The sequence below is a fragment of the Mustela lutreola genome, chromosome 6, assembly GCF_030435805.1.
Source record: "Mustela lutreola isolate mMusLut2 chromosome 6, mMusLut2.pri, whole genome shotgun sequence".
Lineage (NCBI taxonomy): Eukaryota > Metazoa > Chordata > Mammalia > Carnivora > Mustelidae > Mustela > Mustela lutreola.
The window spans coordinates 121400287-121519666 of NC_081295.1; the positions used below are offsets into that span (position 1 = coordinate 121400287).

Sequence of the window (119380 nt, forward strand, 5' to 3'; positions counted from 1 at the left end):
GACAGCTGGCTGGTGCTGTGGCTGGCTTTCGTCTTGAGCTGGCCCTTGCTCAGTTCCGCCCCTTCGACCGCTTGTCCTTCAACGGCTAAACGTTCATTAAGAGTCTCGATTTCCCTAAGTCAAGCAGAGAAAGACAACTATCATATGATCTCCCTGATATGAGGAAGTGGTGATGCAACATGGAGGCTTAAGTGGGTAGAAGAATAAATGAAACAAGATGGGATTGGGAGGGAGACAAACCATAAGTGACTCTTAATCTCACAAAACAAACTGAGGGTTGCTGGGGGGAGGGGGTTTGGGAGAAGGGGGTGGGATTATGGACATTGGGGAGGGTATGTGATTTGGTGAGTGCTGTGAAGTGTGTAAACCTGGTGATTCACAGACCTGTACCCCTGGGGATAAAAATATATGTTTATTAAATAAGAAAAAAAAAATAAAAAAAAATAAAAAAAAAAAAAGAGTCTCGATTTCCCTACGCAGTTCTAAGTTCTCAATATAAAGGTTTTCAAACTCTCTCTCTATTTTACCAAATAGTTCCAGAAGTGTACTGCGAACCGAGGAAGGCAGCTTAGAATCCTGTCCTTCGAGCATCTCTCTCGGCAGACCCGTCCTCTCCTGCTCCGAGCTGTTGGTCCTTCCTATGGAAAGGCTGTGAGATTTGCGTTTCTGTTTTGCTTGGCGAGCAGTGGAGCAACTCCCGCTTTCTGTGGGCATTACTTCTAGAAGGTGATTTCCCGGTCGCTCCGGGACACGCAGGACACCGACTCCCGCCCTGACGCGGCCGCGCGACCCGGCAGCCCTACGCCCCGCACTTCCGGAGCCGCCGGAAGCTCCGGCCGGTTTTAGGTACTATTTTAAATGGAATCTGTCCTTAATTTCTTTCTTCAGTCACATTGGTAGTGTATAGAAGTGCAGCTGATTTCTGTGCATTGATTTTGCATCCTACCACATTGTTGAATTGCCATATGAGTGCTTGTAATTTGGAGGTGCAGGCTTTTGGGTTTTCCACATACAGTATCATGTTATTTGCAAAGAGAAGAGAGTTTTACCTCTTCCTTACCAATTTGAATGCCTTTTATTTCTTTTTGTTGTCTGATTGCTGAGGCTAGGGCTTTAAGTATGTTGAACAAAAGTTGTGAGTGTGGGCATCCCTGTTGTGTTCCTGAACTTTAGGGAAAAGTTCTCAGTTTTTTTATATTGAGAAAGATATTCACCATTAATCTTTTCACAGGTGGCTTTTATGATACTGAAGTATGTTCCTTCTATCCCTACCCTTTGAAGAGTTTTAATCAAGAAAGTATGCTGTACATTGTCAAATGTTTTCTCTACATCAATCAAGAAGATCATATGGTTCTTGTCTCTTCTGTCTGTAATATGATCTATCACTTTGATTTCTGAATGTTGAGCCGCACTTGCATCTCAGGAATAAATCCCATCTGGTCAGGGTGAACAATTCTTTTAATGTATAGTTGGAGCCTATTAGGTAGGATCTTCTTGAGTATTTTGGCATCCATGTTCATCAGGGACATTGGTCTGTAATTCTCCTATTTGATGAGGTCTTTGCCTGTTTTCAGATCAGGGTAATACTGGTCTCATATAATGAGTTTGGAAGTTTTCCTTCCATTTCTATTTTCTGGAACAGCTTCAGTAGACTAGGTATTAATTTTCTAAATGTTTGGTAGAATTCCCCTTGGAAGTCATTCATCCCTGAACTCTTCTTTTTTCGGAGCTTTTTGATTATTGTTTCAATTTCCTTGCTTGTTATTTGTCTGTTCTGGTTGTCTATTTCTTCCTGTTTCAGTCTTGGTAGTTTATAAGTATCTAGGAATATGTTCATTTTGTCCATATTGCCTAGCTTTTTGAGCAGATAGTTGCTGGCAATAAGTTCTAATAATTGTCTCTATTTCCCTGGGTTTGGTAGTGATTTCTCCCATTTCATTTATGATTTTATTAATGTGGATCCTTTCTCTTTTCTTTTGAAGAAGTCTAGCCAGAAGTTCATTGATCCTATTAATTCTTTCAAAGAACCAGCTTCTACTTTTGTTAATATATTCCACTATTCTTCAAGTTTCCATTTCATTTGTTTCTGCTCTAATCTTTATTATTTCTCTTCTGCTGCTGGGTTTAAGCTTTCTTTGCTTTTTTTTTTTTTTTTTTATTCAGGTCCTTTAGATGTGCATTTGGGATTTTTCTAAATTTTTGAGAGAGGCTTGGATGGCTATATATTTTCCTCTTGGGACTGCCTTTGCAATATCCCATAGGTTTTGAACCAATGTGTTTTCATTTTCATTGGTTTGAATGAATTGTTTAATTTCCTCTTGAATTTCCTGGTTGACTCACTCATTTCTTAGCAGGATTCTTCTTAACTTCCAAGGGTTTGTGTTCCTTCCAAGTTTTCCTGTTGAGTTCCATTTTCAAAGCATTGTGGTCTGAAAATAGACAGGGAATCATCTCAATCTTTTGGTTGAGACCTTGAATTGTGACCCAGTATGTGATCTGTTGTGGAGAAAATTTCACGTGCACTCAAGAAGAATGAGTATTCTATTTTAAGATGGAATGTTTTGTATATATGTACAAAGACCATCTGGTCCAATGTGTCCTTCAAAGCTCTTGTTTCTTTTCTGATGTTCTACTTAGATGATCTGCATTTTGCCATGAGTGGAATGTTGAAGTCTAGTAATAATGTATTATCATTTATATCATCTTGTTCACGATGAGAACAACTATTAAAAGGTATGAATTTTGTGTTATTGTGTTACCTGTAAAGTCCCTGTTTCTATAGACTGTCTCTGTTAATTTCTGGTCTATATCACTCCTGGGGTTTTTCTCCTTTTATAGAATGTCCCTTGATATTTCTTGCAGGACTTGTTGGTGGTCACATATTCCCTCAGTTTCTGAACAGTCCTGGAAGCTCTTTATCCCTGTATCTGTTCTGAATGAAAGCCTTGCTGGATAAAGTACTCTTGGCTACATGTTTTTCTCATTTACTATTCTGAATATGTCTTGCCAACCCTTTCTGGTTTGCCAGTTCTCTGTGGATATGTCCGATGGTATTCTGATGTACCTCCCTCCATGTCTAAGAAATCTCTTCCACCTAGCTGCTCTCAGGTTGATTCCCTTGGTTCTAAAATTTGCAAGCTTCACTATTATATGTCAAGATGTTGACCTGTTTTTATTGATTTTGGGAAGGGTCCTCCCTGCCTCAGATAGGAATGCTTGTTTCCTTCCCAGTATTAAGGAAGTTCTCAGCTATGATTTGCTCAAATATACCTTTAAGTCCTCCCTCTCCTTCCACTCTCTCAGGGTTTCCAATAATTCTGACATTAGAACATTTCATGGTGTCATTGATCTCTCTAAGTCTATTTTCATGTGCTACTGGCTGCCTCTCCCTATCCTCCTCAATTTCCTTCTTTTCTATCAGCTTATCTTCTAGATCACTAATTCGTTCTGCTTCATTTATCCTGGCTGTTAGAGTATCCAGTTTAGACTGCATCTCTTTCATAGCATTTTTAAGTTTGGCCTGATTAGATTTCATTTCTGCCCTTAGAGGTTCTATATTGTCACTAATGCTTATTTCAAGACTAGCTATTGACTTCATAATTGTTATACTGAAATCTATATCTGACATCTTGCTTATATCCATATCCATTAGTTGTATGGCAAAGGGCATTGCATTTCCTTTGTTGGTATTTCCTCCTCCTTGTCATTCTCTTGAGGGTTGGTTAAACAAATTGGACAGAGTCCAAAATATCAGCTATTATCCAAGCAAAATGCACCTTAGAAAAAATCCAAAGGGGTCAAAATCTACCACAAATATGCCACCAAAGCCTAGATAGTCCAAAACAATAAAAAAGAAAGAAAAAAGAGGGAGGGGAAAGTTGGGGAGAGTAATTTTAATGTCTCAGGGTGGATAAAACAGGGTGCTCTGCCTGATCCTGATTGATTTTTAGTCTGAGTGTTAGGAGACACTATAACCCCAAATTGCAAAAAAGTCAGAATATATATATACACACACACATATACATATATATGTGTGTATATATATACATATCAAGGTAAAGGTAAAAGTGGATAGAGTGAAAAAGTACTAGTATGGGACATAAATAAATCTATAAAACATATATATGAAGAAAATAGAACTTGAAAAAAATGACTTAAAAATGTAGGTTAAGGAAAGGGAAGGGAGGGAGACAAGATGGCAGAGAAGTAGGAGGAGGTGCCATTTCAACCTGTTCCCTAAAGTGAGCTGATTACCTACCAAAGAATTCTAATCACCCATGAAATCAGCGTGAGATTAGAATTATACACTTCTGGATTTCTATGGGGGCAGAAGACTGAAGAGGGGAGGTAAAGTGTTCAAAAAGAGCAAAGGATTGTAGGGGGAAATTGGAGGAATCAGGTGGTTAGGTACAGGGGCTTAAGCCTGCCAACCCAGGACAGCCAAAGCTGGTGCTGAGCCAGAGAGAATGCAGCAAAGAAGCCAAGTCTTGGTCCCTGAGCCACTGGTTCACCTGAGAGCATCTGAGTGGCAGTGCCCATGAGGGTGAGGGAGCCTGCTGGATGGCAGAACCACGGCCTCTTGCACTCTCCACGCATGTTGCCCTACACCCTCCTCTGAGAGGTGCGTGCAGGTGCCAGCAGGTGCTCTATCGGACCTAGAGAATCTGAGCACTCCCAGCCCGGGCCAGCTTGAAAATCTCAGTGCTTGGGACCTATCTGGTGGTCTGGACCTGCCCAGACAGCCATGGCTAGTATTTCTCATTGTTTTGCATACAAGTGGGAGTTCCTGTGACCCAGGAGACCGTGACTGGGAACGTGCTCTGTCAGTGGCAGAGAGGGAATTTATGTGCTCTGGAGCACCCTGAGGGGAAGAAACTGAGGCTTCTCTCTGAGTGGGAGGTTTGGGTACAGTTTGCTTTCTTCTAAACCTCCAAAAACCATCAAAAGCCACCAAGGGGAGGACTTAACTCTCGGGGCATTGCCTGAAAGCTCCCTTCTCCTCTCCACCTTCCCATGTCCTCCATGTTATTTGTTATGCTCCACCCAGGAGGGCCCTCCCCCAGAGAGCCAACCAAAAAACAAAACAAAAAAACAATAAAAGACAAGAGGACTACCACCACTACTTCATAGATACAACTTTTATTCTTAATCCATTCCCACTATTCTGCTTATCATTTTTTTAATATATAACTTTTTAACCTATTTACCATCATAATGAGACGTTCAGTACATCAAATTCCATAATAACCTTTTAACCTGAACTTTTGGAAACATATACACTGTGTTTTTCTTTTGCTTTTCTATTTTTAAATTTATTTTATTTTATTATTTTTAAAAATTTTCATATAGAGATAAGCTTCAAGCTAATCCCATTTCCCCAATCAGTGCTACCACTATAGGTAAGCCAGTTTTAATATGGAAGGTTCAGTCCTTTAACAAAGATATCAAGATACATCCAGGAAGAATCAAAATAAACTTCTTCGCCCACACTGAGAATTTATAACCACTCTCCCATCTTTTCTTCTGTCAGTGTTTCTGTGTATTTGTGTTTGTCCCAGTAGTATATAAATCTTATACTTGGGGTTCTTTTTGATGGGCTGGTTTTTTGTTTTTTGTTTTCCTCTCTTGTTATCTATTTTTGTCAGTCTCTTTTTTTGTCTGTTTTTGTTTGTATACTTCATAAATCTTACCTTGGAGCCCATTTGGGCTGGGTCTTCTCTTTTATTTTATCTTTCTATTTTTTTTCTTTATATAATTTCTTTTAAGTGTAACAGAATTCATTGTTTATGCACCACACCCACTGCTCCATGCAATACATGCCCTCCATAATACCCACCACCAGGATCCCCAAAACTCCCACCCCCGACCCCTCCAAAACCCTCAGATTGTTTTCAGAGTCCATCGTCTCTCATGTTTCACCTCCCCTTCCAATTTCCCTCAACTCACTTCTCCTCTCCATCTTCCCATGTCCTCCATGTTATTTGTTATGCTCCACAAGTAAGTGGAACCATATAATTGACTCTCTCTGCTTGACTTATTTCACTCAGCATAATCTCTTGCAATCTCATCCATGTTGATACAAAAGTTGGGCATTCATCTTTCTGATGGAGACATTCTTATGGAGGTACTCCAAAGTGTATATGGACCACATCTTTCTTATCCATTCATTGTTGAAGGGCATCTTGTTTCCTTCCACAGTTTGGCGACTGTGGACATTGCTGCTATAAATATTGGGATACAGATGGCCCTTCTTTTAACTACATCTGTATCTTTGGGTTAAATAACCAGTATTGCAATTGCAGGGTCCTAGGGAAACTCTATATTTAATTTCTTGAGGTATCTCCACACTGTTCTTCAAAGTGGCTGCACCAACTTGCATTCCCAACAACAGTTTAAGAGGGTTCCCCTTTCTCCACATCCTCTCCAACACATGTTGTTTCCTGTCTTGCTAATTTTGGCCATTCTAACTGGTGTAAGGTGGTATCTCAAGGTGGTTTTAATTTGAATCTTCCTGATGGCTAGTGATGATGAATATTTTTTTCATATGTCTGATAGCCTTTTGTATGTCTTCATTGGAGAAGTGTCTGCTCAAATCTTCTGCCCATTTTTAGACAGATTATCTGTTTGGTGTGTGTTGAGTTAGAGTTCTTTATAGATCCTGGATATCAACCTTTTGTCTGTACTGTCATTTGCAAATATCTTCTCCCTTTCTGTGGGATGCCTCTTTGTTTTGTTGACTGTTTCCTTTGCTGTGCAGAAGCTTTTGATCTTGATGAAGTCCCAAAAGTTCATTTTTGTTTTTCTTTCCTTTGCCTTTGGAGACATATTTTGAAAGAAGTTGCTGTGGCTGATATCAGAAAGGTTACTGCCTATGTTCTTTATGATTCTGATGGATTCCTGTATCACGTTGAGGTCTTTTATCCATTTCTAGTTTATCTTTGTGTACAGTGTAATAGAATGGTAGTATTTCATTCTTCTACATATAGCTGTCCAATTTTCCCAGCACCATTTATTGAAGAGACTGTCTTTTTTCGACTGGATATTTTTTCCTGTTTTGTAGAAGATTATTTGACCATAGAGTTAGGGTTTATATCTGGGCTCTCTACTGTGTTCCACTGGTCTATGTGTCTGTTTTTATGCCAGTACCATGCTGTCTTGGTGATCACAGCTTTGTAGTAAAGCTTGAAATCAGGTTACGTGATGCCACCAGTTTTGTTTTTTGTTTTTCAGCATTTCCTTAGCAATTCAGTGTCTCTTCTGATTCCACATAAATTTTAGGATTATTGCTCTAGCTCTTTGAAAAATAACAGTGGAATTTTTATCAGAATGCATTGAAAGTACAGATTACTCTAGACAATATAGACATTTTAACAGTGTTTATTCTTCTGATCCAAGAGCATGGAACGGTCTTCAATCTTTTTGTGTCTTCTTTGGTTTCTTTCATAGTGTTCTGTAGTTCCTCAAGTACAGATCCTTTACCTCTTTGGTTAGGTTTATTACCAAGTATCTTATGGTTCTTGGTGCTATAGTAAATGGAATCAATTCTCTAATTTCCCTTTCTGTATTTTCATTGTTAGTGTATAAGAAAGCCACTGATTTCTGTACATTGACTTTGTATCCTGCCACATTACTGAATTGCTGTATGAGTTCTAGTAGTTTGGAGGTGGATTATTTTGGGTTTTTCATATAAAGTATCATGTCATCTGTGAATAGAGAGAGTTTGACTTCTTCATTGCCAATTTGGATTCCTTTTATTTTTCTTTGTTGTCTAATTGCTGTTGCTAGGACTTCTAATACTATGTTGAACAAGAGTGGTGATAGTGGCCTTCCTTGTCGTGTTCCTAATCTATCTTTCTTTCTTTTTTCTTTTTTTTTTCTGTCTCTCTCTCTCTCTCTTTTTCTTTTTTCTTTCTTCTTGGTGGGGACTCAATTGTTCAGAAGCATCCCTGGATGCACCTTGCCTGCACCATGGTTGATACATTCAGCTACATATCCATTCAGCCATCTCTCACCAAAATGACTAGGAGGAGAAATGCCCAACAGAGGAAAAATTCAGAGACTGGGCCTTCTGCATTAGAGCTATTGGATATGGACATAGTATGTCAGAAAGGCAATTCAGGCTAACAATTATCCAGGCAGTAGCAAGGTTTGAGAAAGCCTTGGATGACAAAATGGAATTGATTAGGGCAGAAGTGAAAGCCACCAGGGATGATGTTCACAATGTTCTCAATGAGTCCCAATCTAATCTAAATTCTCTAAAAGCTAGGGTAACTGAGGCAGAAGATACAATTAGTGATCTGGAGGACAAAGAGATAGAGAGAAAGGATCAGGAGGAAGCCTGGAACAAACAGCTTAGAAGCCACAAAAACAGAATTAGGGAAATAAATTATGCCATGAAACGTACCAATGTCAGAATTATTGGAATCCCTGAGGGGGAGGAGAAAGAAAGAAGTCAAGAAGATATAGTTGAACAAATTATCCATGAAAATTTTCCCAATCTCCTGAATGGAACCAGTGTTCAAGTACTAGAGGCAGAAAGGCATCCCCCCGAGATCATAGTATCTAGAAAGACCTCGAGACACCTGACAGTGAAAATGATGAATCATAGTTGTAGACAGGAACTCTTGAAAGAAGCTAGGGCAAAGAAGTTCCTTATGTACAGAAGAAAGCCCATCAGAATAATATTAGATTTGTCCACAGAAACCTGGCAAGCCAGAAATGGCTGGCAAGATGGATTCAGGGCACTAAATGAGAAGAACATGCAGCCAAGAATACTTTATCTAGCAAGACTGGTGTTCAAAATGGATGGAGAGATAAAGAGCTTCCAAGACAGGCAAGGTTTAAAAAAGTATGTGACCACCAAGTCGACACTGCAGGAAATATTAAGGGAGGTTCTGTAGAAGAGGAAAAATTCTTATAGTATAATTGAACAGATATATATGAAGACAATCTATAGAAACAAAGACTTCACAGGTAACACAATGTCAATAAAAACGCATCTCCCAATAATCACTCTTAACGTGAATGGCCTAAATGCACTGATAAAATGACAGGACCCATCCATATGTTGTCTACAAGAGACCCATTTTGAACCTAAGGATACATCCAGACTGAAAGTGAAGGGTTGGAGAAGCATCTTTTGTGCCAATGGGCCTCAAAAGAAGGCTGGAGTAATGATTCTCATATCAGATAAATTAGATTTTAAGCTAAAGACTGTAGTCAGAGATACAGAAGGACACTACATCATTCTTAAAGGGACTATCTACCAAGAAGATCTAACAATTATAAATATTTATGCCCTCAATATGGGAGCAGCCAATTACATAAGAAAACTGTTAATCAAGTTAAAGTGTCATATTGATATTAATACATTAATAGTAGGAGATCTTAACACACCACTCTCAGTAATAGACAGATCATCCAAGCAGAAAATCAATGAAGAAACAAGAGCATTGAATGACACATTAGACCAGATGGACCTCATAGATATATACAGAACATTTCACCCTAAAACAACAGAATTCTCTTTCTTCTCGAGTGCACATGGAACTTTCTCCAGAATATACTACATACTGGGTCACAAATCAGGGCTCAATTGATACCAAAGATTGGGATTATTCCCCGCATATTCTCAGATCACAATGCTTTGAAACTGGCGCTCAACCACAAGGAAAAGTTTGGAAGGAATTCAAACAGCTGGAAGCTAAAGACCACCTTGCTTAAGAATCCTTGGATCAACCTGGAAATCAAAGAAGAACTTGAAGAATTCATGGAAAACAATAAAAATGAAGGCACTTCTGTCCAAAACCTATGGGATACAGCAAAGGCAGTCTTAAGGGGAAACGCCTTGCCACCCAAACCTCCCTCAAAAAAATTTAGAAACCCACAATACACCAGTTGTCTCTACACCTTAAAGAACTGGAGAATCAACAACAAAATAAGCCAACTTCACACACAAGAAGGGAAATAATTAAGATTAGAGCAGAGATCAATGAGATAGAAATTAGAGATACAGTAGAATATATCGATGAAACTAGAAGCTGGTTTTTTAAAAGAATCAATAAGATTGATAAACCATTGGCCAAACTAATCCAAAAGAAAAGACAGAAGTCCCAAATTAATAAAATTATGAATGAAAAGGGAGAGATCACAACTAGCACCAAGGAATTAGAAACAATCATCAGAAGTTATTATCAACAGTTATATGCCAATAAGTTAAGGGAAATAAGCTTATCATTCACCTGTTCTTCCAGTCTGTTGTCTGAGGAAGACCTGTTTCTCTGCTTGTCAGGTGCCTGTGCTGGAGTGGAGTTGCACCACACTTTGTCAGGGGGATGGGCTTAAAGTGAGCATGTTGGCTGTGTGGCTTTTTGTTCCCTGGCATCTTTCTGCTTTTCTTTGGAGGCTCAGTGCAAACATGGCCCTGCAGGAATCCACCGCCCAGAGCCACAACCTCGTGGTCTCCTCCCTCAACAAATCCTCCAGGTCAAACCATCTCCAACTCTGTGAGCATTAAACTCCACAAACTCAAACATATCATGCACACTATATCTCTTCCAGGGGGAATCAAGGAGACACATAAGCGTTTCTGCGCTTTGTGACTTTGCAACTGCTAGCAGCTGTGGGCTTATGCATGCACCCTCTTCCACAGCTCTTAGTTAATGCTAGGTACTGCCCCAATGTCCTTTCAGGGGTCACACCACCCTGAGAGCTATACCTGTCATGAGCACAAGCTATTTTAGAGCTCCCCTAGGATGCTAAACATCCTGCACCTTCTAGTCCTTTTCAGGGTCTTCAGGCAGAGGGCAGTCTCCCTATCTGCTCAGCTTACAGTTTATGGTGACCAGAGCTGAGAATCCCTTCTGGGCTCGCTGAACATAACCAGTCTCCCCACCCCTGCTTCCCACTTGGGCACTCGATCATTTCAGAATCCCCCATTCTTTCTGAGTTTCCTGGAATCCTGAGACCACAATGATCCACCTAGAATTCTTCCCCATTCATATCCTGTGCTATTTTCAGAAGGGGGTCCCTCTCATTAGATGAGATTTCCAAGAGTCCTGATTTTCTGCTCCATTGAATCACTTTCCAATGGCCAGCTTGTGGAGGTTCTGTTCCGGCTCCATTTATCTTTGGATATTTCCCCCAAAGATTCAAGGTTCCATACCTCCTACCTTGCAAAAGTAGTCTTTTTTTCTGCTTGTGGAAATCCAGATAAATCTTCTTACATCTCAGGTTGAATTTGTGTGTGATCAGAATGTTTTGATCGATATCCAGCTAAATTCAAGGGACTGGACGAAATGAGGTTCCCTACTCTGTTGCCATCTTGCCCCCACACTCTCTAATTCTTTTTATTCAAAATGTTATATGGAAAGGATAAACATGATAGGTGGAATTTGGTTTCTATCATATAAAATTTAATCAAGTTAAATAGGGAAAATTCACATTAAAGTTTGTTCCACTTAAAAATGTAATTAACTGTGGTACTTGGGTGGCTCCATTAGTTATGTAACCAGCTCTTGATTTTAGCTCAGCTCATGATCTCAGGGTGGTGAGATCAAGCCTCATGTCAAGCTCCCTGCTGGGTGTGCAACCTGCTTAAGATTTTCTCTCTCCTTCTCTTTCTCTCTCCTTCTCCTTCCCCCCGCACCCTTGTGGTCTTTCTCTCTCTCTCAAAAAAATAATTAATTGCTGGCTTGCATGTATGGGTAAAATGTGGGGATAACAGCAGGATAATACTCTCTACAAACAACTTGAAAAATTAGCGAATTGAATGAGAATCTTATATTGAAAAATTTAAAAAGCTGCAGAGTTAATATTGACTTGCTGTACTAGATTAGTGATTCAATGAATATTTTATTTCCAGGGACATGTGATGATTCTGGCAAGAGGCTTGGCCCAAGCAGAGGGATACAAACCATATGAGACTCTGGACTCTGGGAAAGAGGGTTACAGAAAGGGAAGTGGATAGGGGGATTGGAATAACTAGGTGATAGGTTTTAAAAAGGGCACGTGATATGATGAGCACTGGGTGTTATATTCAGCTAATGAATCATTGAATATTATATCAAAAACTAATAATGTACTGTACCTTGGCTAATTAAATTTTAATTAAAAATTATTTTAATACCACTGAATTGTTGAACACTACATCAAAAACAGATGATGTAATATATGCTGACTAACTACATAATAATAATTTTAAAATACACAATTAAAGAGTAGTTGTTTTTACCAAGTAAGGTGAAGATTTAAAGTGAAAGAGCTCCAATAATGTCCTTGTTGATTTTTTCCTGGCCTTCATAAAGATTAATGATAGAGAAACCAACTCCCCTGCTCTAGTCAACAGTGGCCAAAGTCTCTTACTTGAGCAGCTCAGAATTATAGTGGATTTACTTGGTGGAAATTCCTGATAATTTTAATGGATTTTTTGTGGTAGAACTTGGGTATTACTTTTTGGCTTAGATTTTTCCTGTTTAACATTTTGTTTTTTATACTGGCCATGGAGCTAACAACTCAACCAGTAGTGAGAGAGTTACTAGCAATTATTAAGCTCACAGGCTGAGACATGTGAGAAACAGTATGTGGATATCCTGATATCTGTGCAGTTGCAAGGCCATAAATTCCTTCAAATCCCTGAAATTCTCCAAAGCAAAGAAAAATTTTTTTTGTGCAATTTGCTCTTCTAATGGTTTCTTGTTCATGCAAGACCATTAATCTAAAAAAGCAGCCTCCAAATAGCACATTTTTGCATTTATCACCTACAAGTGTTTTGTGCCCACATTTTTTCAACTCTAAATGACAGGAGAAGATGGGTTAAGAATTTATCTCACAAAGTCATGCAATTTCCCACCTGAAAGGAAGGACTATGTAAGGTTTTTTCACACTTGGAACAAACTACTTCAAGGCCAAAAATATCCATGATGCTGATAGCAATGTGAGGAGATCAGAGTCCACAGGGCCAGTTGGGGATCTTCAATCCCTCAGTTTGATTCAATCCTGGCAACAAATCCAAGAAATCAAGAGATATCTGGTAAATTCAGTTTATGATCCCTAGGATTTAGTGTGTCCTAAGGGTCTAAACAGTGCAGGTAATCCAAAAACGTGGAAGGTGGATAGTTCCTGAGTTCTTACCTGGAACAACTATTATAATATAATTATAATTATAATATATAATTCTGTGGACTGACATTTATTTAATGCATGGAACATCTTGGAGAAAGCAAACATGCTGATTGTAAATATCAGCAGTAGCTTTTTACATAGACAGGTTATATATAGTTTGGGGGCATGGGATGCAAAAGTAAAAATCAGCTGCTCTCAACATCCTTGGGAAATTAATTATGCTAGACTATAAAAAATTGTAGAAGTAGCAGATATACCCAATCCTTACTCTAAACAAGGTATATATGTTGATTCAGGAAGTTGGTGTGAGAATGTTTCACTTAACTTTCTACTATATGCTGTGATTTTGAAAATAATAATATACACAATAAAAGCAGGAAAAAAAGCCATTCTTCAGAAGGTGCGTGTGTGTGTGTGTGTGTGTGTGTGTGTGCCTTCATTCACACTCAAAACAGCATATAAATATTTGGATTAAATATTGTCTTTATGGTCATGTGAGGTCTTTATTACCATCATATAAAAGGAGAAGGGCAAAGTACTGGTTAGAGTACACTCCCTGATATTCCACGTCCTTATGTCACTCTCACGTTCCTGTTTGTTGCACTACAGAAAGGAAGACAACTGAATGCTGAGTGAAGCTTCTGAGTAATGGGTTTCAGTATTTCAGAGGGGGTTCAAGAGGAGAAGTTAGCTGTCCAGTGTTTCCCAAGAAACTAATATTTTGGGGTTGGTGATTAAGCAAGGTGAGTGAAAAGAGATTTATACAGTGGGGAAAAATGTCAGAGTTGGTGTGTGTGTGTGTGTGTGTTCATGAAGAAGCTGAGAAATGTCAATAGGGACAGGAGAAAGTGTCTCCATATAATGTCTTTCCCCCTCATGATTAGTATATATTTGTTCTAACTAGATCCTTTCTCTAGTTAGAAAATATTAAGGATTTTTCTAAAATAAAAAGCTGTACTCCTCTCCACCCTTAGATACTAGGTGTTCATCCTATTCTCTCTGGTTCTTAGAAATTATGTAGCTTTATCCTGTTTATGATAGACCATTCCGTGGTCCTTATATTTTTCCTTAGATCCCTTATTTCACCTATCACTGCCTTTACAGAAGAAAATTTGTTTTCTGTCAGATTAGAACATTCTGAATCTCTTTATTCCCTGGGCCCTCTCTCCAATCTAAATCTCTCACTCAAAACCCACTCATGCATTCACTCAGGCAAATTAAGATCTTCTTTATATCTTCTAGCTTTTCACACCTCCTTCAGGAAAATGGGGGTGACAGAAGTCTTGTAATCAGGCAGGACTTCCTGAAGTCTCCTGAATTGGGGCTAATGAATGATATTCCCTTTCTCAAAGTGCACATCTGATCCAGAACAGAAGCTCCTTCCAACCCCAACTTTGTCCTCAATTTACCACCATAGGCTAAGCCTGGATAGCAATTTTGACCTATATCCCTAGGAAATCGTAGAGGTCAGCTTCCTGAGGAAAACTACCTGAGTAATGGTTTTTCTGTTTGTTTGCAGGAAAGAAGTAAAGAAAAACACTGTTAAGCATACAGGAGTCATCTTTGGTCTCTGGGATTCCATATTTCACATCTTGTAGCATAATGACTAAATTGTCCAAGATGATGTTAACTGCCCTTCTAATCATGGTGCTATTTTTTTTAAATCAAGTCACTCTTGAGAAAGTCACCAGAGAAAATGGTAAGTTTATAAATGATTGATGCTATAGATCTTGATATTTTGGGGATCATGACCTGAACTGAAAGCAGATGCTTAACCTACTGAGTAACCTAGGCATCACATGGACTGTCATGTTTTTATTTTCATGTGCTTCTATGTAGTTTTTAATTTCTTCTTTGAATTATGGTTAACCCATTCATTCTTTCACAAGATGTTCTTTAACCTCCATGTATCTGTCCTCTTTCCAAATTTTTTCTTGTGGTTGACTTTAAGTTTCATAACCCTGTGGTCTAAAAACATGCCATAGTATCATCTCGGTCTTTTTGTACTTGTTGATGACTGATTTGCGACCCAGAATGTGATCTATTCTAGAGAATGCTATATGTGTACTCAAAAAAATATGTATTCTGCTGCTTTAGGACAAAATGTCTGAATATCTATATCTATCTATATCTATTTCTATAGATATTATACATTTTTATAGATATTTCTATACATATTTATATAGGCATAGAAATAGATATAGATAGATATAGATCCATCTGGTCCAGTGTGTAGTTCAATACTATTGTTTCCTTGTTGATTTTCTGCTTAGATGATCTGACCATTGATGTAAGTGGGGTGTTAAAGTCCCCTACTATTATTGTTTTATTAGCAATGAGTTTATGTTTGCTATTCATTGATTTACATATTTGGGTTCTTCCGTATTGGGGGCATAAACACTTAAAATCGTTAGATCTTCTTATGGACAGACCCCTTAATTATGATATACTGCCATTCATCATCTCTTGTTACAGTATTTGGTTTAAAATCTAGTTTGATATAAGAATGGGTACTCCAGCTTTTTGTCACCCATTATCATGAGAGATGGTTCTCCGTCCCCTCACTTTCAATCTGAAGGTGAGTTTAGGTCTAAAATAAATGCCTTAGGGTGTCTGAGTGTCTCAGTCAGTTAAGATTCCAATTCTTGATTTCAGCTCAGATCATGATCTCAGGGTTCTGGAATCGAGTCATGCGTTGGACTTCATCCTCAGTGGCAAGTTTGCTGGAGGATTTCTCTCCCTCAACCTCTGCCCCTTCTTCCTCTCTCTCTTAAATAAATAAGTCTTTAAAAGATTAGAATAAAATAAAATAAATAAAATAAAATAGTCTCTTGTAGGCAGCATATAGATTTTTTTTAATCCATTTTGATACCCCTTGTTTTTTGATTGGAGCATTTATTCTATTTACATTCAGAGTGATTATTGATAGATATGTATTTAGTTACATTATATTATCTGTAAATTTTGTGTTCCTTGTGATGTTTTCTGTTCCTTTCTAGTCTTCATTGCTTTTGGTCTTTCTTTCCCACTCAAAGGATCCCTTTTAATATTTCTTGCAGGGCTGTTTAGGGGTCGTGAAGCCCTTTGTTTTTGTTTGTCTTGGAAACTCTATCTCTCCTTTTGAGTGAAAGCCTTACTGGATAAAGTATTCTTGGCTGTGAATTTTTTCCCATTCAGCACATTGGGCCACTGTCTTTTGGCCTACATGGACAGATCTTTTACGTACGTGAATTGTCCTCCCTTGCAGGTTGAGGACTTTTATCCTCTGTGCTCATTTGAGGTTTCCTTCCTTGTCTGTGTATTCTGAGAATATGACTATGATAAGTCTTGATGTGGGTTGGCTTTTGTTGAATTTTATGGGAGTTCTCTGTGTCTCTTGGATTTTGATATCCATTTCCTTCCCCACAATTAGGGAACTTCTCAGCAATCATTTGCTCAAATAAACACCCTGCCCCTTCTTCTGTCTCTTATTCTTCTGGAACTTATATGACATTCGTGTTATTACACTTTGAGGATTTGCTGAGTTCCTTAGGTCTATCTTCTTGATCCAATACTTTTCTTTCCCTCTTCTTTTCAGCTTCATTATTTTCAATACTTGTATCATCTATATCACTGATTCATTCCTGTGCTTCATCTATCCTTGTTGTCATTGTATTCAGTCAGTTTTGCATCTCAGTTATAGCATTTTTAATCTTGGCTTAACTAGTTTTTCATTCTTTCATCTCTGCAGTAAGAGATTCTCTAGTATCTTATATGCTAATCCAGCTAGCATCCTTATGATTGATGTTTTAAATATTGTTTCAGGCAGTTGCTTATATCAATTTTGATTAAATCCTTGGTCATTACTCCTTTATGTTTTTTCTTTTTGGGTGAATTCCCCCATCTTGTCATTTTTGTCTAGGTCACTGTGTGTGTGTGTGTACATGTGTGTGTGTGTGTGTGTGTGTGTGTGTGTGTATGTGTGTGTGTGTTAAGAAAGCCTGTTATATTTCTGCTCCTGAGAGTAATGGCTATATTGAGAAGAGGTCCTATATTTTCTTGGGCTTCAGAAGGTTTTTCAGAGTGTGCAATCTGGTGTTGTGTTTTGACTATTCTTTCCCTCAGGCCAGTCTTCTGCAGAGTTTCTCCTTTCCTGCTGTGGGGACTCTTTGGACTTTGCCCTGTGTGTAGCAAGTTTGAACTGGATGTGGTTGGGCCTCCCATTAAAGGAAGCTAGATCCTACAGTGCCTGAGTGACTCAGTCAGTTAAGCATCTGTCTTTGTCTCAGGTTATGATATTGATATCAGGTACTGGGATTGAGCCTCGCATAGGGATTCCTGGTCAATATGGAACCTGTTTCTCCCTTTCCTTCTGCTCCCTACTCCCTTGCTTGCTTGCTTTCCTGCCTTTTCTCTCTCAAGAAAATACGTAAAATATTAAAAAAAAAAAAGTAAGCTAGATCCTATTCCCTCTGGAGGTGAAGCTTTGCAGTCCTGTATGGTCAGTTTGCACCTGCCACTCTTCAGGAGGCCCTCTCAGAAGAGCAAACAATCTCCCCTCTTGTACTGCCAGCTTCTGTCAGATCCCCACCTTCACCCTGTTAGGGTCCAAACTGTCTGCCTGCCAGGTGGCACAGTACTCTTGTATTTTATCTCAGGCCATTAGGTTGGGTTTCAAAACTCCAAATTTTAGGTACCAGCACAGCAATGACCTGCACTGATCCTCTGGGGTTTGGTGTTACTGCACTCTGGCTGTTGCCGGTTTGTCCCAGAAAAGCAATTGCAGGACTACTCAGTGGTTAAAAGTTTATGGTATAGTGCTGCAAAAAGCAAGCACAAAGGTTTGCTGCCCTCATCATGTATCTTTGTTTCTATAGTAGTGATCAAAGTAGAATGTTGGTGCCCACCAGATCCCAAATCCCTGAAGCGGTTGTGCCATGACTTCTAAAGTCACTCCAGTAATTGGAACTGTTTCTTGTCGCATGAACCATGGGATTATCAGACCACACTGCCTCCTCCCAGGACTCTAGCTCTGCTTCCCCACAAAAGCACCACAAAGAATGCCAGGAATGACCCTGGTGATGGTGTGAACTTCTAAAACTTCATATTTTGAGCCCTCCCTCCTGCTTATAAAAATAGTTGTGGACAGTGCCTCTCCTTTTCACAGTCAATGGTTTTGGGAAATAATTTTTCATCTGCATTCCCTGAAAATTTCTTTAACTCTCCCTTTCTCTCTTTCTGTCTCCCTCCTTTTTCCATGATCAGGGCTACCTCTCATCCACAGCACCTACAGTTCTTTTACCCCCCTAATCAACTCTCTGTAGTTTCTACTTTCATTGATGTTGCCATTTTTTCCTTCTAGATGTGAAATTTGTTCTCTAAGTTCTCAGATTGATTTCTTGGGTGTTCAGAATGGCTTGATATTTATCTAATTGTATTCATAATGGGCATTTTAATTGACATTTATAGTTGTAAGATAATTTTCTAGATACATAATATAATATGAAAGGTGTGGGGAAGTGTTTCATGTGATTCATAGGCTTACATGTGACTCATAAGCCTTCTTCAATTCTGGAATTTATATTTCATGTTTTCTCTGGAGTTTTTCTTCATTTGCTAATGTCACATTTGATAAGTATGAAGATATATTGACAGTTTCTAAAAAATTATTATCAAGAGTTTGATCAAAGGATCAAATTAAATTATGAAGATTGAGAGGAAGAAACTATCAGAATATAAGAATCGAATTATGGCAGATTTAAATCATTGAAACCAAAATGAGAAAGAGTTGTAACAAATGAAATTCCTCAAACATGACATCAAATGCAGACATATCCAAAAAAGTGAAATATAGAAATAAAGTTTGATAAAGCAAATAGAAAAAAAATCTCATTTTATGAGTTTAAAGTGATAACTATGATTTAATTAGAGTGCAAATTATATGGGAAAAATGAATGCTAATTAATGATAATCTTAAAGATGTTTATTTGTAGGAAGAAATATAATAATATCAAAAAAGATTTAAAAGGTCATTTGTTGAATGAAAGATATGCAGTCATGAGAGGAAAAGAGAGAGAGGGAGAGGAGTATGTACAAGAAGAATTTTTAAAAAATAAATCATAAATCAGTATTTCACTGGATATTGGAGAGATAACAAGTGGAAAATGCATAGGTAGTTATTCACATCATAACTATAACAAAGAGTTTAAAATGATTAGTATAATACTCTAAGGAATTAAAACATATTGAATTTCTTTTTCTATGAAAAGAAAGGCTTATATTTTGAAAATGAAGTAGGGGATTGAATAAGGAAATGAGGAAATTGAGGATTTACTTATATAACTATACATATTTATAGAGTTTCTTATCTAAATTTATTTTTAAAATTAAGGTTATTGAGGTATAATCTACACATGATAAATGTGCCTGTTTCATATGTTCTGTTCAATGACTTTTGACAAAATATATATACTTATGTTACTGCTCACAAAAACATGAAATAATATTTCTGTTATATTAAATGTTTCTTAGGGGTTCTGTTTGAAGTAGGTGATATAAGGGAACCCTAATCTCACTTCCTCCAGGCACAAACTGAATCTAAGCTACACATGGAAAAATTTCCTCTGAAAAAAACAAATTCAGTGACTACTATGCATCCAAACAGAGAAGATCCTCACTAAACAAGTAGAAGAGAAACAATGGGAAACAATGTCACCCTAAACCCCACCACCAACATGGCAACCCACAGTTGAAAGGGAACTCAAAACCTAGAGCTTCTTCCTAAGAGGTAAAAGTTGGAACACCACATCAGGCACCATATACTTTTAAGATCTGCATCTGAAAGATGAGTCTTTGGACACTAGCAGGGCTCACAACCATGATACATATCAGGCTATAGTGATCCGAGAAGTAAGTCTTAATGTTTCACTCATTCACTCTAACTCACCCACCTCAGAGCACAGCATGGAATCAACCAATCAAGGGGTACCCATAATTTGCAAGGGAGAGGTTCATTTGCTTCTTTTGGAGCATTGGCCCAAAAGGCAGGCATCTGATTAGACAATTGGGTGACTGCTGTGGTGCGGTCTAAGGATAGAGATTGGCCCAGGCAACATCTTTGAGCTCTCCCTATGTCTTCCTCAACTAGTGGGAGCATTATTTTCTCAAATATTAGGTGTTATATTTTTTTAAGTTTTTCTCTCTATTTCTTTTTTCAAATTCCTTTCCCAGTGAACACATGTCTACTCTTTCTCTCTGCCTTACTCTAGCCAATGGGCACCATGTCTTACCCTTCTTCTCTTCCTCACTCTAGCTAGTGAGCATCATCTTCACAATCTTTCTTTCCCACACTCCAGATCACCAGTCTCTCCTGAAAAGGAGGTTTTTTTTTTTTCTCTTAAGATTTATTTATTTATTGTTATATAAAGAACATGCACAAGCAGGAGGGGTAGAGGGAGAGGAAGAATTCCAAGCAGGCTCTGCACTGAGTGTGGAAACTGATGTAGGGCCCAATTTCATGAACCTGAGGTCATGACCTGAGCTGAAACCAAACGTCAGACACTTAGCTGACTGCACCACCCAGGCACCCCAAGGAGATTTCACATATGTTTGTTGATACAGGTTTTATTTCTGGTGCCACAGTTTTTGCAGCTACCATCCAGATTCTTCCCTTGAGTGTCTAGTTCTGGTGGTCAGGAGTTCCTTGGTCTCACAGGACTGTAACATTGGAGAAACAGTTCTTAGAAGACTTGCATATCCAGGACATTACACAAAGAGCAGATTGATACAGACTTCCACTCTTTCTATGAAAGAGGCCAATTGCTTCTCCTGGAGATATAGCCTGAAGGACAGCTTCAGATAGTAGATGCATTTAAAACTCTGTTGTGCTTTAGGGAATGTAGACCAGTGTACATTATTTCTCACTGTCCCTTTGTCTTCCTATAGCTCACCAATATTTCCAAGACAGGACCTATACCCTCATCTGGAGTCTTGATTTTTGAGACTGCCACCTAACAGACACCTGTAGATCACTGGGCACAAATTTTCGGTGGGATATATGTTTGTGTCCACAGGACTGTATGTATGTTCATACTTTATAAAAGTTGAAGAAAAACAGCTGCTGCCTGAGATTCTACATGCCAATCAGACTAAATCTAGGTGTTAACTATAGCCCTTCCTTTTGAAACACTGATAGGTGTTGGCACCCCCTTAACTACTGAGAGCCACTACAATAAAATCAACTTTTTAGACAATCACAAAGGTTTGAGAAACAAGATCTAAGGTGGAGTCAAATAACAACTTTTGTCATCTATATGAGAACACTCCTTCAAGAATGGGAGAGGTAAATGTTCCATCTAATACACAGAAAGCAGCACAGAAAGTCAAACTTAATGAAGAAACAGAGGAGTAAGTTACAAATGAACGAGATAATACTCAGGAAAAAAATCCTTAATGAAACAAAGATAGGTAATTTAACTGGTAGAGTTCAAAGTATGATTATCAAAATGCTCACCAACTTGAAGAAAAAATGGATTAACATAGTGAAAACATCCACATCCATATATATATGAAAGTCACAAATAGAAGTATTGGAGCCAAAGAATACAATAACTAAATGGAAAAATACACTAGAAGGAATGAACAACAGGCTAAAAGAAGAGGAATAAAAGATCAGTGAATTCCAAGACAGGGCAGTGGGACTTGTTCAAAGAGAGTAGAAGAAAGTAAGAAGAATGAAATAAGTGATCTAGTTTAAGGGACTTATGGCACAATAAGCAGAAGAAAACATTTACATTATAGGGATTCTAGAGAAGAGAGGAAATAAAGGGCAGAAAACCTAATGGCTGAAAATTTCCCTAACCCATAAAAGAAATAGACACCCAGATTCAGGAAGCCCAGAACTTCAAATACAATGAAATCAAAGAGGGGCACCTAGGTTAAGTGGTCAACTCTTGATTTTTGGTTCAGGTCACGACCTCAGAATTTTGGGATCGAGCCCTGCATTGGGTGCCATGCTCAATGAGGAGTTTGTTAGAAGTTTCCTTCTCTTCCTCTCCCTCTGCCCCTCCCTCCACTCATGCTATTTCTCTTTAAAATAAATAAATCAATCTAAAAAAGAAAAAAAAACATGAATGCAAGGAGACTGACACAAAGACACATTATAATTAAAGTGCCAAAAACTAAAGACAGAGAAAAATATTAAAAGCAGCAAGAAGAAAATCCCACCTTGCTATGTATAAGAGAATTCCCATTGGAGTATCAGCATTTCTTAGCAGAAACTTGAAAGACAGACGTGAGTGGCATGATACATTCAAAATGCTGAAAACAAAACAAAACAAAACAAAAACAAAACAAAACAAAACTTTTTACCAGGAAACTCTATTCAGCAAAGTTATCATTCAGAATTGAAAGAGAGTTAAACAATTTTCCAGACAAGGAAAAGCTTAAGGAGATCATCGTCACTACACTTGACATAAAAGAAATATTAAAGGGACTTGTTCAAACCAAAAAAGGGGTCAATAATCACTACAATAATAACCACAACATCAAACATATGAAAGCATAAATCTCATTAGTAAATACCCAACTTGCATACTGCAACCCACCACTCCTTCCAGTCAGGCCTATCTGCTGGCTTGTAGGTCCCTTCCCCAAAAATCCTGGGGCAAACCTTGCTGACACTTGTTTCCTTACCTCCTGTGGACAGCACACACACCTTTTTAAGACTGCACCTTCCACCCACATATGCATTGCAAAGTGACCCTGGCCATGCTGGTCTCCAGGGTATCTGTGCATCTCCTGTGGAAAAGGACCAAGACCACCTTGGTAAAAGTGTGTGCCCCACCCACTACTTTAAAGAGTAAGAGACATACCTGACTTTCCCAATACACAGAAAGAGAGAATTAGGCAAAAAAGGAGACAGACGAACATATCCCATGTGAAAGTACATGGAAAAATCACTTCAAGCAACCTAAGTGAAATGGAGACAAGTAATATGCCTGAAAGAGAATTTTAAAAAAGAATGATTATAGATAGTCACTTGCATTGAGAAAAAAATGGAGAACATCAGCAAGACCTTTTACACAGGGATACAAAAGAGCCAATCAAAGGTGAAGAACACAATAACTGAAATTAAAAATACACTACATGGAATAAATAGCAGGCTATAGGAAGAAGAAAAGCAAATGAGCAACCTGGAGGACAGAGAAATGTAAAGTATCTTGAGCATATAAGGGAAAAATGTTATGCAAATGGGAATAATGTTAGGGAACTCACTGACTCCATCAATCATAATATTTCAATTATAAGGATCTTAAGAAGAGAAAAGGGGAAAGGGGGGGGAAGAAATTTTATTTGAAGAAATGATAGCTGAAAACTTCCAGATTTGAGGAAATTCAGATCCAAGAGGCACAGAGATCCTCCAAAAAAATCAATCCAAGGAGGTCCACATCAAAACGCATAGTAATTAATGGCAAAAAACAATAAAGACAGAATTTAAATAGCAGTAAGAGAAAAAGAAAACAATTACACACAAAGGAAACCTTATGAGTTATCAGTGAAATTTTGAATGGAAACTTTGCAGCCCAGAAGGGAGTGGCATGACCTATTCAATGAGCTGAAAGGAAAAAAAAAAATCTGAAAGCAAGAATTCTCTATCCAGCATGGCTATCATTTAATATAAAAGGAGAGATAATGAGTTTCCCACACAAATAAAAGTTAAAGAAATTTATGAGCAATTAAACCAGCCAATCACAAATGTTAAATGGGACTCTGGGTGGAAGAGAAAGACTATTCCTAAGAGTGAGGAAAGTAGAAACCACAGAAGCAGTAAAAATAGGTATACTGACAAAAATCAGTGAGGGGAATCACAAAATAAAAGGATATGAAGTATGACACCATATACTTAAAACATGGGGAGAAGAGGAGTAAAGAATGGGTTCTCACATAATTGACCATCAACTTAAGAAAGACTGCTATATACAGAAGATGTTATAGACAGACCACAGATCAAAAACTAGTAATAGATGGGAAAAAAGAAAGAAAGAAATAATTAAAGAGGAAAGAAAGAAAGAAAGAAAGAAAGAAAGAAAGAAAGAAAGAAAGAAAGAAATCCAAGTATATCACAATGAAAGCCAACTCAAGATAAGAGGAGTGCAAAGGAAGTAAGGAGCAGAGCAACCACAAAAACGAACACAAAACAAATAACAAATTGGTAATAAACACATGCCTATCAATAATTAATTTGAATGTAATTGGACTAAATTCTCTAATCAAAAGGCATAGGTGATGGAATGGATAAAAAAGACTAATATATATTCTGTCTACCAGAGACTCACTTCAGACCTAAAGACATGCTCAGATTGAAAGTGAGGAAATGGAAGAAGAATCAATGAAACAAGATGGGATTGGGAGGGAGACAAACCATAAGTGACTCTTAATCTCACAAAACAAACTGAGGGTTGCTGGGGGGAGAGGGGTTGGGAGAAGGGGGTGGGTTATGGACATTGGGGAGGGTATGTGCTTTGGTGAGTGCTGTGAAGTGTGTAAACCTGGCGATTCACAAACCTGTACCTCTGGGGATAAAAATATATGTTTATAAAAAATAAAAAACTTAAAAAAAAAAGAAAGTGAGGAAATGGAGAACACTTATCATTTAAATGAATATGAAAAAGGAAGAAGGGAAGTAACACTTTTATCATACAAAACTGATTTTAAAACAAACACCATAACAAGAGACAAAGGACACTATATAGGCATTAAAAGGACAATCAAACAAGAAGACATCACAAAGGAAAATATTTATGCACCCAACAAGGGAGTACCCAATTACACAGAACACTTAATAACAAATATGAAGTAACTAACCACTAGTAATACAATTGTATTGGGGAACTTTACTCCACTTACATAAATGGACAGATCATGTAAACAAAAAATAAACAAGGAAATTGTGACTTTGAATGACATTGGGCCAGATGGATTTACGAGATATATTCAGAACATTCCATCCTAAAATGGCAGAATACACATCCCTTTCAAGTGCATATGGAATATTCTCTAAAATAGATCACATTTTAGGCCACAAAAGAAACCTTTAAAATTCCAAAAATACCAGTTATACAATGCATCTTTTTTTACTACAACACTATGAAACTAGAAATCAACAAGAAAAAATCTGGAAAGAGCACAGATACATGAAATTAAATAAACATGTTACTGAACAATGAATGGGGGCGCCTGGGTGGCTCAGTAGGTTAAGCCTCTGCCTTCTGCCCAGGTCATGATCCCAGGGTCCTGGGATCGAGCCCCGCATCAGGCTCTCTGCTCAGAAGGGAGCCTGCTTCCTCCTCTGTCTCTCTGCCTGCCTCTCTGCCTACTTGTGATCTCTCTCTGTGTCAAATAATAAAAATCTAAAAAAAAAAAAAAGATGTTCTTTAAAAAAAGCAAACAAACAAACAAACAAAAACAATGAATGGTTAACCAAGAAATCAAAGAGGAAATGAAAAAAAATATAAGGAGACAAAATGAAAATAGAAGAATCCAAAATCTTTGAGATGCACTGGAAGTGGTTGTAAGAGGGAAGTTTATAGCAATATAGGTCTTCCTTAAGAAGCAAGAAAGTGTTTAAATAAACAATCTAACTTTACCCCTAAAGGAGTTAGTAAAGGACAAACTAAACCCAAAACTAACAAAAGGAATAAAATAATACAGATGAGAACAGAAATAAGTGATACAGAAATAAATGATATAGAAATTTAAAAAATAGAACTAATCAGTGAAATCTGGAGCTGGTTCTTTGATCAATAAAATTGATAAATGTTTAGTCAGAGTCATCACAAAGAGAGAGACATCTTAAATAAACAAAATCAGAAATTAAAGAGAAGGAATAATAACTTATATCACAGAAATACAAAGATTGTAATAGACTATTATTAAAAAAAATTATGTGTCACCAAACTGGACAACCTAGAAGAAATGGGTAAATTCCTAGAAATACACAACCTATCAAAATTGAAGCAGAAGGAAATAACAAAATTTGAATGAACCAATTACTAGCAATAAAATTGAATAAGTAATTAAAAAAAAAACTCATAACAAAGGTCCAGGAACAGCTGGCTTCACAGGTGAATTCTACCACACATTTTATGAAGAGTAAATACCTATTCTTTTCAAAAATTTCAAAAATAGAAAAGGAAGGAAAACTTCCAAGTTCATTCTATGAGGCCCACATTACATTGATACCAAAACCACTGAAGCACACAACAACAACAACAACAACAAAACACAACTACAGGCTAATAACTCTGATGAACATGGATGCAAAAATTCTCAACAAAATACCAGCAAATCAAATCCAACAATACATTAAAAAAAAAAAAATCATGGGATCAAGTGAGATTTATTTCTGGGATGCAAACGTGGTTTGATATTTGCATATCAATCAATGTGATACCTCACATCATTATGAAAAGATATAAAAACATTTGATCATCTCAGTAGATGCAGGAAAAGTATTTGACATAGTACAACATTTATTAATAATAAAACCCCTCAACAATATAGGGTTAAAGGGAACATACCTCAACATAATGAAGCCTATCTAAGCAAACATGGGAATGTTTGGGAAACATGGGAAAAAAACAGAATTTTCCCCCCAAGGTCAGGAACAAGACAAGGATATCCACTCTCACCATCTTTATTCAACATAGTACAGGAAGTCCTAGCTCCAGGAATCAGAAAACAAAAAGAAATAAAATGCATCCAAGTTAATAAGGAAGAAGAAAAACATTCACTATTTGCAGATGACAGATACTATATATACAAAACCCTAAAGACTCCACTGAAAAACTACTAGAACTGATAAATGAACTCAGTAAATTTGCTGAATACAAAATCAATGTACAAAAATCCATTGCACTTCTATACAGTAATAATGAAGAAGCAGAAAGAGAAAGTCACGGAACAATCTGATTTATAATTGCACCAGAAATTATAAGATACCTAGGAATAAACCTAACCAAAAAGGGGAAAGACTTGAAAAATATGAAACATTGATGAAAAAATGATGATGACACAAACAAATAGAAAGAAACTCCATGCTCATGGACTGGAAGAACAAATATTATTAAAATGTCCATACTACCCAAAGTAATCTATAAACTTAATGCAATTTCTATCAAAATACCAACACTATTTTTGACAGAACTAGAACAAACAATCTTAAAATTTGTATGGAACCACAAAAGATCTGGAATATCCCAAATATTTTTTACAAAGAAAAGCAAAACTGAAGCTATCATAATTCCAGACTTCAAGTCATATTAAAAGCTATGATTCAAACAGTACTGGATTAAAAATAGACACAAAGATCAATATACCAGGATAGAAAAACCCAGAAATTAAGTCAAATATAAAAATTTAAGTCATTAATTTAATTTAATTATTCAAGTTATTATTTAATATTAAGTAAATCAATAAATTAATTTAATTTAAATATTTAATTTAATTAATATTTATAAATTAAATTATTTATTTTATTTAAAAATTAAAAAATAAATTAAATCCACAATTATATGGTCAATTGATCTTCAATGAAAGACAAAAGAATATGTACTAAGAAAAAATAAATCCCTTCAAAATATGTTGGGAACACTGGTCAGCTACATGGAAAATAATGAAACTGAACTACTTTCTCACATATTTTTACAAAAATAAGTTCAGAATGGGTCAAGGTCCTAAATGTGAGACCAGAAACCAAAAAAATCCCAGAAAAGAGCATAATTTTTCTGACATCAGTTGTAACAACATTTAACATGTTTAACAACATTTAACATGTATCTTAGCCTCTGCTGAGGAAAGCAAACATAAATCTTTAGAATTACCTTATAATAAGAAGCCTATGCACAGTGGAGGAAACAATCAACAAAACTAAAAGTCAGTCTTCAGAATGGGAGAAGACATTTGCAAATGACATATCTGATAATGGTTTAGTATCCAAAAAATTATAAAGAACTTTTACAACTCAACACCAAAAACCAAATCAGTTTAAAAACTGGACAGGAAACATGATCAGACATTTCTCTGAAGACATCCAGATAGCCAACATACACATAAAAAGATGCTCAAAATCACTCATCACCAGGGAACTGTAACTAAAACCACAATGAGATATCACCTCACATCTGTCAGAATGGCTAAAATAAAAAACAGAAGAAACAGCAAGTGTTGGTGAGTATGTGGAGAAATATGAGCTCTTGTGAACTGTTGGTGGAATGCAAACTGGAGCAGCCACTGTGGAAGATGGCACGGAGATTCCTCAAAAACATAAAAATGTAATTACCATATGATCCAGTAATTGCACTACCAGGTATTTACTCAAAGTAAACAAAAACAATTCAAAGAGATACATGCACCCTTTTTAAAAAAATTTTTTATTTTTTATAAACATATATTTTTATCCCCAGGGGTACAGGTCTGTGAGTCGCCAGGTTTACACACTTCACAGCACTCACCAAAGCACATACCCTCCCCAATGTCCATAACCCCACTCCCCTTCTCCCAACCCCCTCCCCCCAGCAACCCTCAGTTTGTTTTGTGAGATTAAGAGTCACTTATGGTTTGTCTCCCTCCCAATCCCATCTTGTTTCATTGATTCTTCTCCCACCCACTTAAGCCCCCATGTTGCATCACCACTTCCTCATGCTTAGCGAAATAAGTCATGCACCCTTTTTTAATAGCAGTATTATTTACACTAAGATATGGAAAAGAGGGAATGAATGGAAGTGGAATTGAAAAAGATAATGAAATCCTGACATTTGCAACACCATGGATAGATCTAGAAAGCGTGATTTTAAGCAAAATAAACTATTTGGTGAAAGACAAATGCCATATACAAATACTTCTATGTGGAATTTAAGAAATAAAACAAATGAACAAATGAAAAAGAAAAGAGGAAACCAAAAAACAGATTTTTAACCATAGGGAACAAAGCGACGTTTAGCAGAGGGCAGGTGGGCGGGGGGGATGAGTGAAATAGGTGAAAGATATTGAATACACTCATCTAGATGAGCATTGAGTAATACATGGAGTTGTTGAATCACTACATTGTATAATAAAGTAAATATAACACTATATACTAACCACACTAAAATAACATTTTTAAAAATTACATAAGTGCTACAAACTAAGTGATAAGGAGTCTATTTAAAGTATACTATTTTAATAAAATCACTAATATATAAATAAAAAAACCTCACTAGTAAAAGTAAACATATAGTAATGGTAGTGTAATAATCACTTATAATGCTAGTATGAAGGTTAAGAGACAAAAGTAATGTCAACTAAACTAGAACAATTAATTTAAAAATACATATTATACAAAGATACAAATGTACCATCAAAAACAAAAAAAGAGTAAAACGTAGAAATTTGGAACATGTTCAAACTTAGTTGTTATCAACTTAAAGTAGACTGTTACAGACAAATTCTATGTGTTAACCTCATTGTAACCACAAAGTGAAATCTATAGCGAATATACAAAAAATAAAGGAATTTAAGCATACCACTAAAAAAGCCATCAAGCCACAAAGAAAGTGAGCAAGATAGAAGACAAAGAACTGTAAAACAGCTAGGAAGAAATTAATAAAGTGTCAGTCAGTACAAACCTATCAATAATTATGTTAAATTTAAATGGACTAAATTCTCTAATCAAAGCACTTCAAGTTACTGAATGGATAAATAACAAGGCCCATCTATATGCTGCCTTAAAGAGACTCACTGCAAATAAGGACAGACATGGGCTGAAAGTTGAGAGATGGAAAGATATAGTCCATGTGAATGGAAAGCAAAATAAAGCTAGGGTAGGTACTCTTGTATTAGACTAAATAGACTTTAAACAAAGACTACAAGAAGATCAAGGGTCATTAGTAATGATGACGGGGTCACCCTAACAAGACAATATAACATTTGTGAACCCTTAGGTGCCCAACATAAGAGTGCAGATATATACTAAAATAAATATTAACAAACTAAAGAGAAATAAACAGCACTACAGTAATAATAGGGAAATTTAATACCCCACATACAATCAATAGATAAATCACCCAGGCAGAAAATAGATAAGAAAACATTCATCTTAAACTATGTGTTAGACCAAATGACCTTAGCAAAAGAAAATTTTTGTGTTAATAATAGAGTTTATGGAATAAATGATATGAACCCTCTTCAAAAGATGCCTTCAGAGAGTCTGGAAAATTACTAAAATATAAAATTAAATTCCAGATATGAGTAAAATTATATGGCATTTGTCTTTCTCTTACTGACTTATTTCACTTCACATGATATACTCTAACTCCCTCCATGTTATTTCAAATGGAAAGATTTTTTTTTTTTAAGATTTTACTTATTGAACAGAGAGAGAAAGCATGTGTGCACACATGCACAAGCAGGGGGAGCAGCAGGCAGAGGCAGAGGGAGAAGCAGGCTCCTCACTGTGCAGAGAGCCCAACATGCGGCTCAATCCCAGGGCCCTGGAACCATGAACAAGCCAAAGCCAAACACTTAACAAACTGAACCACCTAGGCACCCTGATTTCATTCTTTCTGATGACTAAGTAGTATTCCATTGTGTATATACCGCATTTTCTTTATTTATTCATTAGTCAATGGACATTTAGATTCTTTGTGTAGTTTGGCTATTGTTGATAATCGTGCTATAAACATCAGGTGCAGGTACCCCTTTGAATCTATATTTTTGTATTCTTTGGGCAATTGCTGGATCTTAGGGTAGTTCTATTTTCAACTTTTTGGGGAACCACCATATTGTTCTCCAAGGTGACTATACCAGTTTGCTTTCTCACTAACAGTACATACTTGCCACTACCTCCTGCTTCTTGTGTTGTTAATTGTTAATTTTAGCCATTCTGAACAACAGGATGAGGCAAAGAGAGGGCAAGAAACCATGAGACTCCTAATGATAAAGAACAAACTGAGGGTTGATGGAGGGGGTGAGTGGGAGTTGGGTTAGATAGATGATGGATATTAAAGAGGATACTTGTTATGATGAGCACTGGGTATTGCATGTAAGTGATAAATTACTGAATTCTACTTCTGAAACCAATATCATACTGTATTTAAATCAAATCTGAAAAAAAGAATTTAAATCAAAATCTGAAAAAAACAAAAAGAAACAAACAAAACCCCATGATGAATTTTGTGTATATTTATCGAATAGAAAAAAATAAATAAAAGACAAAATTACACAATATGAAAAGTCACTATATTATCCCAGGTTTTTGAAAGACTAAGTTCAATATATGTGTATTTAATTGGAAACTTATGACTTGAAAACAATTACCAATTCATTGACTTCTTTGCCATGAAAAATAGAAGCAAGAAAAGCAAAACCAAAAAAAAAAAAAAAAAAAGAAAGGTGTGGTTCCTGGAGGGGGATTAAAGCCCACCATGAAAGATGATCTGGCAGATTATGATGGTTGTGATAGAAGATGTGTACAAGACCATGAAGACTTCATGTGACATTTTATCTTCTCCTGATGTCTTTCCAGTTGCCCACATTCCTTCAACATGTAGCACAACTTCCTTTCCTTTCAATTCTCTCAAGTGCTACAATCAGAAGTACAGTAATTTTTGTGCTGGTTATTTAACTTCTTGATATTTAGGTGCTAATGTGTAAATGAGGAAACTTGGCTCTTGTTGCCAAGGAGTTAAAACTGGGAATATCAGTTGCTACTAAATCATAGTTCAAAAGGTAAACCTAACAATGTTGTCATTGTTGCTATCTGATTCCATAGTTGCAGTCACTGAATTGGACATAAAGTTTGCAACATGACAAAAATTGTGTAGTATTTCCCAGCAACATTTAGTAATAGAGCCTCAACCATACCTCCTTGAACTACTTCATAACTTGCCAAGAAAAGTCGTTTGCAAGAAGGGCATATGGTGTGCACCTAATATTAAAATTCCTTTGTCATGAAGAAATGAAAAATACATTGTAAAGAAGACTGTTTATCTCAGAGTGAAGATACAACAGCTGAAAACCACTGGCTTGGTATTTAAAAATTAAATGACCAAAACACTCAATGTTGGAGCTGATGAAGATAAACCTCTCCATTATTGCATTGCATTATAAGTTTTAGAATATTTTGAATGCATATATTGACTAGTTTCTGTTTATCAGACTGTTCTATTGATGGAGTACTTCAAATGGGGGAATCTCTTTTTCTGTTTAATTTCCCTGACTTAAGTGTCTGAGAAACAATTCTCATTTATTCTCCTAGGCTTCAATGGAATGACTTTAACAGGGTTTTGGAATTTCCTTTCTTATGAAACATGCTCAGCCAACTGTACCACTTGACTACATTTTGATCAACTGTTATGTTTAACAATTATGGCATCTCCAATGTCTTATAAAGCAACTAGCATAATAAAATCAGTATTGTGAGAAAAAAAAAAAAAGGAAGTTCAGGATGTGAGGACAATCTGGCTGCAATATCTCTTACCCCATTGATCACCAAGGTTGATTTGGCTGATCTAGCTGGCTAAGCTTCCTCCTTCACCACTTCATGTGCCTCCCTCCCAAAGATGCATTCTCAGTTAAGGACAGCCTTCTCTGAAAGAAGAGGACCATTCTTTGGACAAGGGTATGAGTAGTTGTTGACTCCTGCAAGAACCTCCAAACAAGCTCTCAAGGTCCATTTGTTGGAAAATGTAAGCTTCTAAGACTCCAGACACATGCAAATGAGGTGTTGCTGTATGTAGCAGTCTGCCTTTCTTAAGGGGGTGAGGGGGAGAAAGTTTATGGTGCTAAACACCTAACACAAAAACCAACAGAAATCTCACATAAAGTACCTAACTTTAGACCTCAAAGAACAAGAAGAACAAACAAAGCCCAAAGTTAGTAGAAGGAAAGAAATGAAAATGATCAGAGTAAAAGTAAATAAAATCGAGACCAAAATAAAATAGAAAATAGCAGTGAAATTAAGAGCTTGTTTTTGAAAAGATAAACAAAATAGACAAACTTTAGTGAGACTCACTAATAAAAAAGTGGAGTCAAATAAATACCAGAAATGATGGCTGAAATGTTTGATCTGATACCACAGAAATACAAAGGATCATATGCAACTACTATGAACAATTGCATGTCAACAAATTGAACAAGTCAGAAGTAAATTCCTACATACATACAACTGGGTCATGAAGAAAGAAAGCCTGAACCTATTATTGGTAAGGAGAATGAGTAAGTAGAAAAAGAAGAAGAAGAAGATAGAGAAGAAAGGAAGAAGGAGGAGGAGGAGGGGGAAAAAAAAAAAAAACCTCCTAAGAAACAAAGGCCCAGGATCAGATGGCTTTATGGATGAATTCTAGCTAACATTTAAAGAAGAATTAATAGCAATCTTCCTCAAACTCTTCTAAAAAGTAGGAGAGTAAGGAATATTTCCAAAATCATTTTATAAGGCCAACATCAGCCTGGTCTTGAAAAACTAGATGAAGGATAGCCCAAATTACAGGCTGATATCCCCGATGAACATATATGTAAAAACCCTCAACAAAATATTAACAAACAGAATTCAGTAATACATTAAAAAGATGATTCACCATGACCAAGTGGGATTTATTCCAGGGATGCAAAGATGGCTCAGCACTCACTAATTAATCAGTATGATACACCACATTAATAAAAGGAAGGAGAAAATCATATAGTCATGTTAACAGATGCAGAAAGAACATTTGACAAAATTCAACATCTATTTATGATAAAAAAAGTTTCAAAAAAATGAGTAGAGGAAATGGATCTTAATATAATAAAGTCCATATATGACAAGTCCATAATAACATCATATTCAATGGTCAAAAACTGAAATCTTTTCCTCTAAGATAAGATACAAGACAAGGATGTTCATTATCACTACTTTTATTCAACATAGTATTAAAATTTCTACCCAGAGCAACTGGGCAGGAAAAATTAATAAAAATTGAGAAGGGAGTTGAGGGAAATTGGAAGGGGAGGTGAACTATGAGAGACTATGGACTCTGAAAAACAATCTGAGGGTTTTGAAGGAGTGGGGGGTGGGAAGTTGGGGGAACCAGGTGATGGGTATTGGAGAGGGCATGGATTGCATGGAGCACTGGGTGTGGTGCAAAAACAATGAATACTGTTACGCTGAAAATAAATTAAAAAAATTAAAAAAATATTGGAAAGAAAACTGTCATTATGTGCAGATGACATTATACTGCATCTAGAAAACCCTAAAGACTACAAAAATAAACAAACAAACAAACAACAAACCTATTAGAACCAGAGTCAATGAACTAATTCAGTAGTGTTGTAGGATACAAAATCAACATACAAAAATCCGTTGTACATTAATATCTTACTATCAGAAAGAAATTAAGAAGACAATCCCATTTCTGATTACATAAAAAACCATATACTTGGGAATCCATTTAAGCAAAGAACTGAAAGACCTTTAAACGAAGAACCATAAGACATTGGTGAAAGAAATTGAAAAAGACACAAATACATGGAAAGATATTTTGTGCTCATAGACTGGAAGAATTAATATTGTTAAAATATCCATGCTGCTCAAGTATCTACAGGTTTAATGCAATCCCTATTAAAATTCCAATAGCATTTTCCTCAGAAATAAAAGAAACAATCCTAAAATCAGTATGGAATCAGAAAAGGCCTTAAACAGCCAGAGCATTACTGAGAAAGAAGAAAGCTAGAAGCAATGCACTCCCTGATTTTAAATATCAAGCAATATAGTATGTGCATAAAAACAGTCACATAGATCAATGGAACAGAATAGAGAACCAAGAATTAAATCCATATATGTTGTAAATTACTTTAAGACAAAGGAGTCAAGAATATACTATGGGGAAAGAAGTTTGTTCAAAAAATTGTGCTGAGAAAACTGACAGCCATATGCAGAAGAATGGAACAAGAACACTACCTTATTCTGTACACAAAAAATAATTCAAAATGTATTAAAGACTTGAAACCATAAAACTCCTAGGAAAAAACATAGACAGCTCTCTGACATCCAACTTCTTCTTCTTTTTTTTTTTTTTTAAAGATTTTTATCCATTTGACAGAGAGAGAGAAATCACAAGTAGGCAGAGAGGCAGGCAGAAAGCAGGTTCCCCGTGGAGCAGAGATCCCGACGCGGGGCTCGATCCCAGGACCCTGGGATCACGACCCCAGCCGAAGGCAGAGGCTTCAACCCGCCGAGCCACCCAGGTGCCCCAACATCCAACTTCTTTTTTGTTTATTTGCTTGTTTAGTTTTTACCCAAAAGCAAAGACATAAAAAGTAAAGTAAACAAGTGGAACAAAGAGACCCAGCATGGCAAAGAAAAAAATTAAAATGAAAAGAAACCTACTGAATAAGATTAAATTTTTGTAAATGGTATATTTGATAAGAGGCTAATATCCAAATTATATAAAGAACTCATGCAAAACAAGAACAAAAGGATCTGAATCTGAGGATCTGAATAGATATTTTTCTAAAGAAGATATCCAAGTGGTTTACAGGTACAGAAAAGATATTAAATATCACTAATCATCAGGAAAATACAATCAAAACCACAATGAAATATCACCTCACATGCTTTAGAATGGCTATCGTCAAGAACACAATAGTTAATGAGTATTGATGAGATTATAGAATAAAGGAAACATTTGTACATTATTGATGGGAATGCTAATTGGCTCAGCCAGTATGAAAAACAATATGGAACCCCTTAAAAATTAAAATAGGACTACTGTACAACTGAATAATACCACTCTGGACATTTATCAAAATAATACAGTAATTCAAAAAATTTATTTTGATATAATCCCAATTGTTCATTTTTGCTTTTGTTTCCCTTGCCTCAGGAGACATACCTAGAAAGAGGTTGCTACAGCCAATGTCAAAGCAGTTACTGCCTGTGTTCTTATCTAGGATTTTTATGGTCTCATTTAACACATTCAGGTCTTTAATCCATTTTGAGTTTCTTTTTGTTTATGGTGTAATAAAGTGGTCCAGTTTCTTTCTTTTCCATGTTCCTGTCTAGTTTTCCCAGCACCGTTTGTTGAAGACACTGTCTTTTCTCCCATTGGATATTCTTTCCTCCTTTGTTGAAGATTAATTGACCAAATACTTGTGGGTTCATTTCTGGGTTTTACATTCTGTTATATTGATCTATGTTATGTATTTTTGTGCCAGTATCATACTGTTTTGATTACTACGGCTTTTTAATATAACTTGAAGTCAAGAGTTGTGATGTCTCCAGATTTGCTTTTCTTTTTCAAGATTGCTTTGGCTGCTTGGTGTCCTTTGTGGTTCCATGTAAATTTTAATATTGTTTGTTCTAACTCTGTGAAAAATGCTGGTGACATTTAACAGGGGTTGCATTAAATCTGTAAATTGTTATGGGTAGTGCAGACATTTTAACAATATTTGTTCTTTCAATCCATGTGTGTGGAGTGTTTTTCCATTTCTTTGTATCATCCTCAATTTCTTTAATTGATGTTATAGTTTTCAGAGTACAGATCTTTCACCTCTTTAGTTAGGTTTAGTCCTAAGTATCTTATTGTTTTTGGTGGAATTGTAAATGGGATTAATTTCTTAATTTATCTTTCTGGGGCTTCATTATTTGTGTATAGAAAAAAAGCTTCTGTGCAGCAAAGAGAAGAATAAACAAAACAAAAAAATAACATATAGAATGGGAGAAGATATTTGCAAATGACATCCTTTGTAGGTCATAACCTGATAAAGGGATAAATAACCTGATAAAGGGTTAGTATTCAAAATATATAAAGAATTTATAAAATTTAACAACCCAAAGATGAATAAGTAAATCATTAAATTAAAATTGGGAAATTAATTTCATTTCAATTAAAAATGGGCAGAGGCCATGAACAGACGTTTTTCCACAGAAGACATCCAGAAAACCAACAAACACTTGAAGAGATCCTTAACATGACTTATCATCAGGAAAATATAAATCAAAACTACAATGAGATATCACCTCACACCTTTCAGGATGGCTGACAAGGATGTGGAGAAAGGGGAACCCTCCTGCAATGGGAGTTTCAGAGAATGCAAACAGTGTCTTCACTGTATAAAATAATATAGAGGTTACTCAAAAAGTTAAAAACAGAACTACTCTATGATCCAGTAATCACATTACTGGGTACTTGCCCCCAAAATACAAAAACACTTACATAAGGGAGACATGTTTAGAGTAGCATTATCTACAATAGCCAAATTATGGAACCATTCCAAGTGTCCATCAACTGATGGATGAATAAAGAATATGTGGCATATATTATTAGTAATATTCTATTATATAATATGCATATATATTATATATATATATTACTTGCTCAGAGAAAATGAGATCTTGCTATTTGCAATGACATGGATAGCACTAGGATATTATTCTAAGTGAAATAAGTCAGTCAGAGGAAAACAAACACCATATAATTTCACTTATATGTGTAATTTAATAAACAAAAATAAGTAAGGAGGGAAAAAGAGAGAGAGACAAAAAACCAAAAACCAAAAACCAAAACAAACAAATAATAATAATAAAAAAAGCAGACTATTAACTATAGAGAACAAACTGATAGTTACCAGAGGGCAGGTGGGTGAGGGAATGGTTTAAACAGTTGATAGGGATTAAGGAGGGCTCTTGTCATGATGAGCCCTCAGTGTTGTATGAAGGTGTGGAATCACTATATTGTACCCCAGAAACTAATATTACACCGTATGTTAATTAATGAATTAAAAAAAAAACTTCAAAAATATTTTATCCCAATTTATATACTAGCTTTTTATTAACTTACCAATGTATTTTTGAGAATAGGATTTTCTTTATAGGGAGGGCAATGAAAGTGTAGATTGCTCTGGGAACCTTACACATTTTCACAATATTCATTTTTCCAGTCCATGAGCATGGAATGTTTTTCCATCTCTGTGGCTTCCTTAATCTTGTTCATAAGTGTTCTGTATTTTCTAGCATATAGATCCTTTATTCTGAGGTATCTTATGGGTTTTGGTGCTATTGTAAATGGAATAGATTCCTTAATTTCTCCTTCTACAGTTATACCGTTAGTGTATAGGAAAGCATGTGATTCCTGTGCATTGATTTTGTATCCTGTTACATTGTTAAATTGCTGTATGAGTTCTAGTACTTTGGTGGTGGAGTCTTTGGGTTTTCTAAAGTATCACATCATCTTTGAAGAGTTTGACTTCTTTGCCTTTTATTTCTTTTTGATGTCTGATTGCTAAGGCTAGGACTTCTAACCCTGTGTTGAACAGTAGTGGTGAGAGTGGGCATCCCAGTACTTTTCTTGGCCTTAAGGGAAAAGCTCTTAGCTTTTCCCCAATGAGAATGATATTCAATGTGGGCTTTTCTTATATGGTTTTTATATTGATGTATGTTCCCTCTATCCCTACACTTTGAAGAGTTTTAATCAAGAAAGGATGATGTATTTTGTCAATTGCTTTCTCTGCATCAATTGAGAGGATCACATTTTTTTTTCTTTTATTAATATGCTCTATCACTTTGAATTATTTGTGATTGTTGAACTACCCTTGTATCCCAGGAATAAATCCCACTTAGTAGTGGTGAATAATCCTTTTAATGTACTATTGGATGTTACTGTGTTGTGTAGGATCTTGTTCAGTATTTTTGCATCCATGTTCATCATGGTTATTGGTCTGTAATTCTCCTTGGTCTTTGGTCTTTACCTGATTTTTGGATCAAGGTAATGCTGGCTTTATGGAATGAGTTTGGAAGTTTTCCTTCCATTTCTATTTTTGAGACAGCTTCAATAGAGTAGGTTTTAATTCTTCTTTAAATGTTTGGTAGAATTCCCTTGGGAACCCATCTGGCCCTGGACTCCTATTTTTGGGGAGATTTTTTCATATATATATATATATATATATATATATATATATATATATATACATTTTTTCAATGTTCCAGAATTCATTGTTTATACACCACACCCAGTGCTCCATGCAATATGTGCCATCCATAATACCCACCATCAGGCTCACCCAACCTCCAATACCCCTCCCCTCCAAAACCCTCAGTTTATTTCAACTTCCTTAGGGTTATTGGTCTGTTCAGATTGTCTACTTCTTCCTGTTTCAGTCTTGGTAGTTTACAAGTTTTCAGGAAGGCATCCATTCTTCCAGGTTACTTAATGTGTTGGCATATAGTTGCTGGTAATGATTTCTAATTTGTTTCTATTTTCTTGGTGTTAGTCATGATCTCTACCCTTTCATTTATGATTTTATTAATTTGGATCCTTTCTCTTTTCTTTTGGATAAGTCTGGCCAGATGTTTATCAATCTTGTTAATTCTTTCAAAGAACCAGCTTCTAGTTCCATTGATCTGTTCTACTATATTTCTGGTTTCTTATTCATTGATCTCTGCTCTAATCTTTACTATTTCTCTTCTCCTGCTTACTTTAGGTTTTATCTGTTGTTCCTTCTCCATCTCTTTTAGGTGTAACTTTAGCTTGAACCTTTGGGATTTTTCTACCTTTCCGAGAGAGGTTTGGATGGCTATGTATTTCCCCCTAAGGACTGCCTTTGTAGTATCCCATAAGTTTAAGACTGCACTGGAGGGGATTATGCTAAATGAAACAAGTCAAGCAGAGAAGGACAATTATCATATGGTTTCACTCATATGTGGAACATAAGAAATAGCACGGAGGACCATAAGGGAGGGGAGAGAAAACTGAAAGGGGAGAAATCAGAGAGGGAGAGAAACCATGAAAGACTATGGACTCTGGGAAACAAACTGAGGGTTTCAGAGGGGTGAGGGATGGAGGTAGGATGATGGGTATTAATGAGGGCATGTGTTGTGATGAGCAATGGATGTTATATGCAACTAATGAGTCATTGAACACTTCATCAAATACTAATGAAGTATATAAAATGGCTAAATGAACATAATAATTTTTAAAAAGTAGAGAATATGATTTTCATTAAAAAATTGATCCTGGAAAATCTCCATTACCAGAATTCCTCCATGTATTGTTCCTTTAGTTTCATTGTTTAGCTTTTATGTTGTGTTTCCCTACGAATGAATTATTGTACATGGTATGAGGTAAGGACATGGTTAATCTTTAAAATACATATTCAATTATTTAGGTGACAAAATACTAATTATCTTGACAGCCTTGTAAACTATGAATTGACAACACCTAATGCTGTTGGTAATGTGGAGTAGCAGGAATGCACATGCATGTGTGGTAGGGGTGCAAAATGATACAACTATTTTGGAAGACAGTTTTGTTGTTTCTTGCAAAGCTACACATAGCTTTACATACATTCCGGCAATTGAATTCTTAGGTATTTACCCACATGAGTTGAAAATGGCTGTCTAAACAAAACCTGAACATAAATGCTGGTAACATCTTAAAACATAATTGCCAAACACTGGAAGCAACCAAATGCTTCAATGGGTGAATGAATAAATGGACTATGGTACATTCATACAATGAAACATTATAAAGCAATACAAATAAATTAGTCATTTGTATTAATGCTCATCCAAATTATAGACCTGAAATTTTCTTCTCATATTATGTCATTGTCTGGCTTTGGTATCATGATTATGCTGACTCTATAAAATTAATTTGGAAGAGTTCTCACTCCTTTTTTTTGGAAGAATTTAAGAATAATTGGTATTAGATAGGTAGAATTCACCTGTGAATCCACCTGGTGCTAAATCTTCTTGGGACTTTTATGTTCAATTTCTTATTTTTTTATTAACATATAATGTATTATTACATGTTATGTTATATGTTATATATATTATATGTGAATCCCCAGGTTTACACACTTCACAACGCTCATCATAGCACATAACCTCCCCAGTGCCCATAACCCAACCACCCTCTTCCTACGCTTCTCCCCCTGGCAACCCTCAGTTTGCTTTGTGAGATTAAGAGTCACTTATGGTTTGTCTCCCTCCAGATCCCATCTTGTTCCATTTTTCCTTTCCTATCCCATAAGACCCCCACTTTGCCTCTCAAATTCCTCATATCAGGGAGATCATATAATAATTGTCTTTCTCTGATTGACTTATTTTGCTAAGCATAATACCCTCTAGTTCCATCTACATCATCTCAAATAGTAAGACTTCATTTCTTTTGATGGCTGCATAGTATTCCATTGTATACATCTACCACTTCTTCTTTATCCATTCATCTGTTGATGGACATCTAGGTTCTTTCCATAGTTTCGCTATTGTGGACATTGCTGCTATAAACATTCGGGTGCAAGTGCCCCTTCAGATAACTACATTTGTATCTTTAGGGTAAATACCCAGTAATGCAATTGCTGGGTCAAAGGGTAGCTCTATATTAAACTTTTTGAGGAATCTCCATGCTGTTTTCCAGAGTGGCTGCACCAGCTTGCATTTACACCACCTTTGTAGGAAGGTTCCCCTTTCTCTGCATCCTTGCCAACATCTGTTATTTCCTGACTTATTGTTAATTTTAGCCATTCTGACTTGTGTGAGGTAGTTTCTCATTGTGGTTTTGATTTGTATTTCCCTGATGCTGAGTGATGTGCAACACTTTTTAATGTGTTTGTTGGCCATCTGGATGTCTTCTTTGCAGAACTGTCTGTTCATGTTCTCTGCCCATTTCTTGATTGGATTATTGGTTCTTTGGGTGTTGAGTTTGATAAGTTCTTTATAGATTTTGGATACTAGCCCTTTATCTGATACGTTGTTTGCAAATATCTTCTCCCATTCTGTCAGTTGTCTTTGGTTTTAACTCTTTCCTTTGTTGTGCAAAAGCTTTTGATCTTAGTGAGGTCCTAATAGTTCATTTTTGCCCTTGTTTCCCTTGCCTTTGGTGATGTTTCTAGGAAGAAGTTGCTATGGCTGAGGTCGAAGAGGTTGCTGCCTGTGTTCTCCTCAAGGATTTTGATGGATTCCTTTCTCATATTGAGGTCCTTCATGTTTTTGAGTCTATTTTCATGTGTGGTATAAGGAAGTGGTCCAGTTTCATTCTTCTTCATGTGGGGGTTCTTCTTCATTGAAGGGGGTTCTCTGTGCCTCCTGGATTTTCATGCTTGTTCCCTTTCCCATATAAGGAAAATTCTCTATAATAATTCCATCCAATATACCTTCTGCTCCCCTCTCTCTCTCTTCTTCTTCTGGAATCCCAATTATTCTTATGTTATTTCATCTTATGGTATTGTTTATCTCTTGAATTTTCCCCTCATGTTCCAGTTGTTGTTTGTCTCTCTTTTTCACAGTTTCTTTATTCTCTGTCATTTAGTTCTATATCACTAATTCTCTCTTCTGTCTCTTTTATCCTAGCAGTAAGAGACTGTTTTGTTTGCACCTCATTAATAGCATTACCATTAGCATGGTAAATTGTTTTCCACTTCCTCACTTTAAATCTGGAGGTGTCTTTGGGTCTAAAATGAGTTTCTTTTTTTTTTTTTTTCCCCATTCTGATATCCTGTGTCTCTTGATTGGGGCATTTAGCCCATTTACATTCAGGGTAACTATTGAAAGATATGAATTTAGTGTCTAATATTGCCTCTAAGGTGACTATTACTGTATATTGTCTCTGTTCCTTTCTGGTTTACTACTTTTAGGCTCTCTCTTTGCTTAAAGGACTCCTTTCAAAATTTCCTATAGAGCTGGTTTGTTTACAAATTCTTTTAGTTTTTGTTTGTGCCAGAAGCTTTTTATCTCTCCTTCTATTTTCAATGATAGCCTACCTGGACATGGTATTCTTAGCTGCATGTTTCTCTTCTTGTTTAGTGCCCTGAGTATATCGTGCCAGTTCTTTCTGGCCTGCTAGGTCTCCACCGATAAGCCTGCTGCCCATGTAATATTTTTACCATTGTATGTTACAGACTTCTTGTCCCAGGCTGCTTACAGAATTCTCTCTTTGTTACTAAGACCTGTATATTTTACTATTAAATGATGGAGTGTGGACCTATTCTTACTGATTTTGAAGGGGGTTCTCTGTGCCTCCTGGATTTTCATGCTTGTTCCCTTTTCCATATTAGGAAAATTCTCTATAATAATTCCATCCAATATACCTTCTGCTCCCCTCTCTCTCTCTTCTTCTTCTGGAATCCCAATTATTCTTATGTTATTTCATCTTATGGTATTGTTTATCTCTTGAATTTGTCTCACTTTTTCTCAGTTTCTTTACTCTCTGTCATTTAGTTCTATATCACTAATTCTCTCTTCTGTCTCTTTTATCCTAGTAGTAAGAGCCTCCGTTTTTGTTTACACCTCATTAATAGCTTTATTTCAGCTTGGTTAGACTTTAGTGCTTTTATTTCTCCAGAAAGTGCTTTTATTTCTCCCAACAGGGCTTCTCTAATATCTTCCGTGCCCTTTTTGAGCCCAGCTAGCACCTTGAGAACCATCATTCTGAACTCTGCATCTGACATATTTCTAATGTCTATACCGATTAGGTCCCTAGCCTTCAGTACTGCCTGTTTTTTTTTTGTTGTTGTTTGTTTGTTTTTTTGTTTTTGTGGTGAGTTTTTTCCACCTTGTTTTATCCAGATAAGAATATATGAAGGAGAGAATAAAAATACTAAAAGGGTAGCAAAGACCCCAGAAAAATGTGTGTTAATCAAAGCAGAAGGGATCCCAAATCATGGTGGGTGGGGAGAAAGGGGATAGAAAGAAGTTAAAAATTTTTTTTTAAAAAAAGAAAATATAGATTTTTGACTGGTGTTTAGTACAGGGTCACCCACTTAATTTTGGGGAGTACTTTGGTCTCTTAGAAGAAACTGTGAAGAGTTTTCATTAAGAAAGAATGCTGTACTTTATCAAATACTTTTCTGACATCTATTGAAAGGAACATATGATTCTTGTTCTTTCATTAATATACTGTATCACATTGATTGATTTGCGGATGTTAAACCAAACTTGCAGCCCAGGAATAAATCCCACTTGGTCATGGTGAGTAATCCTTTTAATGTACTTTTGGATCCTATTGGCTAAGATGCTGGTGAGAACTTTTGCAGCCATTTTCATCAAGGAAATTGGTTTCTAGTTCACCTTTTGATGCAGTCTTTGGTTTAGGGATCAAGGTAATGCTGGCCTCATAAAACGAATTTGGACGTTTTCCTTCCATTTCTATTTTTTTGGAACATTTTCAGAAGAATACATATTAAATCCTCCTTAAATGTTTCATAGAATTGCCCTGGGAAGTCATCTGGTCCTGGGCTCTTTTGTTTTTTGGGAGATTTTTTTATGATTGCCTTAATTTCTTTACTGGTTATATGTCTGTTCACATTTTCTAGTTCTTCCTGGTTCAGTTTTGGTAGTTTATACCTCTCTATGAATGCATCCATTTCTTTCAGATTGTCTAATTTGCTAGCCTATAACTGCTCATAATAGGTTCTTATAATTGTTTGTATTTCTTTGCTGTTGGTTGTGATCTCCCCTCTTTTCCTCATGATTTTATTAATTTGGGTCCATTTTCTTCTCTTTTTGATAAGTCTGGCCAGGGGTTTATCAATCTTATTAATTCTTTCAAAGAACCATCTTCTAGATTCATTAACCTGTTCTTTGGATCTTTATTTCATTGATTTTGATTTCTGCTCTGATCTTTATGACTTCTCTTCTCCTGCTGGGTTTAGGCTTTATTTGTTGTTATTTCTCCAGCTCCTTAGGTGTATTGTGAGGTTGTATATTTGAGACCTTTCTTGTTTTTTGAAAAAGGCTTGTAGTGTTATATACTTTCCTCTTAGGATCACCTTTGTGGCATCCCAAAGATTTTGAATAGTTCTGTCATTTTCACTTGTTTCCATGATTTTTTAAAATTCTTCTTTCATTTCCTGATTAACCCACTCATTCTTTAGTAGGATGCCCCTTAGCCTCCATGTTTTTGGGTTCATTCCACCTTTCCTCTTGTGGTTGAGTTCTAGTTTCAAAGCAGTGTGATCTGAAAATATGCAGGGGATGATTCCAATCTTTTGGTACTATTAGAGATCTGACTTATGACCCAGGATATGATCTATTCTGGAGACTGTTCCAGGTGCACTAAAGAAGAATGTGTATTCTGTTGTTTGGGGATAGAATGCTCTGAATGTATCTGTGAAAGCCATCTTGTCCAGTGTGTCATTTGAAGCCTTTATTTCCTTGTTGATCTTTTGCCTCCATGATCTTTCCATTTCAGTGAGTAAGGTATCAAAATTCCCTACTGTTATTGTATTATTGTTGATGTATATCATTGATTCTGTTATGAATTAGTTGACATAATTGGCTGCTCCCATGTTAGGGGCACAGATCTTTAAAATTGTTAGATCCTCTTGTTGGATGGACACTTTAAGCATAATATGGTGTCCTTCCTCATCTCTTATAGTTTTTGGTTTAAAATCTAATTGGTCTGTCATAGGGATTGCCACCCCAGCTTTCTTTTCATGTCCACTAGCATGGTAAATTGTTTTTTACCCCCTCACTTTAAATCTGGAGGTGTCTTTGGTCTAATGTGAGACTCTTGCAGACAGCACATCAAGCGGTCTTTTTTTTTTTTTTTTAATCTATTCTGATACACTATGTCTTTTGATTGGGTCATTAGCCCATTTACATTCTGGGTAACTACTGAAAGATATGAACTTAGTATCATTGTATTGCCTGTAATGAGACTGTTACTTTATATTGTCTTTTGCTCTATGCTACTTTTAGGCTGTCTCTTTTCTTAAAGTACCCCTTTCAATATTTCTTGAAGACTGGTTAGGTGTTGGCAAATTCTTTTAGTTTTTGTTGGGCTTGGAAGCTCTTTATTTCCTTCTATTTTTAATGGCAGCCTAGCTGGATAAAGTATTCTTGTCTGCATACTTTCTCATTTAATGCTCTGAATGCATCATGCCAGTTCTTTTTGTCCTGCCTGTTGTCTGTGGTATGTCTGCCTATCTAATATTTCTACCATTGTATGTTACAGACCACTTGTCCTGAGCTGCTTTCAGGATTTTCTCTGTTTCCGAGACTACTATGTTTTGCTATTAAGTGACAGGGTGTTGGCCTATTTTTCTTGATTTTGGGGGGGGATTCTGTGTCCTTCTGCATTCTGATGCCTGTTTCTTTCCCCAAATTAAGGAAGTTGTCTACTATAATTTGCTCTAATATAGCTTCTGCTCCCCCCTTTCTTCTGGGATTCCAATTATTCTAATATTGTTACACTTTATGTTATCACTTATGTCTCAAATTCTCCCCTCATGATCCAGTAGTTGTTTATCTGTCTTTTTCTCAGTTTTTTATTCTCCATCATTTGGTCTTTTATATCACTAATTCTCTCTTCAGCCTCATTTATCCTAGCAGTAAGAGCTTCTATTTTTTATTGTACCTCATTAATACCTTTTTTAAAAATTCAACTCAGTTGGGTTTTAGTTCTTTTATTTCTCCAGAAAGGGATTCTCTAGTATCCCCTATGCTTTTTTTCAAGCCCAGCTAGTATATTTATAATTGCCATTCTGAACTCTAATTCTGACATCTTACTAATGGCTGTATTGATATGGTCCCTAGCAGTTAGGACTGATTCTTTTTTTTTTTTTTTTTTTTTTTTGAGATGAGATTTTCATTTTGTCATTTTGTCCAGACAATAGATGAATGAGAGAACAAAATGCTAAAAGGGTAACAACAACCCCAGGAAAATATATTCTAAACAAATCAGAAGAGACCTTCAACCAGAAAAATAAAGGGGGGAAAAAAAAGGATCAGGCTGGTGAATAGAACAGAGCCACATATTTAATTTTGGGTGTTTTTGGACTATTAGAAGAAACTGCCTCCTAAAATTTTGAGTAAAGAAAAACGTATATATATACAAAAGAAGGGTAAGTATGATGAAGGGATGGAATATGATGAAGGGATGGAATAGTCCATATAGAATAAAGAAGACGAAAATTAAAAAAATATATTTTAAAAAACAAATTGATAAAGTAAGAAGTTGAAATAAAAAGGGAAAAAATTAAAAGGGAGAAGAATATGATAAGGTAGCAGACTAGAATAAAGCCATACACTATATTTAGGGTATATTTTGGTCTGTTAGAAGAAACTTTTCCCCCAAATTTATTTATTTATTTTAAAAATATTTTATTTATTTATTTGATAGAGATCAGAAGTAGGCAAAGAGGCAGGCAGAGAGAGGGGAAGCAGGCTCCCTGCGCAGCAGAGAGCCTGATGTGGGGCTTGATCCCAGGACCCTGAGATCATGACCTGAGCCAAAGGCAGAGGCTTAACCCACTGAGCCACCCAGGTGCCCTGTATCCCAAAATTTAAAAAAAAAAAAGGATATATATGTACATGTATGTGTGTGTGTATATATATATGTTAAATAAAATGAAGGGATAGAATATGTCTAAAAATGAAAATTAAAAAAGTTTTTAAAGAAGGTGTTGATAAGATGGTTAAAATAGAAAGAGGAAAAATTTTAAAAATAGATAAAGAAAAAATAAAGAAAATTAAAAATATGTAACTTTGAAAGATTGAAGAATCATTGGGGCCATGAATTCTATGTGCTGTATTCCTCTAGGGCTGGAACTTTGTACTTCTCATTGATCAATAAGCTTGGTCGTGTCCAGATATTCTTACTGATCTTCTGAGGCAGGGGCCTGTTGTAGCTATTCTCAAATGCTTTTGCCTGAGGCAGAATTGCATGGCCCTTGCCAGGGTCCAGCCTAAGTAATCTATTCAGGTTTGCTCTTGGTAGCTTATGTTTCTTGAAAACTTTCCATACAGCTTTGGAGATAGAGAATGAAAATGACCACTTTCCAATCTCCAGCTCTGAAGGAGCCAAGAGCTTAAGGTCCCCCTCTTCTGTGAATCCTCAGAGAAAAGCAGTCAATCACTCCCATTTCCCTGGTCTCTGAGTGTACTCTGTGCTTACCCAGCCTATTACTGAGCATTTCTATCTCTGACACATGGCTCCATTTGGAGTCTCCAAACCCATTAGATTCCTGCAGCACACTCCTCTCCACTCCTCCCATTGAAGGAAGGGTAAGGTATCTCTGGATACCCCTTGTGGGGTCTCTGCTCAAAAAGTAGTGACCCAACTCTTCTTTTGGATAACAGTTTATGGCAACCCTGAGCTGAGAGCCCACTCCTCAGCTCCATCTTTGCACCCAGCTTCCCCACTCCAATACCTGGGAGCTCTGCCACACTCAGGCACCCCCGGTCCTTCTATGACTCCGAGGGTCCTGAGACCACACTGTTCCAGTGAGGATTCCACTCCCTGCTTAGCCACTGGAGTGACATCCCTTTGCAGAGCAAACTTCTAAAATTTTGATTTTGTGCTCTGGTGTTCTATCACTTGCTGGTAGCCAGCTGATGGAGGCTCCCTCCCCCACTGTCTATCTTCCTATACCTGGTCTTGGATTCACTTCTCCATACATCCTTCCTTCCAGAAGTGGTCAGTTCTCTGTTCCTAGAATTGCTGCTATTCTTTTCTTTCATCTCCTGTTGAGTTTGTAGGTATTCAGAATGGTTTGATAACTATCTAGCTGAATTCCTGGGACCAGATGAATTTAGGTCTACTCCTCTGCCATCTTGCTTCTCCCTCTCCATTCACTGTTTAGTAGCATGTTGTTTATCCTCCATGTGTTTACGGCCCTTCCAGTTTTGTTTATTTGTTTGATTTTAGGTTTCTTGTTTAGTTTGATTATTATTAATTATTTTTATTTTTATCTTGTGGTTGATTTCAAGTTTCATATGCTTGTTGTTAGAAAATATTCAAAGTATAGCCTCAAACTTTTTATACCTTCTGAGGAATGATTTATGACCTAAACTGTGTTCTATTTTGGGGAATGTCCCAGGTGCACTTGAAAAGAATGTATATTTTGCTGCTTTAGGATGAAATATTCTGACTATAACTTTTAAGTCCCTCTGGTCCAGTGTGTCATTCAAAGCCATTGCTTCTTTGTTGATTTTCTGAGGTAAGTGGGGTGTTAACATCCCCTACTATTTTTGTATTATTGTCAATGAGTTCCTTTGTGTTTGTTTTATATATTTGGATGCTCCTTTTGTGGAGTCATAAATACTTGCAATTTTAAGTCTTCTTTTTGTATAGTTTTCCTTGTATGCTATAATGCCTTTCTTCATCTCTTATTACAGTCTGGTTTGAAATCTAGTTTGTCTGAGAGAAGTATTTTTACTCTGGCTTTCTTTTTATATCCATTTGGAAGACACATCTTTCTTCATCACCTCATTTTCAATCTGTAGCTGTTTTTAGTTTTAAAATAAGTCTCATATAAGCAACATATATGTGGGTTTTGAATCCATTTTGATAGCCTATGTCTTGATTGGAGCATCTGGTCCATTTACATTCATAGTAATTATTGATAGATATGTATTTAGTGCCATTTTATTACTTGCTTTATCATTATTTTTGGATATTTTTCTCTGATGTTCTCTTGTCACTTTCCACTCAAAGATTTTCCTATAATATTTCTTGGAGGACTGGTTTAGTGGTCACAAATTCCTTTAGTTTTTGTCTGGAAAACTCTTTATCTTTCATTCTATTCTGAATGATGGTATTGCTGGACAGTGTATTCTTTGTTGCATATTTTCTCCATGAAGCATGTTGAATATATTATGCCACTCTCTATGTCTTACCACTTTCCTCTAGAGAGATCTACAACTAGGCTTATGGGTCTTCCATTATAAGTTAGGGGCACTTCGTTTTTCTTGCTGTTTTTAAGATGTTTTCTTTATCACTATACTTTGCAAATTCATTTTAATATGTCTTGGTATTGGCCTGCTTTGTTGATTTTGATGGGAGTTCTCTGTGCTCCTCTGGATTTGGTGTCTTTTTCCTTTCCCAGATTAGGGAAGTTTTCTGCTATGATTTACTCAAATACATTTTCTGTCGCCTTTTCTCTTTCTTCTTTTTTTTATTTTATTTTATTTTATTTTATTTTTTATAAACATATATTTTTATCCCCAGGGGTACAGGTCTGTGAATCACCAGGTTTACACACTTCACAGCACTCACCAAATCACATACCCTCCCCAATGTCCATAATCCCACCCCCTTCTCCCAAACCCCCTCCCCCCGGCAACCCTCAGTTTGTTTTGTGAGATTAAGAGTCACTTATGGTTTGTCTCCCTCCCAATCCCATCTTGTTTCATTGATTCTTCTTCTACCCACTTAAGCCTCCATGTTGCATCACCACTTCCTCATATCAGGGATATCATATGATAGTTGTCTTTCTCTGCTTGACTTATTTCGCTAAGCATGATACGCTCTAGTTCCATCCATGTTGTTGCAAATGGCAAGATTTCATTTCTTTTGATGGCTGCATAGTATTCCATTGTGTATATATACCACATCTTCTTGATCCATTCATCTGTTGATGGACATCTAGGTTCTTTCCATAGTTTGGCTATTGTGGACATTGCTGCTATAAACATTCGGGTGCATGTGTCCCTTTGGATCACTACATTTGTATCTTTAGGGTAAATACCCAATAGTGCAATTGCTGGGTCATAGGGCAGTTCTATTTTCAACATTTTGAGGAACCTCCATGCTGTTTTCCAGAGTGGCTGCACCAGCTTGCATTCCCACCAACAGTGTAGGAGGGTTCCCCTTTCTCCGCATCCTCGCCAGCATCTGTCATTTCCTGACTTGTTGATTTTAGCCATTCTGACTGGTGTGAGGTGATATCTCATTGTGGTTTTGATTTGTATTTCCCTGATGCCGAGTGATATGGAGCACTTTTTCATGTGTCTGTTCGCCATCTGGATGTCTTCTTTGCAGAAATGTCTGTTCATGTCTTCTGCCCATTTCTTGATTGGATTATTTGTTCTTTGGGTGTTGAGTTTGCTAAGTTCTTTATAGATTCTGGACACTAGTCCTTTATCTGATATGTCGTTTGCAAATATCTTCTCCCATTCTGTCAGTTGTCTTTTGATTTTGTTAACTGTTTCCTTTGCTGTGCAAAAGCTTTTGATCTTGATGAAATCCCAGTAGTTCATTTTTTCCCTTGCTTCCCTTGCCTTTTGCGTTGTTCCTAGGAAGATGTTGCTGCGGCAGAGGTCGAAGAGGTTGCTGCCCGTGTTCTCCTCAAGGATTTTGATGGATTCCTTTCGTACATTGAGGTCCTTCATCCATTTTGAGTCTATTTTTGTGTGTGGTGTAAGGAAATGGTCCAATTTCATTTTTCTGCATGTGGCTGTCCAATTTTCCCAGCACCATTTATTGAAAAGGCTGTCTTTTTTCCATTGGACATTCTTTCCTGCTTTGTCGAAGATTAGTTGACCATAGATTTGAGGGTCTATTTCTGGGCTCTCTATTCTGTTCCATTGATCTATGTGTCTGTTTTTGTGCCAGTACCATGCTGTCTTGATGATGACAGCTTTGTAATAGAGCTTCTCTTTCTTCTTTTTGTGTGACTCCTATAATGACAATGTTATTATGCTTAATGGAGTGACTGAATTCCCCAAGTCTTTTACTGTGTTGCATAATTATTCTTTCTTTCTTTTTCCAGCTTCATTATTTAGCATTATTTTTATCTTTTGTATCACTTATTAGTCCTTAGAGTCTTCCAAACTTGTGGCCATTTCATTAAGTGTGCTTCAAATTTTAGCCATTGAATTTTTTCTTTCTGATTATTTCTTCTCTCTTTTCTCTCTCCAGTAAGGGCCTCTGTGAAGTCTTCCATTCTTTCTTAAGCCCAGAAATTATTCTTATGACTGTTGCTTTAAGTTGTCCAACAGGCAAATTATTTATATCTGTTTCACTTAGATCATTGGCCATGGCTTTATCTTGTTTCATTTTGGATGAATTCTTTACCTTTACATATTGTCCAAGTATCTGTATTGTTCTGTGTATTGGAAAAGCCTGTTATGTTTCCTGTTCCTGACATTAATGGCTTTATGAAGATGAGATCATATAGTGTCCAAGTTTGACAATTCAGTGAATGTATCTGGTGTGTACTATGTGCACTCTTTTCCTGTGTTTTGGCTGCTCTATCCTTTAGGATGGTAATCTGCAGAGACTCTTCTTGCCTGTAGCAGGCAGTTAATCCATGGCCAGGGTATGGTGGTTTTAACTTGGGATGCTCTGTTCTGCTTGTTAAATGAGACGTAAAGCTACCTCCACTAGAAATGAAGCATTGCAGAAATTTCTCGCTGGGAGACATGGTGTGGATGGTATTTCTGTTGGTTTTCTGGGAAAGGGAGTTGTTGCACTGGGACTGATGCCAAATGGTTCAAGAAGGGCAATGCTGGCAAAGTGCAGGGGTGTGGGAGCTGGTGTAAGCAAATTAGGCAGCCAGTGTCTGTACTGCGCTGTTTATGGAAGGTGTTTCAGTGTTTATGCTGAGGGGTGAGAGAGAGAAATGGTGATATCCAGCTCCTTTCTCCCTGGAATGGGGTCTCCATGTTTGTTGTTCTCAGGAAAGCTATCTGAAAAAAGTGAATAATCTCACCCCTGTGTTTCTCAGGCATTTTTCAGATTGCTGTTTAAATGATTTCTCCCTCCAGAATCTTTTGCCTGCCTCCTCTCCAGGAGCAGAGCAGGGTCCTCCAGACTCTTCCCCAGCTAAGTCCGATGACTTTTGCAACTCAAGGCTTTAGGGAAGAGGTATGGGCAAGGGCCTGTGCTAGTCTCCTGGGGGAGGTTGTTGCTGCACCAAGACTGAGGCAAGTTTGACCATGAGAGGCTTTGTGCCAGAGTGCAGTGGCATAACACTTGGAGCAAGCAGGCTAGGTAGCCAGTGTCAGGGACCAGCTGCCTTCAACAGATGGTTCTGTATTTATGCTGAAAGTGGGGGAGGGAATTGGCACCCACTGGCTCCTTTTTCCTTAAAGAAGCATCTGTGTGAATGCTACCTCTCCTAGACAAGTTCCCAAAATAGTAAATAATCTCCCCAATGTGTGACTTGGTTGGCCCTCTAATCATACTCTTTGCCCCTGGGGTTATTTGCCTGCCTTCTCTCCAGGAGTAGGGCAGGGGGAGGAAAATGGTACCAGCCAGCTCCTTTGTTACTGCTCTCAGGTGGACTCTCTGAAGAAGAGGGAATAATTTTCACCCTGTGCATTCCAGGCATTTATTAGACCTCTGTTTTCATGGTCTATTCTTACACTGTTTGCCTTTCTTCTCTCCTGGAGCAGTTCAGTACACTGTGGATTCTATCTCAGCCAAGCCAGCTGACTTTTGTACCTCCAAACCTTAGGATGCAGTGTGGGTGGGAGTCTATTCTTGTCTTCAGAGGAGGATATTTCTGAGCTTAGGACCAGTGGGAGGTTTGATCAAGAAGGGCATTTGTGCCAGAGTACAGGGACATGTGAGTTGGAGCAAGCATGTGGCAGGCAGCTCTGCACCTATGCTGTGTGTAGGGGAGTGGAAATTGTCCCTAGGCTCTGTTGTCCCTGAAGGGGGTCTCTGTGAATGCACTCCAAGAAGAAGGAGAAATCTCCTTATTGTGTGCCTTTGGTATTCCTCAAAAGCACACTCTGATCCTGGGTTGTTTGCCTGGCATCTCTCCAGGATTAAGGTAGTGTGCTCAGGTCTATATCCCAGCCAAGTTTTCTGACCTTCAAAACTTCAGGCTTCAAGTCCTGCTGGTGTCAAAAAATAAAACAAACAAACAAACAAAAAAAAACTAGCCGTTTTCATTTTTCCTGCTGATGGCTAGTAGTAGTATTCCCCTTGCCTATTCCTTTGTGTGTTCCCTTCTCTGTTGTCTTTCTTGCAACAAGGGCATGCTCCTCTCTATAGTGCCCATGATCCTTTCCTTCCCAAAACAACATCTCCAAATTTTCTACCTTCCTTGATGTGGCCTCTTCTCTCCCTCTAGTTGTGCAGTTTGTCCTGTCAGTCCTCATGCTGATTTCTTGGGCTTTCAGAAAGATTTCAGAGTTATCTATTTGTGTTTAAGATATGAGATAAGCCTAGATTCTTCCTACTACACTTCCATTTAAACTCCCATCATCACATTTTTATACACTAGTGATGAAGCCGTATAAAGAGATATTAAGAAAACATTCCTATTTAGAACTGTACCAAAAATAATAAGATGCTTAGGAAGAAACTTAATAAAAAAAGTGTAAGACTTGTACTCTGCAAAGTATAGAACTTTGATGAAAGAAATTGAAAACAATACAAACAAATGGAAAGATATTCCGTGTTCATAGTCTAGGACAACAACCATTATTAAAATGTCCATACAACAAAATGAGCCTACACATTTAATGCCGTCCCTATCAAAATTTTGATAGGGACTTTTCACAAAATTAGAAAAAACAATTCTATGGAACTATCCTGAATAGCCAAATCAATCTTGAAAAAGGCAAACAAAGCAGGAGGTATGGAGGTATCACTATTCCAGTATTCTTTTTAAACTACAAAGCTGTAGTAATCAAAACATTATGGTACTGGAATAAAAATAGATTCAATGATCTGTGCAACAGGATAGATAATGCAGAACTAACCCACATTATATGGTAAATTAATTTTTGACAAATGAGGAAGAAATATCCAATTGGAAAAAGACAGTCTCTTCAACAAATAATGTTGGGAAAATTGGTCAGCTACATGCAAAAGAATGGAACATGACCATTCTCAAGAATAAACTCAAAATGGATTAAAGAATAAACTCAAAATGGATTAAAGACCTAACCATAAGACCTGAAACCACAAAAAATCCAAGACTGCACAGGCAGTAATGTCTCTGACATTAGCCATAGCAACATTTTCTTAAATATGTCTTTTTCGGCCAGGGAAATAAAACAAAAATAAGTTATTGGAACTATATCTAAAGAAAAATCTTCTGCCCAGCAAAGGAAACAACCAACAAAACTAACAAAAAATCTACTGAATGGGAAAAGACATTTGAAATGACATGTCCAATACTGAGTTAGTATCCAAGATATATGAAGAACTTATGCAACTCGATGCCAAAAATCCAAACAATCTGATGTAATGGATATGTCCAAAAGAATGGACAGAAGACATGAACAGACATTTCTCCGAAGACATTTAACCAGATGACCAAAAGATACATCAGCATCATTCATCATCAGGGAAATTCTAATCAAATCCCTAGTAAGATAACACTTCACACTTGTCAGAATAGATAAAGTAAAAAACAGAAGAAACAACCGGCATTGAAAAGGATGTGGAGAAAGAGAAACACTTGTGCATTAGTGGTGGGAATGCAACCATGGAAAATAGTTTGGAGATTACTCAAAAATGAAAGATAGAACTACCTTATGATCAGCGATCACATTACCTGGATTTACTAAGATAATTCGGAACATTAATTCAAAAAGATGCATGAATCCCTATGTTTATAGCAACATTATTTACACTAGCCAAAATATGGAAGCAGTACAAGTGTATACCAATAGATGAATAAATAAAGAGGATAAATAAATAAAGAGGGAGTGGAGATACATACAATGGAATATTATTCAGCTATAAAAAGAATGAATTCTCCATTTGCACCAACATTGATGGCTTTAGAGAGTATAACGCTAAGTGAAATAAGTCAGAGAAAGACAATAACATAAGATACATTTACATGTGGAATTTAAGGAACAAAATAAAAGAGCAAAGAGAAAAGAAGAGAGAAAAAACAAACAAACAAAAAAACAAATAAAAAAAACAGACTCTTGACTATAGAGTACAAACAGTGGGTGACCAGGGCAGGTGGGTTGGGGGAATGGATGAAATAGGTAAATGGTGTTAATAGTGCACTCATTTTGATACATACTGAGGAATACGTTGTTGAATCACTATATTCTACACCTGAAACTAATATAACACTGTATGTTAACTATGCTGGAATTAAAAGAAAAATTAAAATGAAACAATAAAATAATAAAATAAAATAAAGTAAAATTCATAATGCTTTTGTTGAAGTTTATCTTACAGAAAAAAGGGGAAAATAAGCTTTTTAAAAGTGACATAATATAACAATGCATATGGAGTACCTAGATGGCTCAATTAAAAATAATATTTTCTTTTCTCTAGCTTGCTTTATTATAAGAAGACAGGCTATAATGCATGTGACACACAAAATGTGTTAATAGACTGTTTATGTTATTGGGAAGGGTTTCTAATCAATAGTAGGCTATCTACAGTGGTAATTTAGCTTTGGGAGAGTCCAAAGTTACACTTGAATTTTGACTGCACAGGGGTTCACTGTTCCAACCCCTGCATTGCTCAAGGGCTAAATATATATTTATTCAACACTGAGATTATACTCTGATGTAAATTATTTTCTCACTAAATATTTTGACTTCTTGTCCTCTTTTGCATTTCTTTTATTATGAGATATTGAGCTTCTTCTCACATGTTCCTTTGTGTTGTGAACTGTATCCATACCCTTTGCTTATTTTTTATTGGATTGTTGGTTCTTTCATTAATTAGCAAGATATATTTGTGTCATGAAAATAATGCTTTTGTCTAAATATAATGTGTAAATAATCAAAATACCTTGGAATTTTTCCATTTCTTTTCATCTGTAGCCACTACAGTAGTCCTAGTCAATATTTATTTTTCTCTCTTGAGTGATTGCAACAACCTGCTAACCAGACTTTTTATTTTCAATCAGAAGAGATGACTAAGCAGTTGGGCTGGTTTAAGTTTGGTGATGAATTTAAACAGAATTCAGTAAAGAAACATTTATTAATAAATTTAAAATATTGTTGAATATCTATATATTAAGTGCTTTTAAAAAGGGTACATCTTGATAAGAAAAGAAACAAAACCAAGAAAGAAATGGTGAATTGGGAAATTGGGGCAGTACCAATGGCCAGAAAGTCTAAGGGCTGTATTGCTTGTTTCTTATTAATAGTTGTATTATAAAGTAGTACTTATTAAAAATGTACCATTGGATATGTTGTGAAATATGTATTCATTCTTGAAACCATAACCATAACCCCCAAAATACACATGTTCATTATTCTAAAACTTCCCTCATGAGACTTTATAATATTCTCTCTCTCCCTTTCTTGCCCTCCTTCTTTCTTGCCCTCCTTGCCCTCCTTATTTCCACACAGTCATTATGTTCCACACATTCTGACATTACAGATCAATTTTCACTTTCTATAATTTTCTAAATGGAACCAAACACTATGTACAACTTTGTACTTTCTTCTATCATTCAGCGTAACTATTTTAAGATTCCCCCATAGTGTTGCATGTATCAATAGTTCATTACTTTTTATTGCTATATATTATTCCATTTTATGTACATATAATAACTTTTTCTATTCACTATCCTACCGATAAATATTTAGGATCTCTCTAGTCCTTACAACTTACAAGGAAAGTCATCATGGATACTCATATAAAAATGTCTTTATGGACATACATTTTTATTTTTTATTTTGCACAGGAGAATGGCTGAGTCATATGGTAGATTTATAGCTTATATTTTCAAAAAACTATCAAATGTTCTTCCAAAGTAGTGGTATCATTTCGTATTCCTAAGAGCAATGTGTATGAGTTTCAATTCCTCTACATCCTTGCCAACACTTGATATGGTCAAGCTTTTTAATTTTAGACATCCTAATAGATAGATGGTTAGTGGTATTTCATTTTGGTTTATATTTGTAAACCTTCATGACTAATGATACCAAATATCTTTTCATGTACCGATTTTCCATCATATATCCTATTTAATGAAGTATCTGTTCAAATCTCTTGCCTATTTTGTATTATATTTGTATTAGCATTTTGAGAGTCCTTATATATTCTGGATAGAAATCTTTTATAAGATTTTTGGGTTACAATTATTTTCTTCCAAACCGTGGAGTATCTTTTCATTATCTTAAAAGTGTCTTGCAAAAAAAAAAAACAAAAACAAAAACAAAAGTTGCTCACTTCAGTGAGATTTAATATATCACTGTTTCCTTTTTTATGTAGCATTTTTTGTATCATATCTAAGAAAATGTGTTTTACTCAAGGTCACAAAGATTGTCCCCTGTGTTTTCTTTGAGAGCTTTCATAGGTTTAGGTTTTATATTTACATCAGTGATTCATTTATATATTCACTTATATAGTCAAGGTTTGGATTAAAGCTTTTATTTTCATATGGATAGCCATCTGTATCTATTGTCTTTTCACCTTTGTTGGCAATCAGCTGTGTGTGGATCTGCTTCTGGACTTAAGTTGATCTGTTTGGTTTTTCCTTACACCAACACCAAATTGTCTTCATTAAAGTAAATTTATAATAAATTTTGGAGTTAGATAGTAGGACTCTGCCAATCTTGGTCTTCATATTTCTGTTTGTTTGTTTGTTTGTTTGTTTTTTGTTTGTTTGTTTGGGCTGTTCAAGTTCTTTCGAATTTCCATGAGAAGTTTACAATTATCAAGTCATTTTCAACAAAAAGAGTATGCTGATTTAAAAAAAATGTATTTATTTATTTCACAGAGAGAGAGAAAGCACATGAGAGAACACAAGCAGGGAGAGCAACAGAGAGAGAGGGAGAAACAGGTTCCCTGCTGAGTAGGGATCCTAATGCAGGACTCCATCCCAGGATCCCAGGATCACAGTCTGAGCTGAAGGCAAACACTCAACCTACTGAGTCATCCATGTGCTTCAAGGGTATGCTGAATTTTAATCTAACATATTAAGTCTTCTAATTCATAAACATGGTATGATCATCCATTTATTTAGGTCTTTTTTAGTTACTTTCAGTTGGTTTCCATCCTTACATAGTTTCTTCACATGCTGGTGCTATCCATTTGTGCTGGAGGGATTAGAGTGGACTCTCTGCAGATCTCTTGAGTTCTATCTTTGGGCAGCTTTCTTCTTTTCTATACTCTGCCTTAGTCCCTCCACTCAGGGATTCTTCCAGGCTCAGCCTGTTTCCTCTTTTTCTTTGATGCAACCTAGAAACCTTCTTAAGAGAATAAGCTGTGGAAAATTTAGGTCTTTCCTCATTTGTTTCCTATCCCTTTGAGATCACTCTCCTCTGTTGTCTAATTCCTGATATCTTGGGTTCTGTTGTTCCAGGCATTTTGTTCAATTTTTATGATATTTCATAAAAATTGGAGATTAAATGCATCTTGGCTAAAATCAGAAATCTTGAACAGATTATAAAGTAATCTTAACCAAACAATATTTTTTTTTAAATAAAAACATGTTTTATGGAACTGTAGCACATTTAACCAAGAAACATAATTTTTGTTTAAAAATAAAGTATTCCTAACTGATCTTTTAAAAGGAAAATTGAAATTGTGAAAAAACATGTCATGATTTTATGAAAAGTTTTCTTAAATACCTTGGAAATATCAATTAGGGATGTAAAAGACTACAAGTAAGAGTAACAGGCAGTTTTGAAGTGTACCATCAGTGAGTTATCTCAAGTTGTTCAGGTTTCAACCTAAATGTTAAAGAGAAGAAAAAATTTGAAATAAATTGGGGAAGATCAGAAGGTGATCAGAAGGTCAATATATATTCAAACTAAACATGAGAGTTGAGTGGCTTACCAAAAGGACTGAAAAAATAAATAAATAAAAAGTGGATTTGTTATTAAGCTTGTGAATATAATATCCTGAAAGCAGCCTTCAAGGTCTATAGGAAGATAATCTCACCTCTATGATCAGAGAAACAAAGATTTGGGTTAAATGATTAACCAATCCTTGACAGGAAATGAATAAGCAGTGTTTATCCTAGGAAATTCCAGTATCACTGTGAGTTAATGAAGTACCCACAAAAAACTAACTGACAGTATATGCTAATTTGTGGTAATTGAATGGACATGAAAAATGAAGAAAGTGAGAAAAGATATTGTCAGAAATGCAAGAAAAGAGATTGTCAGAAATACAGTAATTCAGAATATAACATCTGAATTAAGTAGAAATGAGAATATAACAGAGAAATGGAAAATTTTCATCTTGGGCTGCAATTATGCATTGCATAGATAAGAGATGTAGGAAATTAAGAGGTAGAAAATGAAGTAAGTTAAAAAGAGTGAGAAGTATGAGTGGAACAAGTCTTTCTCAGAATTCCAGTTCGAATATTGAGGTAGAATGACAGACTTTCCCATCTCAGAGATAGTTACATAGATTTGATTCTGTCTCATAAAAGCATCCCATAAAATGTTTTTGCAAAGTGCATTTTCTAGTTCAGTCCTCCAAAGTTAACTGAGATTAACCAAGCATCATTGTTATGGGATTTTTGAGGAGAAGAATTCCTAGAGAGCCAGTTGTATAACTCAAGTGAAACTTCCTTAGCACTGGAAGGGTAATTTCTCTTTTGATTTATTTCTCACAGCAACTAGTGTAATGTTATTAAAGTAGCTGATGTTCAAAAACACGTTTCTGTTGTTTAAACAAAGACAACTCTCAGACCTCCCACAGTGGGAGCAGAAAAAATACAAGTGGGCTTTTTTGGGTGAAAGATGACTAAAAATGAAAATTGAATCTAACTGCACATCTATTTTTTTGTTTGTTTTTCAGAAAACACCACAAAATATCATATAATTATAGCTATATTTGGAATCATCATTTTAATACTTCTAGGATTATTTATTTATAAATATTATTGCAAGAAAAATGACAATAAGAATGGTAAGATATAAAAATGGGATACAGTAAATTATGACAAATCTAATAGAATGAGTGGGACAGGTGAGAATAGGGAAAGAGTATTGTCATTTTTTTTTTCTTTGAGATATTAAGCTGTTTAGGAAAACAAAGATCAAAATAATAACAGTTTTTCTTCCATAGCATGTTAATAGTTGTTTATAATCAGTCTACTAGTGGTCATATTTTGAAGTAAAAAGAATGGGTATATTAGGTATGTTTTTGTTGTTGACGTTGTTAGTGTTGAGAAAACAGAAACCAATAAGATGTGGGCATTTGAGGAAAATTTTATTCTAAACTTAAATTTTCATTTCAGTCCCAAAGTTCTCTGTTTCTTAGTATCCATGGCCTATGTACTCCTTTCCTCTTGAATAACCCTATTCTTATCTGAAGTTTGAAGTGATATCAGTTCCCTCGTTAAGAGGGATTCTGATATAAATAAAAAAAGATTCTGATATCTGTCTTGTTAGCTGACTCTTTCCCTTACTTAACAAAGCAAGTTACTGTGTTGAGAAAACCGTTTGGTAAGGATCTGATGGCAGCCTTAGCTAGAAACTGTTGGAATTATGTCTGCAGCCATATAAATGAGAGAACGCTGAATCCTAACCATTGAATCTTAACCCACCAGGGAGGGTCAAGCAGCCATATAAATGAGCTTGTAAACAAATCCTTCCCTGGCCAAGATCCCAGTGGTGCCCAATATCATGATTGCAGTTTTATGAAAAACCCTAAGGTGGAGGATCAGGTGAAGCTGTATTGTGTGATGATAAATGAAACTGTGAGATAATAAATGTGTTGTTTTAATCCACTAAATTTGTAGTTATCTGCTATTTAATAACAGATAATAATACAATACAATACAGGCATAATCTTGGAATATCTCAAGCAAAATGAAAGTTTTAATCATCTTAATGTGCAGTGGAGCTAGTGATTTTTTTAAAGAAAACCTTTGTTTATTAAGTGGACAACCTCATTTAGTTCACTTACTATTTTTATAATATAATTTTATTGATCTTCTTGAGTTTTTGAAAACTATATTTATATCATTTCAAGATGACAATTTCCCTCTTTCTACAGTAAAGTTGTAGATAGATGATAGGAGACAAATCTTTTTTTTTTTTTTCATTTTAATATGTCATTTCCTAGAACATCTGAATTATATTGAATGTCCTTGATTTTTTCATATTTAAAATAGATTTTTAAAAAATTTTCATGTATTTGCTAAAAAGAGAGCGAGCACAGCTTATGTTTTAGTTTTTCGTTATTTAGAAAAAATGTTTGCTATCAGTTTCTGATGGATACTCTTTATTGGGTTAATCATGTTTTCTTCTATGCCAAACTTTCAGTTTTTTTCTTTCTCTCTTTTTAATTTTTTTTATGTTCCATTAGCCAGCATATAGTACATCATAAGGTTTTGATGTAGTGTTCAACAATTCATTAGTTGTTTATAAATCAAGAATGAATCTATGATGATCACTTAATTTTTGCATATATCAAAATGATTATTCTTATTTAATTTATTATTTTGGAAATATACATTAACAAAATTTCCACCTTTTAAATAATTCTTGTAATTTTTATAAAAACTTACATGTTCATATGTATAATTTCTTAGTATACTGCTTTAGGTTAACTAAATCTTGGTTGAATTTATAAATCTCATTGGTTCATTTAGACTCCTCCCTTCATTAGTCCTTTTCCTCTCCTAATGTCTGCCATGCTTTTCCTTATGTTCCACAAATAAGTGAAACTGTATGATAATTGTCTTTTTCTGCTTGACTTATTTCACTTAGTATAATCTCCTTCAGTTCCAGCTATGCTGATACAAAGCTGGGTATTCATCCTTTCTGATGGTTGAGTAATAGTCCATTGTATATATGGACTACATCTTCTTTATCCATTCATCTATTGAAGGGTATCTCAGTTATTTCCACATTTTGGCTATTGTGGACATTGCTGCTATGAACACTGGGGTGCATATGGCCCTTCTTTTCAATACATCTGTATCTTTGGGGTAAATACCCAGTAGTGTAATTTTTAATTTTTTTGAGGAAACTCCACACTGTTTTCCAAAGTGGCTGCACCAATTTTCATTCCCACCAACAGTGTAAGAGGGTTCCCTTTTATTTACAACTTCTCTAATGTTTATTGTTTCTTGCCTTGTCAATTTTTGCCATTCTAACTGGTGTATGGTGGTATCTCAATGTGGTTTTGATTTGTATTTCCCTAATGGTTAGTGATGATAAACATTTTTTCATGTGTCTGCTAGCCAGTTGTATGTCTTCATTGAAGAAATATCTGTTCACATCTTCTACCCATTTTTTGACTTGATTATCTGTATTTTGAGAGTTGAGTTTGAGAAGTTCTTTATAGATCTTGGATACAGCCCTTTATCTCTAGTGTCATTTGCAAGTATATTCTCCCATTCTGTGGGAGGACTCTTTGTTTTGTTAACTGTTTCCATTGCTGTGCACAAACTTTATTCTGATGAAGTCCTAAACGTTCATTTTTGCTCTTCTTTCCTTTTAATGTAGTTGCAAAAGTTGAACTGTTGGATCATATCATTTCCCTAATTTCTCTTTCTACAGTTACATTTTTAGTGTGAAGGAAAGTAACTAATTTCTGTGCTTTGATTTTGTATCTTGTCATATTACTGAATTGCTGTATGAGTTCCAGGAATTTGGTGTTGGAGACTTTTGGGTTTTACTTATGGAATTTACTCATCTGCAAAGAGAGAGAGTTTGACTTCTTCTTTGCCAATTTGAATACCTTTTATTTCTTCTTGTTTTCTGATTGCTGTTGCTAGGACTTCTAGTACTGTGTTGAACAACAGTGGTGAGAGTGGGCATCCCTATTGTGTTCCTGACCTTAAGGGAAAAGTCCTCAGTTTTTTCATATTGAGAATGATATTCATCATGGTCTTTTCATAGATGGCTCTGATATTGAAATATGTTTCCTCTATCCCTACACTTTGAAGAGTTTTAATCAAGAAAGGACACTGTATTTTGTCAAATGTTCTTTCTGCATCAATTTTGAGGACCATATGGTTCTTCTCTCTCTTCTTATTAGTGTGTTCTATCACACTGATTGTTGAACCACCCCTGCATCCCAGGGATAAATCCCACCTAGTCATGATGGATAATCTTTTTAATGTACTATTGGATCCTATTAGCTATGGTCTTTTTGAGAATTTTGGCATCCATATTCATCAGGGATATTGGTCCAAAATTCTTTTTTTTTTTTTTCAACTTATTTTCAGCATAACAGTATTCATTGTTTTTTTGCACCACACCCAGTGCTCCATGCAATCTGTACCCTCTCTAATACCCACCACCTGGTTCCCCCAATCTTCCACCCCCCACCCCTTCAAACCCCTCAGATTGTTTTTCAGAGTCATAGTCTCTCATGGTTCACCTCCCCTTCCAATTTCCCCCAACTCCCTTAAATTCTCCTTTTTGAATGGGCCTTGCCGGATTTTGGGATCAAGGTCATGCTGTCCTTATAAAAACAGTCTGGAAGTTTTCTTTCTGTTTATTTTTTTGAAACAACTTCAGGAGAATAGCTATTATTTCTTCTTTGGCTGCTTGGTAGAATTCCCCCAGGTAATCCCTCAGTCCTAAATGCTTGTTTTTTGGGAGGTTTTTGATCACTGCTTCAATCTAATAACTGGTTATTGATCTATTCAGTTTGTCAGTTTCTTCCTATTTCAGTGTTGGTAGTTTATAGGTTTTTTAAGAATGCATTTCTTCCAGGTTGCTTAATTTATTGGCATATAGTTGATAATAATTTCTGATTATTGTTTCTATTTCCTTGGTGTTGTGATCTCTCCTTGTTCATTCATAATTTTATTAATTTAGGCCCTTTCCTTTTTCTTTTGGATAAGTCTGGTCAGTGGTTTGTTGATCTTATTAATTCTTTCAAAGAAGCAGCTTCTAGTTTTGATGATTTGTTCTACAGTATTTCTGGTTTCTAATTCACTGATCTCTGCTGTAATCTTAATTATTTCTCTTCTTGTGTATGGTTTAGGGTTAATTTGTTGTTTTATTCAGTACTCTAAGGTGTAAATTTATTTGGTTTACACTTTGCTTGAAGTGGTGGAATGTTCATTTTAAGTAGAATAAGAAAGTTTTTGTATGCATTTTTTAAACTCCTAAAGCAAACATAAGCAAATAGAATATAAAGATATATTGCCAAAATACAATAATCAAGTTAAAATGGAATACTGAAAAGTGCTAGAATAATTCATAACAAGGCAATAATAAAAGAACAGAGGAAAAAAGCACAGGGACAAATGTTAACCAAATGTAATACAGAAGCCTTAAATTCAACTATATGAATAGCTTTATTAATTACAAATGGACTAAATATGTTAATTAAAATGAAAGAGATCATCATATTGGACTTTTTAAAAGGCCCAATTATACATTATTAGAAACCTACCTTGAAAATAAATATTGGTTAAAATAAATAAATATATATATATATATAATGGATGAATAGGATAGAAAAGCATGTACAATACTAACACTAAAATCTGGAGAAGATATATTGATAAGAAAAATTGACTTTAAATCAGGATATAAGGGACATTAAATAATGATAAGGGTATGTGGATGGCTCAATTTGTTAAGGGTCTGCCTTCAGCTCACATCATGATCCCATGGTCCTGGGATCAAGCCCCATGACAGCAAGGAGTGTGCTTCTCCCTCTTCCCTCTCCCCCTACCACTGCTCATGCTCGCTCTCTCTCTCCCTCAAATAAATAAAGTTTTTAAAAACAAAAACAGAAAAAACCTAGTAAATTCTCTGAGACCATTAATACTTCTGAATTAGCAAATTTTAACTTCATAACAAAACCTCAAATACATGAAGTGAAAACTGATAGAATAATATCTGAAAACATCAGCACTCCTCTTTTCGTAGACTGGAAACAATAGAAGTTAGAATACCTAGATAGAAATCTCAATCAATTAGACATTGATAAAAGACTCTAAAAACAACTGTAGAACTATTTTTCAATTGCACATAAAACATACCCTACAAACAAAGTACAGGTGACAGACATACTTTAACCTGTTTGAAGTAATAGAAATCATGCAAATTGTGTTCTATGATCATAAATTAATTATATATCAAAAACAGAGATATAAATAAATTACACCCCACCCAACTCCCCCTGGTATTCAAATATTAAGCAACACACTGATAAATAGAACATGAATCAAGGAGGAAATAACCAAGAAATAAAAAGTATTTTGGATGAAAATGAAAATCCATCATATCATTTTTTATGGGTAGAGTTAAAACAGTGCTTATATGTCGTTTGCAAATATCTTCTCCCATTCTGTCAGTTGTCTTTTGATTTTGTTAACTGTTTCATTTGCTGTGCAAAAGCTTTTGATCTTGATGAAATCCCAATAGTTCATTTTTGCCCTTGCTTCCCTTGCCTTTTGAGTTGTTCCTAGGAAGATGTTGCTGCAGCTGAGGTCGAAGAGGTTGCTGCCTATGTTCTCCTCAAGGATTTTGATGGATTCCTTTCGCACATTGAGGTCCTTCATCCATTTTGAGTCTATTTTTGTGTGTGGTATAAGGAAATGGTACAATTTCATTTTTCTGCATGTGGCTGTCCAATTTTCCCAGCACCATTTATTGAAGAGGCTGTCTTTTTTCCATTGGACATTCTTTCCTGCTTTGTCGAAGATTAGTTGACTGTAGAGTTGAGGGTCTATATCTGGGCTCTCTATTCTGTTCCATTGATCTATGTGTCTGTTTTTGTGCCAGTACCATGCTGTCTTGATGATGACAGCTTTGTAATAGAGCTTGAAGTCCGGAATTGTGATGCCACCAACGTTGGCTTTCTTTTTCAATATCCCTTTGGCTATTCGAGGTCTTTTCTGGTTCCATATAAATTTTAGAATTATTTGTTCCATTTCTTTGAAAAAGATGGATGGTACTTTTATAGGAATTGCATTAAATGTGTAGATTGCTTTAGGAAAGGACTAGTGTCCAGAATCTATAAAGAACTTAGCAAACTCAGCACCCAAAGAACAAATAATCCAATCAAGAAATGGGCAGAGGACATGAACAGACATTTCTGCAAAGAAGACATCCAGATGGCCAACAGACACATGAAAAAGTGCTCCATATCACTCGGCATCAGGGAAATACAAATCAAAACCACAATGAGATATCACCGCACACCAGTCAGAATGGCTAAAATCAACAAGTCAGGAAATAACAGATGCTGGCGAGGATGCGGAGAAAGGGGAACTCTCCTACACTGTTGGTGGGAATGCAAGCTGGTGCAGCCACTCTGAAAAATAGCATGGAGGTTCCTCAAAATGTTGAAAATAGAACTGCCCTATGACCCAGCAATTGCACTATTGGGTATTTACCCTAAAGATACAAACATAGTGATCCAAAGGGGCACGTGCACCCGAATGTTTATAGCAGCAATGTCCACAATAGCCAAACTATGGAAAGAATCTAGATGTCCATCAGCAGATGAATGGATCAAGAAGATGTGGTATATATACACAATGGAATACTATGCAGCCATCAAAAGAAATGAAATCTTGCCATTTGCAACAACATGGATGGAACTAGAGCGTATCATGTTTAGCGAAATAAGTCTAGTGGAGAAAGACAACTATCATATGATATCCCTGATATGAGGAAGTGGTGATGCAACATGGGGGCTTAAGTGGGTAGGAGAAGAATAAATGAAACAAGATGGGATTGGGAGGGAACAAACCATAAGTGACTCTTAATCTCACAAAACAAACTGAGGGTTGCTGGGGGGAGGGGTTTTGGGAGAAGGGGGTGGGATTATGGACATTGGGGAGGGTATGTGCTTTGGTGAGTGCTGTGAAGTGTGTAAACCTGGTTATTCACAGACCTGTACCCCTGGGGATAAAAATATATGTTTATAAAAAATAAAAAATTAAAAGTAAAAAAAAAAAAAAGTTCTTTAAATGAATGAAATAAGCCCAAAGCCATTAAAAGGAAATAAACATAAAAATAATATCAGAAATAAATGATATTGATAATGGAAAAACAGTAGAGAAAATTAATAGCTAAGAATATATTTTTTTAATTTTTTTTCAGCATAAAAGTATTCATTGTTTTTGCTCCACACCCAGTGCTCCATGCAATAGGTGCCCTCCCCAATACCCACCACCTGGTTCCCCAACCTACCACCCCCCGCCCCTTGTAAATCCTCAGGTTGTTTTTCAGAGTCCATAGTCTCTCATGGTTCACCTCCCCTTCCAGTTTCCCTCAACTCCCCTCTCCTCTCCATCTCCCCTTGTCCTCCATGCTATTTGTTATGCTCCACAAATAAGTGAAACCATATGATAATTGACTCTCTCTGCTTGACTTATTTCACTCAGCATAATCTCTTCTAGTCCTGTTATGTTGATGTAAATGTTGGGTATTCATCCTTTCTGATGGAGGCATAATACTCCATAGTGCATATGGACCACATCTTCCTTATCCATTCATCTGTTTAAGGGCATCTTGATTCTTTCCACAGTTTGGCGACCATGGCCATTGCTGCTATAAACATTGGGGTACAGATGGCCCTTCTTTTCACGACATCTGTATCTTTGTGGTAAATACCCAGTAGTGCAATTGCAGGGTCCTAGGGAAGCTCTATTTTTAATTTCTTGAGGAATCTCCACACTGTTCTCCAAAGTGGCTGCACCAACTTGCATTCCCACCAAAAGTGTAAGAGGATTCCCCTTTCTACACATCCTCTCTAACACACTTTGTTTCCTGTCTTGCTAATTTTGGCCATTCTAACTGGTGTAAGGTGATATCTCAATGTGGTTTTAATTTGAATCTCCTTAATGGCTAGTGATGATGAACATTTTTTCATGTGTCTGATAGCCATTTGTATGTCTTTATTGGGGAAGTGTCTGTTCATATCTTCTGCCCATTTTTTGATATGATTATCTGTTTTGTGTGTGTTGAGTGTACTTTGAAAAAAACAATGAAATTGACCAACCTCTAGTAAAACTGGCAAGTAAAAAATATACATATATGTATGAGAAGGCTTTGATTACCAAGATTAAGATGAAGGAAGGCAACAACTAAAAATTTAGAGACATTGAAAAATAGACAATATTATTATCAAATTCAAGCCTAAAAGTCCAAAAGATTACAAGAAATAGGCAATTTCTTTGAGAGATGTAAATGGCAAAACTTCTTACAGAAGAAATAGTTAAGTGAATAGTCCTTTATCTATCATCAAATAAATTGAATTTGTAGCTTAAATTTTTTTAAAGATTTTTATTTACCTATATGACAGAGAGAGGGAGATCATAAGCAGGCATAGAGGCAGGCAGAGAGAGAGGGGAAGCAGGCTCCCCGCTAAGCAGAAAACCCGATTTGGGGCTCGATCCCAGGACCCTGAGACCACAACCTGAGCCGAAGGCAGAGGCTTAACCCACTGAGCCACCCAGGCACCCCTGTAGTTTAAAATTTTTAAAGAGGGAAAAATCTAAGCCCAGTTGGTTTCAGTGGGAATTCCAGTGAACATCTGAAGAAGAAATAACATCAATCCACAAACCACTTCCAGAATATAGAAGAGGTGGAAAAATATTTTACCTCACTTTATTAAAAAAAAATAGCATGATATAAGAATCAGGTGAAAATTCTAAAAGTATAGGCCAATATTTATAAGAACATAGAGAAAATTTCTGAAAAAAAATATTAACAAGTAAACACAGCAATACATGGAAAAGATAATGTAGTCTGACTGAATCAGGTTTATTCCAGGAATGCAAAATTGTCCTAAACTTAAAAAAAAAAAAAGTGACAAATACAATGTACCATATCACAATCTAAAAAATAAAAATAATGTGATCACTATAATAAAGACATAAAACACATTAGATTAAAAAATCAATATCTATATCTCCATTCCTATTGAAAACTATCAGCAAACTAGAAATATATGTAAAAATCTTTAACTTGATAAAGGGCACCTACAAAGAAAACTACAGTTAACATTACCATTAATGAAGAAAGACTGAATAACTTCTCCCCCAAAAACCAGATGAGACAAGGATGTCTGCTCTCATCAGTTTCATTAAACATCATAATAGAAGGTCTAGCCAGATCAATATGGTAAGAAAAAGAAATTTAAATATGCATATTGGAAAATAATAAGACATTATCTGCTTCTAGGTGATGTGATTGTCTACACACAGGGGATGCAAGAAATTAGATTCTAGAAAGAATAAGTAAATTTAGCAAGAGAAACTAAGTCCCATAAGGATAAATTAAATTGAAAAAAAGAAAATAACTAAACAAGTTGGGAACTGGCAGATCAAAGTCTAAATGTGGAAAAGGGATTTCAAAATATGTGGGGAGTAAAGCAGCAGCCCAGGAGAGTCATTGCCTCTGGGGGGAAAAGAAAAAAAAGAGATCTATAGAGAAAAGAAAGGAGGAATGAATCTACTAAAAGAGATAAACTAAGGATCATTCAGAATGAAAGAGATAAAAGGATACATAATACTTGGTCTCCCCTGTTCCCAAAAACATTAATAAAGTAACTGCAAAGATGAGAACATACTGATAGATGAAAACATCCTGAAATAGATATTGCGTCCATTAAATACTCAAGCCACTTCCATATAAGACTATAACTAAAAGTCAGAAAATGCAAACTAAATCTTTCATGCAAACAAAAATATCCCCCAAATTAAATATAAACTTAAGAAGATAATTATATCATACTAAAAACTATATTAAATATGTTTAAGCATTTCATGACATGGAAAAAAAATAAAGAGCACCTTGAATCAAAAATGTGAATACAAAGCACAGAAATGGAAAAAGAATAAAGAAATTGCACAAGGGTTCACTGAAATAAGAAGAGAAAGTTTGAAAGAATGAAGAATAAAGGAATAAAGATGATGGATTCAGATGAAAACTTTGTAAAAAATATTGAAGCAAAAGAAAAAACTACAGAGAATTTTAAAGTTTTGTTTTGTTTTGTTTTGTTTTTTTGTTTTTGTTTTTGTTTTTAAGCAAAAAGGATCAGAAACGAGTGATAGAAATGCCGGAAAAAAAGACTGAACATTCTTCATTGGTGACTCAGAAGAATGAAGAAAATTGTAAGAAAAAGAAAATGAAAATAGTGAACCAATAATCATATTTAAAAGCAAAACTCAAGAAAACAGTTCAAGTAAAAGAAACATTGACCCAGGAAAATCAAATCTAAAACAAATTCTAGTATTGCTATTAAGATTTAAATTTAATTTAAAAAAATCTTTAGGACCTCCAGAAGAAAACAAAAACTCTGCATAACTGCAGAGCTTGGTCCCCTGTGGCAGAAACAAAGAAAAGGAATGAGTTTTCTCACAAAGCTGGCACTATTTGGCTTGACTGAGATGGAGCACAGACTGAGGTTTTTTGTTTTTTTTCAAAGATCAGAGGAAGCAAAGGTGTCATTGGCCATAGTCTTAGTGTGCACACCTCAAGAGATCAGCCTCAAACACCACAGACCACTGAAATTCTTTTTCAGTCAAAACCAGTCCATAAAGGCTGGGAATGGTAGCTTCATTTTCAGATATGTAGATAACAAAGCAAACATACAAGGAACATGAAGAATCAAGAAAATATGAGACAAAGGAAGAAGGCAAATCTCCAGTAACAATCCCTAAAATATAGAGATCTGTAAATTGTCTGGCAAAAAATTGAAAATAATAATCTTAAGAAGCTTAGTGTATTACAATGGAACACAAATAGACACCTCAACAAAAACAGGAAAATACATGAATAACATGAAATTTCAACAGTGAGATAGAAACTTCTTTTTAAAGATCCAAACAGAAATACTGTAGCTGAAGAATATAATAACTAAATTCAAACATTCACTAAAGGTTTTCAAAAACAGACATCATTGAGCTGAAGGTACAACCAACAAAAACAAAGATAATTTAAAATTATGCTCTCAGAGGAACAAAAAGAAAAAAAATAATAAAAAAAGAGAGAAGAATATCTAATGCACTACGGGATGCAATCAAGGAATCCATACATACATTATGAGACTCCCACAATGAGAAGAGAAAGAAAAAGAGTGCAGGAAGTCTGTACGAAGAAATATTTACAAATACAAGGAGAGAAGTAGACATTCAGGTTCATGAAGCCCCAAGAATGTTAATAGGTTTAATGTATGCATTATAATTAAATTGTCATAAGTTAAAGACAGAAAATTTTGAAAGCAGCAATAAAAAAATGATTCATCCAAAAAAACCCCATGGAGCACCCAAAAAGACTGTAAGTGGGTTTCTCAGCAGAAATCTTGCTGGAGAGTAGGATGATATGTTCAAAATACTGAAAAAGAAAAAGTGCCAAACAAGAATATTATAGTTAGAAAATCTGTACTTCAAAAATAAAGGAGAGATGAGCACATTCTCAGACAAAAGGAGTTCTTCATCACTAGGCATGCCTTACCAGAAATGCTAAATGGAGTTCTTCAAGCTGAAATGAAGGAAAATAATTAGCAGCATTAAAGCATGCAAAAGTATAAAACTCACTGGTTAAAGAAAATAATTAAATACAATATATTATATTACTGTATTGGTGGCACATAACCACTTTCAAGTCAAGTACAAAATTTAAAAGATAATAATAATAAAAATAATTAAAACTATAATAATTTATTAATGGTTACACAATATAAAAAGATGTAAACTGTGACATCAAAATATACAGACAGTGTTGGGAGGAGGAAAGTGTAATGTCATCTAAAGCAATCAAAAGTTGCTCTCAGTTTAAAATAGACTGTTATAAGACATTTTATACCAGCCTCAAATTTATGGAAACACAAATTAAAAAGTTGTAGTGGGGGGAGGGGGGAAGAAGAGGGTGGCGGGTTTATGGACAATGGGGAAGGTATGTGTTATGAAGTATGTAAACTTGGCGATTCACAGACCTGTACCCCTGGGGCTAATACATTATATGTTAAAAAAATTAGAAAAACATGTATACAAATTAAAATGAAAAAGTTGTAGATTCACAAACTATAAAAGAGAAAGGAATGAAAGCATACCACTACAAAGTAAGACAGCAAGAGAAGAAACAAAGAAATAGAAAACACTCATAAAATAATTAACAAAATGGCAAAAATGAGTTCTCACCTATATATAGTTACTTAAAGTATAAATAGATCAAATTCTACATCAAAAGACTCTAAATCAAATTAGCTAAATCAAGTTTTTAAACAGTAAAACTCAATTACTCATTTTAGATGTAAGGATACACACAGGCTGAATGTGAGGAAATGGGAAATTTTCCATAAAAATTGTAAGCAAAACAGAGCAGGGGTGGCTATAGATCATACAAAATAGATTTTAAGTCAAAACTGTCAAAAGAGAAAAAGAAGGTCATTTATTTTAATAAAAATGATCAATTTATCAATAAAATATAACACTTTAAAAACATATATCCCAACATTAGAGCCCCTGAATATAGAAAGCACATATTAACCAACCTAAAGAAAGAAAGAAATGACAATACAATAATGGTGGGGATCTTTGGCACCCCATTTTCTACAATGGATAGATCATCTACATAGAAATCAAAAGGAAACAGCTATTTTGACAGCACCATAGAATAAATGAACCTAACAAATACAGATTATTCCATCTAGCAGTAGTAGAACACACATTATTCTCAAGTCTCAATGAAAATTCTCCAGAATAGCTAATATGTTAGGTTGATACAGAAACCAGAGAAACAACTGAAAATATCAATGAAATAACAAGCTATTATTTTGTAAAGATAAAATTGACAAATCTTTAGCTAGACTAAGAAAATAGAGAGACAGCAGTCTTCTATAAATTCTTGATATCTCCCTAGTTTCTCTACCGTATCTTAATTTGGGGATTTTTACTATTCAGAAATTTAAAAATCTCACCCAACTAAGTTCATTCTATTTTGTGTTAAAAAAAAATGATTGTTATAAAAATGCAAAATACACAAAAAGAAAATAATGTGGTACAATAGTAACTATACATATTCACATATAAACAGGCACATTTCTGGTGTACTTTTATTTAAATGTTCTGTGTATTTATTATATGTAAATGAACATGCCTTGTATATGTATGTAATGTGTAAAATTACATTTATTGTTACCAAATTATTATTTAAAATAATGTAGTGAGGAAGAACTTTGTGCAAAAAATTTATCCATAAAAGTATATAATTTTAAGGATACGATCATGCATATGGAATTTCTAGGTTAAAGTCTGTAAATGTTTATATTAAGTTTGCTGGAATTTTTTCCTTGAAAATTTCCATCAGTTGTGGCTGTTTCCTTGAATCTTCTCTGAACTTACCAGTATTTTCCTTTTTGAAAACCTGGCAGGATATACTTTCTTTGTCCCTAGTCATTTTACCAAATTTAAAGGTTTTATGGACCTGTGCTATCCAAGTCTCTTTTAGTCCCATCTGTTAATACTTGAGATTCAGAAGAATTTGGTTTTTTTTTCAGTCCTTTAAGGCTCAGAATTTCTGTTGTTCCTCTATTTACTTTAATACCTGCTTGTTGCACACTGGATGAATAATTCCCAAGACCCTTTATTTCTTGACACACCTTGATAACTGGAGTCAATACAACTATATATGGTATAATTATAGATATGAGCATAAATACAGACATAGAGATGATATTCCATAGTGCAATCTGCTTTTGTGTTTTCCTAAAGATAAGCAGTTTATATGTACATGTTTGTGTGTGATTTTGACCCTTTTATATTTCTTAACTTGTTATTTATCTGAGTTAGTGTACCTAAATGATAGATAATAAACTTTATTTCTGAGTCTATCTAGGTAATTATGAATTAAATGAAAGTCACATAAGTCCTATGAATTATAGTTCTCTATAAAGCGGGGATAAACAACACCTATATCCCAGGGCTGCTGTGAAGATTAAGTATAATTATGAGAAAAAAACCACAATGACCAGAATTTAGAATATAGTATATATTCAGTAAATGGTAGATTTATTTTTGCTGAAGTTGTATTCAGATATCTGATTCAGTGACTGAATAATAATAATAATTTTTAGATAATCTGATTATCTATTTTTTAGGTGATCCAACTTTTAAGTATAAACAAATATTAACTATTCATTCTTATCATTTGCTTTCTCACTTTCTTTATGATGGCTTTTAAATTGGAAAATATTCCTGTTTGGTCAAGTATGTTAATTTTGGGTATAATTTTTATCAGATATTATTTTTAGAAAGCTTGAATGTTAGAAATACATTCATCTGTATTCGCTTCAGTTTTTAATGATTTCACTGTTTCATATTTATCCATATGATTTATTTGGTGTATGGAGAGAAGTGTGGCTCTTCATTCTTTTTTCCTTCTCCAACTGTTGACTGTTTTAAAATCTACCAAACTAAGTGATACCTCCTTTTTCAGTCATTAATTCTTTTCAGAGTTATTAGGTTGAGATCAACACTTCATGATAACCAAATTATGGTCAAATGATCTTACCCTCTCTTTCTTCCCTATCAAATTCAAAGCTGGATATAAATAAATGTTACCCACTCTTTAGCCTTTTGACATTGGTATGATTCTTTAATTATCTGATAGCTTTTGGCCCTAAGAATGATGTTGCTCATTTGAATATACAGCTGCTTACAAAGGAGTTTCCCTTTATTCCACAGGGAAGGAAAACCTTCAAGAAAAACTATTAATAAAGGATACCCCTTCAAGTAAAATCACTTTTCCTGGGACAGAAACTCTGGGCCCACGGTATTATTTATCTAATCACTACTCTTTTAGGTTATTTGGAATTACAAGTAATGTCTATCTTAATTTCTTCAGAAATTTTAAAAGAAACTCAAGATTTCCACGCAAAGGGGTTTTCTGTAGGAGATTTTTTTTTTTAAAGATTGTATTTATTTATTTGACAGACAGAGATCTCAAGTAGGCAGAGAGGCAGGCAGAGAGAGAGGAGAAAGCAGGCTCTCCATGGAGCAGAGAGCCCGATGCGGGGCTGGATCCCAGGACCCTGGGATCATGACCTGAGCCTAAGGCAGAGGCTTTAACCCACTGAGCCACCCAGGCACTCCTTCTGTAGGAGATTTAAATTTGTTACATATTAATTGTGGAGTGCACACCTAATTTTAGAACATTTTTAGCATCACAAAATAAACTATAATCATTAGTAGTCACTTCCCATTTTCCCCTCCTTCCAGTTTTTGGCAACCATTAATCTACCTTCTGTCTCTATGGATTTGCCTATTCTGGATATTTCATATAAATGGAATGATTTAACATGTAATTGTGATGGGCTTCTTTCACTTTCAAGGTTCATCCATGTTGTTGCATGTATCAGTACTTCATTTATTTTTATTGGCAAATCGTATTCCTTGTATGGATATAACACATCAGTTTATGAACATTTCAGTTGTTTCCACTTTTTGGATATTTGACAACATTAGTATGAATATTCATATACAAGTTTTTGTGTGGATTTATGTTTTCATTTATTTTGGGCATATAGTTAGGAACAGAATTCCAGGGTCATATGGTAGTTCTCTGTTTAATATATTATCAAACGTCCATAATGGCAGCACTTCTTTCATGAGATCTTGATTCGTTGTTTTTCTGGCTATCATTGACCGTATTTGTCATTTTAGTTAAAACAAACAAACAAACAAACATACAAATTGCATAAGTAATTTGGTGACTGTAACGACATTCTTACCACAGAGAGCATTCATCTAATTTTGATACTTCACTTTGATCTACAAAAAATTTTAATTTTGATAAAGTCAAATTTATCTGTTTTTTTCTTTTGTTGTGTTTTTGATGTAATGTCCAAGAATTCATTACCAAAACAATGTTGTGAATATTTTATTTATGTTTTCTTCCAAAAGTTATATGGTATTAGCCCTTATTATGTCTTATTCTATCTTGGGTTAATTTTTGTGTATGGTAGAGATAAAGGTCCAATTTTATTATTTTGTATGTGAATATCCAGTTTTCTTAGCATTATGGTTGAGAAATCTGTGCTTTCCCCAGTGAATGGTCATGGTACCTTATCAACAATCAATTGACCATATATATAAAAATTTATTTCTGGGCTTCTTTTCTTATTTCATTGGTCCATATATCTGTCCTTATGGCAGTATTATGGTGTTTTGATTACTGTAGTTTTGTGATAAATTTTGAAACAAGAAAGTGTAAGTCCTTCCATTTTGTTCTTTTCCAAGATTGTTCTGGTCATTCAGTGTCTTTTGGGGTGCCATATGAATTTTATGATGTTTTGTCTGTTTTGCACACACAAAAAACCCTAAGTGTTATTATGGATTACATTGAATTTGTAGACTATAGTGGGTATTACTATAATTTAACAAGTAGTAAGCCTTCCATTTGGTGAACTTAGGATGCCTTTCCATTTATTTATGTCTTCAATTTTTTTTCAAAAATATTTTGTAGTTTACAGTGTATAAGTCTTCTGTCCATTAAATTAAATTTTATTTATAGTGTTTTATTATTTTTTGATGCTACTGTAAATGAGATTGTTTTCTTACTTTCCTTTTAAATTCCTCATTGTTAATGCTCAGAAGTGAAACTAATTCTGCATGTTAACTTTGTATCCTGCAATTTTGCTGAATTTGTTTATTAGCTCTAAAAGTTTTTTTTTTTTTCTTGCAAGTGCACTCTTGGTGTTTATTAGCTATGAGATCCTATCATCTGTGAAAATAAATATTTACTTTTTCATTCCAATTTGGATGCCTTTGATTCCCTTTTCTTGTAATGCTCTAGCTAGAAATTTCAATATATTTAAGTGGCAAAACCAGCCATCCTTGTCTTGTTCATGAATTTAGAAAAAAAAAAAAAAAAAACTTTCAGTCTTTCACAACTAAGAATATATAATGTTAGTTGTAGGTATTTTACAAATGTCTTTGATTGTGTTAAGGAAGTTACTTTCTATTCCTAGATTATTGAGTGTTTTATTTTTTGTCATGAAAATGTGTTGGATTTTTTTCCCAAATTACTTTTTCTGCACCAACTGAGGTGATCATGGATTTATTCTCTTCCTTTCCATCCTATTAATGTTGTGTATAACACTGACTTTTGTACATTGAACCATCCTTATATACCAGGAATAAATCCCAGTGTATCTTCAAGACTAGTATGTTGCTATTTTGGTTTGCTTTAGTATTTTGTTGAGGCATTTGCTCCAGTATGCATGATGGATACTGTTTATGTGGTTTTCTTTTCTTGGAATGCCTTGTCTGTCTTTATTATCCTAATTAGGAGAGCAGAGGAATTTATAATAGGATGATTGGTTAACAATGATCACTTATATACTAAATCTCTTTTTTCTACACTCTAAAGCCAGGGAGTTTACCTCCTTTTAGTCCATAAGATTTGTCTTCTCTACAGAAATGACACAGGGATCATCAGGCATAAGGTGATTGACTTGTGACCATAGTAAATACTGGCATATTAGTTGAACATTTACCAACTAATTGATGAAAATTTCTTTTTTTAATTTAAATTTTAAATTTCTTAAATTATTTTTAATTTAAAATCAATCAATTAACATACAGTGTACTAATAGTACCAGAGATAGAGTTTAGTGATTCATAAGTTGCATTGAACACTCAGTGCTCATTATACCGCATGCCCTCCTTAATGCTCATCACCCAGTTACACCAGCCTCCTGTCTCCCATCCAGCCACCGTCAGTTTGTTTGCTGTAGTTATGAGTCTTTTTGGTTTGTCTTCTCTGATTTTGTCTTATTGTATTTTTCCCTCCTTTTCTTATGTTCTTCTGTTTTTCTTTCTTAACTTCTACATATGAGTGAAATCATGTGATAATTGTCTTTCTCTAACTTATTTCACTTAGCATAATATACCCTGTAGTTCCATCCACGCCATTGCAAATGTTAAGATTCATTCTTGTTGATGAATCAGTAATATTCCATTCTGTATATATATACCACTTTTTTACCCATTCATCTACTGATGAATGGCTCTTTCCATATTTTGGCTATTGTGGAAATTGCTGTTGGAAATATTGGAGTTCAGGTATCACTTCAAATTACCATATTTGTATCCTTTGTGTAAAACCTAGTAGTGTAATTGCTGGGTTGTAGGCTATCTCTATTTTTAACTTTTGATTTCCAGAGTGATGCGCCAGTTTGTATTCCCACCAACAGTGGACGAAGTTCCTTTTTTCTGCATCTTTACCAATACCTGTTGTTTTTTGGTGCTGTTGTTTTAGCCATTCAGATGGGTGTGAAGTGTTACCTCATCATAGTTTTACTCTGTATTTCCCTGACGATGAGCATATTTTCATGTGTCTGTTAGCCATCTGAGTTTCTTTGGAAAAATGTCTATTCTTGTCTTCTATCCACTTCTTAACTGGATGTGTGTGTGTGTGTGTGGTGTTGAGTTTGATAAATTCTTTATGTTTTGCACATGAACCCTTTATCAGATACATCATTTGCAAATATCTTCTCCCATTCTGTAGGATGCCTTTAGTTTTGTTGACTGCTTCCTTCACTGTGAAAAAACTTTTTCTCTTGAGGAAGTCTCAGTTCATTTTTGCTTTTGTTTCCCTTGTCTCCAGAGGCATGCTTCATAAGAATTTTCTCAGGTCAAAGTCAAAGTGATTGGTGCCTGTGTGCTTCTCTAGAATTTTGATGATTTCCTGTCTCATATTTAGGACTTTCATCCATTTTGAATTTATTTTTGTGTAAGGTATAAGAAGGTGGTTCAGTTTTTTTCTTCTGCATGCAGCTATGGAGTTTTCAAAATACCAATTGTGGAAGAGACTATCTTTTTTTCCATTTGAATATTCTTTATTCTTTTATTGAAGATTAGTTGAACATATAGTTGTGGCTCCATTTTTAGGTTTTCTATTCAGTTCCATTGATCTATGTGTCTGTTTTTGTGACAGTACCATACCGCCTTGATGATTACAGCTTTGTAATATGAAGTGAAGTCTGGAATTATGTTGCCATCAGCATTATAAATGTGGTATATGTTGTTGATTGATTTGTGAATACTGAACTCCCCCATCCAGCCCAGGAATATATTTCACTTGATTGTGGTGAATAATTCTTTTCGAAATTGCCAGCATCTTGTTGAAAATTCTTACATCCATGTTCATCAGAGATATTGGTCTTATAATTCTTCTTTCAGTGGGGTTGTTCTCTGTTTTTGGAATAAAGGTATTGTTGAGCTCATAGAATGAGTTTGGAAGATTCCTTCCACTTCTATATTTTGGAACAGTATGAGAAAAAAAAAAGTTATTAACTATTTTTAAATGTCTAACAGAATACCCCTGGAAAGTCGTCTGGCCCTGAACTTTTATTTGTTCATAGATTTTTGATTCATTTTCTTTGTAATGAAAGTTGTAAGTCTGTTCAAATTCTCTATTCCCTCCTGTTTTGGCTTTGGTACTTTGCATTTTTCTAGGCATCTGTTCTTTCCTTCTAAATTGTCCAGTTTATTGGCATAAAATTTTTCATAATATTCTCATAATTATTGTATTTCTAAGGTGTTGTCTGTGATGTCTCCCCTATCATTCACGATTTTATTCATTTTGGATCCATTCTCTTTTTGCTAAATCTGGCCAGGGGTTTGTCAATTTTACTAATTCTTTCACAAAACTAGCTCTTAGTTCCATTTAACTGTTCTTTTTTTTTCTTTCTTTCTTTTTTCTTTTTTTTTTTTTTAAAGATTTTATTTATTTATTTGACAGAGACAGTGAGAGAGGGAACACAGCAGGGGGAGTGGGAGAGGGAGAAGCAGACTTCCTGCTGTACAGGGAACCCGATGTGGGGCTCAATCCCAGGACCCCGGGATCATGACCAGAGCTAAAGGCAGATGCCTAACGACTGAACCATCCAGGCGCCCCCCATTTAACTGTTCTAACTTTTTTTCTTTGTTTGATTCTATACTACATATTTTTGCTCTAATCATTTTTATTTCCTTTCTTCTGCTGGTTTTGGGTTTTATTTGATTGCATTTCCAGCTTCTTTTGGTATAAGGTTACACTGTATATTTGAAACTTTAAATGCTTCTTGAGGTAGCCCTCCATTGCGTATACTTCCCTCTTAGGACAGCCTTTGCCATATCCCAAAGTTTTGGGACTATCATCTTATTATTATTATTTCACTTTTTTCCATATTTTTTTATAAAAATGCATATCTTTTATTTTTTATTATTTTTAAATGTGATTTTTACAAAAATTAAAAAAATTAATTTATTTATTATCTTCAGCATAATAGCATTCATTATTTTGGCACCACAACCAGTGCTCCATGCAATCCATGCCCTCTATAATACCCACCACCTGGTACACCGACCTCCCATGCCCCGCCCCTTCAAAATCCCTCAGATGGTTTCTCAGAGTCCATAGTTTCTCATGGTTCACCTCCCCTTCCAATTTCCCCCAACTCCCTTTTCCTCTCTATCTCCCCATGTCCTACATGCTATTTGTTATGCTCCACAAATAAGTGAAACCATATGATAATTGACTTTCTCTGCTTGACTTATTTCACTCAGCATAATCTCTTCCAGTCCCTTCCATGTTGCTACAAAAGTTGGGTATTCGTCCTTTCTGATGGAGGCATAATACTCCATAGTGTATATGGACCACATCTTCCTTATCCATTCGTCTGTTGAAGGGCATCTTGGTTCTTTCCACAGTTTGGCAACCATGGCCATTGCTGCTATTGGGGTACAGATGGCCCTTCTGTTCACTACATCCGTATCTTTGGGGTAAATACCCAGGAGTGCATGACAGGGTCATAAGAAAGTTGTATTTTTAATTTCCTGAGGAATCTCCACACTGTTCTCCAAAGAGGCTGCACCAACTTGCATTCCCACCAACAGTGGAAGAGGGTTCCCATTTCTCCACATCCCCTCTAACACATGTTGTTTCCTGTCTTATTAATTTTGGCCATTCTAACTGGTGTAAGGTGGTATCTCAATGTGGTTTTAATTTGAATCTCCCTGATGGCTAGTGATGATAAACATTTTTTCATGTGTCTGATAGCCATTTGTATGTCTTGATTGGAGAAGTGTCTGTCCAAATCTTCTGCCCATTTTTTGATATGATTGTCTGTTTTGTGTTTGTTGAGTTTGAGGAGTTCATTATAGATCCTGGATATCACCTTTTGTCTGTACTGTCATTTGCAAATATCTTCTCCAATTCCGTGGGTTGCCTCTTTGTTTTCTTGACTGTTTCCTTGACTGTGGAGAAGCTTTTGATTTTGATGAAGTCCCAAAAGTTCATCTTCGCTTTTGTTTCGTTTGCCTTTGCAGACCTATCTTGAAAGAAGTTGCTGTGGCTGATATCGAAGAGGTTATTGCCTATGTTCTCCTCTAGGATTCTGATGGATTCCTGTCTCACATTGAGGTCTTTTATCCATTTTGAGTTTATCTTTGTGTATGGTGTAACAGAATGGTCAAGTTTCATTCTTCTACATATAGCTGCCCAGTTTTCCCTGCACCATTTAATTGAAGAGACTGTCTTTTTTCCACTGTATATTTTTTCCTGTTTTGTCAAAGATTATTTGACCATAGAGTTGAGGGTCCATATCTGGGCTGTCTACTCTGTTCTATTGGTCTATGCGTCTGTTTTTATGCCAGTATCATGCTGTCTTGGTGATCACAGCTTTGTAGTAAAGCTTGAAATCAGGTAGCGTGATGCCCCCCGTTTTATTTTTGTTTTTCAACATTTCCTTAGCGATTCGGGGTCTCTTCTGATTCCATACAAATTTTAGGATTATTTGCTCCAGCTCTTTGAAAAATACCGGTGGAATTTTGATCAGAATGGCATTAAAAGTATAGATTGCTCTAGGCAGTATAGACATTTTAACAATGTTTATTCTTCCGATCCAAGAGTATGGTCTTCCATCTTTTTGTGTCTTCTTCAATTTCTTTCATGAGTGTTTTATAGTTCTTCGAGTACAGATCCTTTACCTCTTTTGTTAGGTTTATTCCCAGGTATCTTATGATTCTTGGTGCTATAGTAAATGGAATCGATTCTCTAATTTCCCTTTCTTTATTTTCATTATTAGTGTATAAGAAAGCCACTGATTTCTGTAAACTGACATTGTATCCTGCCACGTTGCTGAATTGTTGTATGAGTTCTAGTAGTTTGGGGGTGGAGTCTTTTGGGTTTTCTATATAAAGAATCATGTCATCTGCAAAGAGAGAGAGTTTGACTTCCTCATTACCCATTTGGATACCTTTTATTTCTCTTTGTTGTCTGATTGCTGTTGCTAGGACTTCTAATACTATGTTGAACAAGAGTGGTGAGAGTGGGCATCCTTGTCATGTTCGTGATCTCAATGGGAAGGCTGCAAGCTTTTTCCCATTGAGGATGATATTAGATAGATTTTATGAAGTTCAGGAATGTTTCCTCTATCCCTATACTTTGAAGTGTTTTAATCAGGAATGAATGCTGGAGTTTGTTTAATGCTTTTTCTGCATCAATTGAGAGGACCATGTGGTTCTTCTCTCTTCTCTTAATTTTTTCTATCGCACTGATTGATTTGTGAATTTTGAACCATCCTTGAAGCCCAGGGATGAATCTCACCTGGTCATGGTGCATAATCCTTTCAATGTGCTGTCAGATCCTGTTTGCTAGGATCTTGTTGAGAATCTTAGCATCCATGTTCATCAGTAATATTGGTCTGAAATTCTCCTTTTTGGTAGGGTCTTTGCCTGGTTTGGGGTTCAGGGTAATGCTGGCTTCTTAGAAAGAGTCAGTAAGTTTTCCTTCTGCTTCCATTTTTTGAAACAGCTTCAGGAGAATAGGTGTTATTTCTTCTTTGAAAGTTTGGTAGAATTTGTAATTTAAAAAAAATCTTTTAAAGTTTTTCAGCATAACAGTATTCATTATTTCTGCACCACACCCAGTGCTCCATGCAATCTGTGCCCTCTCCAATACCCACCATGTGGATCCCCCAACCTCCCACCCCTGGTCCCTTCAAACCCTCATATTGTTTTTCAGAGTCCATAGTCTCTCATGGTTCACCTCCCTTCCAATTTCCTTCAACTCCCTTCTCCTCTCCATCTCCCCTTGTCCTCCATGCTATTTGTTATGCTCCACAAATAAGTGAAACCATATGATAATTGACTCTCTTTGCTTGACTTATCTCACTCAGCATAATCTCTTCCAGTCCAGACCATGTTGCTACAAAAGTTGGGTATTCATCCTTTCTGATGGAAGCATAATATTCCATAGTTTATATGGACCGTATCTTCCTTATCCATTTATCCACTGAAGGGCATCTTGGTTCTTTCCACAGTTTGGCGACCATGGCCATTGCTGCTATAAACATTGAGGTACTGATGGCCCTTCTTTTCACTACATCTGTATCTTTGGGGTAAATAACCAGTATTGCAATTGCAGGGTCCTAGGGCAGCTCTATTTTTAATTTCTTGAGGAATCTCCACACTGTTCTTCAAAGTGGCTGCACCAACTTGCATTCCCACCAACAGTGGAAGAGGTTTCCCATTTCTTCACATCCTCTCTAACACATGTTGTTTCCTGTCTTGCTAATTTTTGGCCATTCTAATTGGTATAAGGTGGTATCTCAATGTGGTTTTAATTTGAATCTCCCTAATGGCTAGTGATGATGAATATTTTTTTCATGTGTCTTATAGCCATTTTTATGTCTTCATTGGTGAAGAGTCTGTTCATAGCTTTTTTCCATTTTTGATATGATTGTCTGTTTTTTGTGTGTTGAGTTTGAGGAGTTCTTTATAGATCCTGGATACCAACCTTTTGTCTGTACTGTCATTTGCAAATATCTTCTCTCATTCCATGGGTTGCCTCTTTGTTTTTTTGACTGTTTCCTCTGCTGTGCAGAAGCTTTTGATCTTGATAAAGTCCCAAAAGTTCATCTTTGCTTTGGTTTCCTTTGCCTTTGAAGAAATAACACCTATTCTCCTGAAGCTGTTTCAAAAAAATGAAGCAGAAAGAAAACTTTCAGACTCTTTCTATGAAGCCAGCATTACCCTGATCCCCAAACCAGGCAAAGACCCTACCAAAAAAGAGAATTTCAGACCAATATCACTATGAATATGGATGCTAAGATTCTCAACAAGATCCTAGCAAACAGGATCCAACAGCACATTAAAAAGATTATCCACCATGACCAGGTGAGATTCATTCCTGGGATCTTGGATCGGAAGAATAAACATTGTTAAAATGTCTATACTGCCTAGAAGAATCCATACTTTTAATGCCATTATGATCAAAATTCCACCGGTATTTTTCAAAGAGCTGGAGCAAATAATCCTAAAATTTGTATGGAATCAGAAGAGACCCTGAATCGCTAAGGAAATGTTGAAAAACAAAAATAAAACGGGGGGCATCATGCTACCTGATTTCAAGCTTTACTACAAAGCTGTGATCACCAAGACAGCATGGTACTGGCATAAAAACAGACACACAGACCAGAGGAACAGAGTAGAAAGCCCAGATATGGACCCTCAGCTCTATGGTCAATTAATCTTCGACAAAACAGGAAAAAAATATACAGTGGAAAAAAGACAGTCTCTTCAATAAATGGTCCTGTGGAAACTGGACAGCTATATGCAGAAGAATGGAACTCGACCATTCTCTTACATCATACACAAAGATAAACTCAAAATGGATAAAAGACCTCAATGTGAGACAGGAATCCATCAGAATCCTAGAGGAGAACATAGGCAGTAACCTCTTCGATATCAGCCACAGCAACTTCTTTCAAGATATGTCTGCAAATGCAAAGGAAACAAGAGCAAAGATGATCTTTCCATATATTTTTAAATATCTTCTTTGATATTCTGTTGACCCATTCATTGTTTAGTGACATGCTCTTTAACCTCCATATATTTGTGTTCATTCCATGTTTTTTCTTGATCGACTTCAATTTTCATAGCATTGTGGTTTGAAAATATGCATGGTATTATCTCATTCTTTTTGTAGTTATTGAGGGCTGATTGATGACCTGGTATGTGATATACCCAGAGAATGTTCCATGTGCACTCAAAAAGAACATGTATTCTGCTGCTTTAGGATGAAATGTTCTGATTGTATCTTTTTAGTCCATCTGGTCCAGTGTGTGATTCAAAGCCACTCTTTCCTTGTTGATTTTCTGCTGATATAATCTGTCCATCATTGTAAGTAGGGTGTTCAAGTCTCCTACTACTATGGTATTATTATCATTGTGTTTCTTTATGTTTGTTATAAATCCATTTATCTATCTGGGTGCTTCCAATTTGGGGGCATAAACATTTATAACTGTCTTCTTGATTGATAGATCCTTTCTTCATCTCATTTCACAGTCTTTGGTTTGAAATCCAGTTTGTGTGATATAGGTATGGCTACTTCAATTTTCTTTTTTTTTTATATTTTATTTTTTATAAACATATATTTTTATCCCCAGGGGTACAGGTCTGTGAATGGCCAGGTTTACATACTTCACAGCACTCACCAAAGCACATACCCTCCCCAATGTCCATAACCCCACCCCCCTTCTCCCTACCCCGCTCCCCCCAGCAACCCTCAGTTTGTTTTGTGAAATTAAGAGTCACTTATAGTTTGTCTCCTTCCCAATCCCATCTTGTTTCATTTATTCTTCTCCTACCCACTTAAGCCCCCATGTTGCATCACCACTTCCTCATATCAAGGAGATCATATGATAGTTGTCTTTCTCTGCTTGACTTATTTCAATAAGCATGATACGCTCTAGTTCCATCCACGTCATCGCACATGGCAAGATTTCATTTCTTTTGATGGCTGCATAGTATTCCATTGTGTATATATACCACATCTTCTGATCCATTCATTTGTTGATGGACATCTAGGTTCTTTCCATAGTTTGGCTATTGTGGACATTGCTGCTATAAACATTTGGGTGCACGTGCCCCTTTGGATCACTACGTTTGTATCTTTAGGGTAAATACCCAGTAGTGCAATTGCTGGGTCATAGGGCAGTTCTATTTTCAACATTTTGAGGAACCTCCATGCTGTTTTTCAGAGTGGTTGCACCAGCTTGCATTCCCACCAACAGTGTAGGAGGGTTCCCCTTACTCCGCATCTCGCCAGCATCTGTCCATTTCCTGACTTGTTGATTTTAGCCATTCTGACTGGTGTGAGGTGATATCTCATTGTGGTTTTGATTTGTATTTCCCTGATGCCGAGTGATATGGAGCACTTTTTCATGTGAGTGTTGGCCATCTGGATGTCTTCTTTGCAGAAATGTCTGTTCATGTCCTCTGCCCTTTTCTTGATTGGATTATTTGTTCTTTGGTTGTTGAGTTTGCTAAGTTCTTTATAGATTTTGGACACTAACCCAAAAGACTCCACTCCAAAACTTCTAGAACTTGTACAGGAATTCAGTAAAGTGTCAGGATATAAAATCAATGCACAGAAATCAGTTGCATTTCTCTACACCAACAACAAGACAGAAGAAAGAGAAATTAAGGAGTCAATCCCATTTACAATTGCACCCAAAACCATAAGATACCTAGGAATAAACCTAACCAAAGAGGCACAGAATCTATACTCAGAAAACTATAAAGTACTCATGAAAGAAATTGAGGAAGATTCAATTTTCTTTGAATGTCCTTTAGCTTGGGGCACCTGGGTGGCACAGTGGGTTGAGCCTCTGCCTTTGGCTCGGGTCATGATCTCAGGGTCCTAGGATTGAGCCCCGCATCGGGCTCTCTGCTCGGTGGGGAGCCTGCTTCCTCCTCCCTCTCTGCCTGTCTCTCTACCTGCTTGTGATTTCTCTCTGTCAAATAAATAAATAAAATATTTTTAAAAAATTAAAAAAAAATTTAATGTCCATTAGCTTGATTGATGGCTCTTGTTCCCCCACTTTCAATATGCCAGTGTCTTTTGTTCTAAAATAAGTTTCTTGTAGGTAGCACATAGACAAATCGTGTGAGTGTGTGTGTGTGTGTGTGTGTGTGTGTGTGTTTAATCATTATCATATCCTATGCCTTTTGATCAGAACATTTGTTCCATTTCCACTTGGACTGATTATTGGTAGATATGAATTTGGTGCCATTGTGTTACCTGTAATGCTGGTAGTTTGGGTGATGTTCTCTGTTCCTTTCTAGTCTTTTTTGCTTTGTTGTTGTTGTTGTTGTTTTGGTTTGGTTTGGTTTGGTTTGTTTGTTTCCACTCAAAGAGTCCCCTTCAATATCTCTTGCTGGATTACTTAGTGGTCAAGACTCCTTTAGTTTTTGCTTATCTGGGAAACTGTCTCTCCTTCTATTCTGAATGAGAGCCTTGCTGGATAAAGAATTCTTGGTTGCTTATTTTTTCCCATTGAGCACTTTGACTCTATCATGCTACTTTCTTCTGGCCTGTCAAATTTCTGTGGACAGATCTGCTGCAACTGTGATTTATCTTGCCTTGTAGCTTAAGGGTTTTTTTTTCCCCTCCTTGCTTCTTTCAGAATTATTTTCTTGTGTGTCTGTAAATTTGACTATGTGTCTTGGTGCAAATTGTTGAATTTGATGGGAGTTATCCATACTGTCCATACTGTTTAGATTTTGATGTATATTTCTTTCCCCAGATTAGAGAAGTTTTCAGTTATAATCTGCTCAAATTAAAATTCTGTCTCTTTTCCCACTCTTCTTTGGGACACCTATGATATGACTATTATTATGTGTTAAGGAGTCACTGAGGTTCTTAAGTATACATTCATGATCCAATAAGTTTCTTGCCCTCTTCTTTTTAGCCTCATTATTTTCCATATTTTGATCATCTATAGCTCTGATTTATTTTCCAGTGTCATCCATCCTTGTTGTTGCATCTGGTCAGTTTTGCATCTGAGCTATATCATTTTTTATTTTGGCCCAATAAGTGTTTAGTTCTTTTATCTCTGCAGTAAGGGATTCTTAATTTCTTCTATGCTTTTCAAATCCAGCAGTATCCTTATGATTGTTGTTTTAAATTTTGCTTCAGGCATCTTAGTTATATCAATTTTGATTATATACCTGGCCATGACTTCTTCCTATTCTTTCTTTTGACATGAATGTCTTCATCATGTCATTTTGCGTAAGTCACTGGTGTGTGTGTGTGTGTGTGTGTGTGTGTGTGTGTGATTATTAGGAAAGTCTGTTATATTCTTTCTCCTGAGAGTAATGGCCATATTAAGAGAAGCTACACTGTCTTAAGCCTAGTGCTTCAGGAGGTACTTCAGAATACACACTTTGGTATTGTGTTTTGGTTCCTGTTTCCCTGAGTTCAGTCTGATGCAGAGTTTCTCCTTGCCTGCCATGGGAGCTGTTTGGATCTTTCCCTCTGTGTGGAAAGTTTTAACTAGGTATTTTTGGTCTGCTTGTTAAAAGGAGCTACATTCTTTTTCCCCTACAGCTAAAGCCTTGCACAGTCTATGATTAGTAGACTTGGTGCATGTGTGGGGTTTGTGCTGGTCTTCTGTGGGAGAGGCTTGCTGTGCTAATTCCTAGACAGACATGCACTAGTGGAGATAAGGCTGAAGGGTGTAGGAGGGTGGGGCTTGGTGTAAGCAGCTCCAGCTTTCACTGGGGATGCTGTGTTTCTCATTGAGGTTGTTCAGTGCTGATTGGCTGGGAGGAAGTGACATCACTACAGTCTCTTATCCCCATAGCAGGTACTTTGCACCTGCCACTCTTCAGAAAGCCCTCAGCAAAGAGCAGACCATCTGCCCTCCTTTGTCACTAGCTTCCTTTAGATCCCTGACTTCACCCTCTCTGAGTCCAGGCTGTCTGCCTAGTGGGCAGTACACTACCCCTCTGCTTTATCTCAGTAGTGCAGCTGAGTTTCAAAACTCCAAATTTTAGGGACCTGGTGCAACATGGACCTGCAATCATCCTTTGGGAGAGGGCCTTGCTGCAATGTGGCAGGTAGTGGTTTGTCCCATAAAGGCAGTCTAGGGAGTATGCAGTTTTTCAGACTTTATGGTAAAACATAACAGAAAGCTGACACTATGATTTGGTACCCAGAGCTGATGTCTCAGTTCTTATGCTGGCAACCAGGGCAATGCCAATAATTTGTCCCATGAAAGGCTGTGCCACCATTCCCAAATGCACTTGAATAATTCAAATGGTTTCTTGCCATACTACCTAGGGGTTTTTCAGACCATATTACCTATTCCTGGGCCTCTGCCTGACTTCCTTTTAGGATCACCAGTAAGTCCACCAGGAATGACCCTGATGGCCAAGATTTTAAAAACTTCAGACTTGGAGCTCCACTTCTTATAAAAACTTTCAGTAGTCAGTCCCTCTCCATTTCCCAATCAATGGTTTTGGGCAATGATCTGCACACTGCCTTTACAGTCTTTCTCTCTCCTCTCTCCAAGATCAGGAACCTTTCCCCTTGCAACACCTGCAATTTTTTTTCTCCCCCAAATCAACTCTTTGCTGCTCCTACCTTCCAAAGTGTGGCCATTTTTCTATTTCTAGTTGCACAGTTTGTTCTTTCAGTCTTCAGACTGATTTTGTGTTCAGGATTATTTGATATTTATGTAGCTATGTTCAATGGATGAAGCAAGCTTAGAGTCCTACTCTTCCATCATCTTAACTTGTCCTCTTTTTAAAATATTTTTGTTTACTTCTAATTCTGCCCTTTTCCAATTATGCCCACTTCCACTTCTTGTAAGTTTGGTAAGTCATTATGTAATCCTTTAACTTTTGTTTGTTAACAAAAACTCCAAGAAACTCTAACTTTCCTTCTAGTCTGAATGATAGCACTCCTGGGTAGAATATTCTTGTTTTTTGTTTTGCTTTGTTTTTTGTTGTTGTTGTTGTTTATTTGTTTGTTTGTTTTTCCTTTCAACAGTACAGGCTTATTAGATTTGTTTTTATTTTTGTTTTTGTTTTTGTTTTTTAATTAGCTTATAGGGGTTTTAATTAGTTTATGGGGTTTCCCTTGTATGAAACTGCTTTCTTTTCCCTTGCAGATTTTAGAAGTCTGCCTTATAATAAAGGTATCTTTCTGCTATTTTCATTGTTATGTGTCTTTTTGTAAACATGTTTGGATTCCTCTTGCTCAGAGGCTGCTGTGCTTTGTGGGCCTGAATGTCTGATCCTTCCCCAGATTAAGGAAGTTTTAGCCATTATGTTTTTGGTTAACTTCTCTTCCCCTTTCTTTCTCCTGAAATCCCTATAATGTAAAAGGTATGCTTGATGATTTCATAGAGTTTCCTGAAACTTTTCTCATTTTTTATCCTTTTTTTTTCTTCAGTTTTATTTTCTATTACCTTGCATTTCATATTGCTATCTGTTCTTCTGCATCCTCTACTCCACTGTTGCTTCTATCTAGTGTATTTTTATTCAGTTATTGAATTTTTCAGCTTCGATTGGTTCTTTTTTATATCTTTGTTGAAGTTCTCATTGAGTTCATCCACTCTTTTCTCAAGTCCAGTGAGGTTTTTATAACCATTATGTTGAATTCTTTATTGGGCATATTACCTATCTAAGTTTTATTTAATAATTTATTGTGATTTTGTCTTATACTTTGATTTGGGACATAATCCTCTGTCTCCTCATTTTGCCTAATTCTCTGTGCTTGTTTCGATGTATTAGGAAGGCCAGGTATTTCTACAGGTCTTGAGAGTAGTAATCTTGTGTAGAGAAGTTCCTGTGGTGCCCTGAAGACTAACCCCTCTTGGTCACCAGAACTAGACATTCCAGGGTTATTCCCTATGTAGGCTACATGTATCATCCTGTTTCAACTGACAACCATTGTCCAGCTGGTTGCAATCACCCTCTTTGTGGGTGTGCTGGGTAGGATTTGATCCCTGGACTGATGAGAGTAGTTGCTTAGTCTGTTGTGAGATGTTGGTGGGTGTGGCTGGAGTAGCTGGGTGTACCTATTTGCACTTAACCTCTCCCTGCATAGCCAGCTAAGAGACTTGGCTTCAAGAACTGGGTGTGCTCATGTGCAAGCTTATCTCCTCTCTTCCACAGGGCAAGAGTTATTTGTAGGGGAGGTGGTCCTCACTGAAGCTGCTGGCTTGGTGTTGCCGGGCACTAGATGCGTTAGAGGGATGCCTGCCAAATGGGTGATTTGAAAGGGATGTGTCTGCATGGGATGCCAGGGTGAGGCTTGTGGTGCTAGCAAGGCAGATAGTATTAACAGGGCTTCCACAAGTGCCTGATTACCTAGGTTGGGGAAGGGGGTGGGAAATCTTCAGGAGATCCCTGCCCCTCCAGAACATGTTATGAGTTTAGTCAATAAATCTCCCTCAGAAATACCCCAGATATCTTAATTGCTGTGTTTCTTGCCAATTTATTTAGTATGCTTGCTCTTTGAGGGTAGTAACTTGGTATCCCATTGGCCTCCAGCTCTCCCAGGGTTAAGCTTGATAATTTTTTTAAAGATTTTATTTATTTGACAGACAGATCACAAGTAGGCAGAGAAGCAGGCAGAGAGGTAGGGGGAACCAGGCTCCCTGCCAAGCAGAGAGCCCAACATGGGGCTCAATTCCAGGACCCTGGGATCATGACCTGGGCCGAAGGCAGAGGCCCCAACCCACTGAGCCACCCAGGCTGATGATTTTTAAACCCCCAGGAGTTAAATTATGCTGGTTTTCAATGCCAGATGTTATAGGGACTCATCTTACCAGTGCGCATCCCAGGGACATAGGAGCCTAGTGTGGGGTCTGATCTCAGTTTTCTGCAATTCTGTTGTTCCTTTAGATTATGGTTAGTCAGGCTGGGGAATTGGTTCCTAACCAGATCTCTCTACCACTATATTACTTTTCCAGATCTGCCTTGTCTCTACAATTAGCTGTGAAATATCTGTTCTGCCCATTCCTGGGTCATTCTCAGAGTTGCATAGATATAGATGTTACCTGGGTGTGTCATGGAATGAGATGAGGTCAGGGTCCTCCTATGTCATCTTCCCTGGCTCTTAGTTTAAATTTTTTGAAGATCTTCTCTACTGTTTTTTGGTGGTTTGTTATTGTTGTTGTTATTGTTTTTTTTTTTTTTTTTTTTTTATTAAGGCTGTACCAATTGATAATTCCACCAACACAAGATAACAACTGTTGGCGAGAATGTGGAGAAGAAGTTAGTTTTTAGTCTATTGATTGTTTGCTTTATCAGTCATAATGTGTTTTTCAATATAGTTCATTGAAATCTTCTTCAATTTTTCTAAGGTAATGTAAATAAGATCTGTCAATTTTGTTTATCTTCCCCAAACCAACTTTTAGTTTCATTGATATTTTATATTGTTTTTCTGGCTTTTATTACATTTACAAAATCTCGGGACGCCTGGGTGGCTCAGTTGGTTATTACATTTACAAAATCTTTATTATTTCTTTCCTTTATTAACTTTGAGGTAGTAAGCCTTGAAGTTTCAAGTTAAGTTGTATATTTAGGACCTTTCTTCTTTATTAGTGTAGGATTGATCATTATAAATTTTCCTCTTATAAAGGTTTTGCTATTTCCCTTATGTTTCTGTATGTCGTGATTCCATTTTCATATATCTCAAGACATTGATTTCCCTTTTGTTTACTTCTTTGACAAATTGGGCTTTCAGAACACTTTGTTTAATCTAATTGTATTTGTGACTCTGTCACCTTTCCTCCCATTACTGACCTGTAGTTTCATATCACCGTGACAAAAAATTATATACTTGATATGATACCAATTTTCATAAATTTTTCAAAACTTATTTTGTGACTAAAACATGATCTATCCTAGAGAATACCCTGTGTGCACTTGAGGAAAATGTCCATTTTGATACTGTTGAATGGCATGATCTGTATGTGTCTGTTATGTCCATCTGATATAAAATGTAGTTCAAATCTAGTATTTCCTTATTTTCTTTATGTCTGGATGATGTATTCATTGATGAAAGTGGGACACTGAAATTCTCACCATTATTATTTCTCCCTGGCTTTTTTCCCCCTACATCTCTATAATGTAGATGGCTTCTTCAGAGTGCAAACAACAGAGCCATTTTACAAATACCTCTGCTTCTTCAATTTACTCCCTACCTTTCCTTTCTTTACTCTCATTTCTTTCCTCTCAACTTTCATTCTTATTTTCTTCTTCTCAGTACTTTACTTCAATATTATAATAACAATCATCATCATGTGATGAAGGCAAAGCTTGGAAACACAGGAACAATTGAGGATAAGGAGTGGAAGGAAGGCAGAAAAGGAAAAAAAGAAGGATGAAGTGATAGGAGAAAGAAGAACAAAATTATGACAATATTTTACCTTTAAACATTTTTTTCCAATTAAATACTCAAAATTCTTAAGTTCTCCAGTGATTTTTTAATCAAATAATTAATTGTGAGGAATTAACTAACAAACAAATTGAATACTCTTGCAATATTTTCTGAAGTAAAAAAGTGAACATGACCAGAGTTGAGGAAAGAATCGTATGCATCATTGAATTATTCACTTTCTAACTTTTTGTGATGAATTCCAAAATCACATACCAAGAGTTGGCAAATGGGTACTACTTGTTGCTATGTATCTGTGTGTGTGTGTGTGTGTGTGTGTGTGTGCATATCACATATATATGAATAGCGTATATATAAGCATGTAATTGGTGAGATTATATTTGTGTATACACACACACATCTGGAGAGAGAGAAAGAGAACATCTCTATGTGTGTGTGCATGTGTTATATATAAAGATAGAGGTAGATTAAAAGAGTTAAAGAACCTATTAGGGTAAGAAAGTGTGAGGACATTTTAAAAAGATATTCATAAAATGTAACCTCCAAAAATAACATTTCTCATTTATTCTCTAATGCAGTAAAATCATCACTCTTTCCCTTTCCTTTTATATTTTCTGGAGAGCATTATGTAAATCAAAATGAGTTCTCCTGCTACTAATGGGATGTGAGTGTGTGTGTGTGTGTGTGTGTGTGTGCATGTGTGCCTGTGTGCAGCATCTTGTTAGTTTTAACTTTACATTGTTTTTTATTTTTAAAAAATATTTCATTTATTTATTTGAGAGAGAGACAGAGAGAGAAGGAAAGGGGGGAAGGGCAGAGGGAGAGGGAGAATCAGACTCCCCACTGAGCAAGGAGCCAGATGTGGAGCCTCGATCCTTCGACTCCAGGATCATGTCCTGACCTGAAGGCAGACACTTAACCAACTGAGCCACTCAGACACCCAAACACATTCTAATTTTTTAAACAAATTTTAATTTTTTTCATTTACATTTACTTTGACATTTACATTAATATCAAATTAATATTTTTGATCTGTTTATCAGAAGAACCTCAAAAAAGGAATTATAAATATCCTGACAACACTTTAGTTCTGCACTATGATGCCTGTCACCATTGACATTTCCTGCCTCTTCACTTGCATGCATCCTTTGGCTCCCCCTTTTGAATATCTGCTCTCCCTCCCCATTATTTGGTTTCTGCACCATTCCCATATATTTCCTTCACTTCTGTTTCCCATCTTTCCCATATTTCTTTTATTCATCCTATGCCTTGCCAGTGCCAGTGTAAAATTATGAAGTTGATAAAATAAAGGGATTTAGTTAACAAGCACATGGTTTCCACTCAATTACATTTACTGACAAGTCTTTATGTAAGTGCCATATCATGTATTCCAGGGAAGGGTCCTATTATTATATACATGATATTATCTCAATCTTTAAGACATGGGAGAGCACTCCAAAGTCACTGAGTTAATCCTTTATCATTTGTCTTTCAAACACGTGTAAATTCTGGGAGGGGGGCAAGATGGCAGAGAAGGAAGGGACTATATTTCAATTGGTCCCCTGAATTGAGCTGGATATCTACCAGAGTACTCTGAACATCCATGAAACCAGTCTGAGAAGTAAAATTATACATGCCTGGATATCTACAGGAGCAGAGGATCATCAGTTGAGAGTTATAAAAGATACAGTTGGGTTTGTGTGGGAAAATATCAGAGGATAAACATAAGGGGGAAGGAGGCACCAAAAGTGAGCCATTGGAAAGTAATACCCAATACAAAAGTGCCCTGTGTTCCTTGGCTGTGAGACAGAAAGGGACTGATAACAGCAAACAGAAAAAAGGGGTTTAAAGGACAATTTCTGGGACCTGGGACACAGGCATGGGCCTAAGCCCATGCTCCACAATGGGTGCAGCCACCACCTGCCCACACCTGAGAGGAGCCAGTGTGGACTTGAGTCAGCAGTCCCAGGAATGGCAGACACGAGGGTTGAGTTCACCCAGACAAGTATCACTTTGGTTTTGGTGGCAAGGGGGTGTAGAGAAAAGCAGGGACCTTGGTCGACCACTGAGAGGGTTGCTGGGGGTGCACACTTACTTCCAGACTCACTCTATGAGGCCAGCATTACCTTGATCCCAAAACCAGGCAAAAGGAAAATTTCAGGCCAATATCCTTGATGAATATGGATACGAAGATTCTCAACAAGATCCTAGCTAAGAGGATTGAATTGTACATTAAAGAGATTATCTATCATGACAGGTATATTTATCCCTGGATACAAAGGTGGTTCAACAATGGCAAATTAATCAATGTGATAGAACAAAATCAATAAGAGAAGAGAGAAGAACCACATGGTTCTCTCAATTGATGCAGAAAAAGCATTTGACAAAAATACAGCATCCTTTCCAGATTAAAACTCTTCAGAGCATAGGGATAGAGGAAATACGCCTCAGCTTCATAAAGTCCATCTGTGAAAAACCCACAGTGAATATCATTCTCAATGGGGAAAAGCTAACAGCCTTCCCTTTGAGATGAGGAACAGGACAAGGATGCCCAGTCCTGCCACTGTTGTTCTATGTACTAATAGAAGTCCTAGCAACAGCAATCAGACACCAAAACGAAATAAAATGTATTCAAACTGGCAAAGAGGAAGTCAAACTCTTTCTCCTCACAGATGACATGATACTTTATGTGGAAAACCCCAAAGACTCCACCCCCAAATTAACAGAACTCATGCAATAATTCAGTAATGTGGCAGGATACAAAATCAATGCACAGAAATCTGTTGCTTTCTTTTTTTTTTTAAATTTTTTAATTTTTTATAAACATATATTTTTCACCAGGTTTACACACTTCACAGCACTCACCAAAGCACATACCCTCCCCAATGTCCATAATCCCACCCCCTTCTCCCAAAACCCCTCCCCCCAGCAACCCTCAGTTTGTTTTGTGAGATTAAGAGTCACTTATGGTTTGTCTCCCTCCCAATCCCATCTTTTTTTTTTTTTTTTTTAAGATTTTATTTATTTATTTGACAGAGAGAAATCACAAGTAGACGGAGAGGCAGGCAGAGAGAGAGGAAGGGAAGCAGACTCCCTGCTGAGCAGAGAGCCCGATGCGGGACTCGATCCCAGGACCCTGAGATCATGACCTGAGCCGAAGGCAGCGGCTTAACCCACTGAGCCACCCAGGCGCCCCTTCCCAATCCCATCTTGTTTCATTTATTCTTCTCCTACCCACTGAAGCCCCCATGTTGCATCACCACTTCCTTATATCAGGGAGATCATATGATAGTTGTCTTTCTCTGATTGACTTATTTTGCTAAGCATGATACGCTCTAGTTCCATCCATGTTGTCACAAATGGCAAGATTTCATTTCTTTTGATGGCTGCATAGTATTCCATTGTGTATATATACCACATCTTCTTGATCCATTCATCTGTTGATGGACATCTAGGTTCTTTCCATAGTTTGGCTATTGTGGACATTGCTGCTATAAACATTCGGGTGCACATGCCCCTTTGGATCACTACGTTTGTATCTTATACATTAACAATAAAACTGTAGAAAGAGAAATTAGAGAATTGATTCTATTTCCGATAGCACCAAAAACCATAAGATACTTTGGAATAAACCTAACCAAAGAGGTAAATGATCTATACTCTAGAAACTACAGAACACTCATGAAAGAAATTGAAGACACACGAAAATGGAGAAATATTCCATGCTCATGGACCAGAAGAATAAACATTGTTAAAATGTCTATGCTGCCCAGAGCAATCTATACTTGCAAAAACATCCTGCTCAAAATACTAGTGTTTGTGCTGGAACAAACACTCCTAAAATTTGTATGGAACCAGAAAACACTGAATTTCCAAGGAAATGTTGAAAAAGAAAAATAAAGCTCAGGGCATCACACTGCCTAATTTCAAGCTTATTACAAAGCTGTGATTGATCACTAAGACAGCATGGTACTGGCCAAAAACAGACACATAGACAAATGTAACAGAACAGAGAGCCCAGATATGGACCCTCAACTCTATGGTCAAGTAATCTTCAATAAGCAGGAAAAAATATCCAGTGGAAAAAAGACAGTCTCTTCAATAAACAGTGCTGGGAAAATTGGACAGCTATGCATAGAAGTATGAAACTTGACCATTCTCTTTCACCATACAAAAAGATAAACTCAAAATGGATGAAGGACCCCAATGTGAAACAGGAATCCATCAAAATCTTAGGGGAGAACATAGGCAGTAACCTCTTTGGCATTGACCACAGCAACTTCTTTCAAGATATGTCTCCAAAGGCAAGGGAAACAAAGGCAAAAATGGACTTTTGGGACTTCATCAAGATTAAAAGCTTCTGCACAGCAAAGGAAATAGTCAACAAAACAAAGAAGAAACCCACGGAATGGGAGAAGATATCCACAAATGACACTACAGACAAAGGTCTATTATCCAAGATCCATAAAGAACTTCTCAAGCTCAACACCCTAGAAACAGATAAGTCAAAAAATGAGCAGAAGACAAGAACAGACACTTCTCCAATGAAGACATACAAATGGCTATCAGACACATGAAAAAGTGTTCATCATTAGCCATCAGGGAAATTCAAATCAAAACCACATTGAGATACCACCTTACACCAGTTAGAATGGCAAAAATTGACAAAGCAAGAAACAACAAATTTTAGAGAAGTTGTAGATAAAGGGAACCCTCTTACATTGTTGGTAGGAATGAAAATTGGTGCAGCCACTTTGGAAAACAGCATGAAGGTTCCTCAAAAATTAAAAATAGAGCTACTCTATGATCCAACAATTACACTGCTGGGTATTTACCCCAAAGATACAGATGTAGTGAAAAGAAGGGCCATCTGTACCCCAATGTTTATATGTTTATATGTTCTTGCACATCATCATCTTTCTCAACACCAAGATACATGTATTTTCCTATGATATTGCCTCGTTATTTTATCTTTCCAATGAAGTTCGCAGTCTTATTTTATATTTCAACTTCCCTCATTATTACTTCTGCAACTTTTTATGTCCTTTGATTTATGTAAACTAATCACTTCTTCCAGGTAAATTTTATTAATATTGTGTGTGTGAGTGGCAGTATTTTTGTTTGGCAGATGTAGAAGTGTCACCTTAAGGTAGGATTAGGTCATTAGTTTTAAACCTAATTCACATCATGTCTGCTTTATCTTCCTTCCTTTTAAGTCATTTAGTTTAGAAATAATTAAACTCTCTTTCCAGTAATGAATAGAGCTGATAAAAACCTCATTTTTCATAGGAGGAAAGTTAGACCAGAAGGTATATAATTGAAGAATATCTAAAATTTGGGAGATAGAAATGAGGACTAATAGGTGTAATGGGGATCTAAACAATGCAAGAAAATTGGGGAAGAGTCAGGCAGAGCGATTAACACCAATAACAGAGTGGAGGTTGAGGGATTATGCACATGAGAGTGCCTTTCCCAACATTCACAGTTGCATTTTATGTACACCACACTCAATTTAAAAATACATGAAGGTGCATTTCTATAGCACTCAAGATATTTATAGAATTCCTATATTACCATTAACACATATTTTATTTCCCCCAATTAATCGCAGCATAAATTTTAATCCTCTTATTTTCTTCTTTGCTTATAAGAGACACAGGTGCTTAGCAAGTGCATCCTTATATACATGTTAGTGAGAATGGGAAAAGTGGGTTAGGGCAACATCACTCAATTCTTTGAATTTCTTCTGAGTTAAACATTAAAAATCTTAGTGTTTACCAAAGCTAGTTTTTAAAAGTTCTATATATTGGGGCGCCTGGGTGGCTCAGTGGGTTAAGCCGCTGCCTTCGGCTCAGGTCATGATCTCAGGGTCCTGGGATCGAGTCCCGCATCGGGCTCTCTGCTCAGCAGGGAGCCTACTTCTCTCTCTCTCTCTCTCTCTCTCTCTCTGCCTACTTGTGGTCTCTGTCAAATAAATAAATAAAAATCTAAAAAAAAAAAGTTCTATATATTGACAATTAAGTTATGGCACATTTCTTAAACTCAAAGAATTAGAAACCATCAGACTTACAGAAAGATCTGTGTTCTCACGTTATATCCATTCATTTTCTCAATGATTTTAACATCTACAAAAAAGACTTTCCCAAGATTTACAAATTGATTACTACTTATACAAGTTGTGCATTCACTTTAAGACAACTTGCTTAATCATGTACTGGTAAAAAAATGGCAAAATTTAGAAAATAATTTTTAAAAACCACCACCAGAAAAATATTTTGTAAAATTATTTTATCAAATATGTGTTTTGTTCCAAACCTTGAATTCCTTAAATACCTAAAGCCATCTAAAAGGAAATATGTGTGGGATGATATTCTAGGTAGTCTTTCTGACACTTCTTCAACATTTGCTTAGCGTATAGTCATTTGAGAAAATTAACTCATTTTTATCCCTTTCTGAGGATAAGCATGTGCTCTTTAGCCAATTTTTCATTTTTTGTGTGTTCTCTGCTTACTTTTATCTCATTATATTCATCCTACCAATTTACATTGCATTGGAAATTTTCAATTCATCTTACTTTTCCATATTTATAATACAAGTTTGTGCAGCCACTTTGGAAAACAGTGTGGGGATTCCTTAAGAAATTAAAAATAGAGCTAACCTATAACCCTGCAATTGCACTACTGGATATTTCTCTTTAAATTTACAAAGTGTTCTCCGTTTCTTTTTCAGAAGACCATCTGGAAGAAAATGGTAATTTTTTTTTTTCAGATTCACATTCCTTTGGTGATGCACTGCATAGAAATGATTTTGTTCTTGTCATTTCCTGATTCTTTAACTCACTACCCGCCCCTATCTTTGTCCTTTGTTTTCTTGAATGTCTAATTATTCTATCCACTTTGTTTTGTTTCCTGAGATTCTCCCATTGTCCCTTCTCATTCAGTCTCCTCAAGGTTTTCATTTCTTTGCTTTTATTTGCCATATATTCTTCAACATCTTCTATCTTCCAGATGCTTATCATAATTTCATTTTAAGGTTGGTGAGATGCCGAGGATTAGGTAGGAACAGTGTGCTTGTTTCCATGCAAGATATGCTCCAGAAAATATCCTCTCACTTGGGTTTTCCAACATGTTCTTTGACTAGGAGTGTCCTTTAGTGTGAACAGGAAAATATCTTAAATCTGAAGGTAAGGAATCAGAATCCAAAGTTTCTAAGTTTTTTCTTCTATTGGCCTCTGAAACACTCTGAACATGCTATAGTCAAGTGTAACCTTGAGACTTGCTGTTCAACTTCCCTTGACCATTTTCTCAAGTGATCAAACCTATATAAATATTCTTTGCATGATTTTGAGTGGTTATTTTTTCCTTCCAGCTACACTTATTACTCTTCTTTCATTTTAAGTTTTATCTATTCAATTAGTAATTCAACAAATTGTTGAATAAATATTTTAAATATTTTATTTATTATTTCTTAATTGTGTTATGTTATTTGCCATATAATAAATCATTAGGTTTTGTTGTAGTGTTCCAATATTCATTGTTTACATATAACACCCAGTGCTCCATGTAATACATGCTCTCCTTAATAACAACCATCAGGCACCCATCACCTACCCTCCTCCCCTCTAAAACACTGTTTGTTTCTTGGAGTCCACAATCTCTCATGGTTTATCTCCCCTCCAATATTTTTTAAAAGATTTGTTTATTCATCAGAGAGAGAGAGAGAGAAAGGAGCAAGGGGCAGAAGGAGAGGGTGAGAGCATCCTAACAGATCCCCCATTGAGCATGGAGCCTGATGTGGGGCTCAATCCCAGGACCCTGACATTGTGACTTCCAAAATCAAGAACTGGGCACTTAACTGATGAACCACCCATATGTCCCATACATACATTTTTCATTCAATTAATCTCATTGATACTATATCTCTGGAGTCTAAGGGTATGTTCTAGGTTTTTTCTACACTGACATTATTACCTCAGCAAAAGAATTATTTAAATCTCCACATCCCTACATATCCCATGGTATTCAATGAGATATCAAATGAATGGATTTCAGAGATGTAATTCCTTAATTATGGAATGGACATGACTTGGTCAGTTATCAAAAAACAATCATTAGCAGGTGTTGGACTTTGGTTGTACCTTCTTTCTAATGTTTAGAAAACCTGTCTCATGAAGTACTGTATGGTGACTTACATAATAAAATAAAAAATGAAAAAAGAAAAGCTCTCTCATATACACATTTCTATATACTTCCTCTCAGATAGGAAGAAGGCACAGTATAACTCTGGTAAGAAACAGAATCTTTCTCCGAGAAACCTATTCATTTCCCTTCCTGGATTTCACACCCTGTTCATTTAAGATAATCTTCATGCAGGCATGAGTTAACATAGAACTCAAAATAAGGTTATGAATTAATCAGTGAAGAAAAATATGAATAGAAACAACCCAACACCTGACCTTTCATTATTTAAGTGAGCAATATTTCAGTATTCCCTTGTACAGTATTTATGGCAAATTTATACAACGTAGCTACTGCAATACTGCAATTTGACAAATGCATTTAAAGTAGCCATAGCCCTGCTGAGCAAGGAGCCCTATGCAGGACACTAACCCAGGACCTTGAGATCATGACCTGAGCCGAAGGCAGGCAATTAACTGACTGAGCCCCACTGGTGTCCCTCAAATACTGCTTTATACAAAATGTTAACTTAATAAATGAGCTAACATTTGAAATTTCCATGAATGTTTTCTAAGAAACTTTAATAAAGCACAGAGCCACATTTTAGGGAAAAGATAAGAGTGTTTAAAGCACACTCTTCTAATATTTTACTTATACAATCATAGCATTTGTTTTCCTCCATAACTCATTTTAAAAATTATATTTCCCAGTTGGGAGAAGGTGGTGGGGTTATGGACATTGGGGAATGTATGTGCTATGGTGAGTGCTGTGAGGTGTGTAAACCTGGCAATTCACAGACCTGTACCCCTGGGGCTAATAATATATTATATGTTTATAAAAAATTATAATAAAAATTATATTTCCTCCAAATACATGAGTCAGTAATCAATATCAATTTTATTTTCTGTTTTTAAGAGATTTATGTTCTGAGAAATTCTCTACTTATATGTAAGTTAGTAGGAATAGAAAGATTTTAGTTAGAGCCTTCTCACTTGCTTCTTTGACCTTCTAAAGTAAAGGATAAAATCCAAGAGGACAGATTTTTAAAGTTAATTTGGAAAGTCCTATCATGTGACAACTAAATTAAATTTTATTAAAGACAAAGAATTAGATATCAACAGAATTGAAAAAGATTATAACCAGGCCCAGAGTCATTTTTTTGTCAATGGCTGTGAAATCTTCTAGAAAGATCATTCAGGATTTATACATATGTGTCTTCACTAAAGGCATCTTATTTAGTCTGACATAGTCCAATAAATTTTCAAGATTACTAATCTACTCAATAAGCTACTAATAATATAACATCTTTTAGAAAATTATTTTATTAAATATATGTTTTGGTCTAAACCTTGAATTATTTATATCCTTAAAACTGACTATAAGATGAATATAGTAGATGAAATTCTAGTTCTCTCTTTCCACATCTTCACCATTCTTCTTTTGTTCAATTGTTAAAATCCACACTCTGTTCTCACTTTTCTAAGATAAAAATGTTCTTTCTTGTTATTTTTTCACTTTCTATTTCCTGGGTTTTGTTTTTGTTGTTGTTTTCTGATTGCATTTATCTTACCAATATTTTGTGCATGGAAAGTTTTTGACTCATTTTAATTTTCTGTGTTGGTTTTCCTTGATGTTGACTGGCATTTACATGAGTTTTTTTTCCTTTTTACTTTTCAGGATTTCAACAGGAAATTGGTAACTTTTTCTGGCATACTTTTTACTGATGTATTTCCTATGAATATTTTTTGTCATTCCTTTTCATTCCTTTGATTTATTTGCAGGGTTCTATCTTCTAGATGATTGCCATAATCTCATTATAAACTTGGTGAGCTGAGGGGATTAAGCTAAGGAGAAGTGGTCTTTTCCATTTAATAGAAAGCTGTCCTTTAAATTGAGTTCTCCAACACATCTTCTGAGACAAAGTGCCCATCGTTTTGTACATAATATTACCCCAGTTCTTAATGGATGGGCTCAGACTCCAAAACTGCCAAGTGACAGAAGTTCCTCTTTTTGATTGCCTTTCACACATTTTGCGTACTACTGATGTCAAGTGTAACCTTGACATATAACAGTCTTCTTCTCTTGACAAATTTCCAGTGATCCATGGTATATAAGTATTTTTGCATGCTTTGCCTGCTTACTGTCTCTTTCCAGCCATAGTTATTACTCTTCTTTCATTTTTACTTAAATCCATTTACTTATTAATTCAATAGGTTGCTCTTCTTTTATGGTCTTTTATACATTTTTTTTTATTTCACTCAAACTTCATTGCTTATTAGCTTCATAGCTTATTATCTCTAAAGTCTAATGCTATCTTCTAAAATATCCTTATGCTATTTTTAATATTATATAAGAATTATTTAAATCTTCACATTAAATCTACAGTGTATTGTATAGAGACTGTATTCTGCAAATTAGAGATTCCTTTTTATTACTTTTGAAATGGACTTTACTTGACCAATAAACAGACATAAATGTTAGCAAATGTATGCTTTTAATTATATCTTCCTTATGATGTTAAGAAGATCTGTCTCATACATGAGTGTTTGTGTGTGTTCTCTCAGCTAGGAGGAAAGCTCAATACAAGGCTGGTGAGTAATGTTTGTCTCTCAGAAAGCTCTATTCTATCATTTCTCAGTTCCTGAGAAATTTAAAAAAAAAATTCTATGGTTGGCAAAGAAATATTTGTAGCATTAGCTTTCTAAATTTAAAGAGGTTTAGTAAAATCTCTCAGAGAGCAAACTTTAAGTGATTTGGCATTTCTTTCCCTCCTCCCCTCCAACCTTGTCTTGATTTTATGTTATCTTTCCTGCTCCTCCATCTCTCCTACTTTGTCTTGCTTCTATGTTTGTACCTACACTACTTGTGATCTTTTTTTTTTAATGATATTTGAAAAAAAGAAAGTATGAAAATAATACAGTATTAAAACAGAAAATCCAAGAATTTCAGAAGAAATTGGACAAAGAAAGGGAGAAATGGAAAAGACAATGAGAGAAAACAGGTAAAAGTTTTCCTTTTTTGATTTTTTTTTTCTTTTTTTCTAGCCTGGAGGAAGGCACAATTATATCCTGGTGAGTGCTATGAACTCTGATGAAGAAAATCCTACTATCAAAGATATTTTAAATCAATACCTATTGTGCATAAAACAATGTGCTAAAAATCAAAGCAACCCCAAAGCATATATTCCATGAACTTGGCAGATTACTCAATAAGTTAATAGATAATAATGTGTTGGAAATATTAAATTTTATCAGTTTCTTTACTTTTGAGCATAAGTTGAACATAGGTAGAGTGGTTATTGTCTGCTAAAAATCTGAGAAAACTAAAGCAAAAAATAAGTTACTTGATCAGATTCATCATATTCCCTGTTTCATATCAACATCCTAAATACTTAAATGAAATTTATCCTGAGGGAACATTATATAAAGAGAGCATGACATGTGTCAAATCTTCAAGTCAAACACAATTTGGGAAAAGGTAAATAAATAGATATTTGAGGATATAAGAGTATTTCCTTGGGTTGTTATTATTCCTGAATTAATCCTAGGGAATTTATACTCATGGTATTCTGGTGAGAAAGGCAGCTATATTTTAGAGGGTAGGTTCTCATGTACACTTGTTTCTTGTAGATTGGAGGAAAGAAGAGTTCCAGGCTGGTAAGTCTATGATGATGCACAAGGGACACTGCTTCTTGTGGGGTAGTCTTGCAGAAAGATGGGTGGAGGTGAGTTAGATTCACCCAAGGCAAAAGAAACCTGCACTGAAAGGTGGATCCTCTGGTGCAAGCTTACTTGGTCCTTCCCAGAAAAATAATAGTCTACTTGTCCACAGTAAATGTGACCCTGGATGAAGACACTGCCCATCCTTCCCTTCTCCTGTCTGAAAACAGGAGACAAGTGACCTGGCAAGAAAGTCATCAAGATCTATCCAGCTCCACCCAGAGATTTGACTCCCTTCCCTGTGTGTTGGGTCAGCAGCACATCAGCTCTGGGAGATCCTTCTGGGAGGTTAAGGTTAAGGATGCACCTTCTTGGGACCTGGGAATTTGTCTCAATAATGTAACAAGGAAGGGGATGGTCACTTTGTCTCCACAGCATGGTTTCTGGGCCATCAGATTCTATAATAGAGAGTACTGGGCCCTCACCTCCCCAGAAACCTGTCTCACTGTAAGAGAAATACCCCATTGTGTGGGGATATTCCTAGATTATGAAGATGGAGATGTATCTTTCTACAATATGACAGATGGATCCCACATTTTCTCTTTTACTAAGAACACATTTAGTGGTGCCCTAAGACCACTTCTCAGGCTTTGGTCCTCTGCTCCAGGCACCCTAACCATCTGTCCAATGGGAGAAGAGAATGGTGGTGCAATTAACATAACTGAACAGGAGAAATGATTATTTGGGGCCTCAATGATTATTATAATTCTCCCCTAAGGAGATGCAAATGATTTTTTTCTTCTTCTTACAAGTCATTCTTAAGATGATGCTCTGAGACAAAAACTGATAATTGTTCCTCATACCAGTTCTCTCTTCTTCCTTAATTATAATGTTTTCATAGTATTACCCTGTCCTGTGACAAACTCATATAAACATTAGATTTCTTAGCTTCCCCTGTTGCATGTAACTAGTTGATGGCCAGTGTGTTATAAACTGAATTATTCTGTGTGATTTCTGGAATGTGTCCTAAAAGAGAAATTGTATCCTTCATTTTTTTTTTCTTTACATTTTCTGCTGGCCAAATGTGTCATGGAGAATGGAACTGAAAGAACATCTCTGACTATGAAATACAATATGCATGGCAAAGAAATTACAGTAGACTTGGGTTTTGGGGGCAACTTTATGGAACTACTCTATTATGTAACTTTAGAATTCTTTTCTGTGAGAAATAAACTTTTATCTTTAAGCCATTTGTTTATTGGATATTTGTCATTTGTGATTGAATCTATTCCCGACTTATGCACTCTCTCTTAAAACATGGCAACAGTTGGCATCCACAACTGATTATTTAGATGGAACAGGAAATATAAAGTCCCGTAGTTTATTACTTAGGTACTCACACTCCTCCAGTGTGTCAGTCTCATTTAGGTCCCTCAACTTTTCTGAGGCATCAGTTCTCCTGATTTCACTTCTTAACCTTCACTAATTTAGTCCCATGGTTAATAATTTCTAGCATTCTCTTACTGATAAATGAAAATACCTGGCATCACTATCTTTCTGTTATGTTGTCTTGCCAAAACTCAAAATATGAACAAATCTAATTATCCATTTCTCATACTGGCAGCTTAATATGCTATAACATTCCAGATATATGAGGAGATTGGTTCCTCTATGCATGCATAATCACCTACGAGAACTTGAACATCAGCACTATCCAATAATCCTCCCATGTGTCTTCAGCCATTTGCATGTCCTTATTTTGCAGTCAGTTTCATTAGTAATTCCACCTACTTTGGGACACCAGTGTGGTTCAGTTAGCATCTGATGCTTGATTTCAGTTCAGATGTTGATCTCAGGATTGTGAGTTTGAACCCTGTGTGGGGTTGCATGCAAGGCATGGTCCCACATTAAAAAAAAAAAAAAAAAATCCACCTTCTTTAAATTTCCAAGTCTACTGCCCCCTTAATCTCAGTGTATGACTATATTCTTACTTTGTTGTTTTTTTTTTAAATTTTTCGAAATTTACATTCAATTGATTAAAATATAATATTTGTTTCAGGGATACAAGCCTATGATTCATTAGTCTTATATAATACCTAGTGCTCATTACAACACATACACAGTTATTCTATCCCTCAATCCCCCTCCCCTCCAGTTAGCTTCAGTTTTTTTTCTATGATTAAGAGACTCAGGTTTTGTCCCCCTCTGGTTTCATCTTGTTACATTTTTTTCCCCTCTCTTCCTCTGTGATCCTCTGCTTTGTTTCTTAAACTCCATATATCAGTAACATGGTAATGATAGTTGTCTTTCTCTGATTGACTTATTTCACTTACCATAATACCCTCTGGTTTCATCCACATTGCTGAAATGGCAAGATTTATGTTTTTTGAATGCTGCATAGTATTCCATTGTGTACAAAACTTCTTTATGCATTCATTTATTGATGGACATCTAGGCTCTTTCCACAGTTTGGCTATTATGGATATTGCTGCTATAAACATTCAGGTGCATGCACTCCTTTAGGTCACCGCATTTGTATCTTTTGGGTAAATGCCCAGTAGTGCAATTGCTGGGTCATAGGGTAACTCTATTTTCAACTTTTTGAGGAACCTCCACATTCTTCCAGAGTGGCTGTACCAACTTACTTTCTCACCAACAGTGTAGGAGGGTTTCCCTTTCTCCTCATCTTCACCAAAATCTGTCATTTCCTGACTTGTTAATTTTAGCCATTCTGACTGGTGTGAGGTAGTATCTCACTGTGGTTTTGACTTGTATTTCCCTGCCAAGTGATATTGAGCACTTTTCATGTGTCTGTTGGCCATTTGGATGTCTTATTTGGAAAAATGTCTATTCGTGTCTTCTGCCAATTTCTTGATTGGATTTGTTCTTTGGGTGTTGAGATTGATAAGTTCTTTGTAGATTTCAGATTCTAGCCCTTTAACTGATATGTCATTTGCAAATATCTTCTCCCATTCTGTCAGTTGTCTTTTGATTTTCTTGACTGTTTCCTTTGCTGTGCAAAAGCTTTTGATGAAGTCCCAATAGTTCATTTTTGCCTTTGTTTCATTTTCTTTGGACACATGTCTAGCAAGAAGTTGCTGCAGACGAGATTGGAGAGGATGCTACCTGTGTTCTCTAGGATTTTGATGGATTCCTGTCTCACATTAGGTCTTTGGTCTGTCTTGAGTCTATATTTGTGTATGGTGTTAGGAAATGGCCCAGTTTCATTCTTCTACATGTGGCTGTCATATATTTCCTATACCATTTGTTAAAGAGATAACACCATTTGTTGAAGAGTATCATGTCAGCTGCAAAGAGAGAGAGTTTGATCTCTTCTTTGCCATTTCAGATGCCTTTTATTTCTTTTTGTTGTCTGATTGCATCCCAGGAATAAATCCCACTTGGTTGTGGTAAATAATGCTCTTAATGAACTCTTGGATCCTATTGGCTCATATTTTGGTAAGAATTTTTGCATCCATGTTCATCAGGGATATTGGTTTGCAATTCTCCTTTTTGGTGGGGTGTTTGGTTTGGGGATCAAGGTAATGCTGGCTTCATAAAAAGAGTTTGAAAGTTTTCCTTCCATTTTGATTTTTTTGAGGCATCTTAAAGAAAAGGTACTAATTCTTTAAATGTTTGGTAGAATTTCCCTGGGAAGCCATCTGGCCCTGGGCTCTAGTTTGTTGGGAGGTTTTTGATTACTGCTTCAATTTTCTTGTTGCAAATGTGTTTGTTCAAGTTTTCTATCTTTCTGGTTCAGTTACTATATAGTTTATACACATCTCTGGGAATGCATCCATTTCTTTCTTTTTTTTTTTTTAGGTTTTAAAAAATTTATTTTTTAAAAGTTAACATGTGCATAAAAGGAAACTCAAAAACACAAGAAGCAAAGAACAAAGTCATCCATAATCACAAACAGTTTACAGTTTGACTTCTAGGTCCCATGTGTGTATCTACTAAAGTAAGCATTTTAATGTAATTAAGCATTTCTTCCACATTGTCAAATTTGGTGGCATATAGTTGCTCACATGTTTCTAGAATTGTCAGTGTATCTTTAGAGTTTGTTTTGATCTCTGCTTTCATTCATAATTTTATTTAATTCATGATTATGATTTATTTATTTCTCTTTTCTTTTTGATAAGTCTGGACAGGGGTTTATCAATCTTATTAATTCTTTCAAAGAACCAGCTCCTAGTTTCATTGATCTGTTCTACTGCTCTTTTGATTTATATTTCATTGATTTCTTCTCTAATCTTTATTATTTCTCTTCTCCTGCTGGATTTAGGCTTTCGTTGCTGTTCTTTCTCCAGCTCCTTTAGGTGTAGGGTTAGGTTGTGTATTTGAGACCTTTCTTGTTTCATGAGAAAGGCTTGTATCACTATATACTTTTCTCTCAGGACTGCCTTTGCTGTGTCCCATAGATTTTGAACAGTTGTGTTTTCATTCTCAATTGTTTTTATGAATTTTTTAATTCCTTTTTCACTTCCCGGTTGACCCATCATTCTTCAGTAGAATGCTGTGTAGCATCTATGTATTTGAGTTCATTCCAACTTTCCTCTTCTGATTGAGATCCAGTTTCAAAGCAATACAGTCTGAAAATATATAGGGAATGATCTCAATATTTTGGTATGAGTTGAGGTCTGATTTGTGACTCGGAAAGTGATCTATTCTAGAGAATGTTCCATGTGCATTCAAGAAGAAAGTGTATATGTTGCGTTGGGATGGAAGGTTTTGAATATATCTGTGAAGTCCATCTGGTCCAGTGTGTCATTCAAAGCCCTTATTTCCTTGTTGGTCTGTTGCTTAGAAGATCTGTCCATTGCAGTGAGGAGGGCTCCCCTCACTACTATTAAAATTCCCTATTATCATTGTATTATTATTTACATGATTCTTTGATTTTGTTATTAATTGGCTTATATAATTGGCTGTGCCCAGGTTAGGGGCATAAATATTTAGAGTTGTTAGATCTTCTTGCTGGAAAGACCCTTCAAGTAGGATATAGTATCCCTCCTCATCTCTTATTTCAGTCTTTGGTTTAAAATTTAATTTGTCTGATATAAGGGTTTGCTATCCCAGCTTTCTTTTGATGTCCATTAACATGATAAATTGTTTTCCACACCCCTCACCCCTAACCTTAAATCTGCAGGTGTCTTTGGTTCTAAAATGTGTCTCTTACTGACAGCATATTAATGGGTCTTGCTTTTTTTTTTTTTTTTAAGATTTTATTTATTTATTTGACAAACAGAGATCACAAGTAGGCAGAGCAGCAGGCAGGGGGGGGGGGAAGCAGGCTCCCTGCTGAGCAGAGAGCTTGATGTGGGGCTCGATTCCAGGACCCTGGGATCATGACCTGAGCTGAAGGGAGAGGCTTAACCCACTGAGCCATCCAGGTGCCCCGAGTCTTGCTTTTTTATCCAGTGTGATACCCTGTGTCTTTTGATTAGGTCATTTAGTCCATTTACATTCAGAATAACTATTGCAATAAATGACTTAAGTATCATGGTATTGCCTGTAAGGTGATTGTTACTATATATTGTCTCTGTTCCTTTCTGGTCTATGTTAATTTTGGACTCTCTTTGTGTAGAGGACCCCTTTCAGTATTTCTTACAGGACTGGTTTGGTAATCACAAATTCTTCTTCTGTTTCTGTTTGTTCTGGAACCTATTTTGAATGACATATTAGCTGCATATTCTTGGCTGTATGTTTTTCTCACTTAGCACCCTGAATATATCTTGTCAGTCTTTTCTGGCCAGCCAGATCCCTGTGGACAGATCTGCTACCAATCTAATGTTTCTACCCTTGTAGGTTACTGCTCTCTTGTCCTGAGGTGCTTTCAGGGTTTTCTCTTTGTCTCTGATATTTTTAAATTTCACTATTATAAGTCAGGGTATTGACCCATTTTTATTGATTTTGAGGGGGGTTCTCTGTGCCTCCTATATCTTGATGCCTGTCTCCTTCCCAAGATCAGGGAGGGTCTCTGCTATAATTTGCTCCAATATACCTTCTGCCCCTCTCTCTCTTTCCTCTTCTTTTGGGATACCAATTATTCTAATACTGTTTTACTTTATGGTGTCACTTATCTCTTGAATTTTCCCCTTGATCCAGTAGTTGTTTCTCTCTCTTTTCCTCAACTTCTTTATTCTCCACTGTTAGTCTTCAATATCACTATTTCTTCATTTATCCTAGCAGTTAGGGCCTCCATTTTTTATTGCATCTCATTAATAGCCTTTTTGAGTTCAATTTGATTAGATTTTAGTTCTTTTTTTTTTCTCCAGAAAGGTATTTTCTATGCTTTTTTCAAGCCCAGCTAGTATCTTTATAAATGTTATTCTGAACTCCAGTTCCAATATCTTACTAATGTCCATATTGATTAGGCCCCTGGCAGTCAATACTGCCTCTTGTTCTCTTTTTATGAGGTGAGTTTTTCTGACTTGTCATTATATCCAGAGAAGAGTAGATGAACAAGAGAACAAAATACTAAAAGTACAACAACAACCCCAGAGAAATATACACTAAATAAATCAGAAGAGTTCCAAAACCAGGGGGAAAAGTATGTCTAATCAGACAGGTGAGCAGAATAGAGCAATATGATGGATTCTGTTTGTATTTTGGTCTGTTTTTTAGGAATATGGATTTCAAAATTGTAAAGAAGGACTTGTATATGTACAGAAATAAAGTTAAATACAATGAAAGGATAGAATGTGATTATTAAAATGGAAATTAAAAAACAAGATAGCACAAAGAAAAAGGAAAAAAAACAAAATAAGAACAAAAAGGAAGAGATATAAACAGATAGGTGAATATAACAGAGCAATACCCTTCCTCCTTAGTGTATCTTGGTCAGTTTGTTAGAAAAAACTACATCTTGAAATTGTGAGGAAAAAAAAACCCTTATATATAAAAAAATAAAATTAAATACATTGAGAGGATAAAATGTAATGATAAAGAGGAAAGTTAAAAAAGACTCTAACAAAAGAAAACAAAAAAGAAGAAGAAAAAAACCAAGCAAACACAAAGATGATGATCAGGCAGATGAATAGAACAGAGCCATACACTAGATTTTGGGTGTTTTTTGGTCTGTTAGAGGAAACTGGATCCCAAAATTTGAAAGAAAGAAAGAAAGTAAGATATCTATATCTATCTATATCTATAGATAGATATCGATATATATATAATCTTTAAGATATCTTTATATCTATATTTATATCTTTATACATGTAAATTAAGATATGTTAAGGTTAAGTACAATAAAGGGATAGAATGTGATTGTAAAAATGAAAATTAACAAAAAATTTTAAAAAGGCAGAGAAAAAAAATTTTTTTAATTTTATTTATTTATTTGACAGAGAGTGAGAGAGAACACAAGCAGGCAGAGCAGCAGGCAGAGGGAGAGGGAGAAGCAGGCACCTTGCCAAGCAAGGAGCCCGACATGGGGTTTGATCCTAGGACCCTGGGATCATGGCCTGAGCCGAAGGCAGTTGCCTAACCAACTGAGCCACCCAGGCACCCCAAGGTGGAGAAAATTTAAAAAAAAATAAAGAAAATTTAAAAATTAAAGGTGGAAGACTATTGACTATTGAATCATGGAGAAAAAAGTCATAAATTCTACGTGCTATATTCCCCTAGCGCTGGAGTTTTGCAGTTCTCAATCTGTAAACTTGGTCTTGGCTGGATGTTTTTGCTGATCCTCTGAGGGAGAGGCCTGTTGCATTGGTTCTCAAATGTCCTTTCCAAAGGTGGAATTGCACCACCATTGCCAGAGGGGCCCACTAAGTAATCTGCTCCCGTTTGCTCCAAGTGGCTTTTGTTTCCTGAAGGCTTTCTGCTCAGCTTTAGATGTTGAGAATGTAAATGGTGGCCTCCCATTTTCCAGGACCTGAGGTAAAATCTCAGAGCCTCACCTCAGCGAGCCTTCAGAGAAAAGCAGTCAGTCACTCCTGGCTCCCTGGTCTCAGGCCATAGTCCATGCTTACACAGCCTTGTGACCGAGCATTTCTATCTCAGACATTTCAAGTCTCCAAACTCTGCAGACTTCTGTGGCATGCTTCCCTGCTACTCCCCCTGGGGACTAAATGGAATATCACCCATTCTGCTGCTTGCTGGGCCCCTGCTCAGAAAGTCATCTGACTGTGCCACAGTTCAAGGGTTATGGCAACCCCCAGCTGAGAGCCCACTCCTGGACTCAGTGATTGCAGCCGGCTTCCCTTTTCTGATACCAAGGAGCTCTGGCACACTCAGGCACTATAATCTTTGTGTGACCCTGAGGATCTTAAGAGCACACTGTCCCAGCGAAATTTCCACCTGCCCACCCTCCACTGGCATTTACTCACCGTCACCAGAGCAGACTTCTAAAAGTTCCACTTTTGTGCTTCACTGCTCTATCACTTGCCAGTAGATGGCTGATGGAGGCTCCCTTCCCCACAGTCTCTCTTCCCATTTATTGCCTCAGACTACCTTCTCCACACCTCCTACCTTGCAGAAAGTGGTCACTTTTCTATTTGTAGAGTTGCAGTTATTCTTTTCTAAGATCTTTGGTTAAGTTTGCAGGTGTTCAAAATGGCTTGATAGCTATGTAGCTGAAGTCCTGGGACCAGATGAGATTAAGATCTCCTACTCCCCTACCATCTTGGACTGCTTTATTGTTTCTTTTTCATTTCTAATTTTATTTATTTGGGTCCTTTCTATTTTATTATTCATAAGTTTTGCTAAAGGTTTATCAATTTTGTGCATCTTTTGAAAGAACCAGCTCTTACTTTCATTGATCTTTTCTATATTTTCTTTTTTTCTTCTTCATTTTTTAGTCTTCATGTCATTTTTTGCTCTGATTTTATTATTTCCTTCCTTCTGCTCACCTTGGTTTTTGTTTGTCTTGTTCCTTAAGGTATTAGGTTAGATTGATTGGGTATTTTTCTTGTTTCCTGAATTAGTTCTATAGTGCTATAAACATTGCCTCAGAACTATTTTTTCAACACCCCAAATATTTTGGACAATTGTATTTCCATTTTCATTTGACTCCATGTATTTTTTTAAATTTCTTCTTTGATTTTGTTTTTGACCTTTTTGTTGTTTAGTAGCATGTTGGTTAACCTCCACATGTGTTTTTTCTAGTTTTTTTGTCTTTTTTCTTGTGATTTATTTCATATTTCATACTGTTGTGGTCAGTAATGTATGACATGATTTGAACCTTCTTAAATTTATTGAGACTTATTTTGTCACCTAAAATTTGAACTATCTGGGGAATGTTTCATGTTCACTTACAAAGAATATTATGTTGGTTTTGGATGTCTTTTCTACCATTCTTTCTGTCTTCTCCTTCTGAGACTATATAAAGTGAATGTTTGTTCACTTCATGTCATCTAAGACATCCCTTAATCCACCCTTGGTTTTTAAAATTATTTTTTTTTTTTTTTACTGTCCAAGTTGGTTGCATTACCCTGTCTTCCAGATCAGAGATTTTCTTCTGCATCCACTAATCTTCTATTGATTCCCTCCGGTGTGTTTTTCATATTAGTTATTATATTCTTCAACTCTTTTTCATATTTTCTTTGTGGTTGTTGTTGTTGAAGTTCTGAGTTCTTTTGTTCTTCTCTCCAGCCTTGTGAGCATGAGCTTTACTATAAACTCTTTTGTCGGCACATTGATAATATCCATTTCACTTAGTTCTTTTTCTGAGGTTTTGTTTTGTTCTTTCATTTGGAGCATATTCCTCTGTCTCCATTTTGCTTAACTTTCTGTTTGGTTCTATGAATTAAATAGAATAGTTATTTCTTCTAAACTTGAGGGAATAATCTTGTGTATAGTCATCTCCTGTGTGAACTATGTGTGCCTAGTCATTTTTGCTGACTGGCTGGAGTTGTGGCTGGCATGGACCGAGGGTCCATAATGGGGCTGCCTTGGTAGGATGGCTGAGGCTGAAGTGCACATGGTCTGGGGCAGTCCTGAGGCTCTATGTACAGATGGTGAACTTTTAGAAAAGTTTAAATGAAGTGTGTGTATGACAGGAGGTCCCAGAGTTCTCCACACAGTGATTTTCCTAGCAGAACAGCTGAAGCTGAAGTGGATTAAGGTGGGGGGACTCAGATCTTTTCATTCAGAAGATGCCCTAGCAGGGTAGCTGAGGGTGAAATGAGTACAAGCTAAGGGATCCCATGGCTCTGTGCACTGAAGGTTTCTTGGCAGTATAGAGGAAATGAAGTGAGTATAAGCTACGATGTTCCAGGGTTCTTCCCACAGAGAGTGCCCTGGTGGGACAGCTGGAACTGAAGGTGTGCGTTGGGAGGTCTATGGTTCTCCATGCAGGGACATCATGGCAGGACAGAATTTCAATGGTCTAATCTTATACCAAGAATGAATCTGTGTCAATGGGTGAGTCCTAACTGAATTAAAATATGGGATGCTTATTAAAATGTTGGTAATTTAAACTGATACTTGTAAAATTTTAAGTGCTCCTTCACCAGTCTAGACCATAAAAACAGACTAAATAAATCTCAGCCATCAAAGTTGAATTTAAAAATCAAACACAATGGTACCAAATCTTTGATCCAAATTTTTTGGCAGCAAAAGTGATTCTAAGAGGGAAGTTTATAGCAATACAGGCCCTCCTCAAGTAGAAAGAAAAATCTCAAATATATAGCCTAAACTTACACTTAAAGGAGCTAGAAAAAGAAGAACAGATAAAATCCAAACCCAGGTAAAAGCAGGAAATTATAATGATTAAAACAGAAATAAATTAAATGAAAACTGAAAAAAAAAATTGAACAGATCAAAGAAATTAGGAATTAGCTCTTTGAAGAGAAAAATCAACAAAATTGATAAATCTCTAATCAGACTCATAAAAAAGAGGGGGGGCATGAGAGGACCTAAATAAATAAAATAGCTCATGAAAGAGGGGAAATAATACCACCACCACCACAGAAATATTAACACTTATAACACAATATTATGAATACTTATATCCCAACAAATTGACAACTTAGAAGTGGGTAAATTCATGGAAATATATAACCTACCAAAATTAAAACAGGAAAAAAAGTAGAAAATTTGAATAGGCCAATTACCAGAAATAAAATGGAATCAGTAATCAGAAAACAAGACCAGAGTGCTTCACAGGCAAATCTACCAAAAATTTTTAAAAAATTAATAGCTATTATTCTCAAACTATTTCAAAAAAATAGAAAATTAAGAAAAATTTCATTCTATGAGGTCAGTATCACCTTGATATCAAAAACAGATAAAAATACAACAACAAAAAAGAGTACTAAAGGCCAATATCTCTGATGACTATAAATGCAAAAGTTATCAACAAAACATTCATCCACCAAAATATTAAAAAAATATCATACAACACAATCAATCGGGATTTATTCCCAGTATATAAGGGTGGTTCAAAATTCACAAAGTCATCAAAGTAATGTGCCACAACAATAAAAGAAAGGATAAAAACATATGATCATTTCAATAGATGTGTGCAAAACATTTCTTTTTTTAAAATTAACATATAATGTATTATTAGCCCCAGGGGTACAGGTCTGTGAATAGTCAGGTGTACACACTTCACAACATTCACCATAGCACATACCCTCCCCAATGTCCATAACCCAATCACCCTCTCCCTACTCCCCACCCCCAGCAACCCTCAGTTTGTTTTGTGAGATTAAGAGTCTCTTATAGTTTGTCTCCCTCCTGATCCCATCTTGTTTCATTTTTACCTTCCCTACACCCAAAACCCTCACTCTACCTCTCAACTTCCTCATATCAGGAAGATCATATGATAATCGTCTTTCTCTGGTTGACTTATTTGGCTCACCATAATACCTTCTAATTCCATCCACATCATTGCAAATGGCAAGATTTCATTTCTTTTGTTGGCTCCATAGTATTCCATTGTATATATATATACACCACATCTTTTTTATCTATTCATTTGTGGATGGACACCTAGGTTCTTTCTATAATTTGTCTGTTGTGGATATAGCTGCTATAAGCATTCAGGTGAACCTGACCCTTCGGATCACTACATTTGTATCTTCAGGGTAAATACCCGGTAGTGGCAATTGCTGGGTCATAGGGTAGCTCTGTTATCAGCTTTTTGAGGAACTTCCATGCTGTTTTCCAGAGTGGTTTCACCAACTTGCATTTCCACCAACAGTGTAGGAGGGTTTCCCTTTCTCTGCATCCATGCCAGCATCTGTCATTTCTTGACTTGTTCATTTTACCTATTCCAACTGGCATGAGGTGGTATCTCGTTGTGGTTTTGATTTGTATTTCCCTGATGCCGAGTGATCTGGAGCACTTTTTCATGTGTCTGTTGGCCATCTGGATGTCTCCTTTGCAAAAATGGCTGTTCCTGTCCTCTTCCCAATTCTTGATTGGATTATTTGTTCTTTGGGTGTTGAATTTGTTAAGTTCTTTATAGATTTGGAGACTAGCACTTTATCTGGTATGTCATTCACAAATATCTTCCCCCATTAGGTCAGTTGTCTTTTGGTTTTGTGGACTGTTTCTTTTGCTGTGCAAAAGCTTTTGATCTTGATGAAGTCCCAATAGTTCATTTTTGCTCTTGTTTCCCTTGCCTTTGGTGATGTTTCTAGGAATAAGTTGCTGAGGCTGAGGTCGAAGAGGTGCTGCCTGTATTTTCCTCAAGGATTTTGATGGATTCCTATCTCACATTGAGGTCTTCCATCCATTTTGAGTCTATTTTTGTGTGTGTGTGTCATTTTTCTGCATGTGGCTGTCCAATTTTCCCAACACCATTCGTTGAAGAGACCATCTTTTTCCTTTGGACATTCTTTCCTGCTTTGTCAAAGATTAGTTGACCATAGAGTTGAGGGTCTATTTTTGGGCTCTCTGTTCTGTTCCACTTACCTATATGTCTGCTTTTGTGTTGGTACCATACTGTTTTGGTGATGACAGCTCTGTAATAGAGCTTAAACTCTGGAATAAGGAAGCCACCAACTTTGGCCTTCTTTTTCAACATTCCTCTGTCAATTTGAGGTCTTTTCTGCTTCCATATAAATTTTAGGATTTTTCCATTTCTTTGAAAAAAAATGGATGGGATTTTGATAAGGATAAACGTGTAGATTGCTTTAGGTAGCATAGACATTTTCACAATATTTTTTCTCCTAACCCATGATCATGAAACATTTTTCCATTTCTTTGTGTCTTCCTCAATTTGTTTTATGAGTGTTCTATAGTTTTCTGAGTACAGATCCTTTGCCTCTTTGGTTAGGTTTATTCCTAGGTATCTTATGGTTTTGGGTGCAATTGTAAATGGGATTGACTCCTTAATTTCTTGTTCTTCTGTCTTTTTTTTTTTTTTTTGGTGTATAGAAATGTCACTAATTTATGTGCATTATTTTTATCTTGACACTACTGAATTCCAGTACAAGTTCTAGCAGATTTGGAGTGGAATCTTTTGGGTTTTCCACATAAAGTATCATATCATCTGCAACTAGTGATAGTCTGACTTCTTTGCTGATTTGGATGCCTTTAATTTTCTTTTGCTGTCTGATTGCTGAGACTATGACTTCTTCTACTATGTTGAATAGCAGTGGTGATAATGAACATGCCTGCTGTGTTCCTAACCATAGTGGAAAAGCTCTAAGGTTTTCTCCATTGAGAATGATATTCATGGCAGGTTTTTCATAAATGGCTTTGATGATATTGAGGTATGTACCCTCTATCCCTAC

At 36.0% G+C, this 119380-nt stretch overlaps 1 protein-coding gene across 8 annotated transcripts; it reads left to right on the forward strand.

The window, feature by feature from the left end:
• The first annotated feature begins 13682 nt into the window (after positions 1–13682).
• LOC131834293 (butyrophilin subfamily 1 member A1-like) lies at positions 13683–106942 on the forward strand. 8 transcript variants are annotated; one of them, XM_059178763.1, is made up of 11 exons: positions 13683–13865; positions 14642–14821; positions 58501–58674; positions 60534–60644; positions 100586–100606; positions 103711–103728; positions 103815–103858; positions 104598–104624; positions 105078–105104; positions 105663–105689; positions 105865–106003. In XM_059178763.1, the coding sequence occupies exons 2-11, from the start codon at positions 14725–14727 to the stop codon at positions 105865–105867; spliced, it is 549 nt and encodes a 182-aa protein (XP_059034746.1). In that variant the 5' UTR covers positions 13683–13865; positions 14642–14724; the 3' UTR covers positions 105868–106003. The 8 variants fall into 8 exon arrangements, with proteins under 8 accessions (XP_059034746.1, XP_059034740.1, XP_059034747.1 ...); XM_059178757.1 differs by lacking the exon at positions 103815–103858 and having other exon boundaries at positions 105865–106942; XM_059178764.1 differs by lacking the exon at positions 60534–60644.
• The last annotated feature ends 12438 nt before the right edge of the window (positions 106943–119380 follow it).

Excerpts from the sequence above, each read along its gene's own strand:
- LOC131834293 (XM_059178757.1), top strand. The coding sequence starts at position 14,725 with ATGACTAAATTGTCCAAGATGATGTTAACTGCCCTTCTAATCATGGTG. Across the intron at positions 58,675-60,533 it reads GTCATCCATGTGCTTCAAGG|AAAACACCACAAAATATCAT; the intron begins GTATGCTGAATT and ends TTTGTTTTTCAG. Across the intron at positions 60,645-100,585 it reads GAAAAATGACAATAAGAATG|AAGACCATCTGGAAGAAAAT; the intron begins GTAAGATATAAA and ends TTTCTTTTTCAG.